Source organism: Hyaena hyaena, unplaced genomic scaffold (genome assembly GCF_003009895.1).
Source record: "Hyaena hyaena isolate Hyena2069 unplaced genomic scaffold, ASM300989v1 scaffold_1655, whole genome shotgun sequence".
Taxonomy (NCBI): Eukaryota; Metazoa; Chordata; class Mammalia; order Carnivora; family Hyaenidae; genus Hyaena; species Hyaena hyaena.
Genome location: NW_024082274.1, coordinates 793 through 144,971, shown reverse-complemented (window position 1 = coordinate 144,971; position 144,179 = coordinate 793). Strand labels below are relative to the sequence as shown.

Here is a 144,179-nt window from a genome sequence, read left to right as displayed (position 1 = left end):
TCCTTTGACATCCATCCATCACAGTTGTTTTTAAAAAATTGCTTCCTTATTTTCTGGTACTATAAGATGCTTCATGATCATCTTGTATATTCCTTACCACAGCCCTCTAATCAAATATTCCTGCAATAATACCTGTTTACTTTTATTGGAGAATGGAATTAGAAACCAAGATCTGGGCTCTAGGAGTGCTGATTGCTACCATAGTGTCATTGTTTTTTGACTCTCTAAGAAGATAGAACCAGGAAATACATGTGATCCTAATAACCTATGTATAAGTACATATGTATAAGTATTACTATGTGTAACTTTCCTTCACTTCTCTGTAAACTCCTACTCCAAAAGTGAGAATTCTGGCTCTCCCATCCACCATCCATTTACTTACTCTTCAAGTTTTATAGTAGGTCTGTGATTCATTTTGAGTTAATTTTGTGAAAGGTCTGTGTCTACACTTATTTTTTGTATGGATGTCCAATTCTACCAGTACCATTTGTGGAAAAGATTAACTTTTCTCAGTTGAATTGCTCTTGTTCCTTTGACAAAGATCAACTGACTGTATGTGTGTTGTTTTATTTCTGGAATCTCTATTCTGTTTCACTGATCTTTACATATTCTTTTTTCAATACCGTGCAGTCTTCGTTAATTTTGATCTTTATGGATATTTTTTTGACAATACCATGTTGTCCTCATTAATTTATCTTTATAGTGAGTGTACTGTATTTTATTTTCAATTATTTTTTCTTCAGTGTCCCTCTTTTCTTTGTGTAGAATAGGTTTATGATATATATAATTTTCCTTTGACAGAACTTTTGAAAAACTTCTTGCAGATCAGGCCTGCTGATAATGAATTCATTCAGTTCATGTTTGTCTGACAAAGTCTATATTTCTCCCTCACTTTTGAAGTATAATTTAACTGTGTGTAGTTAGTGCTTTTTCTCTCTAAATGCTTTAAATATTTCTCTCCATTCTCTTCTTACTTGCATATTTTCTGATTAAAAATGTGTTGTAATTTTACCCTTGTTCTTCTCTAGGTAAGCTGTATTTTTTGTCCTTCTGGGTTATTTCAAGATTTTCTATTCCTGCATTTAAATATAATGCAAATAGTTGAAGAAAAATTTGTTTATTTGTCCTGGGTGGGGTTCTCTTAATTTTCTATTATCTGTGTCCTTGTTTCTGTCATTAATTTTGGGAAGTTCTATTTATAGCCACTATTTCACCAAATATTTCTTTTTTCTCATTTCTCTCTTCTCTGTCTGGTATTTCAGTTATGCTTATGTTACAGGTTTTGGGACTGTCCCATATCTTGGATACTGTGTTCTGTTAATTTTTTTTCTTTATTCTCTTTGCATTTCGGTTTGGTAATTTTTCATTGAGTCATCTTCAGAAATCACTGGTTCTTTTCTCTGCTTTGTGCCTATCAAAGGCATTCTTCATTTCAGTTACACTGTTTTTGATTCCTGGCATTTCCTTTGATTCTTATAGTTTTCATTTATTCACTTAATTTTGTCATCTGTCATTGCACGATTTCTACTCTTTCTTTTAGAACTCTTATCATATTAATCATAGTTTTCAATTCCTTGCTAGATATCTTTAACATCTGTGGTATATCCACTCTGATTCTGTAGCTTGCTTTGTCTCTTCAGATGGTAAGGTGTTTTTGTTTGTTTTGTTTTTATTTTTTTCCCTTTGCCATGTATTGTAATTTTTTTTTGTCATTGAAATCTAAACTGATGTAATTAGGCCATTAGTATAAAGATTTAGTATAATCTTGTTAGGATAATTTTACTGTGATGTGTTTACTATTTGCTGTGGCTGAAGCTGTAGGTTGAAGAAGCTTTCATATCTTATAGTGTCTTTGTTTCTGTCTCCCCTCTTGATTACAGGCTTCTGTAAGTATTCTTTCCAAGAACAATAAAAGCTCTACAGCTGTAATTCACTGGTACTGTATTGTATATTGTGTGGTAGTGGTTGTGGCAAAGGGATAATGTTCTCTAATCTTATGATTACACTTCAAAATCTTAGGCCTGTGTCTCTCAATTGTGATTTTTTTCACTACTGTTTCTCCAGTTGTATAATTGTCCCAAATACTCACCTTTGAGTTGAGACATGAAGTTTAAAGAAGATTGGACTGTGAGTAATGTGCTTTGTCCAGGTGGGATAAGGATATAGTAAAGTTCATTGAAAAGTAGGTTTTTGTAATGAAGAACAATTTTAGTGTGTTTTAAAATGGTTACTTTCTGGAGCACCTGCGTGGTTCAGTCATTTAACTGACTTCAGCTCAGGTCATATTTCACAGCTTATGAGTTCAACATCGGCCTCAGGCTCTGTACTGACAGCTAGGAATGTGGAGCCTGCTTTGGATTCTGTGTCTCCCTCTCTCTCTGCCCCTCCCTAGATCACACTCTGTCTCTGTCTCTCTCTCAAAAATAAATAAATATTAAAAAATAAATTGGTTACTTTTCCTTTAGCATGAAGGGATTTTCTTTGTTTTTCCCAAGAACCCCTGGAGCTAACTTCCATGAAAAGTGTCAGGTCATTCTGAATTCTCTCTCTAATTCTAGTAGTCTACACTAGGGCCCTAGCAATTTGTAAAACTTACCATTTAAGAATTCCTACCATTGTGTGGTTCCAACAATTATGTTCCAGCTAAACAGATCTTAGCCATGACTGAATTTGTACCTCTTTTCAGTTTGCAAGGTGGCAGTTTATCCTGTGACCTCAGTTCTTTGAGTGGTCAAAGACAAGTAATCAATTTTCAGTTTGTTTAGCATTTTATGTTCTAAGAATGAGATTCCAAGTTCTTTACATGTCAAGCTGAAACTGGAAGTCTGTGTGGTGGTTGTTGTTAAAATTACAAGCCTAATCTAAAAGTTCTGTTGAAAGCTAAAAAACCTAAAATACTCCAAACAGCTTTGAAAAAGAAGAACAAAACTGGGAAATATGCAATATTTAAATTTTCGTATGTCCTTTAAAAACTTAAATACTCAATGCATGTATTGGAATGTCAGAAATAAATGAAAGAGTAGTAGAAATGATTTTCTTTATTTATATATACTTCTATGAATTTTTATATAATAGAGTTATTAAATCATTATTTCTTACAAAGCAGATTGATTAAAAGAATATGGTATTGGTAAAATAAGAGATATATTATATATATGAAATATATATTTTTTAGGTGCCCCAAAGTATCAATGACAACACATTATTTTTCAGCAAATGGTGCTGGAAAATTTGGATATATAGGCAAAATCTGAACCACAGCATATATCTTTTATTATACAAAAAACTCAAAACAGATCTACCTAAATATGAAACATGAAGCTTTATAATTTCTATCAGCTGGTGAATCCATGTATTCATACAAACAAGGTATAAACTAATGATACAGGCAAATATGTACATGAATCTCTAAAGCATTTTACGAGGTGAAAAAGGGACAATTAAAAGCTACACACTATATGATTCCTTTTCTACAACAATACAAAATAAATAAAACCATAGAACAATATCAAGTGGATTCTTCAAGAGCTATGAGTAAGAAGTGGGAAGTGGCTACAAAAGTGCATGAAAAATATTTTGAAATGACTAAGGTAATATTAATTTCACCTGTGCTTGTGGATACATAATGGCATACATTTGTCAACTTTTATAAAAGCATGCAGCTGAAATTTACTGTTTGTAATTTTTCATTCCCTGAACTTGACCAAAACCCAGGAAAGAAACAAAACTATGAAGAGTTAATGTTGTTAGTGTGAAAAGAAAAGCAGCGTCAATCCAGTTGATGTGTCTTTTGAAATCTGTATTTTGGGGGACAAAAATGTTGGGGGTTTCTATGTTAATTTAGTGTTTGCTATGTTAGCCTGGGAAGTGGAAGTATGCATGTTTTTTAGTTATCATTTTAAACAGACATCTTTAACTTCCTATGCATTTCTCTATGTAGGATATATTTAACAATAAATACAAACCAAATAGTAATGTAAGAGATTAATCTTAAAATGTCAATATTTTCATCACACCCAGATTATCTAATTTTGGATCTATTTATATTTATGATAAAAATGTCAAATGTTAAATTAAACTTTGAAATGGGTCATATAGCTTATTTTCAAATTATGTTTGGATTTATTTAATTAAAAATTATAAAGTTACTGTTTTTTGCTTATAAGTATGAGTGCATATTTTGTATATAAAAAGCTGACTTTGAGATCCAGCTCTTCCACTTATGAACTTGACATCTGTTGGAACTGAATTCTCCTGGAGTTCCTGTCCCCTCAAAATCTTTGCAATACTGTATGGTAGTGGAAACATAATAATACCATGGGGTTGGTAGTTGGGGAACGGAACTAGGAATGGAACAAAGGCAAGGCTGATTTTACTTACCTGAAATATAGCAATGATGCTAAGATGGCGATGAGGATGGAATGTGATAATACATATGCAGTGATCAAACATTTGTAAAATCTTTCTGCTTTTATTCAATGCATGAAAATTATTGTGACTCATGTCAATGTAGAGTATGGATTAGTACCTCATGCTTTAGCCTAAGGTTTTCTTGCTTGTTGCTATCAAATTAAGAACAAAATTTTAAAATGCTATTGCACGAGTAATACTGTCCCTTACATAATAATGGAATTGAGGACATAATATTGTTCCAAGGCTTATGATGTGCTCAGATCATGTAATTTATATGTGGACTCTAAATGACACTGATTTTGATGAGTGTACGGAAAGACTCTTTTGTTAGGTAAGAGGTTATTTTTAGATTTGGGAAGGAGCAACAAGGAATGGAGCAGCTTTGGAGAAAGGCCTTTGTTCCTTGATAGCTTCTTCTCCTTTGTCATTCTGCCATTAATTTTAAAATGCAGTGTCATTTCAGACTATATCATCTATATTTATTTTATTTTAAAAAATGTTTGTTTATTTAATTTTGAGGGAGGAGGAAGAGAAGGAAAGAAAGAATCCCAAGCACTGTAGTGCAGAGCCTGATGTGGGGCTCAAACTCACGAGATCATGACCTGAGCCAAAAATCAAGAGCCAGAGGCTTAGCTGATTGAGCCACATAGGCACCTCCCAGGCAAGTTCATTCTTAACTAATATAGTTTCTAATAATAATTATTTTCATGTGGAATTTGCCAAGTAGCATGTTTGACCACATAAAAGGGGAAAAAGACCAGGCTTATCTGATTTCCTCTGAATGTTATTGTAAATGGTAAATAATTTTATTTGAGTATCCAACCCAAACTTTATTTACCACAAAATTTGATTCTTTTTGTGCTCTTAGTCTCTTCCTTCTCTGCCTTTTCACGCATTTCTACCTCTCTCCTCATGAACTATATTAATGACTTCAGTTTAAGAAGGAATTTAAGATAGAATTCTTAAAAGAGTATATGGAAAAGTTTCCCTTAGCATTGCATGTATTAGGTATTTAAAAAAAAAAAACCCTGAATATTTATGAAAGCAAATGGATGATATAAAAAGTAGTTATAGAGAACTGGAAAATATCATCACCTCTCCCGAGTTACAAAGTTGCTTCTATATCTATCTATATCTATATCTATCTACATATCTATATATCTATATCTATAAATATATCATCTATCTTCTTTATCCATTCATCAGTTGATGGACATTTGGGCCCTTTCCATAATTTAGCTATTGTTGATAATGCTGTTATAAACATCGGGGTGCATGTACCCCTTCAAATCAGTGTTTTTGTATCCTTTGGGTAAATACCTAGTAGTACAGTTGCTAGGTTGTAAGATTGTTTTACTTTTAACTTTTTGAGGAAACTCCATACTGTTTCCCAGAGTGGCTGCACTGGTTTGCATTTCCACCAACAGTGCAAAAGTGTTCCCCTTTCTCCACATCCTTGTCAACATCTGTTGTTTCCTGGGTTGTTAATTTTGGCTATTCTGACAGGTGTGAGGTGGTATCTCATTGTGGTTTTGGTTTTGTCTTTCCCTGATGATGAGTGATGTTGAACATCTTTTCGTGTGTCTGTTAGCCATCTGGATATTTGGAAAAATGTCTATTCATGTTTTCTGCCCATTTCATTTTTTTAATGTTTATTTTTGAGAGAGAGAGAGTAGGGGAGGAGCAGAGAGAGAGAAGGAGACACAGAATCTGAAACAGGTTCCAGGGTCCAAGCTGTCAGCACAGAGGTTGATGCAGGACTTGAACCCATGGACCAGACCATGAAATCATGAGTTGAGCTGAAGTCAGACACTTAACTGACTGAGCCCCCCAGGTACCCCTTCTGCCCATTCCTTAACTGGATTATTTGTTTTTTGGGTGTTGAGTTTGATAAATTCTTGCTTTTGTATTTCAGCTTACTTGTTATAGTCTTACAAAAGAAACCTATATAATTTCATTTATTACAAGTTGCCCTAATAAAGAACTTATAATTGAATAAAATTATAAATTAATTTTCATTTTGTGGTAGTGTTATGTTAAATCCTTTTTAAAAAAAGTAACCCATTCCATGAAAGGACAGTGGTAAGAAATAAGTGAGTGCTCATGGACACTCTTGCCTGTCTTTGAGAAATAAGAAAAGGTATTTCTATCTTGGAGTTAGAAACTATGTACAGCTCTTTACATTAACCTATGTATCAGACTAAGCTGGAAATTAAGAAACCAAGTCAAATCCACTTGCCTAGTATCTAGTTAGATTCACAACTGCTGTCTAAAGACAACCAGTTTTCTTAGTGTTACATTGGTGCCAGGGGGCACATTAACTATAGGAACCAAGCTTGGACACATCTTTTACAATCCTCAAGCTGTAAGAATTGTTTTCTTAGATATTACTGAAGGGAGGTAGAACATGCTGTAAAAGAGGCAAAGGACTAATAAACACAGTATGCAGATTTGCTAATACAGGAAACTAAGGCATAAATAAGTCATATATCATCATTTCCAAGATACTCTCTGGAGTCTATATGTCACAGAATTCTAGATTCTGAATTTGTTGTTTACCTATCAATAGGAAAGACCATTTTTGTATCAGTTGAAAGAGTTTGAATATAAATATGAGATTTATCAAGATAACTTAATTTACCTTTATAGACCATGTTTTTCCCTTTCAAATGTGATTGGCAGAAATAGGGAATTCTCAGTGAATCTCTTATTTTTAGAACATATTATTGGTGGAAGAAAAAAGTAAATTTCATTTACTTTTTCTCTTGCACTGAATCTGCTATCTTTTCTTACAAAAACTAGTATAAAACGGGTACCATCTCATTTCAAATAACAAAGATAAGACTGACAGCAGAAGCAGATTTTATCTTAAATTTCTATTTAATTTTTCAACATGTTTTAATTATATTTTATTGGTAAACTCATGGAGGTATTTTATTAATGATTTTAGTTTTAAATATGTTTTATTGATGACACAGAAGTAGAAATTTGAGAAATATTAATTGATACATATTTTTATTTCACATAAAATACATTTCATAGTGCTTGTGGCTTTTAGTAGCTTCTTATAGTATAGCAATCTGTATCTTTTGTATGAATATAAAAGCTGCTTTGCTTTGATATCAGAAACAATGGAGATTACTGACATATGAATTTTAGTTACACAGGACAAGGTTGACTATTTTCTATATAGAAAACCAGTTAAGACCTGGTTACTAAGCTAGTAATAAAAAGAGGCATTGTTGACATACATATGTCTAACTGAAAGAATGAATTGAGATGTTTGAAGAATTTATGTAGAGAAAGGCAGAGTTCTTAATTCAGCTTTGCTTTTAAGGGTATATTTTTTTCATAATCACATTCATTTATTTGAGTAAAAGGCCATTTTCTGGACCATGTTCTTAAAGGCTTGCTTCACCTGTTGATTCCTTAATGTATATATGAAAGGATTCAAGAGAGGAGCCACTGAGGTATTGAGCACAGCTACTCCTTTGCTTAAAGTCACCCTTTCCCTTGCAGAAGGTTTAATGTACATGAAGATGCAGCTTCCATAAGAGAGGGACACCACTATCATGTGGGAGGAACAAGTGGAAAAGGCTTTCTTCCTTTGACTTGTGGAAGGAATTCTCAGAATTGTCCTGATGATATATGTGTAAGAGAGAATAACTAGTGTTAAGGTGACCATTAGTGTTACCACCGCTAAAAAAAATGCCATGAGTTCTAGAAAGTGAGTGTTTGTGCACGAAAGCTGTAGAATTGGAGAAGAGTCGCAGATAAAATGATCAATTACATTGGAGGCACAGAAATCCATCTTCAGTAGCAGCATTACTGGTGGAAAGATGATCAGGAATCCCGCAAGCCAGGAGCTAAAGACAAGAAGGATGCAGACTCTGCTGCTCATGACGGTCATGTAATGCAGAGGCTTGCAGATGGCCACGTAGCGGTCGTAGGACATGGCAGCCAGAAGATAAAACTCTGTCACCCCCAAGAAGATGAAGAAAAATAGCTGAGTCACACAACCATTGTAGGAAATGGTTCTGTCTCTTGTCACAATAGTGACAAGGAATCTGGGAATGCAGACAGATGTGAATGATATTTCTAGGAATGAGAAGTTTCGAAGAAAGAAATACATTGGAGTCTGCAGGTGGGGATCTGAAAGGGTGAGGGTAATAATGATCAAGTTCCCAGTCACACTTAGCATGTAGGTAACAAGAAGAAATATAAAAAGTACAACTTGCCATTGTGGGTCATTTGTCAATCCAAGAAGAATAAATTCTGTTACTAAGGTATAATTTCTCATTATTTTCCTTCTTTATAATGATATTTTTATTTAGCTGTAAAATAGATTAAAAAATAAGGAAAGTTATGACACCAGAAAAGAAAAACACACACACATAGACACACTTCTTCAAAATGTTTATTTATTTAGAAATGGAGAGAAGGGACAGAGAGGGAGGGAGAGAGAGAATCTCAGGTAGCCTCCATGCTGTCAACACAGAGTCTGATGTGGGGCTTGATCCATGAATTGTGAGATCATGACCTGAGCTGAAATAAGAGTTGGATGCTTAACTGACTGAGCCACCCAAGTACTTCAACTTACTTTTCCAAATAAACCATTGCTGCCTTATATTTTTAGTGAAACATGATTTTGTGGTACATAGAAACAAAATAGTTATTGAAATTGACATTTATAATAATATGTAAGTATAATATATTATAATAATATATATTATAATATATAATAATAAATGTCAGTATGTCATAAACTAATTATTATTCTTATATTTTTTCACTGTATTCTCATATATCTTAGTATAAATCCCTGTCTTCTGAATATTTTGATATATTGCTGAAAACAAGAAAAATAAAGAGATTAAAACCTCTAAGATGAAAACCTTTTCTAATAAAACTCAGAGCTTACTCCCAGCATATTGCAAAATTTTGAAGGTAATTTTTGTTTCTTTCTTCTTCATATATATCTTGACCTTTCTATTTTGAATAAACATTTGCCTTCTTGTCCCATTCAAACTTTTACAATTTTCAGAGACCACTTACTTGCCCATCTGGTAGACTAATGTGTCCCTGATAACAACATACAGACACATTTAATGCATGGGAAGGAAGTCCCAATCGAATTCCAATGTCTGTGTCACAAGATATTCTAATTTTATTTACTAATTTGCCATAGTGGTCTTTGCTAAGATTATAAATATATTCTTCTTAAATATATTTGTATTAACTATCTACCTATCATGATCTGCTCTCTGATACATAAAGCACTACTTTTATTTAAGTCCTAATTTTATTTTTGTAAACTGTAAGTGTTTCCACTTATTTCTAAAATGATTTTGGGGGCTCTTGCTGGCTCTGTCAAAGAAGCTTGTGACTTTTGATTCGGGGCTGTAAGTTCAAGCCCCATGTAGGATTTAGAGATTAAATAAATAAATAAATAAAACTTAAAAAAATGAATTAGCACTTTTCCATAATATTGCCTATTATTTTCTTGAGGGAGACAAAAGGTAAGCTTTTGGGAAGCAAGGATTCTTTCTTATTTCTTTTCTTTTTCGTTTTTAGATTTAATGCAACTCTTGATGTTTATCAGAATTTACTTTTTCCTGTTTAAAGTGTTTATTTTCCATAAAAGCTTTAGATGTGCTGTCATCTAAGATCATTTTAAATAATGCTTCACTGTCTGTATAGCCTAAGTTTGTAATGCCTGCTTTGTTTTCTACATCCTTCTAAGGTACCAGAGCGATCAAAAGGAATGATATTTTCTGAGGACTAGCCAATTAATTTAGTGTGTTATGAATGCACTAAAATTTTTACTTCATTGCTAGGAGGGAATGATTCTTCCTTTCCATCATCTGTCCTCTTTGTTGTTATAAGATATGCATTTTTTTTGTCCTCTGCCCTTACATGGTGGATGCTAACCTTCACTATAAAAAATTCACATTGTGCAAAACTAAAACATAAAGTGTTATCTGCTCAGCGTAAGACACATAAAATAAATTGTTTAGAATCTTTTACCAAAATGATTACCTGGTATCTTGATATTGATTATATTAAAAGTAATTATTAAAAGACATTTAGATAACACAAAAACATCATGTTGTCTTATCAATCACCAAACTTATGTTGTAATAAACAATGTTGCATGAAACTATTACATTGTTGCAGTTTTAAAAATTTCTTCATTTCTATATTTATATTATTTATTTTTTTAAATATATATTTCATATAGATTGTGTGGTTTAATTTATTCATATATGGCATTGTGCATAATTGAGATAACTTACATAAAGCATATATTTATCCTATTAAAGCAAAATTATATTTTTGAAACTATTAAAGACATACTTTTTTAATGTTAATTTATTTTTGAGAGAGAGTATGAGCAGGGGAAGGGCAGAGAGAGAGAGGGAGACACAGAATCCAAAGCAAGCTCCAGGCTCTAAGTTATCAGCACACAGGGCTTGAACTCAGAAACCATGAGATTACGACCTGAACCAAAGTCAGACGCTCAACCGACTGAGCCACCCAGGTGCCCCAAGACATACTTACTTTTAGGGAAAATATGCCTGGTTTGGTCATTGTCATTTCCAATGGCTTCTTTAAATTGTTTAAATGTAAGAGCTTTGGGAATTTTCAAAAGTCTTCGCAATCTGTTTCTTCTCTGTAATCTTATATTTGTAACCAAATACTCAAAATATTGATAAAGGATAATTCAGGGAGATTCTCTACAATTTTTATTAAAAAAGCATACATCAACTAATTTTTATACATTAACCCAAATTTCTTGAAAGATGTGAGTTTTCAAGATATCCTACCTATTGCCACTGTAAGAAGTAGTATCTTGATACTTGAAATGAAATAAGTTGTAGTTGAAATGAAGGCTAATATAACGTCTTTCCAAGTATGGTGGGCAAGATGATATGATCTTAGTAATGGTATTCAGGCTAGCCATAATTTTATCTGCTCCATTCACAATGGACTCAGGGGATTAGTTGAATAAATCAACAAAAGGTACCATGGAGATTGGTGTTCTCAAGACACCAGCATTCAACAGTAGTCCAAATTAGAATATGTAGAATGGAATATTTTGGTGATCAGGGCCTGGAATCAGAGCAGAAAAATACATAGATGAATTTAAATTATAAAAGTATTCACATTGTGCAAAACTAAAATATAAGTATATCTGCTCAGTGTTAACATACAGAGTTAAGGCATAAAAATAAATTATAAAAATAATCCATAACTTCACAAGGAGACAAAATTTAATGGAGTAAGAGATTAGCAATTTCTCAGTAGCAATAGATGTAAATTGTGAACAAGTGGGTTTTTCTCTAATCTTAGGGAAAATATTAACAATTCACCGTGATGTTTTAGACTGGGGCTGAGGTCTCAATCATTCTACACCATAAGGAATGTCATGTTTGCCTCTAAGTTCTTACATCTTTACACTGAATGACAACATAGAAAACTTGATCATGATTATAATCATTACCATTTTTCACCCCATAATTCCTTTTGGGATTTTTTTTATGTTTTGGGCTTAGGTTCTGAGGATACAGAGATGTGAAAGACAACTGTGTGCATTATTTTCACTTCTTACAGCAGAGAGTGAGAATTCTACATTATTTTAGAAACTCAGATTCCTTTTCTCATGTCCAAGATAAGCAATATGTCCCTCATCCCATGCATCATTTTATATTTCATTGCATTGATCTGAAAAGCTGTCTGTAGTATCCTATTTACATTCATCATTTGAGACTTCAATTTGTTGCTATTCAAAATAGGATTTCCATAAGATATAGTTTTTAAATTCAATGGAAATTGGGATTACTTGATGATCTTAAAGTGCTAGACAGTTTCTGGAGAAAGGTTTTAAGATATTATGGTGTGGTTTTTTTTTTTGGAGACATGAAATTATTCAAGGTATATGACTAAGTAATAGAGTGTCCACTGAAGAAAGACACTATTAAAGCAAGCAGAACAGCTATTTTAAATTCAAAGTATATCAGTCTGTTCATGAGAAAAGTCAAGAACTTGAATACTATGCCCTAAATGTGGTCATGTTTTTAAAAATTTTTTTAATGTTTATTTTTATTTTTTGAAAGAGAGAGGAAGCATGAGAGTGAGTAGGAGAGGGTCAGAGAGAGAGGGAGACACAGAATCTGTAGCAGGCTCCAGGCTCTGGGCTGCCAGCACAGAACCCCAGAACTCCCACCCTTGGACCGTGAAATTATGACCTGAGCGAAAGTCGAACACTTACCTGATTGAGCACCCAGGCACCCCTGTGCTCATGTTTTATTGTAAACATTGTCACAATAGTATTTATATGATATTTATGTGTAGGCTAAAATATTATTTAAATTTTTATGTTACGTAGAAACTGTTATTACATCAAGATACATGGAAAATTGCTTTAATGTATACGACCTCATCTTTACTTGATTATGTACGAGAGGAAAGATAATTTTCCCTTTGCTCTTTTAGGTTCTTGACTGAGAACCGTCCCCCTCCCCATAATAATAATGAAAAAGATTAAAAGGAGAAAAACAAACAGAAGTTTAATTGCATGTATACCTCCTGTATACATGAGAGAGATCCAGGAAAACTGAATAATTCTCCAAAATGGCTCAAGCCACCACCTTAAATAATACCTTCACTTAAAGCCAAAAGCCTTGTTACCTTCTCCTTTGGTAAGAGCTTCTAGAGACTTGATCATCCTCCACTTCTTGGTACAGAGAGAGAGATACACTTACACATGGAGGTTTCTTATATAATGTAAATACCTTACAAAAAAGTAACTTCTCAGCTTTCAGAGCTTTTCCTTTGTCTATTATTTTTTAAACAAAACCAGCAAAATGAAAAAAAAAAATCCTAGCCCAAAGAGGAATATTTGGGGGTGATACTGTCTGCTCCCCTTCAGTACTTCTGCAAAGACCCTATTTCCAAAGAAGGTCATATATGTAGGTTTCAGATGGACATGACCTTTGAAGGGCACTATCTTGGGAGCCATTTCTGAACTCATAAGTTGAGAAAGAACTCCTTGTGAGGTTAAGGTAAGTTGCATGGACTCTTACTGTCAGATGGCGACCGATATCTACCCTCACCCAGTTGTTTCTGCTTGAGTACTAACACCCAAGTCACCTTGTTGATTGGTATTAGGAGTGACTCATTCTGGCCTTGATATGCTGAGTGCACTTTGTGAAGGAACTTACTGTGGGAACTTCTTCTTTTGTGGTTATGGGAGAAGCAATGCGTTCCTGAAAGACCTGTTTTTCTTAATATCTCCCTTTAAGTGATAAACATGCTATTGACCCCTACTCACAAAGAACTAACTTTTGCCTTTACTATGCTGATGCCATCTCTGGGCTGTTCCCCATCCTTTTGCCTATCAATGTTCTGGAAAGTTTTTACTGATAAAAGGATTTATCATCAGAATGCCACTTCTGTGCAGTCCCCCAAACGCTAAATCATAAAATAAAGTTGAGTCTCAGACAGTGCGGAGAGGCCTGGCTGGTGACCAGAAAGAATCTCGTGCCTCTCTCAGCACTCCTTCCCCGACACTGTCCATCCTTCAGGGTCCCCTGGACCTGGCCGGAGTTGGACTCTGGCAGCACTATGCAAAGCAGTACAAGACACAAACGGATACTTTTAATAACAATTTTAAGCAATATCTCCAGGGAACATAGCAATTATGTGCCTCAAACTTTTTAGCAGAATTTGCTTTTATATCAATATTTTCAAAAACAGATTATAGGGGGTTGCATAAAGATTGACAGAATATAAGTAATAAATCTGTTACATTAAGAATTACCTTATTAAGAAAAATTTAATCTTTTATTCTTTTAAGACAACTCCATTAAATATTAAAATTGTATAAATCAGTCACAGTCCATATCTATCTACTCATGATAAGAACTGTATGTTTGTATTTTAGCTTTAGTTTACTTTTAAATTCACACCTGAGACCATTCCCCCCACCCCGCCTAGTGCTTAAAGTGGTACTATTCATCAGTTGATTATCCAGTATGCACAGTAAAAAAGTAAATATATGAACATCTAGTATTCATTTTATAAAGTTGAGAATTAAATGAATACAATGAATATATACAAAATTATAAAAAATCCAAAGACAATTGCAAAAAATGAGTCAAATTTATATACAGCATATCAATAGACTCCTTTCTGCTCATGCGGCTCACCTAGTGCATTTTATCTTCTGTCCTAAGCAACACGATGCTTCTTAGACATCCTAAGGGCTTACCCCCAGTCAGAAAAAAAAATGTCTAAACAATATTTTCCTAAGTTTATCATTCTTGCTGCAAAATTATCACTGTGGTTTTGTGACTTGAAACTGGGTTTGCCTCTAGATGGATGTTGAAGCAAAAACCACAAGTTAAATAATAGGAAAGGAAAGGTTTTACTTGCAACAAGTAAAGGAGAACATCTGGGATATTTCCTAAAGCAGTGTCTCCTTCATCAACAAAACTGGAGAAGTTTTAAACCAAGGGTGAATACATGTTCATCCAGAGGCTTGCAAAATGGGAAGTTCAGCATGGAATTGGGAGGAAATTCCAGATGACTTAGTTAATTGAAATCACAAAGACTGGCAAGGGTCACTTCTGCTTTAGTTGGTGTGGTCTCTTAAATGCTCAAAGGCATTTAAATCCTGCAAAGAAAACTTAAGAATGTGCTTCAGGCCAATCTTTAGTTTTGAATCAGCCCTGGGAGTTCTACCACTGATTTATTGTTTCTCATTTGACTATGCTATCTCCTGGTCTGATAGTGGCTATTTGTTCTTATCTTGTTTTACTGACTATTATGGTCTTTTCTTCTGCAATTTCAACATATTCTAGGAAGTTCTGCAAGACATGTGCTTTGGCTCAGTCGGCTAAGCTTCTGACTTCGGCTCAGGTCATGATCTCAAGGTTTGTGGGTTCAAGCCCCATGTCAGGCTCTGAGCTGTCAGCACAGAGCCTGGAGCCTGTTTCAGATTCTGTATCTCCCTCTCTGACCCTCCCCTGCTTACCTGCTCTCTCTCTCAGAAATAAATTTAAAAAACATTTAAAAAAATTAAAAAAAAAAAAAAGAAATGTGCTTTGGACAAATAGGGCTGCTCAGGCATAGATCACAAGACAGCACGAGGCCTAAAACAACTTTTCTTATGTCAAGAAAGCTATGTCTCATCTTTTTCAGGGGACCCAAAACTCTTTCTGTTTATAGTTTTAAGGCAGTGATTTTGTAATTTTCTTTTTTTTTCCTGCATTTGTTAACTGGCATTCTTCTGTAAGAAAAAATTTACTCTTTTTCACTTTTATTTAATTATACAATCATTTCTTTATAATAGTATGCACAAATGATTATTTTAAAATTTTCTTAAAGAGAGAGAGCACACAGTGGAGAAGCAGAGAGATGGAGACAGAGGATCTGTGCACTGTGAGCACAGAGTCCAATGCGGTGCTGGAACCCACAAACCCACTATGAGATCATGACCTGAGCCGAAATCAAGAGTTGGCTGCTTAACCAACCACACAGGTGCCACCCAGGCACCCCAACACTGATGAATAATAATTGTATTCTTTGGATTATAAGCCAATACTACATTCTTCATTTTACTTTTTAAATTCTCCATCTTTGGCCTTTGGATCTTTCAGTTGGCTCTTGAGTATTTTCAACCTGACTCCATCTTAATTTTTTCTTTTTTTTTTTTTAGTTTTGAGGTCTTTCTAAGGTCTGTCAGTGGACAGCAATGAGAAGTCTTTCTATGCACACTAATCCATGTATACAAAACATCTATATGCATTTATATATCAGTATATCTGTGAGTTCACATGTACATTTGTAGAGAGTATTCATTCTCATTATTCCAGGTAGTTAAGTTTCATAAATTTTCCACACTGAATAAGCAATATTAAGTTTGTTCCTAGGGGAAATAGGAAGGTAAATTCCTTCAAGCCTCTGTCACAACATTTTCATCAACTCAAACCATTTGTTATTGTATAGGTTATACGCAATTTGTGCTATATGGCTTAGTTTTCCAGTATCCTTTTAAAATTTTTTTATTGTTTATTTATTTTTGAGACAGAGAGAGACAGAGCATGAGTGTGGGAGGGGCAGAGAGAGAGGGAGACACAGAATCTGAAACAGGCCCCAGGCTCTGAGCTTTCAGCACAGAGCCTGACACGGGGCTCAAACTCACAATCCTTGAGATCATGACCTAAGCCGAAGTCAGATGCTTAACCAACTGAGGCACCCAGGGGTCCCACCAGTGTCCTTTTAATACAGACTAGTCTAATCAGTACTGAAACCTTGCTCTTCTACATAATCTTTTTCCTGTATAATATCTTGGAGATATTTAAAAATTCTTCCACAGCCTCTCGATCTGCAGAATTTGCCTCACGTGCAAATTCAACATTTCTTATACCTTGTCACCTTTTGAAAAATGTTAGCCAACAGCACTAGCTCTAGAGTTTAACATTTCCTAATAATGAGAAACATGGCCATAAATTTCTTTGGCTTTCAGGCTTACAACAATTCTGTCATTAGGCCTTTTTAAAAAATCTGTTTTCAGAGAACAAACTGAGGGTTGCTGGAGGGATGTTGGGTGGGGGAATGGGCTAAATTTGTGATGGGCATTAAGGAAGGCACTTTTTGGGATGAGCACTGGGTATTCTATGTAAATGATGAATCAGTAAATTCCTGAAACCATTATCACACTATATGTTAACTAACTTGGATTTAAAAAAAAAAAAAAACTATAAAGAAATCTGTTTTCATCTCAGGAGTCTATAAATTTATCTGTCTTCATCTTTATAGCTTCACGACACAGTTAAGATACTAACTACTTCAGCACTTTCAAGAGAAGCCTCACATACAGAGTGACAACATTTCCTCTTCTTTTTTTCTGAATGTACTGTGTTGTTGATCTATTAGCATTAAGCCAACAGCCCTAGAACTCATGCCTGGCCCAAACTCACCCAATAGGTGTTTTCTCTATAAGTCATATCACAGTGTTCTTGCTTTCAAGACACTAGTGCTATAGTATTATGCTTTGGGGACCATTAGAAACAGTGAAATCACCAATTAAAACAGAAAAAGGTGGAAAATGTGGCATTATGTAAGCCTTGACAGAGACTCTGTAAGGTATGAGAGCTGGAACAAGAAGACAGAGCATCACCTTGTTTAACCTCTGCTGGGAACAGGTGTGACGGATAACTCAAACTTTTTGCTACTCTGCACATGTCCTGGACTGGCTCAAAAAGTGTCCCTTAAATTGATTTTGGGTTTACAAATGCATACTAGAGAGTAGGCAAATGTGCAAAGAAGGACTCTGTGAATAGGGAGGAACAACTTTATATAAAATGAATGTAAGTTCATGATACTTCCAATGTCAATCTTTTAGTTCAGAGTTCAGTCTCCATAAAATAGTGAGATTGATTTGTCAGTGTGTGTTCCTCTTGATTTCCACTGACACCTTGGGTGAATATTTGTCATTTGCATTTATTGAACTCATATACTATAGGTTGTTTACTGTTGGGAGTCATTCTGAACTCACTAGTTGAGAATACTCCTTGTGAGGTTAAGGCAGGCTTGCAAGGTCTCCTGCTGTCAGGTGGCGACTGTTAGCTGCCCCTTTTCTTATCATGTCTACTTGAGCACTGTACCCCAGAGTGCTCTGTTGATTGAGATCAGGAATGGCTTGTCCCCTTGTTCTGACCCTGGTATGATGATTGCATCTGGTTAGGAACTTGTTGTGATATGGAGAGACATTAACATTCATTAGCCTGGAAAGCTTGATTAGAACTAAGTAATTGATAGCTTTGAAAGGTCAGATCCTGCCCTTAGTTTAACAATTTGTAAAATAATAGAGTAACACGCTATTCCTGGGCATGGATGATGTTGTGGGAACTATAGGCCTTGTGGCTAATGCTAAAGATACCTTCTTCTTTTGAGGTTGTCTTCAGCAGATCCTGTTTTCTTTGATAGTTCCCCTTGACCTATAAATAGGCTAATGACCCTTACTCATAAAAGATTGACTTTTACTTATACAATTTTGTTTGTTTCTTGGTAAAACGTTTTCCTCAAGGCTATTCTGGAAACATTGTATATCTTACTTTTGCTTAAACGTTGGAAAATATGTACTCACAAAACAAAATACCTTCCATCCCCAGACGATAAGTATGAGTGCCTGAAGTTAAGTTGTTTATGTCAATCACTAATGCTAAGATTATACATGAGACTTCTGCAAAATCTGTTATCTTTAAACATCATCTACTAAGGCAAATGCCACTTTTCTTGTTCCCTGTACCTTCACATATAAGTACAGTTGAGAACCCAGACTGAGCAGAGATGCCTGCTTGGTGATCAGAAAGAATCTTGTGGCTCTCTCATCGCTCTCTTGCTGACACCGTCCATCCTTCAGGGATCCCTGGGCTGGTAGGAGCGGGACTCCAACAGTTTACTATTCTATGGGTGGTTAAAATTACATTGAGTCATGTGTCCACTCCACAGAGCCACATAGTATGGATGCATCATCTCATGAAGTCCCTCATGTTGCCTCTTGGGAATCACCCCTTGTCCCTGGCAGCTTTGGCAACTACTGATTTGTTTTCTGTCCTGATACATTTACCATTCTAGAATGTCACACAAAAAGAATCATATAAAGTGCAGACTTTGGATCGAGATTCTTTCACTTAATAAAATGAAGTTGTTTCACCCATGTTGATTGCTAATTCAATGTGTAGTTCTTTTCTAGTCCAAGTAGTATTGCCTTATATGCCTATTCCACAGTTAGTGTATGTATTCACATATTGAAGAACATGTGGGTGGCCTCCAATTTATGGCGATTATGAATAAAGATGATGTGTGTGGAAAGATTTCATTTCACTTGAATAAAATAACTAGAAAAGGGATTGCTAGACTTTAAAAAAAATGATATGTTTAGCATTATAAGCAACTGTTAAACTACTTTCTAAAGTGACAGCACCATTTGCATCTCATCAGAAATTTGTCAAAGTTTCTCTAGTTTTACCTGAAACATTTGACATCATCTTTCAAAAAATTTTATTTTACTAATTCTAATATATATGTGGCAGTATCTCATTCGGGTTTTTATTTATTTATTTATTTACTCATTCATTCATTCACTCATTCATTCATTCATTCATTTTAGTAATCTTTACTCCCAACATGGGGCTCAAACTCACCACAATCAAGAGTCACACATTCTACCAACAGAGCTACGCAAGCTCCCTGTTTGGGAGCCTCCACCATGAAGAAACGGGTGTAAACTTACCAACTTTCTGTCGGATAGCTGATTGTTCCCTCTAGCATATGAACTATATCACAAGCTCAACATCAGTCTTGGGTACTGGTAGGCTTGACATCCAGGTAATTTTTATATAAATTTCATCATTGCCCTTATGACTATATTTTTCATGAATTCTGTAATCAAATATTCAAGTAAATGGTTCAGAAAAAATGAACAGCTTTCATAAAATAGGTCATCTTATCCTCTTGATTATTATAAATCTCCTTCTCAAATGAGTATCTGTTGAAAAATCACATGGGACACAAAAACACCTAAATATTCTGGTTACATTATGAGAAGCTCCTTCAAGTACCATTTTCCTAATTCTCTTTGTTATTGATACCCCAGTATTTCTTTCTAAGGCTCTTGCTACTCGCATCATTAACTAATGTTCATGAAACAGTATAACATCTTACATCAGACTAACTGAAAACTTCTTGGAAACAAGGATAAGGAGATATACCACTTGAATTTCTGTACAGATGGAAAAACCATCTGTCCTAACTATGATTTAGGGCCATGAATGGGATGCATTGACTCAGTGGATTATTTTTTGCAATTATATTATATGATGCAGAACTGTCAACCAGGCTCAATTTTTTCTTCCTCTGGTTACTAACCATTGTAAATTGACCATGAAATTCATTGTATGTCATGAAACTGCTGGGTCTTTCTTAAATTGTAACAGAATATTTTCTGTTTCACAGAAGATGCTTCTTTTCTAGAAACTGCTTCGAGTTTGCATTGGATGAAAATGTGTGATTTATGATGATTCAAGATGTATATATATATATCGGTCAAGTGTTTATCTATATCTATATATCTATATCTATATCTATATCTATCTATATCATCTATCTATCTATATCTATATCTATCGGTCAGAAATATATATATTAGGTCAGAAAATAGTCTAGGAGTGGTGAATGTACACTAAAGAAAAATTTGAAGCTAACTCCTTCATGTGAGGTAATTATAGAGGTTCTAAATGATGCATGGTCAGCTTCATGAAGCTGAGGAGGATAGTTCCTTCTGTTGGCAAGGGAATCTAGTTACTGCTTTTACACTCATACTCAGTCATTTGAATTATCAGAGACGCCATTATTCTAATGATCAGCTTCCATTTTTCCCAACCAATACCCTCACATTTACATAAGAGATGGAGAGGCTGTGAATTAAATTGACTTGATAATTAAGGAACCTGTAGGATCAGGATTTAATACTGGCTATGTCATCTCTTCAGTTATGAGATACTTGAAACATTAAAGTTATATTTTCTTTCTTTAAGTTGTCTAATGCATTTGGAAGAAGCCAGCTCCTGTATAAGTCTTGCATTCATTATACAATTATATTCCACCATGCCCTTAGTAGGCATTTAATTCTAGGTGAGCTCTGACTTGTTAATGTGTCAGTGTGGACTACCATCGTTTCATTGTTTAATGGATTCATTGCTGATTTCAGACCAAACTAGGTTAATAAACCGGTTCCAGATTTTTATTGCTTTGAGAGTTGTTACCTCGATATGCTCTCTGTATATTAACTGCAATTGCCGAGAGAATAGTTTATTGTAGCTAGTTAAATGTAAATCTGTTTATATAATGTATTGCTTAGGGAATTATCAAGAGAGCTAAAGGCAGATTTTAGGATGACCTTTCTGGAATGATCTCAAAGGTGCTTTACAAAATTGAGTGCCTGTGAGAGTTGCTCTTCAGGAATCTAGTATGATTACTACAACATTTAGAGTCATCTGAATCTGCTATGATCTATACCAGCAATATAGATGTTTTAAGTGTTATTAAGTTTGGAGTTTGTACCTTTTACAAATGTATCTGATTGACAGAACTAAAATCACGTTTAAATCCTAGCTTCAAGAACAACTTAAAATGTGGTCTTTGCAGTCTTTGTATATAGATAGACATATTTGATGGACTTTGGAAGACGCAAAATGTTTAAGTTCACAATAAAATGTTTTTAGAGTCATGATAGACAAAAGATAAATGTAAATTATTCACATCAGTAAATCAAGTAAGCATTATTATAATCCCCAATTTACAGATGTGGGAGTAGCATATAACATACTATTGAAGTACAGTTTTCTTGCAGACACTGTTCTGATGCATAAAGCCAAATTATTTTTGAGTAAATAGCATGTGGTTAAAACTGACATTATGTAAGATAAAAGTTAAGTAAGACATTATGTAAGATAAGATAATTTATTAGGTACTTGGAAGGTACCAGACATTTTTGTAAGCCATTTTTAAGCCTTGTCTAAATAAATATTTACAACTACTACCAGAGGAAATCCTATAATTCTCATTATTTTTTACATTAGGAAGCTTAAGCTGACTCATGGAGAGTTGGGCTAATTCTCCCAAGGGCTCACAAATGGAATTGTGTTTCTGGGGGTTATATAGAGTGAATGATAGAGTAGATGGGCTGCTACTGAGACTTGAAAATATCTGTCTCAATGAAGCCACTGATATACGCTAAGTAAATAATATTGTTGAACACCATTATTATATCTCACTATTGTCTATCTGAAAACATCTCAAGTTAAGAAAACATTAAAACTGTGATAACCATGAGAGTCTAATCATGTGGTTCCATATGGTGCCTTAATGATTAAAAGATAAGATTTTATTATACACTGTTATAATGTATATTGGCCATACATACATACATTATTTTCTTCCTATGAATTTCTATGTCTCATTCTTTAAAAGGAGAAGAGAAACGTACCCATTTAAGGGGATTGTTGAAACTTAGAGGAGTAGATAAAATGTTTAATATTGTTTAAAACATACAATATTCACATGAGGAAAGTGAGAGTATTGATTTTATAGCATTATTTTATCTGTGCCTAATAAATTGAATCAGTAAAATTAGTTTTTCTTGGAAAACATAAAAAAGAAGTAATGGCTACTTATGTTGCCTTCTGTTTATTTCCATATGATTCACATTCACTTCTCTCACTTTTACAATTGTGTTATATGCCATCATTATTCTCTTTGTCCAGAATATCCATTTAATTGTATTTACTATTTTGACTTGGAATTCTTACTTCATTACTGCAAATATTGTGAGCAATCCCATATTTTATATTGACATAGCCCTTGGTATATGTTTTTATAAAGACTAGTTCTATATCTAAATGACCCCCCCTTTTTATCTGTTTCCTGATATCTTATAAGATGGAGATGATATATCTTACTAACCAAATGGCTAGCACATACCTGCAATGTAGTTGCTTTAAAAGTATTTTTAGAAATAACATCTAAATGAATTTTCAATGATATAAGAATTAAGAAGAAATTATATTTGTGAGATTCTTAGTCTGTTATAGGAAGCTGTTCCTATCCACATATAGGGATTAAGTATTGTTATTGGTTTTTCTTTCTGTTTATTTTGTTTGTATGGGTTAAATTTGGCAAATATACCTCAGTGTTCACTAGATGGAAATGCCTGAAATAGTCCTAGAAATCTACACTGTGGTCATTGATATAAATTCTTTCAAATAGATCCGAGAGAGTAATAGAAATGGAATGGTAATGGGTTAAACTGAGTATAAGATTAATGTATGATTCACAATGCAGTTTGAAGGTAGAGGGAGCCTTGCTGGAGAGTGTCTTGGAGAATATCATAATCCTATTCCCCAAACCCTTTTTACTCAGGAAATAATGTGACTTTGTGTATAACATATATGCTAATGACCGAGAAATAAAATAAAAGTGAAAACTAAGACAGCCAAAGTAGGCAAGGTTTATCTTATGCATGTGACTTTAGGATTAAAAAGAACCAACATGTAGCAATTTTTATGAAACTGGCCATAATTGTGCTAAGAGAAAAAACAGGAGAACTGGCATTTTCTTTGACAGTGATAACATCACCTGACCTATAGGTTGTTTAGACCTAAGCTACTGCATTTATCAAATTAAATATTAATTCCATGTTGTTTTTCTCCCCACTAGAATTGGGCAATCATCGTTCTTTTTCTTCACTATATCCCCAGTACCTGTCATAAATAAGTAAGAAAAGCATGAATGAGTTCATCACACATTAGAAAGTCCTTTAATTTAACAATTCTAATATTCACTATGAACTTTTATTCATCAAATGTTACAAATGAAATTCAGTGTGAAAATGAAAGTAACCCAGTAGTTTGGATTTTGAGATGAAAGGAGTGATTTAAATCCCAGTTCTGAAAGCTGCAGTCTCTGTAACATTGAACTGTCAAGCTTGATCTCATTGTGTTCATTCACCTATAAGTTAGGAAAAATAAAGTTTATTTTCTATGAGTTTTTGTAAAATAAATACTGTATGTGACTTGCTTAATACAAAGAAAAGTGTGTAGAATATTATCATCAGACGTTACTTCTGATCCATATTTCCAAAAATCCTGAAGTTGATTCTAGATGTGGGAATTAAAATCAGTTCCTCAGAAAGATGAACTTTTACCAGTTTCTCAGAGTTTCATGCATTTTATACATTTGATATATTTTACATTGCCTGTTCTCTACCTATTTTTTTAATTTTTTGGAGGTATTTGATTTACCTAAAGAAAAATACCTCTGACTAAAGGAGAATAGCAATTGAAAGCACATCATTAAGTTGTTGTCAGGATTAAATGAGTTAATACAAAGGAAACAATAGATCTGGAGTACAGGAATTGCTGAAAAATCTTATGTTATCTTCTATCTCTGTCTCTCTTTCTTCTTCTCCTCATTAGTATTATGATTAATAGTATAAAGATTTTTTAATATGTATGAGCTTCTAATCTCTAAAATAATTAAGTAGATATTTATATTTTATTCCCCACTTCCTAATGATTGTGTTTATTAGATTTCATAGAAATTACAAATAGAATCCAAATGTTCTAATAATATTAATTTCTATTAGTCAGTAAGACTGAAAATTTCAGAGGTCTGCATCTATTCTTAATGCTTTCAAACTAAAGACCAATGTCTCTTCAAAAGCAAACCACTCTCATTCAAAATCATAATCATCAACCCAAATTTATTTATTCATCCAAATACCTTTGAATAAAACTTTTGAGTGTACAGAAAATTCTGAAACAATAATCACATTATCAAATTTATGGAGTTCAATGATTGGGAAATTTTAATAGGAGAATGGGAAAAAAGGGGAAGATACATAACTCTGGTAAAGGAAAGTGAGTTTTGAGAAAGTAAATAACAAAAAGCATTTAAAAGCATATCATTCTTTTTAAAAATTTTTAATGTTTTATTTATTTTTGAGAGATGGAGAAACAGTTGCAAGCTGGGGAGGGACAGAGAGAGAGAGAGAGAGAAAGCTTGAAGACACAGAATCTTACATAGGCTCCAGGCTCTGAGCTGTCAGACCAGAGCCTGATGTGGGGCTGGAACCATGCCACACAGGCGCCCCAAGCATTTTATTCTTTTAATGCTACTAATGCCTTCAATTATTGGAGAAAAACATGACCTTTTGGACAGTGTCCTTAAAGGCTTGCTTTACTTGCTGGTTCCTCANTCTCCTTCTTCATTAGCATCCTAATTATTACTAATAGTATAAAGATTTTTAATATGTATGAGTTTCTAATCTTATAAAATATTTAAATAGATATTTTATCGCCAATCCTCTAGTGATTGTGTTTAATTGATTTCATGGAGACAAATACAATCAAAATTTTCTAATAACATTCATTTCTATTAGTTGGTGAGAATGAAAAGTTCAGAAATCTGCATCTATTCTTAACACTTTCCATCAAACTAAATGCTCAGTGTCTCTTCAAAAGCAAACCTCTCCCATTCAAAATCATAATCATTAACCCAATTTTATTATTTCATCCAAATATATTTGAATAAAACTTTTGAATGTATAGAAAATTCTGAAGCAGTATTCACATTATCAAATTCATTGAGTTCAATAATTGAAAAATTTTTACTGGGGAATGGAAAAAAAGGGTAAAACACATAATCTAGTAAAGGAAAGGGAATTTTGAGAAAGTGTGAATAGTAGAAAGCATTTACAAGTAATTCATTCTTTTAATGCTACTAATGCCTTCAATTATTGGAGAAAAACATGACCTTTTGGACAGTGTCCTTAAAGGCTTGCTTTACTTGCTGGTTCCTCAGGGTATATATAAATGGATTCATCATAGGAGCCACAGAGGTGTTCAGAATAGCTACTCCTTTGGTCAATGAGGCCTTCTCTTTTGCAGAAGGGTTGGCATACATGAAAATGCAGCTTCCATAAGAGATGGAAATGACAATCATGTGAGAGGAGCATGTAGAAAATGCCTTTTTTCTCTGACTGGCAGAAGGCAGTTTCAGAATTGTTCTGACGATGAACATGTAGGATAGAATTATTAATGCCAAAGTGAAAAGCAGAATGACTATTGCCGAGTAAAAACCAATCACTTCTAGGAGCCATGTGTCAGAGCAAGATAATTGCAAGAGGGGAAAGTAGTCACAAGCAAAGTGATCAATGACATTGGAGCCACAGTAATCTAACTGGAGAAAAAGAATAACTGGTGGGAAGATATTTAAGAATCCTGCCAGCCAAGCACAAAAGACAAGTAAAATGCAAACTCTTTTGTTCATGATGGTTGTATAATGTAGGGGTTTACAGATGGCTACATAGCGATCATAGGACATGGCAGTTAGAAGATAAAACTCAGTTATACCCATGAAGATGAAGAAAAACAACTGAGCAGTGCAATTATTGTATGAAATTGTTTTGTTTCTGGTGATAATTGTGCTCAGAAATCTAGGAATACAGACTGTTGTAAAGGATATTTCTAATACAGAGAAGTTCCTGAGGAAGAAATACATAGGGGTCTGTAGATGGGAATCCATCAAGGTGAGAGTGATGATGGTCAAATTTCCAGTGACACTTAATATATACGTGATAATTAAAAAGAGGAAGATCACAATCTGAAGCTCTGGGTCATCTGATAGCCCTAGGAGAATGAATTCTTTGGGTACTGTGTGGTTTTTCATTGCTGATCTTTTCTTCCACCTTTTCGAACAGAGAATGTATGTTTCCCTATAGGACATAAAAAGTGAAAACAGGATTGGAGTTAGAGTTTAAGGATCTTAAAATATCCATGATGATGAATAATCTATGGAAGCCAAAAACATACCTTCCCCTTTAGCAACTCTCTCCAGTTTCTACTGGACCTTATATTCAAGTAATAAATATGATCTGAAGTTAAAGGTTTATCTATTTTTGTTGAAAATACATAATCACAGTCCATGGATAAAAACCAAGTCTTGTGCTAACATTTAGGCAGAAACTATATCTTCTAATGTTTCTTTAAGGTTAAGCTTCTAATTATTCTCTTCTTTATAAATACATGAAAATATTTCAATTGATCTTTTCTTTTCCTCAATATAAAAACTAGTCTGAATTATGGATAATCTAAGTATAGAGTTTGAAATCTTACAGGGATTGTTTAGGCTACCCCTACATTTTCTATTTTGAAGCCCACATAGTTGAGGGAACTTCCCCAAGGTTAAACAACTTGTCACCCTAGTAATCATCCCACGTTAGAACATACATGTTTATCCATGGGAATGTTTTGCTCACAGTTTCTCATTAATTACCTTCTTAAAGGTTTGGTTGATGCTATCATTTTCTTACTTTTTAAAATCCTTTTCTGATAACAAGTCCAGAAGGATAAAAGGGAAATCTTCTATCACTAAAATAATTATAGCCGAGAAATAGTTTAATTCATACAATGCAGATTCTTTTTTTTTTTTTTTTTTACAATATTGTCATGGAAAATGGACAAGTAGATAATCAATATAACATTTACTGGAAAGCAGATATCCTTTCCAATAGTAAATTTAAAAAAAATTTTAATTAGTTAAATTATATTAAGTTAAATTAGTTAACATACAGTATAATAATGATTTCAAGAGTAGAATTTAATGATTCATTACTTACATATGACAGTCAGTGCTCATCCCAACAAATGTTCTCTTTAATGCCTATTTCTCACCCAATACCCCTCTGTAATGTATGTAACAAAAATGATTATAATATAGATCTACCTTTAAAATTAAATGTAGTAAGCATATTTACACTTGAATTTAACAGAAAAAATAAGCAATTAGAAGAGATATTAACTATGGAAAAGAGGTGTTTTATTCCAAGAAGTGGTAGCTCTTAAAAGGGAGAGAATAAAAGATTCAATAGGACATTTTTAAAAAATCATATTTTTATAACAGAATACCTTTCCAAGTTAGAAAGAAATGAACAATCCAAGACTTATTTCTGTGTTCCTCCTTTAGCATTTCATTAATAGTCTCTTGGTAGTAAACAATTATTTAATTTTTAATATTGATAGGTTTGTGAATCTACAAACTTATATACAAATAATAGTTTTAAAGACATTTGAATACAATGAAAGTATATATATTATATTGAAGAATAAAAATTGACTTACTTCCTGGTTCTTGTTGATGAGCTAGTCTCAGATTTATCATCTGATTTGCTTAAACATTTACATAATTTCTGAGCTGCTAAATTGAGTTAGCAAAAGATTTGGTTTCTATTGTGCTCTAAAAACAAGTATGTTGATTTAGCTTTTTCATGGTTTTAAGGATCATAATTCTCTTTGTTGTTAGATTAGTTATATGTGACTCACAATATCCTTCATTATTGATACTATGAAAGTCTGAGGACATTTTATTATAATACAGCTCATTCTGGCTTTTCATCTTTATCAAGCTCCATGTACAAAATCAGTTCACCTGGTTGACTAGTAAAGTACTCTTCCATTTGCTTCTTTTCATATAGTACAAAACGGTGATTTATTAAATCATTTTTTTTCTATTTGTGTAAACATTTAAAATCAATAGTTTGTAATTCTATGATCATACACCTATAAAACCTAAGTAGCATTTTCCTTAGGTTCAGGGATTGCTATATTTTCCTGCAAATGCTGTTTTGAAAAACACAAGATAAAGAATGTTCTTCCCTATGCATGCCATACAAATGGAACTGGACTTATTTTATGTGTCTTTTTGTTGGCCCAGGGGAATTCATTAAGTAAAGCAAGTACCAAGGAGAAGAATCATTAAAGATAGGGGTAAATCATTTTTATAAATATTGATTAAAAAATATAAAAAGCAAACTTACTGAAGTAAATAGGCAAATATCACAAACAATGTATATAATGAATGTATGAGACCTGAAGGAATATCACCCTTCTGATTATACAAGGAATTCACATTTTTCTCCCAGAAACTTTGGAATTTTCCTCAGTAGAATTGGTATCCTTATATCCTTTGAATTCTGGCAACCTAGAGAAGAATTCTTTAGCAGAATGAAATGGTAGAAAACACTGCTATTGATTTCTGGTGTGAATTGATTGCCTTCTGTAATGGACAACCTATTAAAGACATGAGAAGGCTTATCCCTGTATTGAATTTAGGGAAAGCTTTCCCTTAGCTCCTGCTAATGTGACTTTTCTTGCCTTTTGAGCACTTTCCTTCACGATATTATTTACTTCCATTAAATCCTGGTTTATATTTGTGCATATGACATCTTTTTCTTGTGAGAATATTTGTGAACCAGTAAAATAAATATCTGGAAATCTGACATCGAATATTTTTAACTTGTTTATTTGCACATTTTCTTCAGTGAGAGATGCCATTTTTATTGCTAGAAGAATACAATATTTGAATACTGTATGTACACATATATATAATTTTACATCTGATGACTTATTTTTATTTTCTACAGTTAAAAGTGTGGACATAAAACATGCATGCATTTAATGCCAGAAATGCAGATAATATGCAGGATTTAAAGATGAGAATATTTAGAAAGTGGGACAAAAGAAAGAAGTGAGAAAGGATGAACAAACCACTAGCTAACACATAGAACAATACATAGACACTGAGATGTCTTGAATTTATTTGTTTGTTTTAATATTTATTTATTTATTTATTTAGAGAGAGAGAGAGGGAGAGAGAGAGATGAGAGTGAGCAGGGGAGTAGAAGAGAGGGAGGGAGAGAGAATCCCAAGCAGGCTCTGTTCTGTCAGCACAAACCCCGATGCAGGGTTCGAGCTCATGAACTGTGAGATCATGACCTGAGTGAAACCAAGAGTTGGGTGCTTAACCTACTGAGCCACCCAGGCGTCCTGAGTTGTGTTGACTTTATAATTGATACATATTAAAATAGGCATTGAAAATACTCATTCAATATATTTCAGTAGAGATAGTGAAACTGATTTTCTACTTAGGAAAATTCTATTCCTTTGCCTTAATTTTTGTTTCCAAATAGTGATTCTATTTTGTTTTGAGCTTTTCTTGATTAACAGGCACTGACCATACACTTAAATTATCTCAACTTTTTGGAACAAGCAGACAACACAAAACCCCTGAGGTCAGTGCTATTATTCGGATAAAGAGTCTGTAGCAGAAAGAAGTTAGTTAAGTGTCTGCTGACCACACTTGTGTGTTTGTGAGCAATGCAGTCTTTATTGATTTTCTTAAAAGAAAAGGGAGTGAGTTTCTATCTCACAAAGCACTGCACTTCATTTCACATATCCTATTAGACAGGTTTCTTCTCCATATCTTTTCTGAGACTTTTAGATGCTGAATTGCCTGTCTTTCTTCCTTCATCATTCTCCACTCTCTTACTTTCTACCATTATTATTTTATTCCTAGTTCCTAATAGCTGTCTAGCTTTTCTCTGGGCCTCCTCATAATTTACTTTTAATTAAGACTGATTATACCTGTTACCTTCATCTCTACAAGATACTAGGACATCTGGCTTTTAATAATGTGTCAATTACCTTCATATATTCTGAGGTTGATGAGTGACTGTGTTTTAGGCCAATGAAACACATTGTTCAGGTACCAGGCTTCACTCTCCTACAGTTACAAATAATGTTTTACGATAACGTTTTCAAAATTGTAAATAAAATTTATTAAATCAAGTGGTTAAAGGATCCAAATAATTTAAGGCTTTCTTAAAGGACCTCTTGTAGAGTGCTGAGCATGGGTGGCTCAGTTGGTTGAGACTCTTGATTTTGGCTAGGGTCATGGTCTCAGGGTCAAGGGATCAAGCCCCACATTGAGCTCCATGCTGAATGCAGAGCCTGCTTGGGCTCTCCTTCTGCCCCTCTCCTAACCCTTGCTCTCTCTCTCTCTAAAATAAATTTTAAAAAATTATTAAAGACTTTCTCGGAACCTTAACTGACATCATATTGCTAAATAATTCCAGTGCATACAACTAATTATGTTCAGTGATATATTAACATCCTTTATAGGTAGGCTGCCCCTACTATCCCGCAGAATATCTGATTGGTCTCCCATTTACTGAGTACCATCATTTAGTTGAGCTATTATTCTATAAGTTGAATTTATAATCTCAAAAGTGTATTGATTGACAGATGATGTTGGATTTCGTACATTACTAGGTGTAACCCAAATAGTTATAGATTTTTCTATGAGAAAAACAAGGGTTTACATCATGAGAATTCCTACCATTAGAATGCTCATTAGGAAAACCTTAAGAAGTGATATTATTGACTTCATGAAGAGTCAAATAGATTTTTACATAGTTGTCAAATGGCCTAACGTTAAGTAAAAGAAGAAAATGAACACCAAATGCATTATAAAATATTCAGCAAATTATTTCTTTATCATACAAAGTTGTCTAGTTAAAATGAAAAACACATTTTATTTGAACATTGTTTTAAAAGCTAATGCAATGTCATGTACATTATTGTATAAATTGTGTGTGTTTCTGTTGGCCAAAATATTTAGTCAGTGCTCTGATTACTAGGACACTGGAGCCATTCTACTTTATTTAAACATATTTATTTATTAAAAAGATATTTATTGAGTATCCACTACATGGCAGACACATGTTCTAAATGAGGAGGATTAGTGACGTCCAGTAAATGTTTCACAACTGCCTCTCAGCGAGTGGGTTGAGGAGCCTATCGGTAGAGCTTATCAATTTTTAAGATGTAAAGTCTCCCACCGTGGCAGGTGCTGTGGCCTCCCTGAATGCAGAATTGAGGGGATACAAACCCAGCTGGCTGCTGGGAAGTGGATAGGCAGGCCTCGGCACAGCACTGCTGGAGCACATTGTTTTGTCTACAAAGTGGACAGAGATCCCTGCTTTCACAGGGGAGGAGTGTGAGATGGACAATAAGCAATGGACACGATTGATTAGTATATATATGGTCTCTTATAAATTAACCAATGTTTTGTAAAGGAAGAGAAAATGTAAAAACCTTGGAAGTGGGGAGCTACTACAATTTTAAACAGTGTCACTGGGGTGAGCCTACAGTTGATCTCGGCCAAATGGCCGAGAAGTGATGGGGTGGGCCTTACTGAGATGGCACGCGGGTGTCTGGGATATCCCATGCAGATATCTGGGAAAGGAGTATGTCCGACCTAAGAAACATTTAGTGTAAGTGCACTAAGGCCTTAGGAGGAAATCTTGTTATATGTAAAGAAATATTTATTTGTTTCTTCTTTTCCTGTAGTTTTAAGTGTATTCTTTATTCTTGTGCCCATGTCCTGGATAGAACTTGAGAGTAGAGTGCTGAATAAAAGCAGTGAGAGTGGGCTTGTGATAGATTTTTCTTAAATAAGATTTCTATGAACAAAGTATATTATGAAACCAAGAAGGCATCGTTTCCATTTAAGTGGATTGTCCCTGCAAGCTTTTATATCAAAATAGCCAGTAAAGATAAGAGAAAGTTACAACTCTTAGCCATTGATTATCAAAAAGAGCAGTTTAACGTCAACCACTCATTTAAAGATACCCCTGAACCACAACAAATGTAGTTATATCTGGTATCTAGTATTTATTTCTTCAAGGTTTTTTTTAAAGAACTTATCTAATAAGTATGGAGTTCCAAACAAAAGGACTAATTTAAGTTTTCCTTAATTATGTATTCATAATTATGTTTTAAATTGATAAATTATATGGCACAGAAAACTTTAAACTGAATAATGAAAGATTTTTTTGATTTCTCAAAAAAAATATATATATACATTATTCTTTCAGTTTTACCATTTTTAAATAATTACTAATAGTGCTGTAATATAGGAGAAGATAGTACCTATAATATTCTACTAAGACTGCCAAGCTATATTTATGGTCTTTGTGTAGTAAATTTAAAATAATGTTAAATGTGATTTAATATTTTCTGAATGTCTAGAAAGAGTCTTTTCTGATGAAATTATAAAACAGTTTTCTCCCTAATGCTTTTCGGTCTGTCTTTTTCTGTTTCTTAATTCTCTAAGAATTACTGTGGAAAAATTAGAATTTAAAACTATTTAAAAGAAGGAACTGAGGCAAGCCTCATAGTTACAGAGTGGAAAGACTAACTCAAAGGAGGGGAAATGTATGAGAGAGGGATGGAATTTGAATAGGTAAAAATATATATTCAAGTATCTTTAGTATATTGCTGGCAACAGAAATAAAGGCAATGAAAAATAACTCCAGTGAGGCTTCGCGGATATTCATTGACTTTTAAGGGGCCCTGGTTTTTGTTTAACTATTCTTCACTATACCTTTAATTTATGACAGTGCTTTTATTTTTTTTTTCATTTTTTTGAGAAAAATACAATCTTTCTTGCCCTGTCCGTGAAGGCTTGCCTGACTTGCTGATTCCTTAGGCTGTAAATAAAGGGGTTCAGCATGGGGGCCACTGAGGTGTTTAGCACAGCAACGCCCTTGCTCAGAGACACTCTGTCTTTTGCTGATGGATTAATGTACATGAAAATGCAGCTGCCATAGGAGATGGAGATGACAATCATGTGGGAAGAACAGGTGGAAAAGGCCTTTGTCCTCTGACTAGCAGAAGGAATTCTTAAAATTGTTCCAATGATATATATGTAGGACAGAATTATTAATGCCAAAGTGAACATTAGAGTAATCACAGCACATGAAAATCCCATTTTTTCTAGGAATTTTGTGTCTGAACAAGAAAGGTGTAGTAAGGGGAAATAATCACAGGTAAAATGGTCTATAACATTGGACTTACAGTAATCAAGCTGAATGAACAGCATAAGTAATGGGAATATGATTAAGAATGAAGCCAGCCAGGAAACAAAGACAAGGAGTATGCAGACTCTGGGGTTCATGATGGTCATGTAATGCAGAGGTTTGCAGATGGCAATGTAACGGTCATAGGACATGGCGGCCAGAAGGTAAAATTCAGTGACTCCCAAGAGAATGAAAAAAAATAACTGATTCATACATTTTTTAAATGAAATGGTTTTATCTCCTGTCATTATGGTGCCCAGGAACTTGGGTATGCTGACAGTTGTGAATGAAACCTCTAATATGGAGAAGTTTCTGAGGAAGAAATACATGGGGGTCTGGAGGTGGGAATCCAGCAGGGTAAGGGTGATAATGGTCAGGTTGCCAGTGATGCTGAGCACGTAGGTGATGAGCAGGAAGACAAAGATCAGCACCTGAAGCTGTGGGTCATCTGACAATCCCAGGAGGATAAACTCTGTTACTTTTGTGTGGTTTCTCATTTTTTTCTTCTCTTGTATAATCTAGAGGGAAAAGCACAAATAGAAAAATTGCATAAAAGAGGATTATCCATGGATATTGCTGGAATATGTCTCTGGAAGTAAACATATGCTGCACTGATTCAATTTTTGGCAATTAAATTAAATTAATCTAAGACAACTTAATAAAAGTAGGTAACACATGTTAAAGTAAGTTTTTACTATATGGCACACTATGTATTTTACATAGATTATTTCATCATAAAATCCTGATTTTACAGATTGGAAACGGAATCTAAAACAAGTCTTAAAAATCTTATATGAGTCATATACCCTAAATGAGAAAACAGTGATTTAAACCCAGGTTTTTCTGAATGTTTGATAACTGGAATAGAAATACTACCTGTTGACACAGAAATACTTCTCTCAAGGGTTGCATTCCAACTGGGAAACTCCTTGTACTTTTTCCAATCACAGTAAAAGTGTCTCATTTCCTCATTTCTCTCATTGAATATCCTGTATTATTACTTACTCATAAAATACAGAAATACAGATGTGCAGGAAAAAGGTCCCTCAAATGGGAATGTCGCCAAAACTTGAAAGTTATTGAAGTTAAATCTTTAGCAATATGATAGATTTCTGTTTTCACTCTCACTCACATTCTCCTTTCAACCACTTACTCCTCATCTCAAGGCAGAGATAATGAATTCGTTGCCAGAATGTTAATGTCCTCAGATTCTAGAGTACACAGAATATGGAAAAGGCAGGGCAGAAATTTAGTAGATTGGATTCATATATTTTGTGAGCTAAGGAAGCAAAATTGTATGAATACCTAAAATAAACATTATCTTCTACAGAACTTTTATTTTTCTTCAAAGTTTCTTTCATCTAAATGTTGTAAGTGTATTCTCTCTATATATGTATTCTACTTTCTATAGCGTATTATATTTTTACATATTTTTTCTATGTACATTAGCCTTCACTTGTAGAAACTTTATTTTTTCAACATCTGAGAGTAATCAAAGAAATAGCGCATGAAATCCCTTTATTTTCTCTTCCTGAATCATCATTATCATCATCATCATTATCATCATCATCATCATCAATGCATTTTAGAGAAAACCTATAAATTCCCTCAATGAATTGAACTAGTCAATTATCATATCCCTTACTCTGTGCATTCTCATTAAATAGTTAGGTTTTTCAGTTCAGTGTTCTGAGAGAAGTTTTGCAATAGAATATTTAGTTTAATGATGTCAGATTGTTGATTTGTAGTATATGATGCATTATAATACTGTGAAATTTTTTTTTTGTTTGTTTTCTCTTACATGCCTGAGCTCTCTTTTCACTCACTACCCTGTTTAGCCAAAATATTAGTGTTGATTAGAAGGTAAATTTCAGCTAAAATGGATAGTGCTAATAATAATACTGGAAAGTATTTGAGATTCACATGAAACGAATATTTCTTTTGCTATTTCTCAGAGACTGAAAACAGGCTGAAGAGCACTTACTAGAGAAACAGACATCACAATGACATATTTTGTAAACAAACTTATAGTAATTCAAGTGTATAATAGATATTTCAACTAGGTCATTGTTCTTGAGGTGCCTGGGTGGCTCAGTTGATTGAGCATCTGACTTAGGGTCAGGTCATGATCTCACAGTTCATGAGTTTGAGCACCACATCAGCTCTCTGCGGTCAGCACAGAGCCTGCTTCAGATCCTCTAACCTCCTCTCTCTGCCCCTCCCCTGCTCACACTCTCTCAAAAATAAACATTTTAAAAAATTTTTAAAAAGACAAAGGTCATTGTTCTCAATTAACAATCCTCTATAATTAACAGCTGTATATATAGACTCTTTGATCTCTCAACCATTTCTGTGATGTATCTGGTAGAGTAATGAAAAATATATCCAAGACTCTAAAACATCATTTGAGGCTTTCCTTCTTAACCAGTCATCCATATTTCTTCTTCCTAGTCACATGAAACTTATGATTACAAGTTTAGTATGCTCTCTGCTCATTTTTGTTTTGATGAATTTTAACCATCCTGGATATCTTATTGGTGAACTATGTTGTGTGGTTCATTGAAAGTGAAAATTAACCTATTTAATGAACAAATACAGCTATTGTGCTAAATGAAATAACTGACATATGTGAATAAAATAATAAGCACCAACTAAGTATTTTATTTAAATAAATGACTTTTAGGACACCTCTGCCATTTCATATGAATTTTAAGGATGGCCTTAAAAGGATGGTTGAGAAAAGAACAGTACCTTCCTATTTCCAACTTAATACGCAACAATTTAAAAATACCTATTAAAGTGTAAGAAATTGCTTTTCCTTGTTTTGTTTTAATAATTAGGAAGAATGATTAGAGGCTCCCTAAACTCCACAATTTAGTTGGAAACTAACTTTATCATTCTGCATTCTCTATGAGTGCTGAAATCTCTCGAGTTAAAACTCCTAAGAAAGTTGTGAATACATATATCCTCAAGGCAATTTATACCCACAACATTACTACATAGTTTTCCAATTCTCAATCTCTCTCTCATTTGATAATCTTTTCCTTGGTATGAAGTCTATATGCTAGGCTAACTTGTCAGAGTAGAGAGCAAAATGCTGGTTTAATCTGACGTCTTGAGTAATTGTTTGGTTTATACCTAGTAATATTTTTTTTTGGAATGATTCATTCCATTTTTGACTATGTTTGGTAACATCTAACATCATGTAAGAACTTTATGGTGACTGAATGCAAAAATCTCATAAAATTAACCAATTTAGATTCTTTGTCAGATTATTACTTTAGTAATGTCTTAGAGTATTCCTAAAGTTGGTTCAGAATGCAGTTTACCTGAGTCCTCTAAAAAAAAGATATGACCTTGCTTTTATTCTAACAGAAAAGGGAAGTTTGAATCCAAGTCAGATCAGAGCACCAACCAGTATGAATAGGAATAATGAAGGAAAAACAGTAATCACATAAATCACTTTTAAATCTGAAGGATTTCATAGAGGTATTCTACTTAAACCCTGATTGTCTCAGTTTGTTGCAAGTATACTTGCAGATCATTTTCAATTTAAAAAAGGAAAGAACTTCCTGTAAAACCTAAGGCATCAGAACTTAATTTATAATGTGTGACATTATTGGGGCAACTTGTGGGCTTTGCATTGAAAAAGAAATTAAATAGTTTAAATTAAAGTTAAAATGCAAGTTAGCCACATTATAGTACTGTAATTTTGGACAAGTTACTTAATCTCTCTGAGTTTTAGTTTTTTTTAAAATTTTAAAATAAGAATAATATATCATGGAATTAGGGCTAATTTAAGTACAAAATGAAATTGAATTGTACAAAAATGTTATAGCATGTATATTCCTAGATAACAGATACCTATTAATCCTAAAAATAAAATCAGTGCTCACACTTGAGGAATAAAGCCCCAGTGCAAAATAACGAAAACTATATTTATAGTCCCTCATGTGAAAGATAGTGCTAATGCTGTATGTTCTTACTTCATTTAGTCATTTTGATAACTCTATGTTGGTTAAAAGAAACTGACAATGAGAGAGGTCAGATAACATAAACAAGTTCAGACAGCTACTAAATGTTAGAATAGAGCATGGGCTACTTGGTAAACATACATTCAAACTCAGAGAAAATAATTTTCTGGAATTAATAAAGGAATAAATTGTTATGAGAAATAGGAAAGGTAACATGCTCATTTATCATAATCCTTGATGAATTTGGAAAGAAATAGCTTCCCCAAATTTTTATATATGATCCGACGAAAAGTTGAGCTAAGAATGAATGAATCAGTGCCAAGAAAAGGAAATTTGTCATTGACTTCAACTTTGCAATCTTACCTCTATTTGTCATAGAAAAGCTCTGCATCAGCTGGTTGAAATGATAAAAAACCCCACACTGACAGCTATTTCAGTTTTACGTTAAGAGATTCAGTATTCCTAAAAAATCACTCTTAATACATTTGGAATTACTTTATTTCAATAATTTATATTCTATTACACATTTTCCATTGTAATTATGGTAGCAAAAATAGTGAAGAGAAGCTAGGTTTGGAGCTACTTTGGCCTTTCTGGACGAGGATCCTATATGGAATTTCACCTGCATAGGCACATGTTTTATCTACTATAAATGCCCATCTCTCACAGCTAATACTCCAGTGAATCAAATGTGCCAACAAAGGGCTAGAGGAAAGTACACTAAGGATTATAAAAATGTTATCAAGATTTGCACCAATACTGGAACAACAAACTTTTGTGATAATGCCCAAAGAGGTACAAGGGGCATATGAAGTAAGTCAAAAATATATGGAATATTTTGCATATTATCTAAATGAGAAAATAACTAAATGTGCAAAGCTTTTGGGAGAGGTATCCTGAATTTCCTAAATCAGAATTTCTCTGATAACTTGATGCCCCCACTTCTTTTCTTGCTGAGTTAAATACTGGGACAACTTAGTCTTACATAAAAACATTACATTTTTTTCTTTTTTTAGAGATAGAGACAGTGTAAGCAGGAGAGGGTCAAAGAGAGAGGGAGGTACAGACTCTGAAGACAGGCTCCAGGCTCTGAGCTAGCTGTCAGCACAGAGCCCAATGTAGGGCTCGAACCCATGAACCATGAGATCATGACCTGAGCTGAAGTCAGACGCTTAACTGACTGAGCCACCCAGGTGCCCCTACATTTTTCTCATATACTAAAATGTCTCAATAAAAGTGACTCTCCAAGCTAGTAAGTATCAAACAGATTATTCAGAAATGCTGTATATAGAGCAATAAAAAGAATGGGTTAGAGTTCAGTGCTCAGTGGGTTTCCACTGAAAGGCATGAAAAAAATATGGATTAAATATTCATTCAACTCTTCAACCTTTTCTAAGAATCATCCTCCCAAAATAGAAATGGTGTTAATTCTTGAGAAGGATCTACCTTCTACAGAAGGTCCCTTACCATTTGAAGATGTGCTGGATTTAACCCTATAATTAATGAAAGCATAATATCTTGGAATTTGTCACAATTTTACAATTCAGATTCCTTTTTGTCTCATTTTAGAAACAGCAAAAAAAAGAAGTCTGTTGACTCAAATATTATTTTTTTCATTCAAAAAATATCTTTCCAGGACCTGCTACCTTTAAATAGTATACAAAGCACTGGGAATAAAATGGAATCAAAATAGGTATGAATCCCACTGTCATGTAATTACCAAAAATCCATGATAAACCATTGAGAGAAAATGTTCTAAAAATATAAATAAAGTAACCTGTTTAGCAGGTCAGAACTTTTTCTACAATACCAAGCCAGTATTTTTGCAATATGTGAAATGTTGATTTATTTTTAAATTTCTTTTATTAATAATTTATTTGTTTTTAAATTTACATCCAAGTTAGTTAGCATATGGTGCTCAGTGAGTTCAGGAGAAGATTCCTAAATGCCCCTTACCTGTTTAGCCCATCCCCCCTCCCTCAACCTCTCCAGCAACCCTCTGTTTGTTCTCCATATTTAAGAGTCTCTTATGTTTTGTCCTTCTCCTTGTTTTTATATTGTTTTTGCTTCCCTTTCCTTATGTTCATATGTTTTGTATCTTAAAGTCCTCATATGAGTGAAGTCGTATGATATTTGTCTTTCTCTGACTAATTTCACTTAGCATAATACCCTTTAGTTCCATCCACGTAGTTGCAAATCCAAGCCAGTTTTTAATCAGCAAAGTTACTCCATTATACTAAGTAATATGCCCTATTGATCCCATTACTTATTGGTCATTTTTCTAATATGAATTTATACAAAAGTATACTTTCAACATGTTCTAAGCTTTCTGTTGAATTTCATGTTCATCAAAAGTTTCTCCAAAATAATGCCTCTTTGCTTGTTAAAGACTCTAATTTATTCTGATTCAACCATCATATCTAATAAAATTATATTAGGAGATCAACATAATTTAGGGCTAATGATGATCTAACTGTTCAAAACATAGCTAATCAGTATAACCAGCATATCTATTAAAAAAGCTATTTTAACAGATTTCTTTAATTTCTACTAAAGTTTTCAAGTATACAAAACTTTGTTACATTAGAGCTCAAACTTTTAAAAAAATTTTATTGATATATAAGTGCCTATGATACACAAGAATACTAATGAGAGACAGTTTACCATAAAGATTTTTGAAATGGCATCCTAGATCCAAGAGAGAGAGGTTCAAATTTAAGCTATGATATTTATTCATGTTGCAATCTTGGAAAAGTGTTAAAAGGCTTTCTTCGTTTATAAAATAGGATTAACAATGAATTTGCAAGTTTTTAAAGAATTAAATAAAACATAATAAGAGGAGTCTTCTCTTTCTGTAAGAAGGAATAGCTTGATATGTACCACTGCTTATGAAAAGAACATATAGAAATGTGAGATTAAATGGAAAAACAATGTGTTTGAAGACAGAGGACACCTTCAGTTTCCAGTTCTGCGAGTAAGAAGTTGCAAGTCACCATTCAAGTCTAATAATAAGAAAAAGGATAAACAGGCTGAAAAATCCACTCTTTATGTATCCTTAGGGAAGGCAAATCATTGCCCTTAAGATGAAAAATCAGACAGATAAATACAAGAAATAAAGATTTAAGGGAACAGAGACTTGGGAGCAAAAACTACCACAGTGTCCAGTGCCAGAGCAGGGAAACCAGAAATAAACTGATAATTTGTGGAGGCTTAGGGAGGAAACTCAGAGTTAAAAGCTCTGAGGGGACCAAGATACATGAGGCCCCCATCCCATTTTTGAGATTTGCTTCCAAGAGCTCAACCAGGTTCAGACAGTGAATGTTAGAGAAAAATGACCTCGTGCTTCTGTCAGGGGCAGGAGAAAAGGAACCGTTTTGAAGTGCACCAGAGCACTATGTTGTTGTTGAGGGAGTTTGCCCTCACAGAAATCTTAGATGACCAGAGACCAACCTACTGGGACAATATCAAAGCTTAACTGACCCAGAGAGAAGAAATACCCAGCTCCAGGGTCCTCTAGCCTTCTGTGTGGGACAAGGGAAATACCCAACTATAGCCTACTCTTAAGTTTCCTGTCCTATTTAACTGGGAAGAAAAAAACTGAGAAACCATTATAAAGTTCACAGTCCAGAGGCCTAGGGTCACTAAGAGACTGAGAGCTAATCATAGGACTTTTCAATACCCCCCATGCCTGAATATCACAGCCCTAAAGATCTATTTGCTCCAGTTCTTTTTATCCAGTGCATCATGTCTGGTTGTCAAGAAAACAGTACAGGTATAACAAAAGGAAAAATAAAAGTTTTGAAGAGGCAGAGAATGATTCAGAATCAGACATGACAGGTGTTAGAATGATCAGATTGGAAATTTAAACCAACTATGATTAATATGATAAAGGCTCTCCTGGATACAGTAGATGGAATTCAAGAACAGAAAGATAACATAAGCAGAGGATTGAAAATCCAGCACAACGAAACAAAACAAAACAAAAAAACCCTGAAGAAATAAAGAATTCCTTGGACAAACAGAAACTTAGGTGTATGTGTTGTCAGTGTTCCAAGCTTGAAGGATATGTTAAAAGAAATGCTTTAAAGAAAAAGAAAGTAATATAGTTCACAAAGTCAGATCTACATAAAGTAAGGAAGAGCATTGCAGAAGGAATAAGTGAAGGTAAAATAAAAACATTTGTTTGTTACCTGAGGGGACCTGACATACTCTAGGTGACTGTGGGCTGCTGGGAAAAAGGATCTGGATGACATGCTCTTGCTTCCAGGACCTGAGTTACCACAGACAGATACAGAGCTAAGAAAGAAATTACAAGCTTCATCAAAAGCAAAAAAAAAAAAAAAAAAAATTAAAATCTTCTAAGTAGGAATATTCCTGTGAAATTCTGAGAATACACATCCTTAGAAAAGGCTTGAGAGGCCCCCAGAATCTCTAGGGGGATGGAATGGTGATGGTCTTCTTCTGCACAAATCTGGTTTACAAGACTGTGAGAGATGGTTGTTTTTTCAAATGTGTACATAATAACACAGAGGTACTAGGAACATGAAGAAACAGAGAAAAATGGTCCAATCAAACAAACGAAATCTTCATTAGCTGACCCTGGAGAAATACATGCACTACTGACAAATTATGTTCAATGAAGTAGGAGATGGCATGTGTTTTAGGTTTATCACATTTATTTTAAATTTTTAACAAATATATGTATTTAATATATATATTCTCTATATGTATTCTGTATACATACAGAATATATATATATAGAATTTATATAATATGTATTCTATATATTTTATATATAGAACATATAGAATGCTACATATAGAATATATAGAATATATATTCTATAAATTCTACTATTTATAGAATTTCCACACTCTGTGTTATTTAATGTATACATATACACATATACATACACACATATATACATATGTATACATATACATACATATATATTAAATAACACAGAGCATGAAAATTCTATAAATAGTATTCAGTATCATGATCAATATTTTCCTTGATAATATGCACTAAATTTCACAAAATATAAAGCTCTACATTTAAAGTGCAATTCACTACTACATATTACTTCTAAGGACTGAATGTAATATACAATAATATAGGAAGTGTAGATTTTTAAATGTTAGGAGGGTACCAATGAATATCTTGAAAATACAGAAGAAATCACACACTGATTTTGAAACTCTACATTCGAAGTATGATATGATATTATATGTGTGTTTTAGGGGTTTTTTATTAATAGAATCAAAACTATTTTTCACATTGTGCTATAGCATATGTCTTAAGTCAATTTCCAACAAATTTTACAGGAGAAATAAATTTACCATATTTTAAAATAATTGAATACACAATACATTGGAGAAACCTGGGTATAGAAGTGGTAATAGACTGGGAAAACATTAAATTAACTGCAAGGTGGCATATAAGAGACAACAAGAACAAGTATACTGATACAGATATTTAGGACTTTAAAGATTTTACCTACTTACTCTTTAGTGTGTCCTTTGTTTGCCAAAATAAATATTTCGTTTATTTGAAGAAAATACTACTTTATGCACCACATCTTTGAAGGCTTGCTTCACTTGCTGGTTTCTCAGAGTGTAAATGAAGGGGTTCAGCATGGGGGCAACAGAGGTATTGAGAATAGCCACTCCCTTGGTCAATGATGCCCTTTCTTTTGCAGAGGGATTAGCATACATAAATATACAGCTTCCATAAGAGATCGAGATGACAATCATATGCGAGGAACATGTGGAGAAAGCCTTTTTTCTCTGACTGGCAGATGGGATTCTCAAAATAGTTCTGATAATATACATGTAAGATAAAACCACCAATGCCAGAGTGAATAGCAAAGCAACCAAAGCAAAGTAGAAACCGATGACTTCTAGAAACCATGTATCTGAACAAGACAGTTGTAAAAGGGGAAAATAGTCACATGCAAAGTGATCAATGACATTGGAAGCACAGTAGTCCAGCTGGAGCAGAAGCATGAGAGGTGGGAAAATGGTCAGGAACCCTCCCAGCCACGCACAGAGCACAAGCAAGGTGCAGAGTTTCCTGTTCATGATGGTGGTGTAATGCAGAGGCTTGCAGATGGCAACGTAGCGGTCATAGGACATGGCAGTGAGAATGTAAAATTCTGTCACCCCCATGAAGATAAAGAAAAAGAGTTGGGCTGCACAATTGTTATAGGAAATAGTCTTATCCCGGGTGATAATTGCTCCTAGAAATCTTGGAATACATACAGTTGTAAATGAGATTTCTAAGAAAGAGAAGTTTCGGAGGAAGAAATACATTGGCGTCTGTAGATGAGGGTCCACCAAGGTTAGAGTGATGATGGTCAGGTTTCCAGCGATACTTAATATGTATGTGATAAATAAGAAGAGGAAAATCACAATCTGAAGGTCAGGATCATCAGAAAGGCCGAGGAGGACAAACTCTGTGATCACTGTGTGGTTCATTTCTCTGTCTCTGTCTCTCTCCCTCTCATTTTTCTTCTCTTAAAGATATTTAGGTGTCAAGAGTATTAAAGGGAGGAGAGGAAATGTATAATTCATGATGACGAATATCACCGTCATTTATACAATTCCAAAATCTATTCTATAATCCATGTATGATCTTAGTTTCTATTGAACTCTCTTGTTTGCATTTGGTTTTCATACACATTCGTGAGTTCTGCTCTATTTACTAGTTTTCTTACTTGAAATGTAGCAGAAGTTTGGAAATCTTCATACAATAGCTCACATCATTGAGAGATGATAAATAAAATGAGTACTGCTTGCTTTGTCCAATTTATGCAAATCATTACATTCTTGTTGAAAAATTAAGAGAAATATGCATTTTTCTTTCTTTTATGTCAAGTATTTATTAAAAGATACCACCACCTTAAAAAAGAAATGGATAATCTTTATTCCATCACAATGTAAAATGGAAATTTAGAAGACTAAATAATAACCATTATACTTTGTATGATATAAGAAACCAATCAATAATTTTCTTAACAAATAAAATAGGTTTTAAACTATTTAAATTAATTATTAATTTTTTACATTAATATGTTTGGATATAGTTATCAAGATTATTTGAGAACCTTATATTTTATATATTATGTTGTAGTACGTATATATTTACTGTATGATTGAATAAATAACCTAATTATTGTATTTAAGAGAGAACATATTCACTTACTGGTATGTCTTGTAATTCCATTGAAATCATTAATGTTTGACATCTTCTATGACTTGCTAGAAATGTACATATAGAAAAATTTTTACTTTTGAGCTTAAAGGGACATGCATTATTTGTCCATTTTGTATTTTACACTGTGGCACAAATTGGGAAAGTAACTAATTGCCTCAGATCTTAGCAGCTCTGTCAGTTCTGTTTTCTGTTTGAATCTGTTTGAATGAGGGATTTCTGGAAGCCATCATTACATTTCTCAGTAGCCTTTTAACTCTTTTTCTATGGTGAACCTCCCTTGAGAATGCTTATGTTCACCTTCGTATCCCACAGAGGACCTACAATGTTGTCTTCTACAAAAGAAATATTTCCATTAATCACAATCACCTAATATTTCATGAGTAATAAAAACACTTGTGAAACCTACTTTCTTACAAAAGTAAAACTCAGACCCTAATTTATATTTAAGCTTCTGGAAATATAAACTTTTCAACATATACCCTCTTTGTTGTTGTTTATCCATAGGCTTTGTTAGTGTTGAGGCATTGAGAAGTAAGGCCATTTTGTAATTCTAAATTAAAAAATAACTATTATGATGCACTTATCATACTCATTCTCAGAAAATGCTGTTACAATAATTAACCGACTGACTCACCCAGAAGCCCCATAACTACTTAATATTAAATAAGTGTTATACATCTAAATAAAATAACAAAACATGCATTTAACATAAAATATATATAATGAATTAATGTAATCAAATAATAATACAGTCACCAATGTAGAACTAACTCACAACTGGGATGCATAAGTGTTTGGGAATTACTTACTGGAAGAGGGGATTTAGAACAGAGTAGGCAGAAAAATGGAAGAAATAGGTAGGCCTAACTCAAATTTATGACCATATACACTGTTTATTTAACCTAATTAAAGGAACACTCAGTAAAAGAGAATTTTGGCAGATGCGGCTCTATGTCTTAGAGAGTGATACCCTGGTACAATTCACTTATTTATTTTTTCAATTTCATTGAGATATAATTGACATACAACACTGTGTAAGTTTAAGGGTACAATGTGTTGACTTTATACAGTTGTACGTTGTGAAGTGATTACCATGATAGGCTTAGTTAACACAGCTACCACTGGCATATTTTACCCCCCCCCTTTTTTTTTTGTGGTGAGAACACTTAAAGTTTACTCTGTCCACAACTTTCAAGTATATAATATGGTAATCTTATAGATCAATTTTGTTGCAATAATGAAATGGTATTATGTTTTTACCCTAAAAGCCCAATAAATAGGCTACAAGAAAATCTATTATTATTCATGGAGGGCAGTGTGCAGTCATGCTTCACTTGATTGCAAGCTCATCTTCATGATTTCCTCTAGTTGCTAGTTAGATTTAGAGGCTTAATCAGGTTTAGGTTTGGGAGCTTTTTTTCAGCAAGACTATTCTAGAGTTGGAATTTCAACTTTCATTGGGAGATACATGCCTAAAATTGTCTTCTTCTTCTTTTTTTTCCCTAGCAGCCATTGTTGATCAATGGCTGAATTCATTAATTCATTATGTACTGCAAGATGGTTCTATTCTTAATCAACCCTTTTCCATTTGTCCAGGTGAATGCCTACTTTATATCTATTCCATAGTCAGAGTTGGTTCTCTAGTATCTTTTTGTGGGTGTCTTTATGAATATGTGGCTTTATAAATTTTTCTCTTGTTGTAGGTCACATTAGTGATTGACATAAACATTCCAAGAGAGGTTTAAATTGGTATCACTATCTCTTTGGAGTGCATCAGCCGGAGGGAAAACTCTTCCCTTTTGGGCAGTACACATTTCCTCTTTGATTGTTTCCTTCCCATCTTGGATGACGAGTGTTTCCAGGCTCATGCTACACTTTTCTGTATTAGAACTGGACTGAATTATTTCTTGAAAGAGCCCTCCTTCCATTGATTAGGAAATGGTAAATCAAGTTAAGATTCTGGGCACTAGCTATGATAATTACTATAAGTTCGATCATCCTTTCTAGGTATTTACATTGGACAGGGCCAGCAAACATATATATTTTATTTTCAAATAAAATGTCTATGAGTGTAATTTAAATGTATCATTCAAACTTAGGACTACAATATTTTTAGGAACCCCCTTTTACCTTTTAAACATTTATATTTCCTTTATTTCATGATTAAAGCCCTGGCTATGAATAGCATTAGATAAAATCGTAATATCACATTAATTTTCACCTGCTTCTTTTCCTCGTGTTGCACATACAGCACTATTAGAATGACAGTGACAGCCCTACCATCCACAATATTATTCCTACCCAGGAGCAGTTTAAGACTTTTAAAACTACTGTTGTTGTTGTTGTTAGATTAAATCCCACTTGTATGTAAGGTCCAATTACAACATTTAAAATCTCTTGGAGAGGTGCCTGGATGGTTCAGTTGGTTAAGTGTCCAACTTTGGCTCAGATCATGATCTCATGGTTGGTGAGTTTGAGCCCCCATCAGGCTCTCTGCTGTCTAAGTAGAATTGGCATCAGATCCTCTGTCTTCTTTTCTCTACCTCTTTCCCAGCTTGTGTTTGCTCTTGCACTCTCTCTCAAAAATAAATAAGCATTAAAAAAAAGTTTAAATAAAGAATAATAAAAATAAAATCTCTTGGAATAATTTGGCTTCATGTGGTTATCTCACCAACTAAATATACTTTTTAATTGTATTTATTTCAGTTAAGTATAATGGCTTCTGCTACTAAGATACACATTTCCTTCCACTCTTTTCATCACAATTACGTTTGACTTGCCTTTTAAGGATTCCTGTGAGAGATTCACTGAGCCATTTAAAATCTAAATTTAAAAATAACACTGAATATTAGCAAATAAGGCTAGAAAGCATCTTTATGGCTTTTGTTCATAAAACGTCGATATCCTGCCCTCCCTAAATCTTTACCATCAAGTAAATATTAGCGACAGCCCTCTGATAAACTGATTTTTGGCAATTTCTTTGATGCTCAGGGTAAGAAAATGACTATTAAAAAAAATACATGAGAGTCAAAGTCCAAAGAATGTCCTTTGACAGTCTGAGAGAGGACATTTTGAGTGCTTCCACTTCATTTCATGTGTTTTAAATGAAAACAACAAAAAAAATTTTTAATAATGCTTTCTGGTGTGCTGGGTGGCAGTTTCCCTTAGTAATGCATTAATATTGAAAAGTTTTTTTAATCTTATGTATTTACTCCCATATCTCTTCTTTAGTTAAAGCCATTAAATGACATTAGAAAAATATGTTCAGAGAGTGTCTGTAAGGCCATTTGCTTTATTGATCATGTTATCCTGTGTCTTTTTCCTTTATTAAATTGTTTAATAAAGTAGTTGTTCATGTTCAGCTTAATATACTAGAGACAAGGAAAAGAAATTAATTCAGTTAATTATGGGCAACATCTAGCTCAGCTTCATAGTTACACTGAAATTCACTTCTGGCACTGCTCATTCATGCTTGATGAATTAACTAGAGTTCATGTGAAACCTTCCTTCTGCCTGAATTTAATTATTTTATTAAAATTGTCTTTTACTCTCTTCATAATTATTTTAAGTGACCATTTCCTAGACCAAATTGGAATACTTTATATTTATTCATTTCATTAAAGATGAAAAGATTCAATTTTTAGAATTCATATAGTTGTGTATAGTAACAAGTCAGGGGGAAAGAGAGATCACCAAATCATATTTAATAATATTTTCAGAAATAGTAACAATCATATCTGTAGGGATTTATGATGAATATCAACACATAACTTCATGCTTTCAGTTTATTCATTTATTTTTCTTTTCATTTCTTTCTTTCTTTCTTTTTTTTTAGTTTTCAAGTTAGTTAACATACAGTGTAGTCTCGGCTTCAGAAATAGAACCCAGTGATGTATGCTTTACATATGACACACAGTGTCATGCTTTTGCTTTATTAACTAGCCATCTAAAATATGAACAAGAAAGGAAAAATAAATAAATTGTTAATAGAGTTATGGCATTTAAACCTACTACTAACTTGTACTTAAGACATTAGGGGTCAACTTATTATCATAGAACGTATATGGCTTTTGCCATTAGAAAGACATGGAACAAAAAGGCAAATGAGCCAATTAATAGAATTTGTGACTTTGGATGTTACTTAACTTTTTTAGGCTTCATTTAATTTGTTTGACATGGAGTTGAAATTTCAAGAGTGTTTTTGAGAATTAATTGAAATAATACAACTAATGTGCTGTATATTTTATGTAACACTTACTAGCATATATGAATAGCCTCTTTACCTATTTTATTTACTTTTTTAGTTGGAATTAATTCCTAACTTTGGGAAGGATATTCATGGTAGTTGTGATTTCAGAAAGGCATTATTTACTTCAGTGATACTTAAGGACTTTTATTATTTATTTCATTTAGTCCTCTAAACACAGCTATGAAACTTCTATTCTCTTATTCTACATTCGCAAATGAAGAACTGAGGCTCATAGAGATTGTGTACCTTACACAAATTCATACAGCTATCAAGTGTCAAATATGATCTTAGACTTCCTAAAATTAAAGCCTATTCTCTTACACACAATACCACATAGACTATATCCAATTGGCAACACACATACATAGTTACTTTCTGTTTTTAACTGAGAATGAATTGATATAATAAAACAAAATATACTATTTTGTTTTTATACTTTTCGATATATCGAGTTGTAAATTATAACCCCAATGTATTTTTTCCCTTGGCATTATTTTTCAGAGATTAGCAACCAGATATCTTAATTCGTAATGCAAATCTCTACTGAATGCATCTCTACTCAATGCCATTTTTTTAAACTGGTAATCTACTACACTGTGCTAAGTCTATTCAGTAACTCCATTCTTTTTAGTCTAACTTCTAATAACAAGTCTGATTATCATAATACTGCTAATACTTTAGATTTTTCTTGCTCACTCTATTTCTCACCAGCAACAGCAGTTGAAGAATTTCTTTGTTTTGATTAATGTTCTAATTTATATGCCAAGTATATTAGGAGTTAGTACCGACACTGACTAGACTATAATAATATAATCATGACCAAAGAGCTTAAGTGAGTGAAAAATGCCAGTAATATTGTGTAGGTAAAAGCTATGTAAAATATGGATGTCTCTACTGAGTTTTAAGTATATGTATAATAGAGCAAACAAGTTTTTGTCAGTTTGTTTTGTTTTTCAAATCAGGTTATAATATTGGCTGTTATAGCAGAAGACCTCAGTCAACTTACACAACTTTTCTGAGCATCATCTATTTACTCATTTGTAAAAAAAAAAAGATAATTTGTCTAATTTGCTATATAGCTGTGAAGATTAAATATGATATGATTGAGGACATACCTAGCTCAGCATATGACACAATACAAATATTCTCTATAGAAGAAATTTTATTAAATTTTTATCAAACTTCCTGGTGGCTTAAGTGTAGTGATAACTGCCTAAATATTCACGTGTTATATATTTTTAAACATAATGCAGATAAACAAGGAAAGTATGTTAAAAAAAAGAGACATAACACATGCCTTAAGGATGACTAGAAAACAGAAGACATATGATGTTCAAATCATGTGTAGTAAAATAAACACTCAAGTCAACTAAATGAGTTGGAAGAATTGGGCAAATACTGCAGATAGTATGCAAAAAATATGGTTGTTAGAAATAATTTCATATTTTTATAAGTTTACAAAAGACACTGTGATATTATTAACAAAAATTAAGACTAAGTTGATGAAAACAGTATTTACTCCTTTAGTCATCACAATATACGAAATTATTATTCAGAACAATCAGGAAAATGATTTATATTTTATAGCCACTGGATTTTTATTTAGAATTGTAAATCAATGAGAAAACGGAACTCACAGACAGTCTGAAAGACGTAGCATAGTTACTTTCAGTTTAAAAGAAATCTTAGGCAATGTTCTTAGCCTTGCAAGTATTTGTAAGGGGGATATGGAAAGATATTGTAAAAGTTGAAATTTTATATTTCCTTTATTGGATCTTCACAATGACATCCATTCATTTCTTTCTAGACAACACTATGAAGCAAGTTTTTGAACACTTATTTTACTTACTGTTTCATAAGGATATAAATAAAAAGGTTCAATATTGGGGCTATTGTGGTGTTGAGAATAGCTACTCCTTTGGTCAGTGATGCTCTTTCTTTTGCTGAAAGCTTGACATATATGAATATACAGCTCTCATAAGAGATGGAAATGACACTCCAGAGAGGAACATGTGGAAAAGCCTTTTACATCTGACTAGCAGACAGGATACTCAGAACGGTGCTAAGGATACACATGTAGGAAAGAGTCGCCGATGCCAATGTGAAGAGCAGAGTAACAAGAGCAAAGTAAAAGCCAATCATTTCTAAAAGCCATATATCTGAGTACGAGAGTTGTAAAATAGGGAAAGAGTCACAGAGAAATGATCAATTATATTGTCAGCACAGAAATCTAGCTAGAGGATGAGCATGAGTCCTGGGAAAATGGTAAGGGATCCTCCCAGCCATGACCCAAAGGCAAGGAGGGTGCAGATTTTCTTGTTCATGATGGTAGTGAAATTAAGAGGCTTGCAGATGGTAATGTAGCAATCAAAATATGGCCACGAGAAGAAAAATCTCTGACATACCCATAAAGATAAATAGTTGAGCTAAACAGTTATAGGAAATATCTTGACTTTAGTAATGATTGGTGCCAAAAATCTGGGATAGACACATTGGTGACTGCAATTTCTAAGGAACAGAAATTCCTCAGGAAGTAATACATGGGGGTCTTAAGAAAACGGCCTGTTAAGGTGACATTGTATTAATAGTGGTTATGTTTCTGGTGACACTTAATACATGAAGCATAAATAAAAAGATAAAGATGTTAACCTGAAGCTTTGGGTTGTCTGAGATGCCCAAGAAAATAAATTCTGTAACTGTTGCATGGTTTCTCATACAGATTTTTATTTTCTTTATGCCAAATATATTTTTGAAAAATAAAGCAAAGTCTCACAGAGTGAATTTGGAAATTTTCCTTCCATTTCTCATTTTCAGAATAATTTTAGAAAAACAGGTGTTTACTCTTCTTTAAATGTTTTGTAGAATTCATCTGTGAAGCCATTTGGCTCTGGACTTTTGTTAGTTGAGAGATAATGGATTACTGATTCAATTTCTTTGCTGGTTTTCAGTCTGGTCAACTTTTTTTATTTCTTCCTGTTTCACTTTTAGTTATTTATATGTTTTTATGAATTTATCCATTTTTTCATGTTGCCCATTTTATTGGATGTAGTTTTTCATAATATTCTCTTAAAATTGTTTGTATTTCTGTGGTGTTGGTTGTGATATTTCCTGTTTCATTGTGATTTTGTCTATTTCAGTCCTTTTTTCTTTGATGAATCTGGCTAAAGGTTTATCAATTTTATCACTTTTTTCAAAAAAGCAGCACTTGGTTTCATTGATATGTTCTATTTTGTTTCTATATCATTTTTTTCTGGTTTAATATTTATCATTTCCCTTCATCTGATGGCTTTAGGCTTCATTTGTTGTTCTTTTTCTATCTCTTGTAGGTATAAGGTTAGGTTGCTTATTTGAAATGTTTCTCCATCTTGAGGAAGACCGGTATTGCCATATATTTCCCTCTTAGGACCTTTTTTGCTGCATCTCAAATGTTTTGGATTGTTGTGTTTTCATTTTAATTTGTTTCCATGTATTTTTTTTAAATGTCTTCTCTAATTTCATGGTTGACCCATTCATTTTTTTAAGTTTGTTTATTTATTTTGAGAGAAAGAGAGAGAGAGAGAGAAGCTGAGAGAGAGGGAGTGAGAATCCTAATGAGGCTCTGCTCTGTCAGCATAGAACCCACCCTGGGCTTGATCTCATGAACTGTGAAATCATGACCTGATCCAAAATTAAGAGTCAGACACTTAAATGACTGAGACAGCCTGGCACTCCCACCCATTTATTCTTTAGTAGGGTGTTCTTTAACCTCCATGTATTTGTGGTCTTTCCAATTTCTTTCTTCTGGTTGACTTCAAGTTTCACAGCATTGTAGTCTGAAAATATGCATGGTATTATTTCAGTCTTTTTGTACTTATTGAGACCTGATCTGTGATCCAGTATGTGATCTATTCTGGACAATGTCCCATTTGCACTCAAAAAGATGTGTATTCTGCTGCTTTAAGATGAAATGTTCTGAATATATCTGTTAAGTACATCTGGTCCAGTGTGACATTCAAAGCCATTGTTTCCTTGTTGATTTCCTACCTAGATGATCTGCCCATTGATGTAATTGGGGTGTTAAAGTCCACTACTATTATTGTATTATTATCTCTTAGTCTCTTTATATTTGTTATGAATTGGTTTCAATATTTTGGTGCTTCAAGTTGGGAGCATAAATATTTAAAATTGTTAGATCTTTTGTTAGACCCCTTTATTATAGTGTCCTCCTTCATCTTTTGTTAGTCTTTGGTTTATAATCTAGTTTGTGATATATGTATGGCTACTCTGGATTCCTTTTTACATCAGTTTGCCTGATAAATGTTTCTCCATCCCCTCCCTTTCAGTCTTCAGGTGTCTTTAGGTCTAAAATGAATCTCTTGTAGGCAGCATATAGATGGGTCTTGTTTTTTAATCCATTCTGACACCTTAAGTCTTTTGATTGGATCATTTAGTCCATTTTCATTCAGAGTGATTATTAACTTTTTTTTTTGAGAGAGGAAGAGACCAGGGGAGGGGCAGAGAGGGGAGCAGAGGATCTAAAGCTGAGGTGGGCTTTGAGCTGACAGCAGAGAACCCAATGTGGGGCTCAAACTCACAAACCATGATATCAAGACCTGAGCCAAAGCCAGACACTTAACAGACTGAGCCACCCAGGAGCCCCACATTCAGAGGGATTTTTGATAGATATGAATTTTAATGCCATTTTGTTACTTGTTTTTTCATTGATTCTGGAGTTTTTCTTTGTTCTCTTATAGTCCTGTTGCTTTTGGTCTTTCTTTTCCTCTCAAAGAGTCCCTTTTAATATTTCTTGCAGAGCTGGTGTAGTGGTCATGAACTCCTTTAGTTTTTGCTTGTCTGGGAAACTTTATTTCTCCTTCTTTCTGAATAATAGTCTTGCTGGATAGAGTATTTTTGGCTGTAGATTTTTTTTCCCAATCAACACTTTGAATATATCATGCCACTCCCTTCCAGTCTGCCATGTTTCTGTGGAGAGGTCTCCTGCTAACCTTATGGATCTTCCCTTGTAAGTTAGGGACTTCTTCTGTCTTACTGTTTTTAAGATTTTTTATTTGTCCCTATATTTTGCAAATTTAACTACAGTATGTCTTGGTGTTGGCCTGCTTTTGTTGATTTGGTGGGAGTTCTCCATGCCTCTTGGATTTTGGAGGTTTCTTACCCTCCCCAGATTAGGGAAGGTTTTAGCTATAATTTCCTCTAGTAAATGTTCTGTCTCCTTTTCTCTCTTATTCTTCTGGGACTGCTATAATATGAACATTATTACCCTTGATGGTATCACTGAGTACCCTAAGTCTACTTTTTGATCCAAATTTTCCTTTCCCCTTTTTGTGCAGATTCATTATTTTCCATAATTCTATCTTCTATATCACTTATTCATTTCTCTACTTCATCTATCCTTGTGGTCATCATGTTCAGTTGGTTTTGAATCTCAGTTATTGCATTATTTGTTTTGGCCTAATCAGTTTTTAGCTCTGTTATCTCTGTGGTAAGGGATTCCCTGGTGTCTTCTATGTTTTTTCAAGGCCAGCTAGTACCCTTATCCTTGTTGCTTTAAATTCTGATTGTTGTATATTACTTATATCTGTTTCTCTGTCATTCATGACCATGACCTTTTGTTGTTCTTTCTTTTTGGAGGAATTCCTCAGTCTTGGCATTTTGTTTAGGTATCTGTCTTCTTCTTCTGAGTTAGAAAAGCCTTTTTTATGTTTTCTGATCCTGAGAGGAATGGCTTTATGAAGAAGATGTCATATATTGCCCAGGCCTGATTCTTCAGGAAGTGTCTTTGGTATATGCTGTGTGCAGTCTGTGCTGTGTTATGGCTGCTCTTTCCCTCAGGTCAGTCCACTGCAGAGTTTCTCCTTGCCTGCAGTGGGGAGTATTTGGACCTTGGCCAGAGTGTGGTGAGTTTTAACTAGGTGTGCTCTGATCTGCTTGCTAAAAAAGACCTGACAGTATTTCCACTAGAGCTGAAACTTGCAGAACTCTTTGGTCAGTAGATGTGGTGTGTGTTGTGGTTTGTGCTGGTTTTCTTACAGAGGGACCTGCTGTGCTAGTTGTAAGGCATACCTGGGCTAGAAAAGTAGTCCTAGTGGATCACAGTGAGTTGGGACTTGGGTGTAAGCAGATTAGGTTGGCAGTGTTGATGCTGTGCTATTTCCCTAAAATTGGTTTTTGCTGAGGGGTGGGGAAGGAAACTGGCACCAGCCTGCTTCCTCATTCCTGGTGAGGGGAGTCCATGCTTGCTGCTCCCAGGGAAACAGTTTCAGAGGAGTGACTTATTTCTTCCATTGCATCCCAGGCATTTTTCAGATTTCTGAATTCACACTGTCTCTGGGTCACTTGCCTGCCTGGAAGAGTGCAGCACACTACACTACACTAACGGGGCCTGCTGCCTTTTAAAATTCCAAACTTCAGGGACCTAGTGTGGTGGGGACCTATATTTGTCCTCTGGGAAAGTGTCTTTCCATTCTGGGACTGATGCTATCCCCTAAGATCATTTTAAGAAAAGCTTAACTGTCCAGACAGTTTGGCTAAGTCTGTAATGTCTCCTCTGTTTTCTGTATCCATCAGAGGTCTCAGAGTTGTCAAAAGGATTGATATTTACTCACAATTGTCAATTAATTTAATATGTTAATGAGATTACTACAGTTCTTTACCTACAAAATTGCTGGGTGGGGATTATTTCTACTTTCCATCATCTATCCTCGTGGTCATAAGATAAGCGTGCTTTTGGCTTCTGCCTTTGTATAATAGATGCTAACCTTTACTATATAAAATTCACATTGTGCAAAACTAAAACATAAAATATGTCTGTTCAGTGTTAAGAAACATGAAATAAACTATTTTGAATCTTTTACAAAAATGATCACTTGATGACTATGTGAAAATAGATCACATTTTAATTTTAATAGAAATTATTAAAATATTTCTATATAAGAACACAAAACATCATGTAGTCCTGTCAGTCACAAAATATTTATGTTATAATGAATAAAAATGTCACACAAAACTCTTAAATTGTAGCAGTTTTAAAATGTTCTTTTAAAGGCGTCTAGGTGGCTCAGTTGGTTGAGTATGCACTAATAAATATGATTTTTATTCTTTAGTTTGTAATTCAGTACTACATTCTTTATTTTGTTTTTCATATTCTCCAGTTTTGACCATTGGCTTCCCTTTCAATTGGCTCCTGAGTCCATTCAACTTTATTCCATCTTTAAATTTTTTGAGGTCTTCCTAGTGTCTGTCAGTAGACAGTTATGGGAGACCTTTGTATACACACGAATCCATGTATACACAAGTACATTTGTGGAGAGTGTAGATTCTCATTATTCCAGGTACTTATGTTCCATAAATTTGCCACAACAGTGAATTAACAATATTGAAATTTTGTTCCTAGTGGAAATAGGAAGATAAATTCCTTCAAGCCTCTGTTACAACATTTTCACCAACCAAAACTATTTTTATTATATATGTAATTTGTGTGATATGGCTTAGTGTTCCAACATCCTTAAAAAACAGACTAGTCTCATCAGCACTGAAAACTTGCTCTTCTACATAATCCAATCCTGCAATAGCATCTTGGATATATTTAATAAGTACTTCCACAGCTTCTTGATCTGCAGAATCTGCCTCACCTGCAAGTTTAACAATTTTTACACCTTGTCACCCTTTGAAAACTTTCCCATTTCTTAACCATGGGTAACATGGCCATATATTTCTTTGGCTTGTTCTGGTTGACAACAATGCTGTCATTATGACTTTTTAAAAGTTTATTTATTTCTTTCACAAAAGAGAGTGGCAGAGAGAATTCCAAGCAGGCTCCATGGTGTCAGTGCAGAGCCAGACGTCAGGCTCAATCCCACCAACCGGAAGATCCATGACCTGAGTTGAAATGAAGAGTCGGATGTTCAATCGACTGAGCCACCTAGGTCCCCCTGTCATTATGACTTAACAAAAATCTGTTTTCATATGAATCTACAAATTTATGTGCTTTCCATTTTCTTTATACCTTCATAACACAGTAAAGATGTTATTTTATTATTTTCACGAGAGTCCTCACATACAGAGAAATAAGTGTCCTCTTTCTTTTTCTGAATATAGTATGTTGCTGATTCATTAACATCAGGCCAAACACCCAGAACTCATGCCTGGCCCAAACTCACCCAATAGGTATTTTCTCTATGAGTCACATCACACGATTCTTACTCTCAAGACACTTAGTGTTTTACTACTGTGCTTTGGGGCCATTAAAAGCAGTGAAATCACCAGGATTAAAACAGAAAAATGTGAAAAATCCAGCATTATATCGGCCATGAAAAGACTTTGTTTAAAGTATGAGATCTGCAGCAAGAAGGCAGAGCATCACCTTGTTTAAACTTAGCTGGAAACAGGTGTGATAGGTAACTCCAAACCTTTGTTGCTCTGCCCATGTGCTGGATTGGCTCAAAAAAGTGTCTCTGAATTAACTTAGTGTTTACAAATACATGCTAGAGAGTACGGAAATGTGCAAAGAAGGACTCTGTGAACAATGAGGAACAGCTTTATATAAAATGAACATAAGTTCATTATCCTTCTAACATCAGTCCTCTAGTCTAGAGTTTATTCTTTGTAAGATTGTGAGATTCCTATCACAGTGTGTGTTCCTCTTCAGTACCACCAACATCCTGGATGATTATTTGTAATTTGCATTTAGGAAACACACACACTTAGGGTTGTTTTAGGTTCTATGGGTGTATAAAGTTGCATAGGGTCACCCCATAGAACCACATGCAATCAGTGCATTATCTCATGAAGCTCCTCATGTTGCACCTTCGTAGTCAACCCTTTGTCTCTCTCAACCCTGACAAAAACTGATTTGCTTTCTGTCCTCATAGATTTGCCATTCCAGAATGTCACACAAAAAGAATGATATAAAGTGCAGCCTTTGGATCGGGATTCTTTCACATAAACTGTGTAGTCTCTGGATCAGGATTGTTTCACATAAATTGAAATTATGTTTCATTCATGTTCATTGCTAAATCAGTATGTGGTTCCTTTCTAGTCCAAGTAGTATTCCCTTAGAATGGCTACCCCACAGTTAGTGTATGTATTTACATACTGAAGAACATGTGAGTAGTCTCCAATTTATGGTGACTATGAATAATGATGCTTTGTGTGAAAAGATTTCATTACACTTGAGTAAAATAACTAGAATTGAGATTGCTGGGCTTTTTGTTAATTATACGTTGGATGTTATCAGCGACTTAAACTGCTTTCTAAACTGACTGCACCATTTGCAATCCATCCATAATTTGTGAAAGTTTCTGTGGTTTTGCCTCAAGCATTTGATATTGTCTTTGAAATAAAGACAATTTGTTAAATGACTAAAATACTCATTTTAATAGATATAAGGCAGTACCCCATTAGGGTTTTAATTTTTATTTTCCTGATGACCAATAATGTTGAGCAATAATCTTTGACTATGCTAACTTGACATTTGTATATTATCTTTGATAAGATTTGTATTTATATATTTTTTCTTTTATAGTTTATTGTCAAGTTGGTTTCCATATGTATTTATATATCTATCCATTGTTTAAATTTTGTTTTCTTATTGTGTTTTGAGACTTCTTTTTTATATATTCTGTATACATATCCTTTATTTATTGCATATTCATATATGAATATGTGTGTGTGTGTGTGTCTCTGTCTGTCAGCACCTTACTTGGCTATTGGCTTGGTGACCTAACCTTCATTTCTGAGGAACCAAAATATTCTTTCATAAAGATATGCTTTATCTGTCTCTCATGTATGTCCCATTCTAATTTACCAGTTAAACAGTGATTTTAATAATCCCTGGGAATACTTGGGATATAGACAATTCCTACAAATCCCAATTATTAAATTAGTACTCATCTTTCTCATATTTGTCCCAATTTATCATCATAGCCACTTTTATGTTTGTTTTTTTCTGGATGGCATAGTGCATAGTAAGACAAATCAGTGTGTTGTCTCACTTTGCTTACTGTCAAATGAGTTCCGTTTTCACAATGGAAATTTTTTTTTAGGTCATCGTGATATTGGAAAAAACAAATAGGTACCTACATATTGTATTGCTGGAAAAGACCTGTGCATAGCAAAAAACAATATATATTTAGAATAAATATCTCTTCCAAGGGGTACATTGTTGTTCCCTGTGTGAAGAAAAGAGTGTAAACTTACCAATTTTCTGTCAGGTAGTTGGTTATTCCCTCTAGCATTTAAGCTCAGCATTGGTCTCAATCAAGTACTGACAGGTTTGATATCTAGGTAACTTATACATAGATGTAATCATTGCCCCATGGCCACAATTTTCATGAGCCTACTAATCAAATATTGAAGTAAATGGGTAAGGAAAACTGCTAGCTTTCATAAAATGGGTCATCTTATCCTCTTGGTTATTGTAAATCTCCTTTCAGATGACTATTTATTGGAAAGTCACATGGGCCACAAACACCTAAAGATTCTAGTTCCACAATGAGAGACTCACTCAGGTAGCATTTTCCTAAATCTCTTCATTATGGATACTCCAATACTTCTAAGCTCCTTGCTACCCAACACATTATGAAACAGTACAACATCTTACATCTAACATCCAAACTTCTTGGAAATAAGGACAAGATATACCCCTTGGATTTTTCCCACTGGAAAAACATTCTATCCTAACTGAGGTTTGGGGCCATTCCTTAATAAGATTCATTGACTCAGTATACTATTTGTAGCAATTATATTATATGATGCAGAACTATCTGTGAAGCAGGCTGTTTTTTCTTCCTCTAGTAACTAGCCATTTAAAATTAAGCATGGGTCCAAGTCTGAGTTCTCTATTCTGTTCCATTGGTCTATATGTTTGTTTTTGTGCTTTGGGTAGTAACGACATTTTGACAATATTTATTCTTCCAATCCATGAGCATGGAATGTTTTTTTCCCATTTCTGGTTCCTTCTTCAATTTCCTTCATAAGTTTTCCATAGTTTTCATTATACAGATCTCCTATATCTTTGGTTAGGTTTATTCCTAGGTATTTTATTGGTTTTTTTGTGCAATTGTGAATGGGATCAGTTTCTTGATTTCTCTTTCTGTTGCTTCATTGTTGGTGTATAAAAATGCAACTGATTTCTGTACATTGATTTTGTACCCTGTGACTTTGGTGAATTCATGGATCAGTTCTAGTAGGTTTCCGGTGGAGTCTGTTGGGTTTTTTATGTAGAGTATCATGTCATCTATGAAAAATGAAAGGTTGACTTCTTCTTTGTCAATTCTGATGCCTTTGATTTCCTTTTGTTGTCTGATTGCTAATGTGAGAACTCAGAATTGGACCCACAAATGTATGGCCAGCTAATCTTTGACAAAGCCGGAAAGAGTATCCAGTGGAAAAAAGACAGCCTCTTTAACAGATGGTGCTGGGAGAACTAGACAACAACATGCAGAAGAAAGAAACTAGATCAGTTTCTCACACAATACACAAAAATAAAATCAAAATGGATAAAGGAGGGGCGCCTGGGTGGCTTAGTCGGCTAAGCGTCCGACTTTCTCTTAGGTCATGATTTCGCGGTTCGTGGATTCGAGCCCCGCGTCGGGCTCTGTGCTGACTGCCAGGTCAGAGCCTGGAGCCTGTTTCAGTCTGTGACTCCCTCTCTCTCTGACCCTCCCCTGCTCATGCTGTCTCTCTCTCTCTCTCCTAGAAATTTAAAAAAAAAAAGTGGATAAAGGACCTGAATGTGAGATAGGAAATCATCAAAACTCTAGAGGAGAAAGCAGGAAACAACCTCCTTGACCTCAACCACAGCAATTTCTTACTTGTCACATCCCCAAAAGCAAAGGAATCAAGAGCAAAAATGAACTATTGGGGACCTCATCAAGATAAAAAGCTTCTGCACAGCAAGGGAAACAATCAATAAAACTAATAGGCAACTGACAGAATGAGAAAAGCTAGTTGCAAATGACATATCAGATAAAGGGTTAATATCCAAAATTTATAAGGAACTCACCAAACTCCACACCCAAAAAACAAATAATCCAGTGAAGAAATGGGCAGAAGACATGAACAGACACTTCTCCAAAGAGGACATCCAGATGGCCAACAGACACATGAAATGATGCTCAGTGTCCCTCATCTTCAGGGAAATACAAATTAAAACCACACTGAGATATCACCTCATGCCAGTCAGAGTGGCTAAAATGAGCAAATCAGAGAACTCTAGATGCTGGCGAGGATGTGGAGAAACGGGCACACTCCTACACTGTTGGTGGGAATGTAAATTGGTTTAGCCCCTCTGGAGAACAGTGTGGAGGTTCTTCAAAAAATTAACAATAGAACTCCCCTATGACCCAGCAATAGCACTGCTAGGAATTTACCCAAGGGATACAGGAGTGCTGATGCATAGGGGCACATGTACCCCAATGTTCATAGCAGCACTCTCAACAATAGCCAAAGCATGGAAAGAGCCTAAATGTCCATCAATGGATGAATGGATCAAGAAGATGTGGTTTATCTAGACAATGGAATACTACATGGCAATGAGAAAGAATCAAAGCTGACAATTTGTAGCAACATGGATGGAACTAGAGGGTGTTATGCTGAGTGAAATAAGTCAGGAAGAGAAAGACAGATACCATATGTTTCACGTATGTGAGGATTAGGAGGAACTTAACGGAGGACCGTGGGAGAGAAGAAGGGGGGAAATGGTGGGGGAGAGGGAGGGAGGCAAACCATGAGAGACTCTTGAATGCTGGGAACAAACTGAGGACTGATGGGTGTGGGAGGAGAGGGGGGAGATGGGCATGGAGGGGAGCACTTGTGGGGATGAGCACTGGGTGTTATATGGAAACCAACTTGACAATAAACTATTTGTAAAAAAAAAAAAAGTATCTATTTAATATAGAGTAATATATGGCTTAAGGAATTATCAAAGAGACCTGAAGGCAGATTTTAGCCTGGAATGATCTCAAAACTGTTTCATAATATTGAGTCTCCATAGGGGTACTTCTCTGGAATCTAGAACTATTGCTACAAAGTTGGGTTATCTGACTCTGCTATGATCTATATCAGCAATGTAGATGCATAACTAAGTTTAAAGTTCATATCTTTTATGAATGTTCCTGATTGGCAGGACTAAAATTACATTTACAATACTAGCTTTGACAACTGAAAATGTAATCTTTGCAGTCCTTGCATAGAGATAGATATATTTGACAGAATTTGGTAGATCAAAATGTGTAAGTTCATTAAAATGTTTCACAGTGGTGATATTCAAAACAGAAGTCTAAGTTAATCTCAGCAATAAAACAAGTAAACGTTATTGTAATCCCCAATTTATAGATGAGGGAGTATCCCAAAATGCACTACACAAAGACACTCATCCTACAGACACTGTTGTGATGCATGAAGCCAAATTAATTTTGAGTAAATTGTATGAGCTGGCTGCGGGACGTTTAATTAAATTGACATTATTGAAGATAACAGTAATTGTTTTAATTATTAGACACTTGGAAGGTATCAAGTATGTTTGTAGGTCCTTCATAAGCCTTGTCTAAACAAATATTTACAGTACCACATGAAGAAATTCCTATTATTCTCCCTAGTTTTTGTATTAGGAAACTGACTCATTGAGAGTTTAGCTAATATTTCTAAGGCCTCACAAGTGGAATTCTATTTCTGGGGACTATATAGAATGAATGATAGAGTAGGTGAACTGCTACTATGACCTAAAAAATCTGTCTCAAAGAAGCCACTGATATGTGCTAAGTAAGTGTTGTTGAGTACCATTGTTATATTTTACTATTGTCCGTCTGAAAACATCTCAGGTTAAAAAATGGTTAAGAATGTGATGCCCATGGGAGCCATAGGGTTCCATCCAGCACATTAATGATTAAAAGATAGAAATTTGCCCTCAATATGTCCACAGTGGATGTCCTAGGAGGTAGTCCTATAAAGAAAAGATGGGTCTTGTCTGTTGAGTAAGACATTTAATAGGCGCTGACATGATTTTAAGGGTTATAGCAATTTTTTGTCTATAGGTCTAAAAAACAAGGAGTCCTAGAAAACCGAGACTTAGAAATTTATTCAAATAGATATCAGACCAGAAGAATGAAAATTTCAAGGCAGGAGATATCAATAGTTTAGATAGGAAGTAGGCATTTTGACACTTTCATCCATTTGTTGATTTGTTAAATTATAACAAATATTTGTGTAAATGACTACACTCCAAAATCCCTTTGGTAGGCTATAATGAACAGGTATTCCTTTTGCTAGAAAAGTGCTCATAATTTGCTAATATAGCCAAGAAAACTGAAATTCTAGTATATTGTGAAAACTTCTAATCATGTTGATAAACATACTGTACAGTGAGGCCCATGTGATTCTATATGACTTTAAATTATTGCAATATACACCCAATTTTATAGATAGTGATAAAAAGGCAATGTGACCTTGAGAACTTTAGCACTGGAGATCTACCCTCGGAGAGAGATGTAAGGCATGATGAACACTGAAAAGTTCTGATATTTAAGAATACGAAAGTTTATTATGACTCAAATCAGAATGATGAAGAATGACTAGGTAATATCTATAAGAGAGATAATCAATTTTCAATCACATAATTTATGTTTATGGCTGCAGTTGTTGGTGGGGATAATTCAGTGCTCAAACCAAACTGACAAGAGTCTTGCCAATGGGAGACTACATTCATTATCATACAGGTTCATATTATAGCTGAGATTACCAACGGAAAAGTTTGGGAGTCTGAATTTCCTTGGTTAAAGTGATTTTCTGGTTTTAGGTTTAGGGATTTAACTTTAATTCCAAAGAGGTGCTTGTCTTCTGAATTGTTAATTTCTGATATATGGGTTTTTTGGCGAGAAATCCCAATAAGCCAAGTGTGGCATTTTGTTGAGCTTATTTGGTGAAAGTAAGTACTTTTGTGAAAGAAATAGCATTCTATTCTTAAGTTTTAAGTTTCCTTGTAATGTTTATATTGCAAAATATCTCCCCTCCTTCCAGAGTTGGTACAATGGCTTATTTGGGAAACATAGCTTTGATCTGAATCCTTGTTCTAACATATGTTGGCCATATATATTATTTATTTACTATGAATTTCTATGTTTCATTCCTTAAAAGGAGGAGAAAACATACCCAATTAAGGGGATTGTTAAAATCTTAGGTAAATAAGATGTCTAACATAATTTAAAATATATAATATTTACATGAGGAAAATATTTTTTTTCTGGAGGTATGTGATCTACCTAAAAAATACCTCTGACTAAAAAAGAACAGTCATTAATTTTTTAAAATGTTTACTTATTTTTCAAAGAGAGAGACAGAGTATGATCAGGGATGGGGCAAACAGAGAGGGAGACACAGAATCTGAAGCAGGCTCTCGGATCCAAGCTGTCAGCACAGAGCCCAATGCAGGGCTTCATTCCTTTAATGCTATTAATGCTTTCAATTGCTGGAGAACTCATGAACTTCAAGATCATGTCCTGAGCTGAAGTTGGACACTTAAATGGCTGAGACACCCAGACATCCCCAAAAAGAATAGTAATTAAAAGCACCTCATAAACTTGTTGTCAGGATTAGATGCTTAATACAAAGAAAACAATAGTTCTGCAATGTAGGAATTGCTGGAAAATTTTGTTATATTCTACCCCTGTCTCTCTTGCTCCTCTCCTTCTTCATTAGCATCCTAATTATTACTAATAGTATAAAGATTTTTAATATGTATGAGTTTCTAATCTTATAAAATATTTAAATAGATATTTTATCGCCAATCCTCTAGTGATTGTGTTTAATTGATTTCATGGAGACAAATACAATCAAAATTTTCTAATAACATTCATTTCTATTAGTTGGTGAGAATGAAAAGTTCAGAAATCTGCATCTATTCTTAACACTTTCCATCAAACTAAATGCTCAGTGTCTCTTCAAAAGCAAACCTCTCCCATTCAAAATCATAATCATTAACCCAATTTTATTATTTCATCCAAATATATTTGAATAAAACTTTTGAATGTATAGAAAATTCTGAAGCAGTATTCACATTATCAAATTCATTGAGTTCAATAATTGAAAAATTTTTACTGGGGAATGGAAAAAAAGGGTAAAACACATAATCTAGTAAAGGAAAGGGAATTTTGAGAAAGTGTGAATAGTAGAAAGCATTTACAAGTAATTCATTCTTTTAATGCTACTAATGCCTTCAATTATTGGAGAAAAACATGACCTTTTGGACAGTGTCCTTAAAGGCTTGCTTTACTTGCTGGTTCCTCAGGGTATATATAAATGGATTCATCATAGGAGCCACAGAGGTGTTCAGAATAGCTACTCCTTTGGTCAATGAGGCCTTCTCTTTTGCAGAAGGGTTGGCATACATGAAAATGCAGCTTCCATAAGAGATGGAAATGACAATCATGTGAGAGGAGCATGTAGAAAATGCCTTTTTTCTCTGACTGGCAGAAGGCAGTTTCAGAATTGTTCTGACGATGAACATGTAGGATAGAATTATTAATGCCAAAGTGAAAAGCAGAATGACTATTGCCGAGTAAAAACCAATCACTTCTAGGAGCCATGTGTCAGAGCAAGATAATTGCAAGAGGGGAAAGTAGTCACAAGCAAAGTGATCAATGACATTGGAGCCACAGTAATCTAACTGGAGAAAAAGAATAACTGGTGGGAAGATATTTAAGAATCCTGCCAGCCAAGCACAAAAGACAAGTAAAATGCAAACTCTTTTGTTCATGATGGTTGTATAATGTAGGGGTTTACAGATGGCTACATAGCGATCATAGGACATGGCAGTTAGAAGATAAAACTCAGTTATACCCATGAAGATGAGGAAAAACAACTGAGCAGTGCAATTATTGTATGAAATTGTTTTGTTTCTGGTGATAATTGTGCTCAGAAATCTAGGAATACAGACTGTCGTAAAGGATATTTCTAATACAGAGAAGTTCCTGAGGAAGAAATACATAGGGGTCTGTAGATGGGAATCCAGCAAGGTGAGAGTGATGATGGTCAAATTTCCAGTGACACTTAATATATACGTGATAATTAAAAAGAGGAAGATCACAATCTGAAGCTCTGGGTCATCTGATAGCCCTAGGAGAATGAATTCTTTGGGTACTGTGTGGTTTTTCATTGTTAACCATTTTCCTCCACTTTAGAACAGAGAATGTATGTTCCCCTATAGAAAATAAAAGAGAACAAGATTGAGGATAGAATATAAAATCTTTAAAATATCCATAATGATGAATAATCTATGAAAGCCAAAAAGATACGTGTTTCCTTTCAACAACTCTCTCCAGCTTCTATTGGGCCTTACATTCAAGTAATAAATATGATCTGAAGTTAAAGGTTGATCTTTTTTTGTTGTTGTTGTTGGAAATACACAATCCCAGGCCATGGATTAAAAAAAAATCTTGTGTTAACATTTAGGCAGAAGCTATTTCTTCTAATGTTTCTTTAAGATTAAGCCGCTAATTATTGTTTTTTATAAAAACATAAAAATTTTCTAATTGATTTTTTCTTTACCTCAATGTTATAAAAACTAATCTGAATTATGGATAATCTACATATAGAGTTTGAAATCTTATAAGAGTAATTTAGGCTACCACCACATTTTATATTTTGAGGCCCAAATAGTTGAGAGAAATTTCACAAGGTTAAACAACTCATCACCATAGTAATCATCTCATTTAGAACATACATGTTTATCTTTGGGAATGTTTTGTTCACATTCTCTCATAAATTACTTTTGTAAAAAAATTTTTAGATGTTTATTTTTGAGAGAGAGACACATAGCACACGAGTGGTGGAGGGACAGAGAGAGACAGAGAATCTGAAGCAGCCTCCAGGGTGTCTGCTCAGAGCCTGACAAGGGGCTTGAACTCAGCAGCTGTGAGATCATGACTTGAGCCGAAGTGGGAGGCTTAACCAAATGAGCCACCTAGAGCCCCATCTCATAAATTAGTTTCTAAGGGTTTGGTTGATATTATCTATTATCATTTTTTTCCTTTTCTGATAAAAAGGCCAAAAGGACAAGAAGGGACCTTTCTATTCCTTCCATTACTAAAATAAATAATAGCTTAAAAATAGTTTAAGTAATACAAGGCAGAACTCTTTTTTCTTTTTTTACAATATTGTCATGGAAGATCAACAAGTAGATGATCAAAATAACATTTACTGGGAAGAAGATATTCTTTCCAATAGTATTTTTAAAAATTTTATTATTACTATTTTTAATGTTTATTTATTTTTGAGAGAGAGAGACAGGCAGATTATGAACAAGGGAGGGGTAGAGAGAGAGGTAGACACAGAATCCTGCTTTGGGTCAATACAGAGACCGATGCCGGGCTCGAACTCATGGACTGTGGGATCATGACCTGAGCCAAAGTTGGCTGCTTAACTGACTGAGCCACCCAGGTGCCATGTGATTTTTTTTATTCCTATTTTTATATCAGAATATAATTTCAAGTTAGAAAGAAAGGAACAATCCAAGACTTATATCTGTGTTGCTCCTTTAGCATTGTATTAATTGTCTCTTGGTAGTAAACAGTTATTTAATTTTTAATTTTGAAAGGTTTGTAAATCTACAAACTTATATATAAATAATATTTTTGAAGATATTTGAATAAAATGAATACATACATTTTGAAGAATGAAAAATTTACTTACTCTGGTTCTTCTTGATGATTCAGTCTCAAATTTTATCATCTAACTTGCTTAAACATTTACATAATTTCAGAGCTGCTAAATTGAGTTAGCAAAAGACTTGGCTTCTATTGTACTCTCAAAAGAAGTATGTTGTTTTAGCTTTATCATGGTCTTAAGGATCATAATTCTCTTCATTGGTAGATTAGTTATATGAGACTCATAATATCCTTCATTACTGATACTATGAATTTCTGAGAACATTTTATTATAATACAACTTGTCCTGGCTTTTCATCTCTTATCAAGCTCCGTGTACAAATTCAGTTACACCTGGGTTGACTAGTAAAGTACTCTTCCATTTGCCTCTTTTCATACAGTACAAAACACTGAGTTATTAAATCATTTTTCTTTCTATTCGTGTAAACATTTAAAGTCAATAGTTTGTAATTCTATGATCATACACCTATAAAACCTAAGTGGCATTTTCCTACGTTCAAGAACTGCTATATTTTCCTGAAAATGCTGCCTTGAAAAACAGAAAATAAGGAAAGTTTCTATCAATGTATGCCATACAAATCGAACTGGACTTATTTAACTATATCCTATTTGACTATGTTGGCCCAGAGGAATTCATTAGGCAAAGCAAGTGCCAAGGAGAAGAATCATTAAAGACAGGGGTGAATCATTTTTATAAATATTGATTAAAAAGTATAAAAGCAAATTTATGAGGCAAATGGGCAAATATATAAACAAAGTTGTGTGAGAGATGGACCTGAAATTTCACTCTTCTGATTATACAAGGAAATCACATTTCTCTCCCAGAAACTCTGGACTTTTCCTGAGTGGAATTGGTGTGCTTACATCCTTTGAATTCTGGCAACCTAAAGAAGAATTCTTTAGCAGAATGAAATGGTAGAAAATGCTGCTATGTGGGTTGATTGCCTTCTGAAATGGACAACCTATTAAAGATATGAGAAGGTTTATCCCTGTATTGGCCCTGTGAATTTAGGGACACCCTTCCCATAGCTCCTGCTAATGTGGCTTTTATTGCCTTTTGAACACTTTCCTTCACTATATTATTTACTTCCATTAAATCCTTGTTTATATTTGTGCATATGACATCTTTTTCTTGTGAGAATATTTATGAACCAGTAAAATAAGAAGTCAGTTGAGACTCTTGATTTTGGCTGGAGTCATGATCTCAGGGTAAAGAGATCAATTAAGTGTCATACTTCAGCTTAGGTCATGATCTCAGGGTTGGTGAGTCCAAGCCCTGCATTGGGGTCTGTGCTGACAGCTCAGGCCTGGAACCTGCTTTGGATTTTGTGTGTGTGTCTCCCTCTGCCCCTCCTCCCCTCATGCTCTGTCTCTCAAAAATTAATAAACATTAAAAAAATTAAAGAGATCAAGCCCTGGCTCCATGATGAGCTTAGAGTCTGCTTGGGATTTTCTCCTTCTGCTCTTCTCCTCCACTCGTGATCTCTGTCTCTCTCTAAAATAAATAAGAAAAATTATTAAAGACTTTCTCTAAAAACCTGAACTGACATCATATTACTAAATAATTTCAGTGCATATTACTAATTAATTTCAGTAATACATTATCATCCTTTTTAGGTAAGCCCCCCAACCCCACAGGACTTCTGGTTGACCTATTTACTGAACACCACAGTTTAATTGAGCTATTATTCTACAAATTGAATTTATAATCTCAGAAGTGTATTGATTGACACATGATGTTAGATCTCATATATTACTAAGTGTAGCCCAAATAGTTGTAAGAATTTTTCTATGAGAAAAACAAGGGTTTGCATCATGGGAATTCCTATCATTAGAAAGCTCATTAGGAAAACCTTAAGTAGAAGTGTTATTATTGACTTCATAAAAAGTCAAAGAAATAGATTTTTATATAGTTGTAAAATGACTTAATGCAAAATAGAAGAAAAAATGAGCACCAAATATATTAGAAATATTCAGTTAACTATTACTTTGTCATTCAAAGTTGTCTAGTTATGATGAAATACACATTTTATATGAACATTGTTTTAAAAGCTAATGCAATGTCATTGTACATTATTGTATAAATAGTATGTGTTTCTGTTGGCCAAAATATTTAGTCAGTGCTCTGATTGCTAGGACACTGGAGCCATTCTACATTATTTAATTTATTTATTCAAAAAATATTTATTGAGTATCCACTACATGGCAGACACATGTTCTAAATGAGGAGGATTAGTGCCTTCCAGTAAATGTTTCACAATTGCCTCTCGGCAAGTGGGGGTGAGGAGCCTATCGGTAGAGCTTATCAATTTTTTTTTTAATTTTTTTAAGTTTTTTTTTAATGTTTTATTTATTTCTAGGAGAGAGAGAGAGAGAGAGAGAGAGACAGCGTGAGCAGGGGAGGGTCAGAGAGAGAGAGAGTCACAGACAGAAACAGGCTCCAGGCTCTGAGCTGACAGCACAGAGCCCGACGCGGGGCCCGAACCCACGAACCGCGAGATCATGACCTAAGCGAAAGTCGGAAGCTTAACCGACTAAGCCACCCAGGTGCCCCAGAGCTTATCAATTTTTAAGATGTAAAGTCTCCCACCGTGGCAGGTGCTGTGGCCTCCCTAAATGCAGAATTGAGGAGACACAAACCCAGCTGGCTGCTGGGAAGTGGATAGGCAGGCCTCGGCACAGCACTGCTGGAGCACATTGTTTTGTCTACAAAGTGGACAGAGATCCCTGCTTTCACAGGGGAGGAGAGTGAGATGGACAATAAGCAATGGACACGATTGATTAGTATATATATGGTCTCTTATAAATTAATCAATGTTTTGTAAAAGAAGAGAAAATGTAAAAACCTTGGAAGTGGGGAGCTACTACAATTTTAAACAGTGTCACTGGGGTGGGCCTACAGTTGATCTTGGCCAAAAGGTCGAGAAGCGATGGGGTGGGCCTTACTGAGATGGCACGCGGGTGTCTGGGATATCCCATGCAGATATCTGGGAAAGGAGTATGTCCGACCTAAGAAACATTTAGTGTAAGTGCACTAAGGCCTTTCGAGGAAATCATGTTATTTGCAAGGAAAGATTCATTTGTTTCTTCTTTTCCTCTAGTTTTAAATTTATTTATTATTCTTGTGCTAATGCCCTGATAGAACCTGAGAGTAGAGTGCTGAATAAAAGAACCTGAGAGTAGAGTGGGTGTGTTACTTATTTTTGTTAAAATGACTTTTCTTATTTTTTGTGCAAGTGTGTGTGTGTGTGTGTGTGTGTGTGAGAGAGAGAGAGAGAGAGAGAGAGAGACAGAGAGACAGAGAGAGAGACAGAGAGACAGAGAAAGAGAGAGAGAGAGAGAGAGAGAGAGAGAATCTCAAGCAGGCTCCATGCTCAGCACAGAGCCGGATGTTGGGCTCAATCCCATGACCTTGATATCATGATCTGTGCCTAAATCAAGAGTTTCATGCTCAACTGACTAAGCCACCCAGGTGCCCTTAAAATGATTTTTCTATTAATAAAATATATTATGAAGCAAACAGGGTTTTGCATCTTTTGCACTTAAATGAATAATATGTGTAAACTATCATGTCAAAACAGCCACAAAAGGTATGATGAGGAACTTATAACTTAACAACTGGTTTTCAAAAAGAGCTCCTTAGCATCAAGCATTTAAATACACTACTGAAACACACTATATGTACTCATAACTGTATCTAGGAATATTTATTTCTTCAGGCTTTATAAAGAACTGATACGATGTATATGGTCATTATGGAGTTCCAAGAAATTGGGACTGCTTCAAGGTTTCCCTAAGTAAGTGTATATTTATAATTGTGTTTTGAATTGATAAATTATGGCACAGAAAATTGAAACTGGGCACTTGAGAAATATTTTTGGAGTTCTCAAAAATAATTGTTATTTTTTAATTGCACTTTTTTTGCATAGTTACTAACTGTGCTATAAATAGAGAGAATATTGTCTTTAACATTCTAGTAAGACTAAGTTATATTTATGATACTTGCCTAGTAACTTAAAAATAATGTTAATCATGACAATATTTTCTGATTTCTTTGGAAGAGTGTTTCCTAGTAAAATCATAAAACAATTTTAATTCACTGATCTTGGGTGTCTCTTTCTGCATTTGATTTTCCAAGTATGATTTTGAAACAATTTGTATTTAAAATATTTAAAAGAAGAAAGTGAGGCCAGTCTCATAGTTACAGAGTAGAAAGACTAGCTTAAAGAAAGGGAAATGCATGAGAGATGGATTAGAATTTAAATAGGAAAAATATGTGCATATATGTATATACACATACACACATATTTTATATATATATATATAAGATATATATCCTCAGTAAACTGCTGGCAATAAAAGTATAATCAAGACAAAATAACTCCAGTGAGGCTATGTAGATATTAATAGACTTTGGAAGGGCCCAATTTTTGTTTAGTTACTCATGATGTGCCTTTAGTTTTAATAGCACTTATTTCTTCCTTTTTTTGAGAAAAATGCAATCTTTCTTGCCCTGTCCATGAAGGCTCGCCTGACTTGCTGATTCCTTAGGCTGTAAATAAAGGGGTTCAGCATGGGGGCCACTGAGGTGTTTAGCACAGCAACGCCCTTGCTCAGAGACACTCTGTCTTTTGCTGATGGATTAATGTACATGAAAATGCAGCTGCCATAGGAGATGGAGATGACAATCATGTGGGAAGAGCAGGTGGAAAAGGCCTTGGTCCTCTGACTAGCAGAAGGAATTCTTAAAATTGTTCTGATGATATATGTGTAGGACAAAACTATTAATGCCAAAGTGAACATTAGAGTAAACACAGCACAGGAAAACCCCATTATTTCTAGGAATTTTGTGTCTGAACAAGAAAGGTGTAGTAAGGGGAAATAATCACAGGTAAAATGATCTATAATATTGGACTTACAGTAATCAAGCTGAATGAACAGCATGAGTGACGGGAATATGATTAAGAATGAAGCCAGCCAGGAAGCAAAGACAAGGAGTATGCAGACTCTGGGGTTCATGATGGTCATGTAATGCAGAGGTTTGCAGATGGCAATGTAACGGTCATAGGACATGGCGGCCAGAAGGTAAAATTCAGTGACTCCCAAGAGAATGAAAAAAAATAACTGAATCATACAATTGTTAAAAGAAATGGTTTTATCTCCTGTCATTATGGTGCCCAGGAACTTGGGTATGCTGACAGTTGTGAATGAAACCTCTAATAAGGAGAAGTTTCTGAGGAAGAAATACATGGGGGTCTGGAGGTGGGATTCCAGCAGGGTAAGGGTGATAATGGTCAGGTTGCCAGTGATGCTGAGCATGTAGGTGATGAGCAGTAAGACAAAGATCAGCACCTGAAGCTGTGGGTCATCTGACAATCCCAGGAGGATAAACTCTGTTACTTCTGTGTGGTTTCTCATTTTTTTCTTCTCTTCTATAATCTAGAGTAGAAAACACAAATAGAACAGTTAAAGAAAAGATAGTTACACAGATAGATAGTGCTGAAATTTTTCTCTGCCAGTAAACTAATTTAATTTAATATAGAGGTCTTTAAGACAACTTAAAAGTAGATAAAATGTTTCAAAGTAAATTTTTACTATATACCACACTCTGTGTTTTATATAGAATGATTTTTCTTAAAGTCCTTATTTCACAGATTGGAAACTGAATCTAAAAAGATTTTTTTTAAAAAAAATCTTGTCCAAATTATATACCCTCAATGAGAAAACATGGATTTTAACATAGGTTTTCCTGAATGTTTGATAACTGGAATAGTATTGCTACCTGTTGACTTTTTAAAATACTTCCCCAAAGAATTTTCTTCCCATCAGAAAAGTCCTTGTCCATTTTCCAACCCCAATAAAAGTGATTCATTTCCTCATTTCTGTCTCCTAATTCCCTATATTGTTACTTACTAGTAAAACGTAGAAAAGATGATGTGTTGGGGTTCACTCAAATGGGGATGTCACCAAAATTGGAAAGTCACTGAAGTTCAATTTTTAACAATGTGACAAAATTCCTAGGTTTTCACTCCAGTTCACATTCTTCTTTTCCAGCCTCCAACTTCTCATCTGAAGCCACAGATAGTGAATTGATTGGCATGATATCTTCAGATTTTAGGGAGTACAGAGTAGGGAGAAGGCAAGGTAGAAATTTAGTAAGTTGGATCTACATAATCACAGACTAAGGAAACCAAATTGTATGAATACTAACGTTATCTTTTACAGAACTTTTTACCTTCAGTTTCTTCCATCTAAATGTTAGTATTATCTCTATATATATGAAATCTGCTTTCTATCCCATATTATATTGTTTATATTTTTCCTTTTATCTACATGAGCATTCATTTATAGGAGCTTTATTTTGTTAATGCCTTGGAGGAATCTATGAAACAGCACATAAAACCTCTTTATTTTCTTTTCTTGAATAATAATAATTATAATAACAATAACAATAACAACAACAATGTATTTTAAAGTAAAGCTAAATTTTCTTTGGTAAATCAACCAGTCCATTATCATATCCCTCATTCTGTTCATTGTCATTAAATAGTAAAGTTTTCAATTCAGTGTCCTGAGAGAAGTTTTACAATAGAATATTTAGTTTCAAGATACAAGATTGTTGATTATTGGTGTATAATACATCATAATACTGTGAAATTTCTTCCTTTTTTTTCTTATATGCCTGAGTTCTCTTTCTACTCCACTGTTTAGCAAAACAAACATTGCTGTTGATAATTTAAGGCAAATTCCAACTGAGATGGATAGTGCTAATACTACTAGGAAAGTGTGTGAGATTCACAAGAAATGAACATTTCTCAGGGACTGAAGAAAACAAGCTAAAGGGCACTTACAAGAGAAACCAACATCACAATGACATATTTTGTAAACAAAGGCATGGCAATTCAAGTGTACGATGGAATTTTCAATTGTAAAAGTCATTGTTGTCAATGAACAATCTTCTATAATTAACAGCTGTGTGTAGAGTCTTTGATGTATAAATTATTTTTGTGATGTTTTTGGTAGAGTAATGAAAAATATACCCAGGACTCCAAGACATCATTTCAAGCTTTCCTTCCTAACTACTCATCCATGTTTCTTTTGCCCAGTCACATGTAACTTTTGTTCAAAGCTTTGTATTTCCCTTTGTTCCTTTCTTTTCAATGAATTTGGCTCTGTCATAGATATATCATTGTTGAATCAAATGTTTCATTCATTGAAAGTGGAAATTAACCTATTCTATAAACAGCTACTTGTTATTGTGTTAAATAAATGACTGGAAATTATTTTAAGGACACTACTACCATTCCATATAAATTTTGAAAAATAGCCCAGTAGTATTCCTCAAATTGTCCAATGTAAAGAAACAGTTTTTAAAGCCTTAGTAAAGATTAAGAGATTTCCTTATTTTTGTAATAATTAAGAGATTAAATTCCACTATATAATTAGAAACTAACTTTATCATTATGCATTCTCTATCTGTGCTGAACTCTCTCTTCTTAAGTTAAAACTCCTTGGGGTGCCTGGGTGGCTCAGTTGGTTAAGTGTCCAACCTCAGCTCTGGTCATGATCTCACAGTTCATGAGTTCAAGCCCCGTATCAGGCTCTGTACTAACACCTTAGAGCCTGGAGCCTGCTTCCAATTCTTGTCTCTCTCTCTCCTTCCCCTGCTCATGCTCTGTCTCTCTCTGTCTCAAAGACAAATAAAACATTTTTAAAAACCCTCCAAAAATTATGAACACTCATATTCAAGACAATCTGCACCCACAACATTAAGACACAGTTTTCTAAGTCTCTATCTTTCACCTGACACTGTTGGTGTTAGGTGGACATATTGGGCTAATGATTCAGAGAAGAGAACAAATATTGGTTTAATGTGATATCTTAAGTAACAGTTTGGTTTTGTAACAACCACTATTTTTTTTTTCTGGAATGATTTATTCCATTCCTGTGTTTGCTGATATCTAATGTCATGCAAGAACTTCATCATGACTGAATGCAAAAAATCTCATATAAAGAACCTATTTAATATTTTTCTTCAAATTATGACTTTTGTAATGCCTCAGAGAATTCCTAAAATTAGTTTAGAATCCTGTTTCTCTGAGTTCTCTGAGGAAAAAAAATGAGCTTTCTTTTCTCCTAATTCTATAGAAAGGGGAATTTTGAATCCCAAGTAAGATCAAAGCACCAACCAGTATGAATAGGAATAATGAAGGAAAAATCCTTATGTTTTCATAGAGATGTTCTACTTCTATCAGATTGTCAGTTTTTTAAGTAGGTATCTATATTTGAGGATAATTTTTAACTTAAAAAGGGAAACGAATTCTTAAAAAAAGTTTGGCATCAGAACTTAATATTTATTGTGGCACCTGGGTGGCTCAGTCAGTTAAGCCTCCAACTTCAGCTCAGGTCATGATCTGGCAGTTTATGCGTTCCAGCCCCACGTCTGGCTCTGTGCTAACAGCTCAGAGCCTGGAGCCTGCTTCAGGTTCTGTGTCTCCCTCTCTCTCTCTCTTTGTCCCTCTCCCACTTGTGCACTCTCTTTCTCTGTGTGTCTCTCAAAAGTAAATAAATAAACATTTAAAAATTTTAAAAAATAACAATATTTATTTATAATGTATGCCATTATTGGGGCAACATGTAGGCTTTGCATTCAAAGAGAAGTGGATTAATAATGCAACCCAGTCACATTATAGTTTGTGACTTCGAACAATTTACTTAACCTGAATTGTAGTTTTTTCCTTAATTTTAAAAAATGACAATAATATTTCACAGAATAATTATGAAGCCTAATTTAAATAAAAATAAAACTTAAATTATACAAAATGTTAATAAAATGTACTCCCAGACAGTGGTTACTATTATCTTTATTTTCCCAAAAATAAAACCAGTAACGTATTTGGGGAATATTGCTCCACTGTAAAATACCAAAAACCATGTTAGAAGGCCCTCATTTAAGAGACAATGAAAAGTTTTAGGCTCTTATCTCATTTACTCAGCATGGTAACCTTACGTTCCTTTGAGGAATCTGACAATGAAACAGCTTAAGTGACATAAACAAGATCAGATGCACGTTCATGGTAGAATTGGAATTCCTAACTCTTTCTGCCTGAACCTGGAGCATGTACTACTTACTAAACCTGTATTCAATAAGGAAAATCAAATTCAGAGACAATCATTTTCAGAAAATTAATAAAGGAATAAATTACTATGACAAGAAATGTAACATTCTCCTTTTTCATAATCCTTGATAAATACAGATGACATAACAACCCTAAATGGATTCTGATGAAAAGTTAAGTATTAATGAATCAGTACAAAGGAAAGGAAATTTTTCATTGTCTTCACTTTACAGTCTTACCTCTATTTGTCATACAAATGCACCACATCAACTGGTTGAAATGATTTTTTTAAAAAAGCATATTGACACCGATTTCAGTTTTAGGTCAAGAGATTCAGTATTTTTAAAATCAGTCTTTCTCAATACACTGAAATTACTTTAGTTTTATAGCTAATAACCTTTTACACATTTTCCATTGTAGCTAAGACAGGAAAAGTAGTGAAGTCATCCTAGGTTTGGAGTTACTTTGGGCCTTTCTGAACAAGGATTCTATATGGATTTTCACCTGCATAAGGCACATGTTTTATCTACCATATATGCCCATGTCTCCCAGCAAATACTCCAGGGAATCACATGTGCCAACAAAGGCCTAGAGGAAAATACACTAAGGATTATACAAATGCTATCAATGTTTGTAACAATATTGGAATTCCAATATTGAAACTTTGGAGATAATGCCCAAAGAGATAGGAAAGGCATAAGAAGTAAGCCAGAATCATATGGAATATTTTGCCTACTATCTAAATGAGATAATAACTAAATGTGCAAAGCTTTTTGGAGAGGTTTCCTGAATTTCCTAAATCAGGATTTCTCTAAAGAAAGATGCTCTCACTACTTCTCTTGTTGGGTGAAATACTGAGCCAACTTAATCTTACATGGAAACATTACATTTTTATCATATACTAAAATGTCCCCATAAAAGTGGCTCTCCAAGCTAGTACGTATTAAATAAATTATTCCAAAATTCTGAATATACAGCAATAAATAGAATGGGATAGAGTTCAGTACTCAGTGGGTTCCCATTGAAAGGCATGAAATTTATGGATTTATATTCTCATTGAATTCTTCAATCTTTTCTGAAAATCACTTGAAGTTATTCTCCCGTAATAGTAATTAATTCTTACTATTAAGAATTTTTAATTCTTGAGAAGGATCAGCTATCCAGTAGGGTCCTTTCCATTGAAAGATGTGTAGGGTTTAAACCAGTAATTAATAGAAGCATAAAATCCAGGAACCTGGCACAATTTTACAATTCAGATTTCTTTCAGTCTCATTTTAGAAATGAAAAAAAAAGAAGTGTTGACTCAAGCACTCTTACATTCATTGAACAAATATCTATCAAGGACCTGTTATCTTTAACAGTATTCAAGATTTTACCTACTTACACTTTAGAGTGTCCTTTTTGAAGAAAATACTACTTTATGCACCACATTTTTTTTTAAATTTACAAATAGAGTATCATTTTATTTTATTTTATTTTTTTAAGATTTCATTCGTTTGATTCTTTTTTTTTTTTTACAAATAGTTTATTGTCAAATTAGTTTCCACATAACACTCAGTGCTCATTCCCACAAGTGTCCTCCTCCATGCCCATCCCCCCCTCCCTCCCCACGTCCATCAGTCCTCAGCTTTTGTCAGTATTTAAGAGTCTCTCATGGTTTGCCTCTCTCCCTTTCCCCCACCATTTCCGCCCTTCTTCTCCCCCTTGTTCCTCCGTCAAGTTCCTCCTAATCCTCCTATACGTATGCACCACATTTTTGAAGGCTTGCTTCACTTGCTGGTTTCTCAGAGTGTAAATGAAGGCGTTCAGCATGGGGGCAACAGAGGTATTGAGAATAGCCACTCCCTTGGTCAATGATGCCCTTTCTTTTGCAGAGGGATTAGCATACATAAATATACAGCTTCCATAAGAGATCGAGATGACAATCATATGCGAGGAACATGTGGAGAAAGCCTTTTTTCTCTGACTGGCAGATGGGATTCTCAAAATAGTTCTGATAATATACATGTAAGATAAAACCACCAATGCCAGAGTGAATAGCAAAGCAACCAAAGCAAAGTAGAAACCGATGACTTCTAGAAACCATGTATCTGAACAAGACAGTTGTAAAAGGGGAAAATAGTCACATGCAAAGTGATCAATGACATTGGAAGCACAGTAGTCCAGCTGGAGCAGAAGCATGAGAGGTGGGAAAATGGTCAGGAACCCTCCCAGCCACGCACAGAGCACAAGCAAGGTGCAGAGTTTCCTGTTCATGATGGTGGTGTAATGCAGAGGCTTGCAGATGGCAACGTAGCGGTCATAGGACATGGCAGTGAGAATGTAAAATTCTGTCACCCCCATGAAGATAAAGAAAAAGAGTTGGGCTGCACAATTGTTATAGGAAATAGTCTTATCCCGGGTGATAATTGCTCCTAGAAATCTTGGAATACATACAGTTGTAAATGAGATTTCTAAGAAAGAGAAGTTTCGGAGGAAGAAATACATTGGCGCCTGTAGATGAGGGTCCACCGAAGTTAGAGTGATGATGGTCAGGTTTCCAGCGACACTTAATATGTATGTGATAAATAAGAAGAGGAAAATCACAATCTGAAGGTCAGGATCATCAGAAAGGCCGAGGAGGACAAACTCTGTGATCACTGTGTGGTTCATTTCTCTGTCTGTCTGTCCATCTGTCTGTCTCTGTCTCTGTCTGTCTCCCTTTCTTTCTGCTTTTTCTTCTCTTAAAGATATTTAGATGGCAAGAGTATTAAAGGAAGGAGATCAAAGATATATTCATGATGATCAATATCATCAGCAGCACAATTCCAAAATCTATTCTATAATCCATGTATGATCTTAGTTTCTATTGAACTCTCTTGTTTGCATTTGGTTTTCATACACATTTGTGAGTTCTGCTCTATTTACTAGTTTTCTTATTTGAAATGGATCAGAGGAGGTTAGGAAATCTTCATACAATAACTCACATCATTGAGAGATGATAAATAGTACTTCTTTCTTTGTCCAATTTATGTAAATCATTACATTCTTGTTGAAAGATTAAGAGAAATATGCCTTTTCTTTCCTTTCTGTCATATATTTATTAGATATACCACCCTTTAAAAACAGAAATGAATCCTCTTAATTCCATTACAAGGTAAAAGTGAAACTTAGAAGACTAAAGCAACAACCATTATACTTTTTATGATATAATAAATCAATTATTTTTAGCATGTTATTAATTATTAATTAATTATTAATTTTTAAAATGTTAATATTTTGGGAAATAGCTATCAAAGTAGTAGAGAATATTGTATATATATTATATAGTAGTATATTATATATATTTACTTCATGAGAGAGTAGTCTATTTTTTTATTTAATAAATAGAGAACATATTCACTTACTTGTTTATTGGTTTGTCTTGTAATTTCATCAAAGTCATTAAGGTTTGACATCTTCTGTTACATGCTAACAATGTATATATTGAACATTTTTATCTTGAGCTTAAACGGACATGCAGTATTTATCTAGTTTTTATTTTACACTGAAGCACAAATCTGGTAACTAACTACTTGCCTCAGATCTTAAAGCTCTGTCACCGAGATAGTTGCACAGTATTTTCCACCTGAACATCCTTCCTTCTGAGCTGTTAGCTTTATGAAAAAATGTTTGATTTTCTTGTAACTCTGCCCCATACTGATCTTTTACATGAGACCATTGATCCATAAGAATATATCAGAAATATAGGAAAATGTCTTTTATTTGTACTAACTTATTCAGCTAATTCCCAGCTGCGCTGGATATGCTATGCTGTAGATTTTGTTTCCCAAAATTATGACAGTTACCTCTTTTAAATTTTAATAGTCAAATTTGTGCTGTGAAGAGTAGAATGCAACTCATTGCTTTTCTGCCAGACTTTAGCAAAGTTCACTCTAATCAAATTGATTTGCTTTGTCTCTATTTTATGATGACTCAAAGGAAATAAAAATGGAATGTCAGAAACCTTAAAACAATGTACAAATAATACAACAGTCCTCTCCAATAATGTTGATATAAAAACTTAAGAAAGGAATATTTAAAGAGAGAACTGAGAGGGAGATAACTTTATTGGGTTCCGAGGACAGATTCTTAAATTAAGATTGGTTTCCTTCTGGTTGCACTTATAGCTCCAATTTTCCAAGTCTACTTGTTCTGAGCTCAAAAGAGGATGTTGTTCATTGATCTCCTGGGAACAAGGCCAAGGCCAAGGCCAGATCTGTGCTATATGGGAGACCATGAGGGATTTCTGGAAGCCGTCCTTGCATTTCTCAATAGCCTTTTAGCTCTTCTCTATGGTGAATCTCCCTTGAGCATGTATGTTCACCTTTGTATTCCACAGAGGACCTAAAATGTTGTCTTCTTACAAAATAAATTACTTCCATTAATCACAATTACCTAATATTTCATGAGTAATAAAAAGTTGTGAAACCGACTTTCTTACGAAAATAAAACTCAGAATTTAATTTATATTTAAGCTTCTGGAAATATAAAAATTTTTAACATATACCCTTTTTGTTATTGTTTATCCTTAAGCTTTGTTAGTGTTGAGGCATCAAGAACTAAGGCCATTTCATAATTCTAAATTAAATGATAACAATGATAATGTACATATAGCGCTCACATTTTAATGTTAATTACATAGATTAATTAATTTAATTCTCAGTACATATAGCAATTTTTAATTGCAGTTTTAATTTGCCCATCTTATTTTTCATCTTGGCCTTTACATTTATTTATCATTCATCATACTTTTAATATTCTAATGAAAAATATCACCAAATAATAACATTTTATTTACTTGAAATCCTGGATAGTGAATTAGTATTGATTATTTTCTTTATTGCTGTTTTCGTTTCTCTAATATTTGGTAATAAAATTCTATTACATGTAATCAGTTAATAATTAGGCATATTTTGTTCTATAATTATACGAACATAATACATATTATATATTAACTAGTTGAAGTTAAATAGGTGTTATATATCTAAATAAAATAACAAGCATATATTTAACATAAAAATGCAATAGTTTGTATAATCAGATAAAGGTAGAGTTACCATTGGGAAGTAAATCACAGCTGGAATGTACGTTTATTTGGGAATTAGTTACTGAAAGAGAGGAATTAGAATAGAGTGTGGAGAAAAGTGGAAGAAAAAGGTAAGCATAACTCAAATTTATGACTATGCATACTGTGTTTATTTAAGATAGTAATGGAGCAGTCAGTAACGGAGCCTTCTGGCAAATGTGTCTCTGTATCATATAGAGTGATACCCTTGTCCATTTCATTTATTTTTTCTCAGCTTCATTGATGCACAATTGGAATATAACATTATGTAAGTTTAAAGGGTACCATGTGTTGACTTTATACAGTTGTATATTGTGAAATAATTACTATGGTGGGGTTACTTAGCAGATCTATCACTTAAATATTTACCAGTTCTTTTTTGTGGTGAGAACATTTAGTTTACTCTCTCAGCAACTTTCAGTATATAATAAGGTAACCTTATAGGTCAGTTTTGTTGCAATAATGAAATGATGTTATGTTTTTACCCTAAAATCCCAATTAATAGGCAACAAGAAAATCTATTATTCTTGATGAAGGACAGTGTGCAGTCATGCTGCATTTGACTGCATGCTCATCCTCATGATTTCCTCTAGCTGCTCGTTAGATTTAGAGGCTTAAACCAGGTTTAGGTTTGGGTTCTTTATTTGCAAAAGTACTCTAGATATGGTATTTAAACTTTAATAGGAAATAATATTCAGTTGCCTCATTATTTTTTATTCTTATCAGCCATTGTTGACCAATGGCTAGGTCTGTTAATTCATTATGTACTGCAGGATGGTTCTGTTCTTAATCTGTCATTTTCCATTTGCTCATTCATTGGTACAGTTTATACTGAAAAGCCCAGGTGAATGCTTACTTTATTTTACTCAGTAGTCAGAACTGCTTCTCTAGTATTTTTTGAGGGTATCTTTATGAATATATGGCTTTATAAATTTTGCATTTGTCGTTGGTCGCATTAGTGATTGACATAAACATTTCAAGAGAGATTTAAATTGGCATCTGTATCTCTTTGGAGTGCATCATCCCGAGGGAACACTCTTCCCTTTTGGGCAGTACACTTTTCCTCTTTGATTACTTCCTTTGATTACATTTCATCTTGGATGACAAGTGTTTCCAGGCTCATGCTACTCTTTTCTGTATTAGAAAAGAGTATTAGAGTCATTTCTCTAAAGAGTTTCCCTCCATTGACTAGGAAATGGCAAATCAAATTAAGAATCTGGACACTAGCTGTGATAATCACTAAGAGTTCAATCATCTTTTCTAGGTATTTTCAGTGGATAGGGCCAGCAAACACTTTTTTTCCCAAATAAAAGGTCTATGAGTGCAATTTATTTTTATTTTATTTAACTTTTTAAATGTTTATTCATTCATTTTTGAGAGAGAGAAAGAGAGCACGAGCAGGAAAGGGACAAAGAGAAAGAGATACAGAATCCGAAGTAGGCTCCAGTCTCTGAGTTACCAACATTTCTGATAGATTTCCCTTTGCCATTGAACAAGTATATTTTCTTTTATCAACATTTTGTTTTATCCTTCCCATTTTTTCTCATGGGGAATATACTTATTTAAGTACAGGGAGTAAGAAAGGACCAAATATAAAAATGAGAAAAAAATATCAAAATGTGTTTTAAAACTCTTTGGCATGGTTTCTACACAGATTTAACTGGTACAACTACTTAATGTTTTATCTATTCTCTTTGCCACTGGATCAAGGGGAATAATTCAGATAATCAGAATTGTCAGAACAGGAATGTACATAAACTACTAATATATAAAACACTGACATGAAAATAAATCCTGAGGGACAGTGTCCAACAAGACATGAAAAAAAAAGTCTAAAAACAAGCAAACAACCACACTAAGTGTGAAGTTTGTTTTCCTTGACATTGTTTTTCACACAGATTAGCAACCAAATGTCTTTATTTCTAATGTAGATGTCTGCTGAAAGAATCTCTACACCATGCCATTTGTTTTTAAACTGGCAATCTACCACATTATACTAAGTCCATTTTTGACTCCATGGTTTTTAATCTGCCTCTTAGAAATATTTTTGGCTTCATGATACTTTTTATACAAAAACGTAAGAGTTTTTTTCATGCTCACTGTATTGCTCACCAGTAATGGCAGTTGAAGATTCCTGTTTTGATTGATTAATGTTCTCACTTATATGCCAAGTATAATATTAAGAGTTAGTACCTTCCCTGATTATACTATAATAATATAATTTTGCACAGATGAGATCATGTGCTAAAAGCACCAGTAAAATTGTCCTTGTAAAAGCTATGCCAAATTTGCAGGTCCTTGTAGAGTTTTAAATATGTGTAAAAGAGAGCAAACACAAGTTTTTCTTTGTTTTGTTCTCTTCTGATTTTCTTTTTTTAAATTTTATATTTTTTATTTATTTTTGAGAGAAATAGACAGAGCGAGCAGGGGAGGGTCAGAGAGAGAGGAAGACACAGAATCCGAAGACAGGCTCCAGGCTCTGGGCTGGCTGTCAGCACAGGGTCCAATGCGGGGCTGAAACCCACAAATCGTGAGATCATGACCTAAGCTGAAGTCAGACGCTTAACCGACTGAGCCACCCAGGTGCCCCTCTGTTTTGATTTTCAAATTAGGCTATTATATTGGTTGTTATTGCTCAAGATCTTAGGCAAGTCACTTAAAACTTCTAAGCATCAATTTACACATTGGTCAAAAGGAATAATTATGTTTAACTTGTCATATAGCTGTAAAGATGAAGTATGATATGGTAGAGAATATACCTGGTGTTGTATATGACATAGAATAGAATATGTGCTCTCTATAAAAGAGACATTATTTATGAAATACCTATCAAACTTTTAAATAGCATAAAAGGTAGTGGCTGCCTAAATTTCTGTTACATTTTTTTTAGAAAAAAATAATGCAGAAAATAAGGGGAGTTCATAAAATAATACATAACACATGACTTCAGCATATCTAAAAAACAGGGGATATAGGACCTTCAAATAATTTGAAAGCAGTAAAATACACACCCAAGTTTATTAACTGAATGGGAAGAATTCGACAGACACTACAGATAGCATGAAAAAACAATGGTGCTGTACTTATTTATTTCGTGATTCATGTAACTTTTAAAAGGAAAAATATTCTTGTATCAATAAGAGAAAGGAGATATTTAAAATAAGTTGACTAAAACAGTGCTACTAAGTCATGACAGTATAAAACATATTTGATTGAAATGTAGCTGACACACAATGTTACATTAGTTTTAGTTGTACAACATAACATTTCAACAAGTCTATACATTCTGCTGTGCCCACACAGTGTCACCTGTCACCATACAGAGCTATTAAAACAACACTGACTATATTCCTTATGCTGTAACTTCTATTTCTGTGACTTATGCCACAGAATAAGATGAAAGTCTGTACATCCCACTCTCCTTCACACATTTTGCCCATCCTTCAACTTCCTCCTCCCGGCAATCATCAGTTTGTTCTGTATTTATGGATCTGTTTCTGTTTGTTTATTTGTTCATTGCTTTATTTTATTTTTGAGATTCCACATATAAGTGAAATCATATGGTGTTTGCCTTTCCCTGTCTTGTCGGAGGCCGGCTCCAGCAGGTCCAGGGGTCCCTGAAGGATGGACGGTGTCGGTGAGAGAGAGAGTGAGAGAGCCCCGAGATCCTTTCTGATCACCAGGCAGGCATCTCTGTCCTGTCAGTTTTGGTGTCTTTGTTTATGGTCAAATGTTAACATGGCATCAGAAAATGGAATTTTTACAATGGATAGTTCTCTGTGATAAGATGTTTTTGGAAAATGTACAGAAACAGGTTTTACAGAAGTATTCTTGCAGAACTGCCCCAATTATAGTGAGGTAGAGTAACTAAGAAAATGACAGGGTGTTCACATTTTAATAACACTAAGATTAAGTCATAGGTTTGTAGATACTCTTATCCATCCTCTTCACAGCTTCCAGGGTAAGGGAAGGTGTTTGTGGAATGTAAGCCTTAGGGAAGGGGCTGCTATACACCATCAGCTAGCAAAGGTGTATGTAGTAACTTATCTTCTGCCCTTATCTATTCTTTCTCTCTAAGTTAGGCTCTTTGTCTCTGGGCAAGACTTGATTTTCCAGTTATATTCTTTATGGCACCAGAGAGCCAACCATACCTTTAAAGAGTTTAGCTCATTTCCAATACATAGAATAGCCTCTCTGAGTGCATTTACCTTTTTGTCTAGTTTTAAGATTTGAATAGCTAGGGAATAAGAGACATTTTTGATTAGCTGATTTACATGTTGATCTGTATGAACATCTTGGACTAACGCAACGGTAGAAAACAGAATTGTACATGTAAAGGTCAATCTTTTATGAGTAAGGGTCATTAGCCTGTTCATAGCTCAAGGAAAAGTATGAAGGGAAACAGGACCTTCTGGAGACACGATGTCTCTTCTCATAATCAAAACAAGAAGTTCCCACGATAAGTCTCTTCACAAGATGCAATCATCATACCAGGGCCGGAATAAGGGGACAAGTCACTCCCAATATTGATCAACAAGGTACCTTAGGGGTCATTACTCAAGCAGAAATAATTGAGTGGGGGTGGATATCTGTCATCATCTGATAGGCAAGAGACCATGCAAACTTGCTTTAACCTCACCAGGAGTTTTCTCGACTAGTTGTCTCAGAATGGCTCCCAACACTGTCTGACTTATTACATTTAGCAAAATACCCTCCAGATCCGTTCATGTTGTTACAAATGGCAAGATCCCATCCTTTTGTATGGCTGAGCAGTATTCTATTACAATATATCACATCTTCTTTATCCTTTCATCTATCGATGTACAGTTGGTTTGCTTCCGTATTTGGCTATTGTGAATAATGTGACAATAACCACAGATATTTTGTATGTTTTTTTGGAATTGGTGTTTTTGATAAAACATTTTGATTAATCAGAATAGTCAGCAAAGTGAGTAATATTCCATAGCTACTGGGTTTTTTTTTTTAAATGTTTTTATTTATTTGCGTGAGAGAGAGAGAGAGAGAGTGAGAGACAGAGTGAGCAGGGGAGGGTCAGAGAGAGAGAGAGACACAGAATCTGAAGCAGTCTCCAGGCTCTGAGCTAGCTGTCAGCACAGAGCCCGACGCGGGGCTGGAACCCACGAACCGAGATCGTGACCCGAGCTGAAGTCGGACGCTTAACCGACTGAGCCACCCAGGCACCCCCATAGCTACTGGTTTTATATTGACAATCATAGATCACAATCATAAATCACTGACATGGAACCTGCAAGTAGTTAAGCTTTTTTCTTAATATTTATTTGGGTTTTTTTTTTTTTTTTTTTGAGAGAGAGAAATAGAGCATGAGTAGGGGAAGGGCAGAGAGAGATGAAGACACAGAGTATGAAGTGGGCTCCAGATTCTGAGCTGCCAGCACCACCTCAACATGGGACTCAAACTCAGGAACCATGAGATCATGACCTGAGCTGAAGTTGGATGCTTAACCAACTGAGCCACCCAGGCGCCCTTAATAGATAGTTTTAAAGGAAGACACAATTCGTCTATGTCTATGTTATAATTAGTGTTTAACAAATGAGCTCAGCATTTCCCGTAACCGTGACATAGATACAACAAGATAGTACAAATTAGTCTAAAATTTCAGGGCACCTGGGTGGCTGAGTCGGTTAAGCTTCCGACTTTGGCTCAGATCATGGTCTCACGGTTTGTGGGTCTGATCCCCGCGTCAGGCTCTGTGCTGCCAGCTGGGAGCCTGGAGCCTATTTCAGATTCTGTGTCTCCTTCTCTCTCTGCCCCTGCCCTGCTCGCACTCTGGCTCTCTCCCTATCTCAAAAATAAAAACAAACATTAAAAAGAATTTTTAAAACATTTCATTTCTCTTATCAAATCTTTATGATAACATTCATTCATACTACCTCAAATTTGGATTTGTTTATATGAAACGTACTTTAAGGACCAAATATTTGAAGGTTTCTTTACTTTCAAATAAATAAAGGGGTTAGGATGTAAATAAAGGGGTTCAGCATGAGACAACAGAGTTACTAAGAATGGCTACTGCCTTTGTCAATGATGCTTTTTATTTTTGCAAAGAAATTAGCACATATGAAAATAGAAATGGCAATCATGTGAGTAGAACAAGCAGAATAAACTATTTTCTCTGACTAGCAGATGTGATGTATATGTAAGACAAAATCACAAATGTCAAAGTGAATAGTAAAATAATCAAAGTGAAAACCAATTACTTCTAGGAGCCACGTATCTAAGTAAGACAGTTGTAAAAGGGAAAGATAGCCACATGCAAAGTGATCAGTGACATTGGAAACACAGTTATCCAGCTGGAGAAGTATAAAGGGTGGGAAAATGGTCAAAAACCTACCTTGCGATGCACATAGCATTAACAGGATACAGAGTTTCATGCTCATGATGGTTGTTTAACGAAGGGGCTTGCAAAGGACAGCATAGTGATCAAAGGACACGAACATTTGAATTGAAATTCAGCCACTCCCAGGGCACCTGGGTGGTTCAGTGGGTTAAGTGTCCAACTTCAGCTCAGGTCATGATCTCATGGCTCTTCGGTTGGAGCCCCGCTTCGGGCTCTGTGCTGACAGCTAGCTCAGAGCCTGGAGCCTGTCTTTGGATTCTGTGTCTCCTTCTTCCTCTGTCCCTCCCCTGCTCAAGCTGTCTCTCTCTCTCTCTCTCAAAAATAAAAAATAAAAACATTTTAAAAATTAAAAAAAAAAAAGCAATTCAAACGCTCCCTTGAACACAAAGAAAAATAGTTGGGCTGCACAACTGTTATAAGAAATGATGTTATCCCTTGTGATAATTGTCTCCAGATATCTATGAATACATACAGTGTAAACGAAATTTCTAAGACAGAGAAGTTCCAGCTAAGAAATATATAGGTATTTGCAGATGGAAGTCAACTAAAGTTAGGGTTTTGAAGTCAAGTGTTCATTGACACTTAATATGTATGTGGTAAATAAGAAGAGGAAAATCACAATCAGAAGATCAGGAACATCAGAAAAGCTCAGCAGAAAAAACTCTCATCATTGTGTGGTTGTTTATTTCTTTCTCTTTCATTTTTATCTCTTTTAAAGATATGTGACAGCATTGATGAGTCTGGAGGACATTAGTTTAGATGAAATAAGTCAGTCAGGAAAGAACAAAAATGGATAAATCCACTTTCATGACGTATTAAACTTAGTCTAACTCACAGAAATGATGGATAGATGGTGTCTCCCTTGGGACAGGTTGGGGTGGGCAATGGGGAATTGATGATGGCTGGTATAAAGTGCAGTTCTGCAAGAGGAATAAGTTCTGAAGATGTTGAAGATAAATATTATTGAAGAATATGTTGGCTGTAGTACATTTTGCCTACAGTTAACAATACTATATTGTACCCTTAAAATATAAGTGGGTAAATCTCATATTGAATGTTCTCATCACTTTATAAATATAATTTGTACTGATTCCCACTATAGCAGTTAGATATAGAGACCAATATTAATAACAATCATTACTTTTTCTTTATCTAATTATGCTATTTGCTTGACAGGTTCATTTCCATTCCTATAGTATATTATATATGCCAGATTTATTGGGCACTGGCCTTACCAGTGGGGAAGTATATGTTGAGAGGTTATAGGACTCTAAGCTTTCAAACTATTTGTCTTATTTAACACACAAATTATACTTTAGCTAAGACGAAATCGAGAAACCATTTGTAGGTTTTCTCCTACATTTCGAATCTCCTTCAGTTTTCTATCATTTACTGTTTTTTTTCCTCTAACAACTCCTGTCCTATATATCTCAATTGAATAAATTGCATAGAAAGCATTAGACATGTAGGAATACTAATTAGGATATTATATTTTCTATTACTAAAAAATCATTTATGTAACTTAGAATACTTTTTTTGGTATCCATAATTCTTATTTTTCTTCTCTCTCTGTCTGTCTCACACAACATACACACACACACCCCTATATTTGTATAAAATACTTTAGACATTTAATACCTTAAGTAGAATGAGTGGAAGATCAATAGCTAAAACATGGAAAGAGCCTAAGTGTCCATCAACAGATGAATGGATCAAGAAGATGTGGTTTATCTATACCATGGAATACTACATGGCAATGAGAAACAATGAAATCTGGCCATGTGTAGCAACATGGATGGACCTTGAGGGTGTTATGCTGAGCGAAATAAGTCAGGCAGAGAAGGACAAATATCATATGTTTGCACGTATAGGAGGATTAGGAGGAACTTGACGGAGGAACAAGAGGGAGAAGAAGGGCGGAAATGGTGGGGGAAAGGGAGAGAGACAAACCATGAGAGACTATTGAATGCTGACAAAAACTGAGGACTGATGGATGTGGGGGGGAGGGGAGGATGGGCATGGAGGAGGGCACTTTGGGGATGAGCACTGAGTGTTATGTGGAAACTAATTTGACAATAAACTATTTGTAAAAAAAAAAAAAAGAATGAGTAGAAGAGTATTTTAACAGGTGAAATTCTAGTTTCATAAGAAATGGACAATTTTGCTCTGTTATAAAGCTTTTACAAAGTTTCTACAAAACGTAAAAGATTTTGTTTGGGCATTAAATAATGTAGATACATGCCCTGTTTCAAACTCATCCAAAACTAGAGAAGGAGTTATAATTAATATTTCAGCATAGTTAGAATGTGGGGCTTACATTCTATAGAATTAGAGAAAATAAACTTATCCTACATAGCTAAGCCAGCTATTGCTTCACAGTTTTCTATAGTATGTGTGAATGTATGTATGTATATATGTTTGTATATATGTATGTCTGTATCTTACTGTATATGTACCTATATCTACTGGTTATTATTGGATTGTAAATACAGAGATCTATTTGGCAACATGAATACAAATGTATATATTGTTAGACATTGCTGCTTTTTTTTTAACCAGCAGAAAATTCACAGGGACATACCCTATTAAGTGTGCAGTATTATTTGTTTTTTAAATGAAAACTTTCACATTTTTCTGTAAATCGTATGGCATTTGAAGAACTTTTTTGTCTAGAGAAATGACAAGACGGTGAGGGAATTCCTGTCAAATCAATGAAAATAATGAAATTATATTTTCTGTATAGATTAAGTAAAATATACCAATATTTACAGTGTCCTTTCCATTCTTGGTGATAATTGTTTTCCTAAACAAAACTCCAACATCATAATAAAACAATTATTGCTCAAGAAGTGGCAACTAAGAAACTGTTGAGAAGACTGGGAAGCAGAAAGACATACGAAGTCATTGTAACTGACTGGAAATATATTATAGGTGCTTGTAAACTGATAGAAACAAAGAAAGAATGAATAAGGAGACCAAGAAGGTATTATAATTTGAAGAAGTTGCTTAAATTTCATGTTTGTATATTTTAGATTGCCATGTGGTGTGTGGCTATTTCATGACACCACAGCCTATCATTTTCTGGAGAAAAACACAATCTTCCTTGCCCTGTCCATGAAGGCTCGCCTGACTTGCTGTTTCCTTAGGCTGTAAATAAAGGGGTTCAGCATGGGGGCCACTGAGGTGTTTAGCACAGCAACGCCCTTGCTCAGAGATTCTCTGTCTTTTGCTGATGGTTTAATGTACATGAAAATGCAGCTGCCATAGGAGATGGAGATGACAATCATTTGGGATGAACAGGTGGAAAAGGCCTTTGTCCTCTGACTAGTAGAAGGGATTCTTAAAATTGTTCTGATGATATATGTGTAGGACAGAAATATCAACGCCAACGTGAACATTAGAGTAAACACAGCGCAGGAAAACCCCAGCATCTCTAGGAATTTTGTGTCTGAACAAGACAGTTGCAGCAGGGGAAAATAATCACAGGTAAAATGGTCAATAATATTAGACCTACAGTAATTAAGGTTTAAGAGCAACATGAGTGCGGGGAATATGATTAAGAATGAAATTAGCCACGAAGAGAAGACAAGGAGTATGCAGACTCTGGGATTCATGATGGTCATGTAATGCAGAGGTTTGCAGATGGCAATGTAACGGTCATAGGACATGGCGGCCAGAAGGTAGAATTCAGTGACTCCCAAGAGAATGAAAAAAAATAGCTGAGCAATGCAGCCATTAAAGGAAATGGTTTTATCTCCTGTCATCATAGTATCTAGGAACTTGGGTATGCTGACAGTTGTGAATGAAACCTCTAATAAGGAGAAGTTTCTGAGGAAGAAATACATGGGAGTCTGGAGGTGGGAATCCAGCAGGGTAAGGGTGATAATGGTCAGGTTGCCAGTGATGCTGAGCATGTAGGTGATGAGCAGGAAGACAAAGATCAGCACCTGAAGCTGTGGGTCATCTGACAATCCCAGGAGGATAAACTCTGTTGTTTTTGTGTGGTTTCTCATTCCTCAGTTGCTTCTTTGTTGGTCTCCTGCCAGACCTCTAGGAGAAAGCAAGAGGAACAAGTGTTGAAAGTAGATTAACAGAGGTTCAAGTGTGGAGCCAGAATTTTGCTGAAATACTTTGTCATTTAACCTACAGGGGAAATTTTAAGTATCTTAGTCTTATTTTTTTCTTGCATACCTACCATCTGAGCTGAAACCTCCTGTGAGCTCCTCCACTACATGTGCATGTCTGAAAGTTAAGACAAATTCTTACTCTCAAAGCCATTGCAACACAATCCAGTTCCTAGAACAGTCATAGAAGACTTAAGATAAACACATGTCTAATTCATTAATAAAGTGATACTGAGTTTGTTGAATCAAACACATCCATCAGGTGTAGTTCCCTCTTGTATTTCAAATTCAAAGCTGCAGATCTCATAGGGTGGGTCTTAGTTTTATAAGAGGTTTTTTTTTTTGTTTTGTTTTGTTTTTGTTTACCTACTTTTCAAGCTGTATATATCTACTCGGCCTATGTAGAGTAAATATATAACAAAGACGTAAAAGAAACTCCAACTTTTTGGGTATACATTTTTTTTTATTTTTTAGTGTTTATTCATTTATTTTTTTAGAGACTAAGACAGCACAAGTGGGGAATGGACAGAGAGAGCATGAGAGAGAGAACCCCAAACAGGCTCCACACTGCCAGCAAAGAGATCAGTGTGTGGCTCAAATACACGAAGCCATGAGATCATGACCTGAGCCAAAACCAAAAATTGGATGCATAACCCACAGAGCCACTCAGTTGCCCCTGAATATGCAATTTAAAAGAAAAGTTCATAAAGCATTATTTTAAAGTTACTTTCATTAAATTTCTTTAGAATTCATTCCTTCAATTAACATTATTCCCGCTCTGTACCACCACTCTTCTTTCATCAGGGTTTACTTTTTTGAAAGGGGTAGTTTTTCCATAATACCTAGAAATCCCCAAATACACTCTCATCAAATAGACAACATTTGGTTTCAATCTCAAGATTGAAATTTATGCAATATTTAACTGGTATTGGAGATCCAGGTTTAAAAAACCCATTATTGCCATTCCATTGTTAATAATGTATCAATGCACTCTATTTTTACTCTTATTTCAACGTTTTTGCATAGTCTTTTTTCTCTTATGTTTCCTATCAATTTTAAGACTTTTCTGAAAAATAATACCATGACTAACATACACTTTCTGGTTACTGATGAAGTCTTTGAAGGAATGTATGAAGAGCTATGAAGGAAGTTATAATAGGTAAGGAAGGGTTCATGTGAACATCACTGAAAATGAGTACTGATAGACCAGTTTTGTAGGACCAGAGAACATGCTTAAAGAAGCTGTAGGAAGAGATGATCCAATATCACAGACTTGGGGAAGTATACTATACTATTTATGTAAAGATGTTAATGGAAATTCAATGAATTGTATTCATTTTCCACATCAACTCAGCCTGATGAATGTTATTCCTTCATTCATTCAACAGGCTTTTGAGAGAAATAAACTTGAGTGTTTAAAAAGATGCATATGATTCCTCAACCCTGAGGCATGAATACATCCTTGGGAGGATGAAGGGTATCTCTAAGCCTTTAGCTCATCTTTTTTATTTTTGAATGCAGATTCATATTCCCCCCTGGAAGAACATGGTTTAGGTGAATCTCTGTATAATCTTCCACTCATTTAATCAAAATCAAGAACCCCTTCTAAGGACTCCTAAGACAGAAACATTGACATTCAAAATGAAAGTTAACAATAATACTTCATATTTGTTGCATAAGATGGCCACAAAATACCTTCAAGGTTTTATTCTGAAAGCCCCCCTTTCAAAATCCTTATCATCAATTTAGCATTAACAATGACCCTTTAGATAAAGTAGAAACTGATGACTTCTCTGATGCCCAAGATGAGAAAGGGACTCTGTATTAAAGGATATATGAAGGACCAAAGGATATTCCTTTAAGAGATTAAGAGCCTTAGACTGATTCCATTTTATTTGTGGTGCACTTTGTTGTTGTTGTTGTTGTTGTTGTTAATAATGTCCTAGTTGCACTGAGTGGACATATCCCTTAGTAATGCAATAACTTTGAGAGTCTAATTGTTTCAATTTATTGTATGTTTACTAAATTCGCTTTTATTCAGTTAAACTTCACTAGAGATCATTAGAGAAACTTCATGAATCATAGCTTCCACGCATTGTGCTTTATGATCACTTCACTCTCTCTCTCTCTCTCTCTCTCTCTCTCTCTCTCTTAACCTTATAAGTAAAGAGTTGTTCGGAGTTTTGGCTGATATGTTAGAGGAAAGGAAAACTGCTTAAATCAATGTTGCAGAAAGCATCTAGGTCAGCTTCAAAATTACTCTACATTTATTTGTACTGTTCAATCATGCTGGGCTTTGGGCTGTGACACAAGCATTCTCTAAGAACTTCTTTTGGTCTGAATAAAGCAAAGACTCCCCTGGAGAACCCAGTAAGTCACTGGAAAGATAATACCTGTAGGAATTGGTGGCAAATACTAACTCCTAACCTCAAACTTGCAGTTCTTAATTTAGACAAAAATAAGCATGGAAAAGAAGAAAAATACATAAAATTATAATAAGATTATGGCATCAAACACTATTAATTTTTGGAGCTGCCTGGATGGGTCAGTTGGTTAAGCATCCAACTTAGGCTCAGGTCATGATCTCGTGGTTTGTGGGTTGGAGCCCTGCACTGGGCTCTGTGCTGACAGCTCAGAGCCTGGAGCCTGCTTCAGATTCTGTGTCTCCTTCTGTCTCTCTCTGCCCCTCCCCAACTCACATCCTGTCTTTCCTTCAAAAATAAATACACATTAAAAAAAAAAAAAAAAGAAAGCCACTTGTTTTCTGATTCATGACAGTCTAGTGTAAATTACTATCACAGAAATTATATGGGCTCTGCGATTAGAGAATGTGATTTCAAAATACAAATGGGCTGCTTGATTGAAGTGTGACTTTGGCAGCTACTTAAATTCCCTAAGCATCAGTTTTCTCTGTTTCTCATGGATTTGAAATTTCAAGGGCGTCTTGGGAATGAACTGAAATAATATAAGTGCAAGTGCTCTGTAAACCATGCGACACTTACTATGCTTTAAGAACTGGTGTATTTATTTTCTTTGAGTTGAAATTGATTTCTAGCTAGGCAGAATATTCATAGTTAACTGTGATTGAGCAAAACCATGATTCCAATGGCATTCTAAGGACATTTATATTCTATCTCATTTAACCATTAGGACACACCGATAGGAACTTTATCTTTATTCCCAATGAAGCATTAGGGTCAGTGTAGTTATATACCTTAGATATATTTGTATAGTTAGCAAGTGTTTAATATAATCAGAGAATACCTAAAATTAAAGTCTGTTCTCTTAAAGTACTACATAGTCTATATTAAATTAGAAACACAGGCATAGAGTGGTAATTTTTTGCTTTTTATTTAAGACAATGAATCAATTTATATAATAAACAAAATAATATCTCTTTACATTTATAAATACACCCAGTTGTAAAATACAACTCCAACATACCTTATTTAATTTGATTAATAATTGAGCTGATAAATAATGAGTCAATGATAAGGTTTGAGAGACTACTATTACCTCCCCTATGTCCTACTTACCTCTGATTTCATACAGGCTCACTAACACACAGAATGGTTGAAATATAAAAAATATTAGTGGTTTCCATTGTTGTAATCCAAGGAAATCCGTGTCCTGAACACAGTTCCTCTCACTGAACACATTTGCTCTCTACTGTTAATGTTTTTGACTTAAATTTTCCATTTTAGCTAGAGGGAATAGATTGAGTACAGAGAATAAGAAAGGAGCAGATATATAAAAGAGAAAAAATTTCAGAAGGTGTTTTAAAACTATCTGGTACAGTTTCTACACAGATTTTATGTGGCATAAGCTACTTAATGTTTTAGCTATTCTTTGCCACTGACTCAAGGGGAATAATTCAGTGAATCAAAATTGCCAGGATAGGACTATACACAAAACACTAAGGAATATAAAACATAATACACATTAGTATTGAAATTTGAAAAGGAAGCTTGGGGGACAGTGTCCGATGAGACAGAAAAAAATAACAAGCAAATATCCTCCTAGTGTGATTTGTTTCTCTTGAGAAACAGAGACCAACAGAGATTATTTTCCAGAGATTACCATGAAATATCTCCATTCTTATGGCAGATCTCTACCAAATGCATCTCTACTCTATGCCATTTTTTAAAACTGAGAATCTACCACATTGTATTAATTCATTCATTGACTCCATTAACTTTAATCTACCTTCCACGGAGGATTTTGGGACTATATACTGCTACTATTCATATTTTGTCCTTCTCGCTCTGGTGGCACCAGCAACGGTAGTTGAAGAGTTTCTTGTTTTCATTGATCAATGTTCTAACGTATATGCTAACGATAATATTAGGGATGAGTACCTTCCCTGACCCCAGACTATAATCATATAATCATGGCAAAATGAAATAATGTGAGTACAAAACACCCATAAAATTGTGCAGGTCCTTAGTAAAAGCTATGCAAAATATTCAGGTCTCTAAGATTTGAAAAATGTATGGAATAGAGCAAACACAAGTTTTTGTCATTTTCTTTTATTTCATTATTCAAATCAGGTTATCACATTGGCTGTTGTAGCTCAAGACCTCAGGCAGTTTCCTCAACCATAGACTTTACACATTTGTGAAATAGAGATAATCACTCAAATTTGCCATATAGTCGTGACAGCTAAATATGATATGATTTAGGACATACCAGATTGAGCATATGGCATAGAAGAAATATTTCCTACAGAAGAGATGCTATTATTGGTGAAATTCTTATCAAACACCCAGGTATCAGGAGTGTCTTGGTGACTGCCTAATATTTATCGATCTCATATTTTTCAGGATAATACATATGAACAAGGAGAATATACAAAATAAGATAATGTATGCCTTAAGCATAAATAGAATATAAAACACATATGGCCTTAAGATAATTTATAAACAGTAAAATAAACACTCAAGCCTATTTCAGATTGGAAAGAATTGGACAGGTACTGCAGATAGTATCCAAAAATATGGTTGTTACAGATATTATATTTCATATATTTTATAACTTTAAGAAAGAAACTCAGATGTTAGTATACAAGAAAATAAAATATAAGGAGTATTTTTTAAAAACATTGCTACTCCATTAGCCATTTTGGTATACAATATTTTTATTATCTGGAGCAATCAGCAAAATGAGATGTTTTATAGCCACTGACTTTCTATTCAGAATTGTAAAACAGTGAGGAAATGGAACTTACAGACAGCTTGAAATAAAGATGCAACATAGTTACTTTTGGTGTACAAGAAAGCTTAAGCAATGTGCTCAGCCTTGAAAGTATCTGTGAGATGGATATGGGGACATATTGTAGAAGTCTAAATTTTATTTTTCCTTTATTGGATCTTCCCAGTGATGATCTTCCCAATGATATCCTTTCATGTTAATACATATTTTCATTTGTTTCTAGAAAACACTACTTTATGAAGCAAATTTTTGAAAGCTTGTTTTACTTGCTGGTTCCTCAGGGTATAAATAAAAGGGTTCAACATGGGGGCAATTGAGGTGTTGAGAATAGCTACTCCTTTGGTCAGTGATGCTCTTTCGTTTGCTGAAGGCTTGACATACATGAATATACAGCTCCCATAAGAGATGGAAATGACAATCAAGTGAGAGGAACACGTAGAGAAAGCCTTTTTCCTCTGAGTCGCAGACGGGATTCTCAGAATGGTGCTAAGGATGCACATGTAGGAAAGAATCACTAATGCCAAAGTGAAGAGCAGAGTGACAAAAGCAAAGTAAAAGCCAATCATCTCTAATATCCATGTGTCTGAGCATGAGAGTTGTAAAATGGGGAAATACACAAGAGAAATGATCAATTACATTGGAAGCACAGAAATCCAGCTGGAGGATGAGCATGAGTGGTGGGAAAATGGTAAGAAATCCTCCCAGCCATGACCCAAAGACAAGCAAGGTGCATAATTTCTTGTTCATGATGGTGGTGTAGTGAAGAGGCTTGCAGATGGCAACATAGCGATCAAAAGACATGGCAGTGAGAAGAAAAAACTCAGATACACCCATAAAGATGAAGAAAAAGAGTTGAGCTAAACAATTGTTATAGGAAATGGTCTTGACCTTAGTAATGATTGTCCCCAAAAATCTAGGGATAGACACACTGGTGAATGTAATTTCTAAGAAGGAGAAATTCCGCAGAAAGTAATACATAGGAGTCTTGAGATGGAAGTCTGTTAAGGTGAGGATGATGATGGTTAGGTTTCCGGTGACACTTAATACATAAGCCATAAACAGAAAGATAAAAATTATAGCTTGAAGCTTTGGGTCATCTGAGATGCCCAAGAGAACAAACTCTGTGATCACTGTATGGTTTCTCATACTGAATTTTATTTTATTTAAGCAAAATCTACTGTTGAAAACCAAAGCAGAAAGACTATGTGACTAGTAAAGGAATTGAAGTTTTAAATGTTCGCACTATTAGCCCCAATGAAATGAAGCCAATGGAACTTTTATCCTGTTGCATTTTTGCAACATCCATCCAGTCCCATTAAAGCAGAAACATTTTGCACATCCTCTGTTGAAAAGAAAAAATGTGTTCACAGATCTATGTTAAAAGTCCCCTCATTAGTGATTTTATATAACATCTGTACCTGTAACCAAATTTTCTATATGTGCACTATATCCTTTAATATTTAGCTATTCACTTTAGTTTTATTTTAACTCCAGTATACTTAACATACACTGTTAGATTCATTTCAGGTGTACAATATAGTGGCTCCAGAGTTCCATACATCACTCTATGCTCATCATGACAGATGCACTCCTTAAACCCCATCACCTATTTGCCCCATCCCCCTGCCCACCTCCCCTCTGGTAACCATCAGTTTGTTCTCTACAGTTAAGAGTGTGTTTCTTGGCTTGACAAAGCAGGAAAAAAATATCTATTGGGAAAAAGAATGTCTCTTCAACCAATGGTATTGGGAAAACTGATCAGCTACATACAAAAACAAAAAACAAAAAAAACAAAAAACTACACCCCTTCCTCACACCATACACAAAAATAAAATCCAAATGGATTAAAGAGCTAAAGGCGAGACCTGAAACCATAAAAATTCTAGAAGGGAGCAGAGGCAGCAATGACTCTGACATCATCTTTAACAATGTTTTACTAGATATGTCTCCTGAGTCAAATAAAATATGTTTCTGCAACAATATTTATTATATTTATAATTTAGGTATTGAGACATTGTTATCCAACTTCTCAGACTTTGTTCTTAGGACTAAAATATCTAATTTTGAGTTTTAATTTGGATGCCATTTACAAACTTTATTGTCTTATAAGATTTGGTATAAGCTAATGACCAAATCACAATTCCTGAGCTTAATAGTAGCTATAATTAATATTATTCTTAATATATATTCTTTTAAATATGAGCGGAGGAAATGAATGTGTTCTCTATCAGGGAAATATTAGATTAGAATTGCCTTAGTGATAAAAAAGAGTAAAGTTCTTTACGGGAAAAAACCCTGAAGCCACATAGGTAGAGCTATATCAATAATATATTCTGACAGCATACTGTTCCATTAATATCATTTTAATGTTCCTTATTTAAATTAACAATTGACTACTTTCTGTTTTTCTGTTTCCACTATTTACTATATCTTTTTTGCTCTCAAATTTGTCTGAGGGCAAGAAGGAACTCATAAGGGAATTTTTTTGATAACAAAACATCTCATTGTCTTCTTTCCAGGAGACTAACTATACAGAATAAATTTTTTTTTGTAAAATTTACTTTCTAGAAACCGCAATTTCTAAAATGTAATCTATATGACTTTACCTGTTTTTTTTCTCTGTTTATTTCTAGCAATCAGATTCTACCTATGGTATAAGTCCTCAAAAATATTTGCTGTATGGTTTGTTTGTTTGTTTTTTTGTTTGTTTTCCTATGAGCTGAACTGGGTAAGCCTTTGGGAGGAACTGTCAAGCTCATATTGTGTCTTTTTCTTTTTTTTTCTTTTTTCCTGACCATCAGCATTCTTTTCCTTGAGGAACAGACACATATTTCTTATAACATACCAGCAAAATCGGCAGATCAAAAGGCACAGACTGTTACTATATTTTAAATCATGACAAAAATGTTCAAATATAAAATTTGTTTTAGTAAATATACTGATGTGACACATTGGGGACCACTATACTTTATTCCAACAAAGTAACCTTTGGAATGGGAAAAAGATAAACACATTTACTGAGAAATCTGGAACGCACTTATGTTTTGATTTGTCTAATGATTCCAGTCATAAATATAACCGCAGATTTTTTTATTTTATTAATATGTGAGAGCCAATGCATTCATAGTCTACTTCAGGATACTTTGTCATCAGTTCACTCTTGCCTCTATTGTGCAAAAGCCTCTCATACTGAGAAAAAGACAGTCTTGACTGCATGCAAGCTTTCTATAGCCTCCGCTCTAAGTGAAAGAATTTCTCTTGATCACTTGTATCTTTCCATATAACCATAAACTTTGTTCTGGCCTGAACGTCAAGAAGTACTTTTGTAACCCTGAGAGTTCTTTAAGTGATTTCTATGGAATACTGCCTTATGGCTGGCAGTTAAAACATTTACAAGTTCCCTGGAAAAGAGAATGATTGAATACTATCCAAAGACAAAACAAGTTTACCTTCTCTGGTCACTGTATAAATCCCCCAAGAGACCTTGGGCAGGAAAGGAAAGGTGCAAGGAGAAATGAACTCAGATGTATAGTGATGCCATGACATGCATCTTTCCAGAAAGCTAAGCGATAGAGTGAGGTGAATGCAAAAGGGTACCTGCCAGCATATACGGTCACCTGGTATCCCTTTGGCTGTACTTATTTTCCCTAATATGCCCATGGCACTTAGGCTACATCCAGGAGATAATTTATTGTCAATTCCTTTGAGACCCTTTAAATCCAGGGCTGAGCTATATGGTAGTGGACCTTTCATTGAAGGTGGCACCCAGGCTTTATTAAATTATACATCTCCAGTCATATAAAGTAGAATGAAGAAATAAACAACTTTTTTCATTTATTTTTGTTGTGCATTTCTATTCTTAACTTTGAAATGAAGATGTCCTCAACAGTTACCAAATCTGTTGTAAACAAACACAAGCACAAAACGACATTCTGACTTTAGTGTTAGGCTATTGCCCACCCTCTTCTGAAAACATTCACATGAGGGGCGCCTGGCTGACTCAGTCAGTTAAGCGTCCGTCTTCCGCTCAGGTCATGATCTCACAGTCCATGGGTTCCAGCCCCACTTCGGACTCTGCTGACAGCTCAGAGTCTGGAGCCTGCTTCAGATTCTGTCTCCCTCTCGCTGCCCCTCCCCCACTCGCTCTCTGTCTCTGTCTCTCAAAATAAAATAAAGACATAAAAAAAATTCAGATGAAATCCTCTTCCAGATATAAAAGTCTTCCCAGAAATCCTTTATTTTGTCACCTCTCAGCTCCAACCAGCAGACTACATCTATACTCCATGTGATCCAACTCTGGGTCTCATTATGTCTTGAAAATGTCTGTTCTGTGCTCAACAAACTTACTTATGCTCTCTTTTTCAAGTTATTCTTAAGCTTTTTTTATTATTTGAGTATAGTTGTCATACAATGTTACATTAATTTCAGGTGTACAACTTACTGATTTGACAGGTTTATACATAATGCTGTGTTCACCACAAGTATAGCTACCAGCTCTCCTGTTACAGTGTTATTACAATATCATTGACTATGTTCCTTTGGTGTCTTTTATTCCCATGATTTATTTATTCCATAACAAAGTCTGTATCTCCCTCTCCTCTTCACCTATCTCCCCACCCACCTCTGCTCTGGCATCCATCAGTTTATTCTCTGTATTACAGATGTGATTGTGCTTTGTGTTTATTCATTTTTAAAAAAGCCAGTTGTGAGGAGAATCATGTTATTTGTCTTTCTTGAAATTATTTCTCTTAGGATGATACACTCTATGTCCTTCCATGTGGTCTCAAATGGCAGTATTTCACTTTTTTGGTTGTGTACTATTCCATATATGTATATATGGAATATATATAATAATAATATTATGACATTATTATTATATATTATATTATCTTAATATAGTATATGTTAATTATATTATATATTATATGTATGGAATATATATTTTATATATATAGTTTCACCTCTGGAATTATATATATATATATATATATATAAAATTTCACCACTTCCTCATCCATTAATCTATTGATGCACACTTGGATTGTCTCCATATGTTGATATCTTGGCTATCATAAATAATGTGGAAATAAACAACATAGAGGTGCATGTATTTTTTCAAATGAACTTTTTTGGGGGATGGTTAATACCCATTATAGAATCATTGGATCACAAAGTATTCGTATTCTTAATATTTTGAGGAACCTCCATACTGTTTTCCACATGGTTGTACCAGTTTACATCTCCACCAACAGTACATGAGGATTTCTTTTTCTCCACATTCTTATTAACACTTATTATTTTTTGTCATTTTGATTTTAGCCATTTTAACTGGTATAAGGTGGTATCTCAGCATGGTTTTTAAAAAATTATTTTATATTAAAAATATTTTTTCAACGTTTATTCATATTTTGAGAAAGAGACAGAGGGAGACAGGGTGTGAATGGGGGAAAGGCAGACAGAGAGGGAGACACAGAATCCGAAGCACCATCTAGGCTCTGAGCTGTCAGCACAGAGCTCGATGCGGGGCTCAAACCCACAAACCATAAGATTATGACCTGAAATATACATACCATGTCTTCTTTATCCATCCATCTCTAAATGTACACTTGCCTTGCATTCATATCATGCTATTGTGAATAATGATGAAAAAAATACAGGGGTGCGTATATTTTTGGAATTAGTGTTTTTGATAGAATGTATTTATTACTTTAAATAATAAGCAAAATGATTTGTATTCCATAACCACTGGTTTTAAGCTCACAATTATAAATTACTTACATGGAACCTGCAATGTTAAGCTAATGAACTCATGGTTTCCTAATGCTGTATATAGGAAGATAGTGGAAACAAGAGGTTTAGAATTTCATTTTTCTCTTATTAAATCATTATAATATTAATTCATATTAATCAAAACTTTGATTTTTTGGTATGAAACAGTAAATTAAGGACCATATCTTTGAAGATTTGTGTACTTTCTGGTTCCTTGGGGGGTAAGTGAAGACTTTCTTCTTTTTCTACTTTATTCATTTTTTAATATAGTTTATTGTCAGGTTGGTTTCCATATAACACCCAGTGCTCATCCCAACAAGTGCCTTCCTCCATGCCCATCACCCATTTTCCCCTCTCCCCCAACCCCGTCAACCCTCAGTTTGTTCTCAATATTTAAGAGTCTCTTGTAGCTTGTCTCCCTCCCTCTCCTTAACTATTTTTTCCACTTCTCCTTCCCATGGTCCTCTGTTAAGTTTCTCCTGATCCACATATGAGTGAAAACATATGGTATCTGTCTTTCTCTGCCTGACTTATTTCGCTCAGCATACCACCCTCGAGTCCCATCTACGTTGCTACAAATGGCCAGATTTCATTCTTTCTCATTACCATGTAGTATTCCATTGTATAGATAAACCACATCCACTTAATCCATTCATCAGTTGATGGACATTTAGGCTGTTTCCATGATTTGGCTATTGTTGAAAGTGCTGCTATGAACATTGGGGTACATGTGCCCCTATGCATCAGCACTCCTGTATCCCTTGGGTAAATTCTTAACAGTGCTATTGCTGGGTCATAGGGGAGTTCTATTGTTAATTTTTTGAGGAACTTCTACACTGTTCTCCAAAGCGGCTGCCCCAGTTTACATTCCCACCAACAGTGTAAGAGGGTGCCCATTTCTCCACATCCTCGCCAGCATCTAAAGTCTCCTGATTTGTTCATTTTAGCCCCTCTGACCAGCGTGAGGTGGTATCTCAGTGTAGTTTTGATTTGTATTTCCCTGATGATGAGGGACATTGAGCATCATTTCATGTGTCTGTTGGCCATCTGGATGTTCTCTTTGGAGAAGTGTCTGTTCATGGCTTCTGCCCATTTTCTTCACTGGATTATTTGTTTTTCAGATGTGGAGTTTGGTGAGTTCCTTATAGATTTTGGAACCAATATGTTATTTGCAACTATCTTTTCCCATTCTGTCAGCTGCCTCTTAGTTTTGTTGATTGTTTCCTTTGTAGTTCAGAAGCTTTTTATGTTGATGAGGTCCCAATAGTTCATTTTTGCTCTTGATTCCCTTGCCTTTGGGGATGTGTCAAGTAAGAAGTTGCTGCAGTTGAGGTCAAGGAAGTTGTTTCCTTCTTTCTCCTCTAGGGTTTTAATGGTTTCCTGTCTCACATTCAGGTCCTTCATCCATTTTAAGCTTATTTTTGTGTATGGTGTAAGAAAGTGTTCTAGTTTCATTTTTCTACATGTTGCTGTCCAGTTCTCCCAGCACCATCTGTTAAAGAGGCTGTCTTTTTTCCACTGGATACTCTTTTCTGCTTTGTCAAAGATTAATTGGCCATACATTTGTGGATCCAGTTCTGAGTTCTGTATTCTCTTACATTGGTCTATGTGTCTGTTTTTGTGCCAATACCATACTGTCTTGATGATTACAGTTTTGTAGTAGAAACCAATGTCTGGGATTGAAATGCCTTTAAATTTGGTTTTCTTTTTCAATATTACTTTGGCTATTCGGGGTCTTTTGTGGTTCCATACGAATATTAGGACACTTTGTTCTAGCTTTGAGAAGAATGCTGGTACAATTTTGATTGGGATTGCATTGAATGTGTAGATTGCTCTGGGGAATATTGACATTTTAACAATATTCATTCTTCTGATCCAGGAGCATGGAATGTTTTTCCATTTCTTTGTGTCTTCTTCAATTTCCTTCATAAGTTTTCTATAGTTTTCATCATACAGATCTCCTATACCTTTGGTTAAGTTTATTCCTAGATATTTTATGGTTTTTTGTGCCAAGTTTCAGGGTACAAAATCAATGTACAGAAATTTGTTGCATTTTTAAACACCAACAAGGAAACAACAGAAAGAGAAATCAAGAAACTGAACCCATTCACAATTGCACAAAAAAACATAAAATGCCTAGGAATAAACCTAACCAAAGATGTAAGAGATCTTGTTTCTCAACAATTCCTGTGCTGTATCTCTCAATTGAATAAATTATATAGAGATCATTAGGTAAGTTGGGTTACTAATTAGGATTGTAGTATATTTTCTATTACTAAAAAGTAGTTTATATAATTCAAATTGCATTTTAAGTGTCCAAAATTCTTATCTAAATGTACACACACACACACACACACACACACACACACACCTTTCCAAAATACTCTAGACACTTAATACCTTACGTAAAATGAGTGAAAGGATATTATGAGGTGAAATTCTATTTTACATGAAATGGATACTTTTGCTTCTTGTGAAGGTTTTATTTTGTACAAAGCCTAAGTATTTTGTTTAGACATTAAATAATTTAGATACATGTCCTGCTGGAAACTCGTCCAAAACTAGAGAAGAAACCATACATATATATTTCATCAGAGTCAGAAAGTGGAGCTTACCTTTGATGGAATTAGAGAAAGTAACTTATCTTACATATCTAAAACAGCTATTGCTTCACTATTATCCACAGCATGTGTATACATATGTATGTATATATGTATCTACCTGTATGTCTACCTATATCTACTGAGTTATTAGGATTTGGAAATATGAAGATCTATTTATATTGTTAGATATCTAAAAAAAATTTTAGCCAATAGTTAAATTACATGGACATACTCTATTAAGTGAGCAATATTTCTTGGTTTTTAAATATAAGCATTCACACTTTCTATAAATCATATGGTGTTTGAATAATTTTTCCCTAGAGAAATGGCAAGATACTTAAGGGACATTCTGTCAAATATCAATGAAACAACAAAACTCTGTTTTCTGTATAGAGTAGGTAAAATACCATAACAATATTAACACAGCATCTCCTCCATTTCTGGTGATAATGGTTTTTCTATGCAAAACTTAAAGTATTACTTTATAAAACAATTATTGCTAGAGAAGTTGGAACTAAGAAACTGTTCAGAAGAGGGAACCAGAAAGACATATGAAGTTATGCAACTGAATGAGAAATATGTTATAGTGCTTGTAAGCTGTTATAAACAAAGAACGAAAGTATAAGGATGACAAGAAGACCGTTGTGATTTGAAGAGTTTGCAAAAATTTCATGTTTGTGTATTTTAAATTCCCGTGCAAGTGTGCATCTTATTTTTGACACCACAGCATTTCATTTGCCTGAGAAAAATACTATCTTCCTTGCCCTGTCCATGAAGGCTCGCCTGACTTGCTGGTTCCTTAGGCTGTAAATAAATGGGTTCAGCATGGGGGCCACTGAGGTGTTTAGCACAGCAACGCCCTTGCTCAGAGACACTCTGTCTTTTGCTGATGGATTAATGTACATGAAAATGCAACTGCCATAGGAGATGGAGATGACAATCATGTGGGAAGAACAGGTGGAAAAGGCCTTTGTCCTCTGACTAGTAGAAGGGATTCTTAAAATTGTTCTGATGATATATGTGTAGGACAGAAATATCAAGGCCAACGTGAACATTAGAGTAAACACAGCGCAGGAAAACCCCAGTATTTCTAGGAATTTTGTGTCTGAACAGGCAAGTTGCAGCAGGGGAAAATAATCACACGTAAAATGGTCAATAATATTAGACCTACAATAATTAAGTTGTGAGAGCAAAATGAGTCCGGGGAGTACGATAAAGAATGAAATTAGCCACGAAGAGAAGACAAGGAGTATGCAGACTCTGGGATTCATGATGGTCATGTAATGCAGAGGTTTGCAGATGGCAATGTAACGGTCATAGGACATGGCGGCCAGAAGGCAAAATTCAGTGCCTCCCAAGAGAATGAAAAAAAAGAACTGAGCAATGCAGCCATTAAAGGAAATGGTTTTATCTCCTGTCATTATGGTGCCCAGGAACTTGGGTATGCTGACAGTTGTGAATGAAACCTCTAATAGGGAGAAGTTTCTGAGGAAGAAATACATGGGGGTCTGGAGGTGGGACTCCAGCAGGGTAAGGGTGATAATGGTCAGGTTGCCAGTGATGCTGAGCATGTAGGTGATGAGCAGGAAGACAAAGATCAGCACCTGAAGCTGTGGGTCATCTGACAATCCCAGGAGGATAAATTCTGTTGTTTTTGTGTGGTTTCTCATTCCTCAGCTGCTTTTTTGTCGTTCTCTCCAGACCTCCAGAAGAAAGCCCAAGGAACAAACTTGAAGAGTGGGCAACAAAGGTCCAAGTGTGGAGCCAGAATTTGACTGAAATAGTATGTCATTTCCTCTACAGAAGAAATTTTAAGTGAATTGATAATAAGAACGATCTGTTAATTTCTTCTGTTTTAAAGGAGACAACTCTTGTTTAGGCAAGTTTGAAAACGTTCCTTATCACAAACCTTGAAATGCTAGAGCGGAGATTTTCCTCGGGCTTCTCTAACTCCAAATAGTACTTTTTAACTTTTAGAGACATGCCCATGAGGTTTCCTCCTAGTGAGAACCACCTTTGTGCTTTTGTTCCAATTGTATACCGTTTCCTTTTCTCTGTATCTTAAAGCTTAATGACTCTGAGAATCCTAAAAATGGAAGGATACTGTATTTTTTAATGTAAAGTGTGTTTTGTCCTTCACCTTTGATCCACTTTTGCTAACACTCAACTTTTACAATTCTTCCTAGTACATCACCAAGTCAGATATATTACAGTCATCACCACCAGCAACCTTAGGTCTTGTTAGAACTGAGCTTGATCACATCTGAATCCATGGCAATGTTTTATAATTTTTTAACCTATGTGTCATCTTTATGACCAATATTCCCATACAAGGGATTTCTCATTATTATTATTATTATTACTATTGAAGAATTTCCCTCAGTTAAAGAGTTAGGTAAGTGTTCTCCAAGAAAATGGGGTCAATAGTTTAATTTCGTTATTTGCATGTGGTTTCAAAATAGTAAGTTTTAATTTCTCTCTCTTTTTTAATTTTTTTAAATGTTTTATTTATTTTTGAGAGAGATAGAGACAGTGTGAGCAGGGGAGGGTCAGAGATAGAGGGGGACTCGGAATTAGAATCAGGCTCCAAGCTCTTAGCTGTCAGATCAGAGCCCGATGCGGGGTTCGAACCCACGAACTGTGAGATCATAACCTGAGCCTAAATCAGATCCTTAACTGACTGAGCCACCCAGGCGCCCCTTCTCTTTTTTTTAAAAATTAAAATTTATATGACATTATCATAGTTATTTCCATAAGGAAAATTGAGGATACCTAGGTTTGAATCCAAGCCACTTATTAGGTATGAAGTCATATGGTCTGTGTTGTTTCTATAAATATAGTTTATTTCTCTGTATACAGGCCTATCTCATAAGATCATCATGAGTATTAAATGAGTTAATATATATGAAGTGTTTAGAAACATGCTTAATATTTTTAAAAAGCCATAATAGGATTGCTCAATGGAGAAAATTTTCTCTAACCACTGTGCTGAAAACCTCTGGGATTAGATGGTGTCTTATCTTAAAAGGTTTACCTAAAATAACTAGTAGTGAATAAATGAACATGGATAAACTCACATAGGAACAATAACAACAACAAAACGATGAAGTGGAATCACCTGGTTATATAGTACCTGTGAGGCTCTAGGCAAGTGAATCTTAGCTTTGTTTTTCCACTTTGTGAACATGCTAAATTCTCGCCACCATGGTGTATCTGCTTCCTGTACTCCATCACACTCTCAGTCCTCCAACAATTCACTTCTCTCAATCAGCTATGATACAATCACCACATGTTAGATAATTGCTGCACTTTAACACTGCTAGCAAAGGCCACTTAATTTCTCTGCTCCTCCTTAGTGACAGTAATCTTTCTGAGAATGATTGTGAAACTTGCCTGAAATAAAATATGTACATGTAACTAGCCTTGTGGGTAGTAGATTTCAATGACACCTCAAATCACCTTCTTCTCAACTTCACAACACTGGGTTAATAGCCTTTGTATGAGTCTCATGAGAATCTTAGACTTATTCTTCCCTTCCCATCAAACATCTGTGCTGAAATTTCCTGTGAACTCCTCACCACATTGTGCATGTCTGAAAGTTAGGACAGAGTTGCCTTCAAAACCATTGTAACACAATCTAATGCCCAGAAGAGTCATATAGGCTCAAAATAAACACTTGTCTAATTCATTAATTAAGTGATGTTGAGTTTGTTGTTGAATCACACCAACAGGTGAGGTACTCTACTTCATGCCCAATTCCTACCTGCATATAATGTAGGTTGTGTCTTTCTTTTACAAGGTATGGTTTCCTACTTTATCTACTTTTCAAGGTTTGTTTATTTACTAGACCTAAATTCCCTGTGTTGAGTAAATTTGTAACAAAGGACATGTAAAAGAAGCCCAATATTTTTGGATATATAATTTTTAAAGACATCATAAAACATTATTTTAAAATTATTTTCCTTAGGGGAGTCCAGGTTGCTCCGTTGATTGAGAGTCCAACTCTTGATTTCAGCTCAGGTCATGATCTCATGGATTTGGGGTCAAGCCCCATGTAGCCAGCACAGTCTTCTTGGGATTCTCTCTCCCCCTCTCTCTTTGCCCCTCCTCAAGTTACACTGTCTCTCTTCCTTTCTCAAAATAAATAAATAAGCTTTAAGGAAATAAAATTACTTTCATAAATTTCTTTAATATTCATTCTTTTAATTAACATTATTTCTGCTCAATAACATCACTTGTCTTTCATCAGGGATTCCTTTTCATTGAAAGTTCTAGTATTTCATAACACCTGGAAGTCCCGAAAGGATTCTTATCAAATAGAAAATATCATTCTGAAGATAGAAATTTCTGCACTATTTTATTGGCATTGGAGATCCAGGAATAAAAATACTGTATATTACTCTTCTGTAGGTAATAATGTGTCAGTGCACTGTATTTTTACCACAATTTCAAGTTTTTTTGCTTATTCTTTTTTCTTCTTACATTCATATCAATTTTAAGATTTTTCTCAAAAACAATACCATGACTCACACACTCTGGCTACTGATTAAACCTTTGTAGGAATGCATGGAGAGCTGCTAAGGAAGGTGTTAACAGATAAGGAAGAGTTCATATGAACATCTAAAAACAACTGCTGGCAGGCCAATTTCGTAGGACCAGAGAACACACTTAAAGAACTGTAAAGAAGGGCATCTGGGTGGCTCTGTTGGTTAAGTGTCCCACTTCAGCTCAGGTCATGATCTCCTGGTTGGTGGTTTTGAACAGCTCTGTGCTGACAGCTTAGAGCCTGGAATCTGCTTCAGATTCTATGTCTCCTTCTCTCTGCCCCTCTCCTGCTTGTTCTCTTTGTTCTCTCTCTCTCTCTCTCTCTCACTCTCTTTCTGTCTCAAAAATAAACATCAAAAAATTTTTTAAAGAACTGTAAGAAGAGATAATCCACTATCACAGGCTTGAGGGAGGTATGCTATACTATTTATGTAAGAATGTTAATAAAAATTCAATGGACTGTATTCATTTACCAAAATCAAATAAGCCCGATGAATGTTATTCTTTCATTCATTCAGCAGCCTTTTGGAAGAAATAAACTTTGGTGTTTAACAAGGTGCATATGATTCCTCAAGCCTGAGGCCATCCCAAGGTTGTATTCATGCAGAGGATGAAGGGTATCTCTAAGCATTAGATCATCTTTTTTATTTCTGAATGTAGATCCATATTTCTCCCTGAAAGAACATTGGTTAGGTTAACCTCTATACTGTCTTCCGCTAATTTAGTCAAAATCAAGAACCACTTCAAGGACTCCTCAGACAGCCTCTTTGACTTATTCAAAATGAAAGTTAACAGTAATACTTCATATATATTGAATAAGGTAGCCACAAAGTACCTGTAAGGCTTCATTCTGAAAGCACCCTACCTAAGCCCTTTCAAAGTTGTTAACTACCAATTTAGTGTTAACAACGACCCCTTAATATGTGACTAACTTGAATTTAAACAAGTAAATTTTTTTAAAAAGTGACCCTTTAGATAAACTAAGTACTGATGACTTCTTTGATGCCCAAGACATGAAAGGGTCTTTGTTTGAAAGGATACATTAAGAACCAGATGGATGTTCCTTTGAAAGACTAAGAGTCTTAGACTGATTCCATTTTATTTGTGGTGAATTTGTCCTTATTGTTTTTATTGTTGTTAATAATGTCTTAGTTGTCCTGGCTGGACTAATGCAATAACTTTGAGAGTCTAATTGCTTCAACCATTTCTGTTTACTAAGTTAAACCTCCCTAGAGGTCGTTAGTGAAAACTTCACAAATCATATCTCCCAAGCAATGTGCTTTATAATCAGATCATTCTCTCTGTTCCTTTTTAACTTCATCAGTAAAGAGTTGTTCAGAGATTAGGCTCATACAATGGAGGAAAGGAAAATTGTTTAATTCCATGTTGTGGGTAACATATAGTTCAGCTTCATAATTACTCTAAATTTACTGACAACGTTCAGTCTTGTTGGACTTTTGGGCCATGACACAGGTGTTCTCTAAGAACTTCTTTTGTCCTGAATAAAGCAAAGACTCCCCTGGAGAACCCAGTGAGTGAATGGAAAGATTGTACCTGTAGGGGGTGGTGACACGTACCAACTCCTAAGCTCAAACTTTCAGTTCTTCATTTAGACATCAATAAGCAAAGAAATAGGAAAAGTGCACAAACTGATAATAAGATTATGGGATCAAAACACTATTAATTGCTTGTTCGTGACACTCTCGGGTACATGACTATCACAGAGTGTATGTGGGCTCTGCAGTTAGAGAAATGTGGGTTAAAAATATGAATGGGCCACTTAATGGATATATGTAACTTTGGATGTTACTCAATTTCCCTAAGCATTAGTTTTCTCTTTTTACCATGGAGTTGAAATTTCAGGGCGTTTTGGGAATTACTTGAATTAATAGAAAGGAAAGTGCTCTATAAACCATGTGACACTTCCTATGCTTTAGGAAGAGCTGGTGTATTTATTTTCTCTAGTTGAAATTGATTTGCAAGTCTGGGCAAAACATTCATAGTAACTGTGATTGAGCAAAGCCATTATTCATTCCAATGAAATCCTAAAGACTGTTATATTCTAGCTCACTTAGGTATTATGACACACTTCTGGAACTTTTATCTCTATTCCCAAATGAAGAACCAGGGTCAGTGTAGTTTTGTATCTTAAATATATGTATATAGTTGACAAGTGATAAGTATAATCACAGACTCTCTAAAATTAAAGGCTGTTCTCTTAAAGAAAGTATGATATAACTTGTATGTTTCAATTAGAAACATAAGCACAGAGGTGGTAATTACCTGCTTTTTATTTAATAGAGAATGAATAATTAATATAATAAAACAAAACATACTAACATTTCTTTACATTTAAAAATATATATATCCAGTTGCAAATAAAACTCCATATACTCTATTTAATCTAATTAAAAGTTGAACTGATAGCTGATGAATCTATGGGAAGGTTTGGGAGACTTCCATTGCCTTCTATACATTCAACTTACCTCTAATTTTCATAACAGGTGCACTGACACGCAGAATGACTGGATACAAAAAATACTAGCAATTGCTATTGTAATCCAAGAAAAACAGCATTCCTGGACTTATGTGCTGTCAGTGAACCCCTTTGCTTTCTATATTAGTGTTTTTATCTTAAATTTTCCATTTTCTATGAGGAATATATTTTTTTAGTACAGAGAGTGAGAAAGCAAATATATGAAAGATTAAAGAAATCAGAAGATCTTTTAAAACTGTCTGGTATCGCTCCTACATAGGTTTTATGTAGCCTAAGCTACTTAATGGTTTATATGTTCTCTTCACTGCTGCCTCAAGGGGAATAATTCAGTGAATACACATTGCCAGAAGAGAACTCTACACAAAACACTAAGGAATATAAAACATAATACACAATAGTATTGAGATTTGAAAAGGAAGCTGGTGACTGTGTCCAGTGAGACAGAAAAAAAAAGCAAGAAAACAACCACATTAAGGGTGAAGTTCATTTTTGTGAAATTATTTTTCAGAGATTAACAACCTAGCTCCTTACACAAAACTACTGAATGCATCTCTAGCATCTGACATTTTAACAAAATGGATAATCTACCACATAGTCCATTCTTTAATCCATATTTTAATCTGCCTTCCAAATAGAATTTTGGTATATTGCTAATACTTTATACATTTTGTTCCTTCTTCCTCTCTTCTCACCAGAAATGGCAGTCGAAGAGTTTCTTGTTTTGATTGATTACAGTTCTAATTTACACTACAGCTATAATATCAGGAATTAGTAACTTCCCTGATAGACTATAACAATATTGTCATGCTCAAATGATATATGTGCATGTAAAAGCATCAACAAAATTGTGCATGTCCTGAGTAAAAGCTACAGATATTTGCAGGTTCCCACAGAGTTGTAAATATATATTAAAGAAACACAAGTTTTTGTCTTTGTTTTGTTTTTCAGGTCAGGTTATCACATTGGCTGTTATACCTCAAGACCTAAGGCAAATTACTCGACATTTCTGAATATCAGTTGGCAAACTTGTAAGAAAGATATAATTAGTCTATGTGTCGCCATATAGCTTTGCAGATTAAATACTATAGTACGAAGGACTAACCTAGTTTAGCATATGGCACAGCATAATTGCTCTCAGTAGAAGAGATATTATTATTTATGAAGCCCCTATTAAACTTTCATGTCACATAGATATAATGGTGGCTACCTAATATTCATCTGTTATATATTTTTAAATATAATAGAGAAAAACAAGGGGATTATATAAAAAAAGACATAACACATGCCCTAATCCTAATTAGAAAGCAAAAGACATATGACCTTTCCGTAATTTATAAGTAGTAAAATAAACATTCAACTCTATTAGCTGAGTGGAAAAAACTTGACATACACTGTAGATATTGTGCAAAAAAAAAGTGTTAATTAATTTGTATTGCTTGTAGCTTTAAAAAGAAACTGTTTTTTAATTTTAATTTTTTAGTTTTAGTGTATGGTGTTAGAATTTGGTTTAGTTTCATTCTTTTACATATAGCTGTCCGCTTTTCCCAGCACTATTTATTGAAAATGCTGTTTTTTCTCCATTGTATTTTCTTATATCCTTTGTCATAAATCAATTGAATATATGATTGATCATATATGATTGATCTATGTGTATTTTTTGTGCCAAGAACACATTGTTTTGCCTACTGTACCTTTGTAGTATATCTTGTAATCTGAGTTTGTGATACCTCCAACTTTGTTCTTCTTTATCAGGATTTGGCTGTTTGGGGTTCTTCTTTGGTTCCATACAAGTTTCAGGATTATTTGTTCTTGTGACAAATGCTATTGATATTTGACAGGGATTGCTCACCGAGGTCTCAAGCCACTGGACCAGGATTCTACTCTAATCCAGGCTTTTAAGGTAAATGGGAAGAGAGTATGCCTGCAGCTCTTTGTTTTTTCTAAATGTGGCGTTTTGTGCGTGTGCAAAGACAGAAGAGCCTATTCCAAGTCCATGAGCACTATCCATCCCCACTTATGTTCCCATTTGGGGTGTGGGGCCTCTTTGTTACTGTGTCTCTGTGTTTATTCTGTTCTCTGTCCTTGGTTGTTTAGAAGCTGTTCAGTCACCTCTCAGTTCTTCAGGAGCAATTGTACCACCAATAGGTCTAATTTGGTGTATTTTGTGGAGGAGGTATGTTAAGAGTGTTCTACTTTGCTAATTGTTGTATAAAAACAGCATTCTGATATCTTGACAAATCAGAAGAGCATTTGAAAATTTAGCTTTTCATATTTCATTTTAAAAGTAATATATGCTTAATGTAATGGGAAAAAATGTCAGAGAATAAAGTATAAAATTATAGTATTTGGGACCTGTAGAATGGTCCTTTGATTTCAGACCAATACTCCTTCATATTTTCAAATTAACCTGGATTAAACAGCTATAGTATATTCTTCTTCTTTTTTTAAATATTTATTTATTTCTGAGAGCAAGAGAGAGAGCCAGAGCACAAGCAGGAGAGTGGCAGAGAGAGAACGAGACACAGAATTTGAAACAGACTCTAAGTTCTGAGCTGTCAGCAGAGAGTCCCACATGGAGCTTGAACTCCTTAACTGCGAGATGCTAACCTGAGCTGACTTCAGATGCTTGACCAATTGAGCCACAAGGTGTTCCTATCTATAGTATGTTCTATCAGATTTTTTTCCTACCAGGTATTTTTATATCTATTCACTCCTAAAAACAGTCACATTCATACACTCCAGAGTGTTTTTCCTTATATAGTAATGCAATTTTGTTACAGAAAATATTCTGCAATTTTCCTATTTTATTTCAAGTTAACAATATATAGTGGATATCATTCATTGTCAAATTATCTAGGTAGGACTCATTCTTTTATAATTGCAAAGAATGACAGAATAATTTAGTAGTTTCATTGCTGGGTAAGTTTTGGGAAATCCAGTACTACCAATTTCACATCATTAGCTACAATGCTAAGTCTTTTTGTATAAATTCATTTGCATATATACAGGTATTGGTATAACATATATGAGAGCACTAAATTTTGATATGTACTTCAAAATTTCTCTCCAAACAGACAGGAATTAACACGTTTCATTGCACCCTAGCCATCAGAGATATTAGAAATCTTTTACAGTTTTTACAAATGGAGAGACAAAAATTAAGCCACAATTCACTTAGTGATAAAGACACTATCATAAAAACCAGATCACAGTGCCCAGATTTTGAGGTTAAGAGACCCAATATCTTTATAAACTTGCAAAATTATTTAACTTTTCTGAGCATCAATTTGTCTACTCATAAAATGAGAAGACTAATAGTCTTAACTCATAGGATATTGTAAAGATCAAAGGATATAGAATGAAAGTGCTTACAGACTACTTAAGATACAATAAGTATTCAGTAGATAAATGTTACATACTTTACAATTTTATAGTCTCCAGTTTTTAGAAAGATTGAATACTTTTTAATACCTAATGTAGGTTTAATGAATTAAGCACAGGACTATTCCCTATCCTTCTACACGTATGTTTACAAACATGTATATTTTAATGGCAGAAGATTTTACTTAAAAGATGGATCCAGGAGTGTCATTTCAATGAGTTAAGCATATGACAAATTCCATACGCCTCTACACTTAAGTTTACAAACACTTACATTGTAATAAAAGAACATGTTACTTGAAAGAAAGATTATGAACTATGGAGTCTCAATAAGCTAAAAGCAGCAATACTCCCATATGCATCTACACTTAAATTTACAATCACTTCAATATTTTTAAAAAGTTTTTATTTAAATTCCAGTTAGTTAACATACACTGTAATAGTTTCAGATGTACACTATAGAGATTCAAAATTTCTGTACAACACCTGGTGCTCATCCCAACAAGTATATTCCTTAATCCCCATCACCTATTTACTCCATCTTCCTGCCTAGTAACCATCAGTTTGTTCTCTATAGTTAAGAGTCTGTTTCTTGAATTGTCTCTCTCCTTTTCCCCCCTTTGCTCATTTGTTTTGTTTCTTAAGTTCTACATATAAGTGAAATCATATGACATTTCTCTTTCTCTGATTTATTTCTCTTAGCATAATACTTAAGAGACTGAGCATTTTAAATAATTGTATTCCTCATCCATGAATCGCCTATTCATAACTTGTGTTTACTTTTGGGAAGATTATGTCTTCCCTTTGACTTGTAGGGAATATTTGTGTATAATGGGCATAAACCCATGGTGGATTTCTTTTGTTGCACCAAGTTTTCAGAGCCTCTCCTTAACTTTTTTCTGAGGTGCTTTCACTGAAAAAATTGTACTATGAATTCTTGGTGACTTATTCCTCTTAGGAGACCTTTCCACACATACCTCAAAACTGTCTAAATATTCAATCATGTTTACTATTTCTCATATGTGCACTTCACATTTACTTCTTTAATCTATCTGGAATTTATTCTTATGTAAGATATGCATCTTTTTTGTTGCTTTTTAAATAAATAATCAACTGCTTTCATATCATTGGGCTAGAAACAATCTGAGAGTTTGGACAGTGAGTTACTTATAGCACCAATGTCATGTTATCTTGGTAAGTAATGTTTTTAGCTCAGAGACCATGGGTCTGAGAAACTCATGCTTCTCATTTTTCAGGGGAAAAAAAAGTTTCTTAGTACCCTCAATATGTGTGTAATTTTAACAGGGCCACGGTACAGTATATTTGGCCCCTTTCTGGAATTTCAAACTCACTTCATACCTTCTACCCTCACTTTTTCTATTTCTGAATACTTGTGGTTTTATTTATCCATTTGCTTGAATAATCTCACTTTTTCTTCTCCTTTAGGGTATTCACAGTCACATATGATCTTTTCCTTGCTGGAAATGGGGGAAACATTGGCATCTCAGTTCAATTCTACTCATTTATCAATGATAATTTATCAATTTATTTCTTTGTTTCCTGTATTTGTTTGAAATTGCTGACACACAATGTTACATGAGTTTAAGGTGTACAACATTGCAGTTCAGGAAGTGTATACACTGTGCTGTGGTCACTGTAAGAGTAGCTATCACTTGTCACAAACCCACACATTTATAATAGCATTGACTATATTCCTTACTCTGTACCTTTTATTCTCAGGGCCTATTTATTCCATAACTACAAGCCTGTACCTCCCATTGATCTTCACCTATTTTGCCCATCACCTCAAACCCTCCCATCTGTGAAGCATCAATTAGTTCACTGTATTAATGAGTCTGTTTCTGCTTTGATTGCTTGTTTCTTAATTTTGTTTTTTTAGATACTATATATAAGTGAAATCAGGTGATATTTGTCTTTCTCTGGAATATTTTGCTTAGCATAATCTCCTCTATGTCCATTGATGTTGTGGTAAATAGCAAGACCCCATCCTTTTTTATATCTGAGTAATGTTTCATTGAAAATGCTACAAAAAATGTAGGGGTGCATATATCTTTTGGATTTGAATTTTGGTTGAATATTTTTATTACTTAGAACAGTAAACAAAATGATTTGTGTTCCATTACCACTGGTTTTATGTTTACAATTATAAATCACTTACATGGAACATGCAATGTTTAGCTAATCAACTCAGGATTTAATATAGCTATAGGAAAAGTGTGAGGATTAGAAAGTTACAATTTCAGTTTTCTCTCACTAAATCTTCATGATAACATTAATTAATATTAATCAAAACTTTGATTTGTTTGTATGAAACAAAATTTAAGGGCCAAATCTTTGAAGGTTTGTGTATTTTCTGGTTCCTTAGTGGGTAAGTCAAAGGGCTCAACATAAGGACAACAGAGTTATTGAAATCGCTACTACTTTTGTCAATGATGGCTTTTCCCCCCTGCAGAGTAATTAGTGTATATGGAAATGGAAATGGCAATCATGTAGGAAATACAAGAGGAGAAAAACTTTTCTTCTCTGACTGGCAGATGTGATATACATGTAGGACAAAATCACAAAGGCCACAGTGAATAGCAAAGTAATCAAAACAAATAAAAGTCAATTACTTCTAGGAACCTTGCATCTGAGAATATGGTTGTACAAGGGAAAGATAGTCACACGCAAAGTGATCAGTGATATTAGAAACAGAGTTATCTGGCTGGAACAGAAGCATGAAGGGTAAGAAAAGTGATCAGAAACATGCCCAGCTACACACCTGGGCTGTAAATGGGTTGGGTTCCTATTTGTGATGGTTATGTAATGAAGGGGTTTACAAATGGCAACACAGTGGTCAAAGGACGTGGCAATTAGGATGCAAAGTTCAGTCACCTCCATGAAAATAAAAAGAATTGTTGGGCTATACAATTATGATGAGAAATGATTTTGGTTTTGGTGATAATTGCCCTCAGAAACCTAGGAATATTATCTATATCTATATCTATATCTATATCTATATCTATACAAATATATATATAAAGGAGATTTCTAAGAAAGAGAAGTTCCAGGTAAGAAATACATAAGCATTTGTGGATGGACATCTACCAGGTTAGAGTGATGATTAGTCAGATTTCCAGTGACACAGAAAATGTATGTGATGAATTAAAAGAGGAAAATCACAATCAGATCAGAATCATCAGAAAGGCTCAGCAGGATGAACTCTGATCGCTGTGTGCTTGTTCATTTCCCTCTCTTTGTTTTCTCTTTTTTTAATGATATGTGACAGTGTTGATGAGTCTGGAGGACATTAGGTTAGATGAAATAAGTCAATCACATCACAGAAGAACAAAAAATGGATAAATCCACTTTTATGTGGTGTTAAAATTGGTCAAACTCATAAAAATGGAAGATAGATGGTGGCTGCCGTGGGATAGGTTCAGGTGGGCAAAGGGGAATTGATAGTAGCTGGTATAAAGTTCACTTCTGCAGGGCACCTGGGAGGCTCAGTCGGTTAAGCCTCCAGCTTCAGCTCAGGTCATGACCTTGTGGTCCATGAGGTCCAGTCCTGCATTAGGCTCTGTACTGACAGCTCAGCCTGCTTTGGATTCTGTGTTTCCGTCTCTCTCTGCCTCTCACTGCTCTTGCTCTGTCTCTCTCTCCCTCTCAAAAATAAGCATTTAAAAAAATTCAGTTCTGTTAGAAGAATAAGGGCTAAAGATGTTGAAGATGAATATTGTTGAAGAACATTGTTTTCTCTAGTACATTTTGCCTATGCTTAATGATACTTTATTGTACTCTTAAAAATATGGGCATGGAGGGGTACACTTGTTGTGATGAGTACTGGGTGTTATATGGAAACCAACTTGACAATAAGCTATATTAAAAATACATATATAAACTTACATATGTATGTATGCATATACATATATATGTATATATGTATGTATATATATATGGATAGGTGGAGAGATCTTGTGTTAAATACTCTCACCATTTATAATTATAATCTGTATTGATTCCCAACTATAACAGTTAGAGATAGAGACTAATATTAATAACAGTCACTACTATTTATTGATAAATATGCTCTATGCTTGACAGGTGCATTTCAATCCCAATAGTAAGTTATATATGCCAGATTTATCTGACAACTATCTTATCAGTGGGGAAGTATATATTGAGAGGTTTTAGAAAGCCTACATTTGTCAAAATTTGCCTTATTTAACATAAAATTATTCATCAGATAGGATGAAATTGAGAAACCATGTATAAGTTTTCCCTTACAGTTTGAGTCTCCTTCAGTTTTTCATTATTTATTTTGTTTTCTCCCCATAAATCCTATGCTATATTTCTTACATGAGTAAATTGCATAGAGATCATCAGGGATTTTGCACCTCTAATTAGGATTATAGTATATTTTCTGTTACTGAAAAGTTGTTTATAGAAGGTAAAATACTTTTACATATCCATAATTCTTACATCACTTTCTCACACATAAAACTTAAGGTATTAAGAGCCTAATACTGTAGACACTTAATATCTTATGTAGAATGATGAAAGAATGATTTAAAATGTGAAATTCTAATTTAATATGAAATGGAAAATTTTGTTCTCTGAAGCTTTTACAAAGTTTCTACAAAACTTAAATGATTTTGTTGAGGCATTAAATAATTAGATACAGGATGCCTGGGTGGCTTAGTTGGTTCAGTGTCTGACTTCGGCTCAGGTCATGATCTAGTCTGTGAGTTTGAGTCCCTGTAGGGCTCTGTGCTGACAGATCGGAGCCTAGAGCTTGCTTTGGGTTCTGTGTCTCCCTCTCTCTCTGCCCCTCCCCTGCTCTCTCTATCATGTGTGTGCTCTTTCTCTCTCTTATAAATAAACATAAAAAAATAATTGATACATGACCTTTTCAAACTCATCCAAAACTAGAGAAGGAGCTATACATATATATTTCTGCATAATCAGAAAGTGAGCCCTATATTCCATGGAATTAGAGACACTAAACTTATCCTACATACCAAAAAGAGCTATTGCTTCACTATTTTCTATAGTATGTGTGCCTGTATGTATGTATCTACCTGTATATCTACCAAAATCTACTGAGTTATTATGGGATTTGTAAATAAGGAAATCTATTTAGCATCATGCCTACAAAAGTATATAGTGTTAAAGATCTCTGCTTTTTTTAACCAATAGATAAATTATATAGACATGCCTTATAATTAGTGACCAAGTGTTTTTTTGGCTTTTGAATGAAAGCATTCATTTTTATATACATCATATGGAATTTGAAAAAATTTTTAATAAAGAAATGACAAGATGGTGAAGGGAATTCCTGTCAAATATCAATGAAAATCACATTATATTTTCTCTATATAGTAAGTAAAGTATCATATCAATAGTACATGGCCTCCTCCAACCTGGTGATAATGGTTTTTCTAAACAAAACTCAAAGTAAACTTTACATTATAAAACAATTGTTGCTCAAGAGGTTGCAACTAACAAAGTGTTCAAAATTCTGGGGACCAGAAGCCTATGAAGTCATTGCAATTGAATGGGAAATATATTATCGGTGATTGTAAACTGGTAGAAACAGAAAGAATGAACATAGAATAATGATAAGAAGGTTATTTGTATTTGAAGAGGTTACTTAAATTTCTATTTGTGTATTTTAAATTGTCCTGCAGTATGTGTCTCATTCATGACAAACAACCTTTCATTTTCTAGAGAAAAATACAATCCTCCTTGCCCTGTCCATGAAGGCTTGCCTGACTTGCTGATTCCTTAGGCTGTAAATAAATGGGTTCAGCATGGGGGCCACTGAGGTGTTTAGCACAGCAACGCCCTTGCTCAGAGATGCTCTGTCATTTGCTGAGGGTTTAATGTACATGAAAATACAGCTGCCATAGGAGATGGAGATGACAATCATATGGGAAGAACAGGTGGAAAAGGCCTTTGTCCTCTGACTAGTAGAAGGGATTCTTAAAATTGTTCTGATGATATATGTGTAGGACAAAAATATCAAAGCCAACGTGAACATTAAAGTGAACAGAGCACAGGAAAACCCCAGTATTTCTAGGAATTTTGTGTCTGAACAGGCAAGTTGCAGCAGGGGAAAATAATCACAGGTAAAATGGTCAATAATATTAGACCTACATTAATTAATTTGTGAGAGCAAAATGAGTCCGGGGAGTACGATAATGAATGAAATTAGCCATGAAGAGAAGACAAGGAGTATGCAGACTCTGGGATTCATGATGGTCATGTAATGCAGAGGTTTGCAGATGGCAATGTAACGGTCATAGGACATGGCGGCCAGAAGGTAAAATTCAGTGACTCCCAAGAGAATGAAAAAAAAGAACTGAGCAATGCAACCATTAAAGGAAATGGTTTTATCCCCTGTCATTATGGTGCTCAGGAACTTGGGTATGCTGACAGTTGTGAATGAAACCTCTAATAAGGAGAAGTTTCTGAGGAAGAAATACATGGGGGTCTGGAGGTGGGACTCCAGCAGGGTAAGGGTGATAATGGTCAGGTTGCCAGTGATGCTGAGCATGTAGGTGATGAGCAGTAAGACAAAGATCAGCACCTGAAGCTGTGGGTCATCTGACAATCCCAGGAGGATAAATTCTGTTGTTTTTGTGTGGTTTCTCATTCCTCAGTTGCTTATTTATTGTTCTCCTGCCAGACCTCTAAGAGAAAGCACAAGGAAAATCTCGAAGAGTGGTTAACAATGGTCCAAGTGTAGATCCAGAATTTGGTTCAATTGTATATCATTTTACCTACAGGGGAAATTGTAAGCATCTTAGTCTTATTTTTTCCAGCACACCAAACATTTGTGCTGAAGTCTCCCGTGAGCTCCTCCACTCCATGTGCATGTCTGAAAGTTAGGACAGATTCTTACCCTCAAAGCCATGGCAACACAATCCAGTGCCTACAAGAGTCATACAGGCCTTAAAATAAACACTTTTGTAATTCAGTGTTCAATGATGTCGAGTTTGTTGTTGAATCAAACATACCCATCAGGTGAAGTTCTCTATTTTATTTCAAATTCCTGGCTGCATATTACATAGTTTGGGTTGTTGTTGTTGTTGTGGTTTAGTTTACCTACTTTTCAAGATGTATATACCTACTAAGCCTAAATTCCCCATACTGAGTAAACCTATAACAAAGATATATAAAAGAAGTCCCAATATTTTTGATATACAAATTAAAAGAAAACTTCATAAAACATTATTTTAAAATTACTTTCATTAAAATTCTTTATAACTCATTCCTTCAATTAACTTTATTCCTGCTCAGTAACATCACTCTTCCTTCATCAGGGTTTGCTTTATTAAAAGCACTTGTTTCTCATAACACCTGGAAGTTCCCAAATGCATTCTCATCAAATAGACAACATTTGGTTTCAATCTCAAGATTGAAATTTCTGCACTATTTTACTGGCATTAGAAATCCATGTTTAAAAAACCTATTATTACTATTCCATAGGTAATAATGCATCAATGTATTTTTACCCTTATTTTAACTTTTTTGCATATTCTTTTTTCTCTAATGTTTTCTATAAATTTTAAGACATTTCTCTAGGATAGTACCATGACTGACATACACTTTCTGGTTACTAATGAAACCTTTGAAGGAATGTATGAAGAGCTATGAAGGAAGTTATAATAGGTAAGGAAGGGTTCATGTGAATATCACTGAAAATGAGTACTGATAGATCAATATGGTAGGACCAGAGAACATGCTTAAAGAAGCTGTAGGAAGAGATGATCCAGTATCACAGACTTGGTGGAGGTATATTATACTATTTATGTAAAGATGTTAATGAAAATTCAATAAATTGTATTCATTTACCAGCATCAACTAAGCCTGATGGATGATATTCATTCATTCATTCAGCAGCCTTTTGGGAGAAATAAACTGGGAGAAAGTGTTTAACAAGGTGCATATGATTCCTCAAGCCTGAAGCCATCCCAAGGATGTATTCATGGAGAGGATGAAGGATATATCTAAGCCTTTAGCTCATCTTTTTAATTTCTGAATGCAGATCCATATTTCCCTCTGGAAGAACATGGTTTAAACACGGTCATCTTCCACTCATTTTGTCAACATCAAGAACCCCTTCTAAGGACCCTTAAGACAGACTCTTTGATCTATTCAAAATGAAAGGTAGCAATATTACTTTGTATTTGTTGAATAAAATGGCCATGAAGTACATTCAAGGTTTCCTTCTGAAAGAACCCCTACATAAACTTTTCAAAATTGTTACCAGCAATTTAGTATTAACACTGACCCATCAACCTGTCAACTAACTTGAATTTAAATAAATAAATTAAAAAAGAACAGTGAGCCTTTAGATAAACTAGATATTGATGACTTCTTCGATGCCCAAGATGAAAAAGGGACTTTGTTTTAAAGGATACATTAAGGACCAAAAGGGCATTCTTTTGAGAGACTGAGAGCTTTAGACTGATTCCATTTTATTTGTGGTACATTTTGTTGATGTTGTTGTTTTCTCTTGGTGGCACTGTGTGGACAAATCCCCTAGTAAATCAATAACTTTGAGAGTCTAATTGTTTTAACTTTTTCTATGTTTACTAAATTCACTCTTCTTAGTTAAAACTCCCTAGAGGTCATTAGAGAAACTTCATGAATCATAGCTTCCAAGCAATGTGCTTTATGATCATATTACTCTTTCTCCCCCACCTTATGAGTAAAGAGTTGTTCAGGGTTTTTGCTGATATATTTGAGGGAAAATTGTTTAATTCAATGTTGTGGGTAGCGTCTAGTTCATAATTACTCTAAATTTACTTACAATGTTCAGTCTTGCTGGGCTTTGGACCATGACACAGGTGTTCTCTAAGAACTTCTTTTGTCCTGAATAAAGCAAAGACTCCCTTGGAGAACCCAGTGAGTGAATGGAAAGATTGTACCTGTAGGGGTTGGTGACACGTACCAACTCCTAAGCTCAAACTTTCAGTTCTTCATTTAGACATCAATAAGCAAAGAAATAGGAAAAGTGCACAAACTGATAATAAGATTATGGGATCAAAACACTATTAATTGCTTGTTCGTGACACTCTCGGGTACCTGACTATCACAGAGTGTATGTGGGCTCTGCAGTTAGAGAAATGTGGGTTAAAAACATTAATGGGCCACTTAATGGATATATGTAACTTTGGATGTTACTCAATTTCCCTAAGCATCAGTTTTCTCCTTTTACCATGGAGTTGAAATTTCAGGGTGTTTTGGGAATTAATTGAAATAATATAAATGCAAGTGCTCTATAAACCATGTGGAACTCTTCCTATACTTTAAGAAGAGCTAGTGGATTTATTTTCTTTTAGTTGAAATTGATTTCCAAGTCTGGGCAGATTATTAATATTATCTGTGATTGAGCAAAGCCATTATTTATTCCAACGAAATTCTAAGGACGGTTATAATCTATCTCACTTAGCCTTTATGACACACCTTTGGAACTTTTATCTTTATTCCAAATGAAGCACCAGGAACAGTGTGGTTTTGGACCTTAGATATGCTTATAGAGCTGACAAGTGATAAATATAATCACAGACTCTAATATTAAAGTCTGTTCCCTTAAAGAAAGTACAATATAACCTGTATTCAATTAGAAACACAATCACAGACATGGTAGTTTCCTGCTTTTTATTTAATAGAGAATGAATAAATTGATGTCATAAAGCAAAACATACTAACATCTCTTTACATTTTTAAAAATATATGCAGTTGCAAAATAAAACTCTAATATATCCTATTTAATCTAATTAAAAGTTGATCTGATAAGTGATGAATCAATGATAAGGTCTTGGAGAATTCAATTGCCTTCTATATGTCCTACTTACCTCTAATTTTCATAACAGGCTCACTAACATGCAGAACGGTGGGATACAAAATTACTAGCAATTGCTATTGTTGTAATCCAAGGAAACCAGTATTCCTGGACATATGTCCTCTCAGTGAACACCTTTGCTTTCTGTGTTAATATTTTTGTCTTAAATTTTCATTTTATCTGGAGAGAAAATATTTCTTTGAATGAGAAGAGAATGCATATATAAAAGGAGAATAAAAACAGAAGATATTTTAAAACCATCTAGTACAGCTGCTACATAGGCAATGTGTTGCATAAGCTACTTAATGTTTTATATATTGTCTTCACTGCTGCCTCAAGGGGGATAATTCAGTGAATCCAAATTGTTAGAATAGAACTATACACAAAACACTAAGGAATACAAACCATAATACATATTAGTATTGAAATTAGTAAAGGAAGCTGTGGGACCATGTCCGATGAGACAGGAAAAAAAAAAAAAAAAAAAAAGAAGCAAAAAGCAAGCAAACAACCACACTAAGGGTTCGTTCTCCTGACAATGTGTTTCAGAATTTAACAACCTAGCTTATAACACAGAGCTCTACAGAATGCATCTCTACCCCATGACATCTTTACAAAACTAATAATCTACTGCATAGTACTAAATCTATCCTTTACTCCATATTTTATCTTATTTTATTTATTTTTTAAATATTTTTTTATTTATTTCTAGGAGAGAGAGAGACAGCGTGAGCAGGGGAGTGTCAGAGAGAGAGGGAGATACAGACTCTGAAATAGGCTCCAGGCTCTGAGCTGGCAGTCAGCACAGAGCCCGATGCGGGCCCGAACCCACGAACCGCGAGATCATGACCTAAGCGAAAGTCGGACGCTTAACCGACTAAGCCACCCAGGCGCCCCTACTCCGTATTTTAATCTGCCTTCCAATAAGAATTTTTGGTATTGTAATATGGCTAACACTTTATACATTTTTTCTTCTCCCTCTGTTGCTCACCAGTAATGGCAGTTGAAGAGCTTCTTGTTTTGACTGATGACGGCTCTAATTTATGTGCCAAGTATAGTATTAGGGGTTACTGCTTTCCTACTCGACTATAATAATATAATCATGTCCAAGTGATATGATGTGAGTGTAGAACACCAATAAAATTATGTATGTCCTAGGTAAAAGCTGCAGATATTTGCTAGTTCCCACAGATTCTTAAATATGTATGAAATAAACACAAGTTTTTGTGTTTGTTTTGTTTCCCAAGCCAAGGAATCACACTGGCTGTTATACCTGAAGATTTAAGGCAAATTACTCAACTCTTCTGAATATTAGTTTGCAAACTTTTAAGTAAAATATAATTTGTCTATGTGTTGTGTAGCTATGCTGATTCAATATTTAGGATGTACCTGGTTGAGCATATGGCACAGAATAATTGCCCTCTATAGAAGAGATATTATTACTCAAGAAATTTGTATTAAACTTTCATGTGGCATAGATATAGTGGTGACTCCCTAAATCTTCATCTGCTATATATTTTTAAATATAATAGAGATAAACAAGGGGAGTATATATAAAAACATAACATGTGCCCTGAGCATAACTAGAAAGCAAAAGATATATAACTTTTAAATAATTAATAAGCAGTAAAATAAACATTCAACTCTATTAGCTGAGTGGGAACAACTGGACAGATACCGTAGACATTGTGCAATAAATATAATTGTTAGATAATTTATTTCATATTATTTATATCTTTAAAAAAGAAAATGTAAAAAAAGAAAGAAAATGTAATATTAGTAGCAGGACATAAATTTAAGGATAAATCAATTAAAGGAGTGTTTACGCAAGTCTTTTAAAAATCCTTTTATTATTTGGAACAATTAGGGAAATGATTTATGTTTTGTAGTCACTGGCTTTCTATTCAGAATTGCAAATCATTGAGGAAATGGGACCTACAAAGCTTTTGAAAGAAAGACACAACATAGTTACTTTCAGTGTGAAAGAAAGTTTAAGCAATGTGCTCAGCCTTGAAAATATCTGTGAAATGGATATGGGGACATATTGTAGAAGTCTAAATTTTATTTTTCCTTTATTGGATCTTCCCAATAACATCCTTTCATGTTATTACTTTAACATGCTTTCACTGGTTTCTCAAAAACACTCCTTTATCAAGCAAATTTTCAAAAGCTTGTTTCACTTGCTGGTTCCTCCGGGTAGAAATAAAGGAGCTCAACATGGGAGCAACTGAGGTGTTGAGAATAGCTACTCCTTTGGTCAGTGATGCTCTTTCTTTTGCTAAAGGCTTGGCATACGTGAGTATACAGCTCCCATAAGAGATGGAAATGACAATCAAGAGAGAGGTACATGTGGAAAATTCTTTTTCCTCTGACTAGCAGGCGGGATTCTCAGAATGGTGCTAAGGATGCACATGTAGGAAAGAATCACAAATGCCAACGTGAAGAGCAGAGTGACAAAAGCAAAGTAAAAGCCAATCATCTCTAAAAGCCATGTATCTGAACACGAGAGTTGTAAAATGGGGAAATAGTCACAAGAGAAATAACCAATTACATTGGAAGCACAGAAATCGAGCTGGAGGATGAGCATGAGTGGTGGGAAAATGGTAAGATCCTCCCAACCATCACCCGAAGACAAGCAAGGTGCAGATTTTCTTGTTCATAGTGGTGGATACTGAAAAGGCTTGCACTTGGCAATGTAACGATGAAAAGACATGGGAATGAGAAGAAAAAACTCAGACACAACCATGAAGATAAAGAAAAATAGTTGAGTTAAACAATTGTTATAGGAAATGATCTTGATTTTAGTAATGATTGTCTCCCCAAATCTGGGGATAGACACACTAGTGAATGTAATTCTAAGAAGGAGAAATTCTGCAGGAAGTAATACATGGGTCTTGAGATGATATTCTGTCAAGGTGAGGAGGAGAATGGTTAGGCTTCCGGTGACACTTAATACATAGCCATAAACAGAAAGGTAAAAATTACAGCCTGAAGATAAAGATTATAGCTTTGGGTCATCTGAGATGCCCGAGAGAACAAATTCTGTAATCATTGTATGGTTTCTCATACTGAGTTTTATTTTCTTCAAGCAAAATCTATTAAAAAACAAAACACAAAAATGAATATGTGAATATTAAAGGAATTGAAGATTAAATGTTCCCACTATTAGCTCCAATGATATGAAGCCAATGGAAATTTTTTCCATTGTATTTTTGCAAAATCCACTCAATCCCATTAAAACAGAAATATTTGGGGCGCTTGGGTGGCTTAGTTGGTTAAGTGTCCGAATTTCGCTTAGGTCATGATCTCGCGGTTCGTGGGTTCAAGCCCCGCCTCGGGCTCTGTGCTGACTGCCAGCTCAGAGCCTGGAGACTATTTCAGAGTCTGTATCTCCCTCTCTCTCTGACCCTCCCCTGCTCACGCTCTCTCTCTCTCTCTCTCCTAGAAATAAATAAAAATATAAAAAAAAACAGAAATATTTGCACATCCTCTGTTGAAAAGAAACAACGTATTTATTCATAGGTCTATATTAAAAGTCCCCTCACGAGTGACCTTATATAGCGTCTATACCTGTAACCAAGTTTTCTTTATGTGCAATACAGCTCTTAATTATATATTTCTACAGCTTCATTTAGTAATTATATCTGTAATTTACGTATCAAAACAGTGTTTTCCAGTTTCCAGTATTGCATGCTTTTAGGACAGAAATATCTAATATTGAGTTTTAATTTTGATGCCATATATAAACTTTATTTTTTTGTAAAGCTTTGTTGGAAAGTGGTGACTCAAACACAATTCCTGAGCTTAATTAATAATAGGTATCATTTTTATTCTTAATATACATTCTTTTTAATATGCTCAGCAGATTAATGTGTTTCTAATCACAGAAAAATAGGACTAGAATTGTCTTGGTTGTAATAAGAGTAAAGTTCTTAATTTATGGGGAAAACACCTTGAAGCCAGTGATATCCATACTTACATAGATAGATATTACTGTATCAGTAATATCATCTTTACTACCTATGGATCCCTTTATATAATTTTTATGTTCCTCATTTAAATTACCAATTAGCTTTGTTTTGTAACTATATTCACTTTGTCTTTGTACTCTTAAACTTGTTGAGTATAAGAAGAAACTCGTAAAGGAGTTTTTTTAATGACAAAATATTTCATGGTCTTCTTTCTAGAAGACTAAGCAGAAAACTCCCCGTAAGATTTACTTTATAGAGGCTACATATTGCTAAGATGTAGTCTATATGACTTTTGTCTATATTGTTATCTCTTTATCTTGGCAACCAGCTTTTATTTGTGCTATAGGTTCTTAATAATATTTTTGTACTTTTTTTAGTGACAAATCTCTGGCAATTTAAGGTAAATCAAGTTAGTATCAGTAATTAATGCACATATTTTATATACTAAAATGAAATTTATTTATTACATGTTGTCACATTTCAAAGAGCTCTGTCCTTCTTTTCCTAACATGAACTGGACAAATCAGTTGGTGGTAAGTGTCAAAGATTGTATTGTACCTTGTTTTCCTTCTTTTATTTTTTTCCCTGACAGCATTGTCTTCTTTAGAAATAGACAAATTTTTGTGACACATTTCAGCAAAATTGGCATATCAAAAGCCATAGATTGTAAATATATTTTGAACAAACTGAAATATTAAAATATAAAGTTAGAAATAGTCAATATGTTATAGTAATAATTTGGAGATCTCTGCAATGTATTTCAAAAAAGAACCTTATTAATGGGAGAAAGATAAAAATGCATGTATTGACAAATACAAAACATACTTTATTTCTGAGATGTCTAATGATCCCAGACAAAAAATATAATCCCAGATTTTCTTAATTTGCTTAAAATATGGGAGGCAACGCATTCATAATCTACTTTAGGTGACATTTGTCATTCAGTCACCCTTGCTCTGTCTATTACATAAAAGCCTTTTACACAGAGAAAATGAAGTTTTGATGGCTATATAGCCTCTGCTAAAAGTAACGAAATTTTTCTTCATCTTTTTTATCTTTCCAAATAAACATAAACATAGTTGTGACCTAAATGTCAAGAACTGAGAGTTCTTTAGTAAATTTCCAGGGAATACTGCTTCATGACTGTAAGGCAAAACATTTCAAAGCTTACTGGATAAGATGAAGATTGAATACTATCCAAAGATACTGTTTACCTTCTCTAGTCACTGTATAAATGTATGACAGACCAGAATAGAAAAATTCAGAATGCAGGAGAGATGGCCTGAAGAGGTATAGTGATGTCGTGACATGCATCTTTCCAGAAAGCTAAGCAATATAGTGAGACTAAAAGCAAAAATGTACCTACCAGTGTATACAATCAACCTGGCTTCCCCTTGGCTGTTTTTCATCTTTCTAGTATGCACATGGCACTTGATCTATATTGAGGAGATAATTTATTCTCAATTCCTTCAGGGTCCATTAAATATAGAGCTGAAGTCCATTACAGTAAACTCGTAATTGAGGGTAGCACTCAGGTTTTATTCATTTGTACATCTCTTCCAGAACAAAGAAGAATGAATTAATCAAGAAAGAATTGTAATATTTTTAAAAATCAGAAAGGTATTTTAAGCTCAGTTTTTCATTTTTTAATTCTAGGAGTTATGTATACTTAATGCCATGAAAAATAAATGTCAGAGAATCAGTTATCACATCAATGGTATCTGATGTCAGATGGAATGGCCTTTTTGTTTTCTACTCACTCTCCATTTGTCCTCACATCTTCAAATTAACCAGTATTAAATATTTATAGTATATTCTTTCAGACATTTTTTCTATATATTCACTCACAAACACAGTCATATTCACACACCCAGAGGCAGTTTTTAAAATATAGTAATGCAGTTTTACTACAGAAAATACTCTGCAATTTTTCTTTTTTCTTTCTCAGTTAACAATGGGTATCATTCCTTATAAATATTCTAGATGGGACTCATCCTTTTAAATCAAGATCATGGAATAACAAAGGAAACTTCTAATAATTTAATAATTATATTGTTTGTTAAGATTTAAGGAATTAACTTTCTATCAATTTTACATCATTAGCTACAATGCTAAGTCCATTTTCATGCTCACTTGCATATATACAAATGCTAGCTGAAAATATATGAGTACCAAATCTTGATAGATACTTCAAAATTTCACTCCTACAGACAAGAATGAGCCTTTTTCATTGCATCCTAACCATCACAGGTATTAGAAATCATTTATCCATTTTATAAACAGAGAGACAAAAATGGAATAATTCACATAATGATACAGTATCATATAGCTCAGATCACAGTTCCTAGATTTTGAGGTTAAAGAGACCCAATATCTTTGTAAAATTATAAAATTTATTCAACTTACAAAATAGATTCATCCTTTCCATCAATTTCTTTATTCATAAAATGAGAAAACTAGCAGTCTTAGCTCATAGGATATTGTAAAAAATAAGTGAAATAATGTATGAAAGTCATTCACTCTGACATGTTAGTTTCCCTGCTGGAAGTGGTTTCTTTGGCATCTAAATTCACTTCTAATCATTCTTAAATGTTAATTTCTCTATTTGTTTATTTGCTTATATTTGAGTATAGTTGACACACAACTATTAGTTATATTAGTACATTAGCTACATTGTTACATTAGCTTCAGGTGGAAAACACAGTGGCTTTACAAGCTTATACATTATGCTACATTCACCACAGTGTAGCTATACAATGCTGTTACCATACAATGCTATTACAATAGCCTTGGCCGTATTCCTTATGCGGTACATTTTATTCCTGTGACTTGTTCATTCCAAAATGGAAACCTGTACCTCTCCTTCCTATTCAACCATTTTACCCCCCTGCTGCCCACTGGCAACCATCATTTTGTTCTATTTATGGTCTATTTCTACTTTTTGTCTGTTAATTCATTTGTTTTGTTAATGCTAGTTTTATTTTACCCTTTATACCAGTCTTCTTGATTCTTTGATTTTCTCAAACTTTGGTGATTCCCTGTGCTACAACTTTGTAGTAGTAATTATATTTTGATTTTTAACAAGGTGTTATCCTTCCTAGAGTAAGTTTCACAGTGTGCTTCACATGTGGTTATTTAAATTTAAATATGGATTCAATGAAGTAGGTTTAGAGGGAATATATCTCAGCATAATAAAACCCATATATGAAAAACCCACAGCTAATATTATCCTCAATGGAGAAAAATGGAGAGCTTTTCCTCTATAGTCAGGAACAAGACAGGGATGTCCATTTTCACCACTGTTATTTTTAAAGTTTTTTAAATTTTTTAAATGTTTTTTATTTATTTCTGAGAGAGAGAGAGAGAACGCATAAGCAGGGGAGGGTCAGAGAGAGAGGGAGATATAGAATCTGAAACAGGCTCCAGGCTCTGAGCTAGCTATCAGCACAGAGCCTGACAAAAGTCTCAAACCCATGAACTGCAAGATCATGACCTGAGCCAAAGTTGGACACTTAACCGACTGAGTCACCCAGGTGCCCCTCACCACTGTTATTTAGCATAGTACTGGAAGTTCTAACCACAGCAATCAGAGAACAAAGAGAATTAAAGACATTGAAATCTGCAAGGAGGAAGTAAAACTTTCACTATTTGGAGGTGACATAATACTATATACATAAGAAACTCAGAATCACCTGGGTGGCTCAGTTGGTTAAGCATCTGACTCTTGACTTTGGCTCAGGTCATGATCTCATGGTTTGTGAGATCTAACCCCACAATGGGCTCATGCAGACAACACCCAGTCTACTTGGGATTCTTTCTCTCCCTTTCTCTCTGCCCCTCTACAGCTCATTCTCCCTATCTCCCTCTGTCTCTCAAAATGAAGAAATAAACTTAAAAAACAAAACCCAAAAAGCTCCATAAGAAACTGCTAGAACTGATAAATGAATTCAGTAAACTCACAAGATACAAAATCCATGTACAGAAATCTGTTGATTTCTATACACCAATAACAAAGTAGCAGAAAGAAAAATTAAGATAACAATCCCATTTACAATTATACCCAAAACAATAAGATACATAGGAATAACCTAACCAAAGTGGTGAAAGAACTATACTGAAAACTACAAAACAGTGATGAAAGAAATTGAAGATGACACAAGCAAATAGAAAGACATTCCATGTTCATGGATTGGAAAAACAAATATTGTTAAAATGTCTATACTACACAAAGCAATCTACACATTTAATGAAATACCTATTAAAATACCAACAGCAATTTTCACATAATTAGAACAATCATAAAAGTTTGTGTGGAAACAAAAAAGACTCCCAATAGACAAAGCAACTTTGAAAAAGAAAAGCAAAACAGGTGGTATCACAATCCCAGACTTCAAGTTATATTACAAAGCTGGTGTGATCAAAACAGTATGGCACTGGCACAACAAATAAACACATAGATCAATGGAACAGAATAGAAAACCCAGAAATGAACCCACAATACTATGGTCAACTAATCTTCAACAAAACAGGAAAGAATATCCAATGGGAAAAAGACAGTCTCTTTAAAAAATGGCATTGGAGTGCAACATACAAAAGAATGAAACTGAACTACTTCTTGCACCATACACAAAAATAATTTCAAAATTGAGTAAAGACCTCAATGTGAGAGCTAAAGCCATAAAAACCCTAGAAGAGAGCCCAGTTAGTAACCTTTCACATGAGCTGTAATAATTATTTTCTAGATATGTCTCCTGAGGCAAGGGAAACAAAAGCAAAAATAAACTATTGGGACTACACCAAAATAAAAATTTTCTGCACAGCAAAGGAAACAATCAACAAAACTAAAGGCAACCTATGGAATAGGAGAAGATATTTTGCAAATGATACATCTGATAAAAGGTTAGTATCCAAAGTATATAAAGAAATTATAAAATAATAAATATAAATATATATATTATAAATAATTATAAAAAACAAACAACCCAGTTAAAAAATGGGCAGAAGACATGAATAGACATTTTTACAAAGAAGATATCCAGATATGAAATAGATACATGAATAGATGCTTGACATGACTGATCATCAAGGAAGTACAAATCAAAACTATAATGTCACCTCACACCTGTAAGAATGACTAAAATGGCTAAAATCAACAACAATACAAGAAATAACAAGTTTCATAAGGATATGGAGAAAGGAGATCCCTCTTGCATTGTTGGTGGGAATGCAAACTGGGACATCCACTGTGGAAAACTATATGGAGGTTCCTCAAAAAGTTAAAAATAGAACTACCCTAGGATCCTGTAATTGCATTACTAGGTATTTACACAAAAGATATAAAATTTCAAAGGAATACATGCACCCCAATGTTTATAGTAGCATTAGCTACAATAGGCAAATTATGGAAACAGCCCAAGTGTGCATCAACTGATGAATGGAAAAAGAAGATGTAGTATATATACCTGATGGAATATTGTTTAAGCATGAAAAAGAATAAAACCTTGTTATTTCCAATGAGGTGGTTGGAGGTAGAGGGTATTAAGCTAAGCAAAATAAGTCAGTCAGGGAAAGAAAAATACTGTATGATTTTACTTATATGTGGAACTTAAGAAACAAAACAAATGAGTAAAAGGGAAAAAAGAAAGAAGGAGACAAACTAAGAAATAGACTCAACTATAGAGAACAGACTATTACCAGATGAGAGCTGAGTGGGGAATGGGTGAAATAGTTGATGGGGATTGAGGGCACTTGTGATAGCACTGGGTGTTGTATGGAAGTGTTGGGTCACTTAGTTGTATACCTGAAACTAATTTTATACTGTATGTTAACTAGAATTTAAATAAAGATTTAAAAATAAATATATAAATAAATAAATAGATGATAGATAAACAAAAATAACTCGAAAGTGACCAAATACTTGGAAATTAAGCAATCTACTTTTATATAGCCAATTGGTCAAAAAAGAAATCAGAAAGTAATTAGAGAATATTTTAAACTATATGACAATAAAATGTAGCATACCAAAACTCATAGATTTATATAATAAAATATATGATTTAGAAAATACGAAAGTGAAAAATTAATTATTTAAGTCAGTGCTGTCCAAGATGGTAGTCACTAATCACCTATAGCTAGTAAGCACTTGAAATGTGGCCAGTGTAACTGAGGAACTGAATATTTAATTTTTAATTTAATATTTATTACTTTAAATTGAAATGTATATATCCACATGTAGCTAGTGGCTATTGTATTGGATAGTACAGACCTAAGTAATATTAGTAGTGAAAAAAATGAGGGAAGTTACATCTAAATATATTTGGTAGATTATTGAGATAGAATTTAACAACAAAAAGGTCAGTTTTTAGGGGTGTATATAGTTTGATAAATTTGACAAACATATATAGCAATGCAGCCACCACTATAACCATGATATAAAATATTTCCATTATCCTAAAATGTTTTCTTTTGACACTCTGTAGTCAATCACTTCTCACCATTAGCCCTTAAAAACACTGATCAGATTTCTATCTCTATAATTCAGATTTTTCAGAATTATAGAAATAGAATCATAGAGCATATAAATATTATATCTGGCTTCTTTCACTTAACATAGTATTTCTGATATCCAATTGTGGTTTTTTACATAAGACTAGTTTATTCCATTGTATGTATATGCCACAATTTGTTAAACAATTTACTAGCTGATGGACGTTGGAATCTCCAGGTTTGGGCATTAACATAAAATATATTTAGTAAATAAAATTCAGTTCTCCTGAAAGATCAAAATAAGTTCATCCAAAATCCAACTGAAGCCTCAATTTATTAATCTGATAATATATTATGCTTAATTGTTATTCATAAATAAATACACCATTAGGTGCCAGAGTATAAAATGGTTTACCATAAAGGCTAAAACTTCTTCTGTTGCTACTTGGAAGCAAGGCAATGTCTTGGGCTTGTATAAAACAGCTTGGGATTTTCCAGGGTTGCCCCAGGACACTGAACTGCTAATGATCCCACTAAATATTTCACTTAATTTTCTAAATAACTTATGATACTCCTCTGGGATACTTTCACTTCAGCTTTTATTTAAAGTAGAGTACATGTGTCTTTTATTGCCAATAATTAGTACTTTTGGAACTTTGATCCCCAAAGAAGAGGGTTTTTTCCCCCATTTGTTTTGTTTCAATAGAACCCTTGAGTCTGTAGTAAGTAGAAAATGATAAAACTGCAGCATTTCATAAGAGTACAGATAGCAATATGGAGTCTTTCTTGGAACCGTTGCTTATCTTTCATTAAATGATGCCATGAGTTTTCAGTTGCCATATTTTATTTTAAAGTGTAACTACCTAATTTGAGGTTTTGAATGGCAGCAGTCATAACAACAAAATTTTACAAAATGCAACTTACCTGGAATAGAAGATGGATGTCCTTTAAAATTGTTAATGCCTGAGTTCTGAACTTCAAAGTAAGTATGAATTTGAGGAAATGTGGAAATTCTTTACAGAAGCATCATATGTACACAGTTCCTCCTACGAAAATCAATGAGAGTAAATATCCAGATTAGATAATAAAATATGATCATAAGAGAATAAAATCATGGGGCACCTGGGCGGCTCAGTTGGTTAAGCGTTCAGCTTCCGCTCCGGTTATGATCTCATGGTTTGTGGGTTAGAGCCCCAGGTCGGGCTGTGTGCTGACAGCTCAGAGCCTGGAGTCTGCTTCAGATTCTGTATCTCCCTCTGTGCCCCTCCTCTGCTTGTGCGTGCGCGCGCTCTCTCTCAAAACTAAACATTACAAAAATAAAAAATAAGAGAGCAAAATCATAATTAATTATGCTAAAATACATTTCTGCCATGCATATATAAGGGAACAATAGGCACAATAGATCCAAAAAGGTAAGGCAACTACAATTTTAACAACTTCAAAATCAGAAATTAGGTCAAATGCACAAGTCCAATTCAAGAAGTTGAATTTGACTACTGCATTTTTATGGTTTACAAATTTTTTTAATAGTAGTGTCATTTTATGGTCATGTATTAACAGATGTTGTAATCTGCTTTATTTATATAAAGCTGCAACTAACTTTCATTTTCTCTGTTTCTCTTTATTAATTAAGAATTGCCCTGGGTAAAGTGATGTGGAAAAAATATTGAACAACTCGTCTTTAAAATTTGAAATAACATAGTTCTAAACATTCTGTTAGACCTGCACAGTAACAGAAATTGTATCAATAACTCCTTGAGCATACCTCTTCAAATCATAAGTAGAATAAAGATGGGAGTTATAACAAGGACATAAATCATTTTTTATAAGAAGAGTTTGTGATCACTTAGTAGCTGAAGACTGCAAGTCTTCAAATTGCTGTTAAAAATAGTGAAGCTATTCCCTAATATCTAATTTAGAAAATCACATTAAGCATGGAACATCTTAGTTTTATGTTTTCCTCAAACAAAAAAAAATAATAAACAAATAACAATATTAATAAGACAAATACAAAACACTAAAATTAACAAAGAACACTTTAGTAAACCATGTCTTTTAAAAGTCTGCTGGTAATATGTATTATGAAATAGACTGGCATGTTTAATATAAAAGGGGATAGTATAACATTGAAATAAGTAAAATTCTTATACATAGAAAGGACAGGTAGTAATATAATGTTGGGAAGGGGGATTTTACTCTACTAGTCAAGATTCTTTTGGCTGGTTTAAGAATTAAATTGACATGTGACAGATTAACAAGAGAAAATCAAATTAATTACATATCTATGGGCATCTCTATAAGTATATAAGAATTATTGGCAGTCAGGCAACTGGGGCTTCCATGCCATTCTGAGCTAATAAAAAAGGGTATACCAGGGTCTAGAGCTTCAAAGAAAAGGAAGATAACTCAAAGGAAAATTAAAAAGAGTAAATGTTTGGTAAACAAATGTTTACTGGACCATACAGAAACAATAGGACAGGGCGCCTGGGTGGCTCAGTTGGTTAAGCGTCCAACTTCAGCTCAGGTCCTGATCTCAGAGTTTGAGAGTTTGAGCCCCGCATCAGACTCTGTGCTGACAGCTAGCTTGGAGCCTGCTTCTGATTCTGTGTCTCCCTCCTTCTCTGACTCTCCCCTGCTCGTGCTGCCTCTCTCTCTCTCTCAGAAAGAAATAAAACATTTTAAAAATTAAAAAAAACAAACAAACAATGGGACATACAGAAGAATTTCATCAAACAGACTTTGCTAACTTCCTCCCTCTCTACCACACCTAACTCACATTACACTGTAGTTATTTATGGTGATAGGTCCCTTTTTGGAGCAGGTCCTCTATCCAAAATTCTTTTAGGCATTTGAAGAGGCGATAAAAAGAAAAACACTCTGAGTCTTTCATTTCTTAAAAATAATCTGCTTAAAGTAATCACCAAGCTAAAGAGACAGACACATTTTGAGATGGCATATTTTACTTCCTTATAATAATTTCTGGATAATCAATAATCTTACAAAGAATATTGAGAAAGTAAAACAAACAAATAGCAACCCAAATTATGTACATACATGTAGGAATACACCTCAAAAAGCTTAATTGAAAATAAATAATATTTTTTATTAAATATCTTGTTTGTTTTTGTGATGTACCACTTTGTTTTATTTATTGCATATACTGAAAAACAACTGTCCATTTTAATATAGCAAAGCCAGTCAAGAAAATTCATAATAATAATTATATACTTCCAGTGCAGAAAAATTTCATTCAATTTAATTAATGTAAATCAATGCTGCATTGTCATTGGCCATCATAGGAATTGTAATATAATACCAACTCCTTGTTTTGAAAATCTCCCTGATACACATTCTAAAACACAAAACAATTTAGTGCCTTTGTACAGGTGGAATAAAAATAATAGAAAAGTACATTTAAAATAATTCATATTCTTTTATTTAAATCATGCATGCAGAGTTGTTCAGTCCACTCAGGAGGGATGGGTAAAAATGCATATTAACCAAAGGAAATATTCAGGGTCCAGAGAAAAATTGTGAGAAATATAATAAGAACTAATAGATGGGAAAGATTAGAATTCCCTGTAGCATGTAATTATGTAGCATCACAAATTTCAGACTGGAGAAATCATTTGCAAATTGATAAATTAAAGAATATATGCCTTTTTAACCATGAGAGACTCTTGAATGCTGAAAACAAACTGAGGACTGATGGGTGTGGCGGGGAGAGGGGAGATGGGCATGGAGGAGGGAACTTGTGGGGATGAGCACTGGGTGTTATATGGAAACCAACTTGACAATAAACTATTTGTAAAAAAATTAAAAGATAAATAAATAAATAAAAACTATAAAAAATTTTTAAAAAACAGAAAAAAAAGTATATATGCCTTTTTATGCTTTGGGTAAATATTTAAATATTTAAGTTAATTTATATATGTTTAGTTAAATTATAGATTTAATATAGTTATTTAGTTTATACATTTATGTTGATTTATGTATATATTTAAGTTAATTTATATGCATTTAGGCTAACATATATATATTTAGGTTTTATGTATTTATCCTTATATATATATAAGGATTAATGTATATATGTAGGCTAATTTATATTATACTCATATATATTATATTCATATATATGTTTAATTTTTTCTAAACATATATATATGTTTACTTTTTTCTTTCTTTCCTTATGTGTATTTGAGAAGTCTCATGAAAGAAATATGAAAAACCGGTCAATGGAAATAGATTTCATTCTCCAATGATTGACAGATGACCCACAATTGCAAATTGTGATTTTCATGTTTCTATTTCTTAATTACATATTGAGCTTGATGGGGAACTTAATCATTATCCTCCTTACCCTGCTAGATCCTCGCCTCAAGACACCAATGTATTTCTTTCTCCGTAATTTCTCATTTTTGGAAATCATATTCACAACAGTGTGTATTCCCAGATACTTGATAACCATTGTGACTAGAGAAAAAACCATCTCATATAATAATTGCGCAGCTCAATTATTTTTTTATCTTTTACTGGGAGTTACAGAGTTTTACCTTCTGGCTGCTATGTCCTACGACCGGTATGTTGCCATCTGTAAACCCTTGCATTACCCAATCATTATGAACAGCAAAGTGTGCTATCAACTTGTACTTTCCTCTTGGGTAACTGGATTCCTAATCATCTTTCCTCCATTGGTCATGGGACTCAAGCTGGATTTCTGTGCTTCCAAAATAATTGATCACTTTATGTGTGAAACTTCGCCTATCCTTCAGATATCCTGCACAGATACACGTGTCCTAGAATTGATGTCTTTCATGTTCGCTGTGGTGACACTTGTGATCACATTGCTGTTGGTGATTCTCTCTTACAGTTGCATCATTAGAACAATTATTAAATTCCCTTCAGCACAGCAAAGGAGCAAAGCTTTTTCCACCTGTACTTCCCATATGACTGTTGTTTCTATGACTTATGGGAGCTGCATCTTTATGTATATTAAACCATCTGCCAAAGAAAGAGTGACTTTATCCAAAGGTATAGCTTTGCTGTATACTTCAGTTGCCCCTTTACTAAACCCCTTCATCTATACCCTAAGGAACCAGCAGGTGAAAGAAGTCTTCCGAGATATGTTACAAAAGATGTATTTTTCAAAAAAACAATTGTAATAAATGTTACAAATCACAATCTTATCATAAAAACAAAAAAGAATGTTTCACTCACTTTTTGTGATGTTTTTCTACCTCATTACTTGTTATCTTATATAGAACATTCTCTTTTTCTCACCTTTATTTATTTATTTATTTTTAGTTATTTTTTGAGAGGGAGAAAGAGCAAGCAGGGGAGGGGCAGAAGGAGACAGAGAGAGATAATCCGAAGCAAGCTCCACAGTTAGTTAAGAGCCCCCACCGGGCTCAAACTCACAAATCGTGAGATCAATGACTTGAGCAGAAATGAAGAGTCTGACATTTAACCAACTGAAACACCCAGGCACCTCTCATGTGGGACATTCTCTTTGAAGAATCTTGCAGCTCAGTTCCACCAATACATGTTATTCTTCCTAATGAAAGCACCCTGCTACAATAATTTATTCCCTCGAGTCTATAACACAAGCTTTAAATTTCTTTATTATAAATTAGCCTAATTATATATTATATATTAAATTTCTTTATTATATATTAGCCTAATGTATAATATATAATTAGGCTAATATAAAATTAGGCTAATAAATTTCTTTATTATATATTAGCCTCTAGAAACCCTAATTTAAATAAAGTATGTATTTTATAAGTATAACTTGTTATATCTAATTTGTTAATTAATTAAATATATGTTGTGTCTCTTCCTTATTTCAGACATTGCAAGAGACTCAATCCTTACCTTTAAGAAGGTTGCATTGCTTAAAGGAGATAATCACATAACTCCAATATTGTTATACAGTGTATAATTAGTGTTGTAATAAAGGGATATTAAAATACTTCAGGGCATATAGTATGGCCTCTAAGTAATTTTGGAGATTGGGGAGGACTTTTAGGAGAAAGTAATAATTATGTTGAGACTAAAAATACACATAGGGAAAGATGATTGAGGTACAAATATGTGCAAATAACATGGAAGTATTACATAACTACATGCATTTGGAGAATTACTGTATCTAATGTTTCAAACAGGATTTTTGAGATATTCCGCCTGGGTTCAGTAAAGGTTTCCTTACATACACAATGTGCAATACTGCAAAGAATACATAAAATTTTCTGCCTCAAAATTTTAATATATAAAAGTAGGAGAAATTTAATCCACATCTCATAGTTCATTAAATATATGCTCTTAGAACTCTTTAGCCCTCAGTAAAAGATATCATTTATTTTGTACAATTCAAGAATGTGGTCCCACAAGTACTTAATATAGTGTTATAAAGGAAGAGGTAACAAGGCAAAAGAAGTTGGAGGGACCTGTATACTAAAATTGTATTTTGGACTTAAACCTGGTATATCAGTGGTTTTGAAGGGATTTGTGTAAGAATCACTTTGATAGTCTTATAAATGTAATTTAAGATTATTATTCTTGTCCCTACCATTCCTATGTCTCGAATACAACCAATATATGCCATGTTATCCATCCGTTTTCTAAAATTGTTGTAAATTCAGTGTTTTTCATAACACCAGAGTGTCATTACCTGATAAAAGGTTTATTTGCCATAATCTTTCCCTCAATTCCAGTTTCTTTTCTACCTAGCAAAATTATGTTAGTTAATTCTGACCTGAGGAAATAATGTACAGGTTCTTTTCTTTTGGCAACAATAGCATACCTCTTAATATTCAAAAATTCAGCAAATGTCCAGCCAGGAAAGATACATTTCCTTTGTGTAGGTATTCCATTCTTTAATGTTGATTTAGGGAGGTGATAGAACCTTATCTTTCATATATCTTATTCTTTTTGTTCATGGTAATTGGGTTAATAAACTCTCATCTGTTTATAAACCCTTTATAAATGCATCTTACCCTAATTATTGGTGGCATTATTTAGAATCTGGTATACAAGAATACCTTGGTTTTTGTCCTTCAATAGCAATTCATGGGCAACAGGAAATTCTCATTTGACTTACACATTTGCAAACTCTATTTTCATTTACTACTAAAAGTATGTTTACTATTACTTTCATGTAATGATTCTAAGACTCTTCTAAGACTATGAAAAATATTTTTTCCAATGATCTACTCTTGTCATTCTATTTACCATTTCTTCTGAAAGCTTCATAATTAGGAATTTCAACCCCTCAGAAAAACAAGGTTATAGTTTGATCATTAAAAGAGTAA

The 144,179-nt window shown here is 34.3% G+C and overlaps 11 protein-coding genes and 5 pseudogenes across 11 annotated transcripts; 1 reads left to right on the top strand and 15 right to left on the bottom strand.

Annotated features, from left to right (window-relative positions):
• Positions 1–7,774: 7,774 nt before the first annotated feature.
• Positions 7,775–8,713, bottom strand: LOC120226270 (olfactory receptor 6C75). Its single transcript, XM_039224446.1, has one exon. It carries the CDS (start codon positions 8,711–8,713, stop codon positions 7,775–7,777), a length of 939 nt encoding a protein of 312 aa, XP_039080377.1.
• Positions 8,714–25,773: 17,060 nt separating this feature from the next.
• Positions 25,774–26,712, bottom strand: LOC120226271 (olfactory receptor 6C3-like). Its single transcript, XM_039224447.1, has one exon. The coding sequence runs from the start codon at positions 26,710–26,712 to the stop codon at positions 25,774–25,776; it is 939 nt and encodes a 312-aa protein (XP_039080378.1).
• A 6,588-nt stretch (positions 26,713–33,300) lies between these two features.
• Positions 33,301–34,239, bottom strand: LOC120226273 (olfactory receptor 6C1-like). Its single transcript, XM_039224450.1, has one exon. It carries the CDS (start codon positions 34,237–34,239, stop codon positions 33,301–33,303), a length of 939 nt encoding a protein of 312 aa, XP_039080381.1.
• An 8,987-nt stretch (positions 34,240–43,226) lies between these two features.
• LOC120226263 (olfactory receptor 6C3) lies at positions 43,227–44,195 on the bottom strand. The gene has a single exon (XM_039224441.1). It carries the CDS (start codon positions 44,193–44,195, stop codon positions 43,227–43,229), a length of 969 nt encoding a protein of 322 aa, XP_039080372.1.
• A 6,791-nt stretch (positions 44,196–50,986) lies between these two features.
• Positions 50,987–51,898, bottom strand: LOC120226262 (annotated as a pseudogene).
• Positions 51,899–65,393: 13,495 nt separating this feature from the next.
• Positions 65,394–67,453, bottom strand: LOC120226272 (olfactory receptor 6C3-like). The gene is made up of 2 exons (XM_039224449.1): positions 67,443–67,453; positions 65,394–66,333 (listed from the first exon to the last, which is right to left on the bottom strand). Exon 2 carries the CDS (start codon positions 66,330–66,332, stop codon positions 65,394–65,396), a length of 939 nt encoding a protein of 312 aa, XP_039080380.1. The 5' UTR covers position 66,333; positions 67,443–67,453.
• A 4,850-nt stretch (positions 67,454–72,303) lies between these two features.
• LOC120226261 (olfactory receptor 6C1-like) lies at positions 72,304–73,260 on the bottom strand. The gene has a single exon (XM_039224440.1). It carries the CDS (start codon positions 73,258–73,260, stop codon positions 72,304–72,306), a length of 957 nt encoding a protein of 318 aa, XP_039080371.1.
• A 4,073-nt stretch (positions 73,261–77,333) lies between these two features.
• LOC120226260 (olfactory receptor 6C3-like) lies at positions 77,334–79,613 on the bottom strand. The gene is made up of 2 exons (XM_039224439.1): positions 78,711–79,613; positions 77,334–77,381 (listed from the first exon to the last, which is right to left on the bottom strand). The coding sequence occupies exons 1-2, from the start codon at positions 79,611–79,613 to the stop codon at positions 77,334–77,336; spliced, it is 951 nt and encodes a 316-aa protein (XP_039080370.1).
• Positions 79,614–88,192: 8,579 nt separating this feature from the next.
• On the bottom strand, positions 88,193–89,891 carry LOC120226259 (annotated as a pseudogene).
• A 1,609-nt stretch (positions 89,892–91,500) lies between these two features.
• LOC120226275 (olfactory receptor 6C1) lies at positions 91,501–92,439 on the bottom strand. Its single transcript, XM_039224452.1, has one exon. It carries the CDS (start codon positions 92,437–92,439, stop codon positions 91,501–91,503), a length of 939 nt encoding a protein of 312 aa, XP_039080383.1.
• A 5,531-nt stretch (positions 92,440–97,970) lies between these two features.
• LOC120226277 (olfactory receptor 6C3-like) lies at positions 97,971–98,907 on the bottom strand. The gene is given in 2 exon segments (XM_039224454.1): positions 97,971–98,376; positions 98,378–98,907. Coding segments are annotated over 2 exon segments (936 nt in total).
• A 7,957-nt stretch (positions 98,908–106,864) lies between these two features.
• Positions 106,865–107,803, bottom strand: LOC120226276 (olfactory receptor 6C1-like). Its single transcript, XM_039224453.1, has one exon. The coding sequence runs from the start codon at positions 107,801–107,803 to the stop codon at positions 106,865–106,867; it is 939 nt and encodes a 312-aa protein (XP_039080384.1).
• An 11,200-nt stretch (positions 107,804–119,003) lies between these two features.
• On the bottom strand, positions 119,004–120,939 carry LOC120226258 (annotated as a pseudogene).
• Positions 120,940–122,275: 1,336 nt separating this feature from the next.
• LOC120226279 lies at positions 122,276–123,214 on the bottom strand (annotated as a pseudogene).
• Positions 123,215–128,535: 5,321 nt separating this feature from the next.
• On the bottom strand, positions 128,536–129,479 carry LOC120226283 (annotated as a pseudogene).
• Positions 129,480–141,089: 11,610 nt separating this feature from the next.
• Positions 141,090–142,031, top strand: LOC120226281 (olfactory receptor 6C6-like). The gene is given in 1 exon segment (XM_039224457.1): positions 141,090–142,031. A coding segment is annotated over 1 exon segment (942 nt).
• The last annotated feature ends 2,148 nt before the right edge of the window (positions 142,032–144,179 follow it).

Excerpts from the sequence above, each read along its gene's own strand:
- LOC120226270 (XM_039224446.1), bottom strand. The coding sequence starts at position 8,713 with ATGAGAAATTATACCTTAGTAACAGAATTTATTCTTCTTGGATTGACA.
- LOC120226271 (XM_039224447.1), bottom strand. The coding sequence starts at position 26,712 with ATGAAAAACCACACAGTACCCAAAGAATTCATTCTCCTAGGGCTATCA.
- LOC120226273 (XM_039224450.1), bottom strand. The coding sequence starts at position 34,239 with ATGAGAAACCACACAAAAGTAACAGAGTTTATCCTCCTGGGATTGTCA.
- LOC120226263 (XM_039224441.1), bottom strand. The coding sequence starts at position 44,195 with ATGAACCACACAGTGATCACAGAGTTTGTCCTCCTCGGCCTTTCTGAT.
- LOC120226272 (XM_039224449.1), bottom strand. The coding sequence starts at position 66,332 with ATGAAAAACCACACAGTACCCAAAGAATTCATTCTCCTAGGGCTATCA.
- LOC120226261 (XM_039224440.1), bottom strand. The coding sequence starts at position 73,260 with ATGAGAAACCACACAGAAGTAACAGAGTTTATCCTCCTGGGATTGTCA.
- LOC120226260 (XM_039224439.1), bottom strand. The coding sequence starts at position 79,613 with ATGAACCACACAGTGATCACAGAGTTTGTCCTCCTCGGCCTTTCTGAT. Across the intron at positions 77,382-78,710 it reads AGCAAGCCTTCAAAAATGTG|CTACAATGGAAAATGTGTAA; the intron begins GTGCATACGTAT and ends TTCCTGTCTTAG.
- LOC120226275 (XM_039224452.1), bottom strand. The coding sequence starts at position 92,439 with ATGAGAAACCACACAAAAACAACAGAGTTTATCCTCCTGGGATTGTCA.
- LOC120226276 (XM_039224453.1), bottom strand. The coding sequence starts at position 107,803 with ATGAGAAACCACACAAAAACAACAGAATTTATCCTCCTGGGATTGTCA.